This window comes from Dermacentor albipictus, chromosome 6 (genome assembly GCF_038994185.2).
Source record: "Dermacentor albipictus isolate Rhodes 1998 colony chromosome 6, USDA_Dalb.pri_finalv2, whole genome shotgun sequence".
Lineage (NCBI taxonomy): Eukaryota > Metazoa > Arthropoda > Arachnida > Ixodida > Ixodidae > Dermacentor > Dermacentor albipictus.
In genome coordinates, this window is record NC_091826.1 from 122,752,795 (window position 1) to 122,896,973 (window position 144,179).

Here is a 144,179-nt window from a genome sequence, read left to right on the forward strand (position 1 = left end):
CTGCGAAGCTTACCTTTTCTGAGGTATGTCTCGCTCTTGGAGTCGACGTGGATGTTGATCTGGAAGGGCCCGCCCTCAGTCTGAAGAGGGAGCGGGACCGGGACCGGCGGTAGGCCAGAACAAGTGTTTTTACCTATATTTCGCATGTAGTGGTGAAACGTCTGTCAAATGGTAAAACTTTATGTAAATTATCTGTAGATGCTAAAATTTTATGCAATAATTTTTGTCTTCCCTCCAACTTTCTACTTAAACATCGCATATAACTGGCACATAGGTTATTTGTGTGTAGAAGCAACTGTGCCTTAGAACATTATTCATTATTGATGTTTGTCCACAAGGCTACTAGTTGTGTGCTGTACGGCTTCTTCTGCTCTCTGCACAGCGGTCTGTTGAGCCCGACGTTGCCTGGTTGTAGCCGCGCGCGTAGCTCTAGGATTCGCTTCTTCAGCAGCGGTTCGTACCTTGCGAAAAGGCGTCATAACGTGCACGGAGGAGTAAACACAGGTATGAAGACTACGCGGCGCACATGTCACAACCCTTGACCCGTGGCACTATACGGTGCTGTTGAGGATGATAATTTATTGGCATCCCCTTTGAAAACGGGCGGTGACAAAGAGTCACCCAGCCCTGCTTGATTCAATCATGTACGTCATACATGCTTTTCGCCTACAGACTTGGACGCGAAGAGCCTCTAGTGCATGCTGCCGAAAATGGAGCTCCTATGGTGCCGCTCCTCCAGCTTACGCTGTGGCAGTGCTGGCGGCGTGGCTCCCAGGCCTGTGACCTTTAATTCAGGCATGAGCTATCCGGCGAGACAGCAGCGCCGGGCCACGGTATGGAAAGTCCGGAAGAGTTTGCAAAGAAAGCCAAGCGACGCACTCACATGGAAGTCTGATGTCGCTCTAGTACAGTGGCTACATCGCGCAAAACGCAGAGTCAAACACAGTAGACTCGGGCACCAACGCATCAATCTCGCCAAGCAATATGCTCTCAGCAAAGCGTTTACAGGTAATCTTTGGTGTAAATCAGAGTGTGGGTGAGACAAAGCCACAAGGTCTTCCTATAGGAGGAGAGAACGTCAACGCTATGCATTGAACGTTAGGAAGCAGCGTCAGGGGCAAATGCCTCGAAACCTTGGCTTTCTCACTATTTGGACCTGCGCAATGTTTAAAGGGAAGCTCTCAGCCTCTTTCTGGATATGGGGATATTTAAGCACTACCTTTTTTGCAAGCGCACATTGACGTCTGAAAGGCTCTCAGAACTCATTACACACACACACGCACACACACACACACACACACACACACACACACACACACACACACACACACACGCACACACACACACACACACACACACACACACACACACACACACACACACACACACACACACACACACACACACAACTAGCGCTTTATTGGACGAACTTCTGCCTTCAAAAACAGGCTACACTCAAAGAACGGCGACAGCGGCGAACATAATCGGCGGTCGTCGAAAATCTGATCTGCCGTTCAAGCGTGTCGGCTCTTATACATGAGCCATCGAAGGTTCCAGAATAATTACTGGTGTCTGCGTGTCTTCCAGAAAGTTCTACAGAATTCGCGTCGCACATTCAGTCAGATTACGCAAGCTTCGGTCACAACAGACAGCAGAGAGAACCATCGATAACGTTCGAGAAACTTCCGATACATGCGGGCGCGTCCCACGCTGGGCGATAACATTTGTCAGACGATAAAAAGTGGTCACCCGAAAAAGATAAACACCAATGGAAACGCAGGTTGAAACACACACCATGGAATTGTTGTTTTTTATGTAGAAATTATAAATAAATGGAAATGAAGGTGCACGAAAAAGCAAGAGGCCGCAAAATGGGAAACGAACTCACGTCTTCGTATTACGAGTGTGATGCTTCTACCAACCTATCTACCGAGGCGCCGTTTTACCATCGACCTTCTTATGTGCCACATGGTGGCAGTTGTGGGTTTGCTGCATCAATGGAGGCAAACCAAACAAAACGAAAGGCACGCGCTGCACATAGTATCGTAGAAGAAGAAGCAGAAGAGGCCGTTCTGAAGCCATCGCCACACGCAAATATTGGTAGGCGCTTTCTTATATTTACTTTCATCCTTGAGAGAGTTACCTTCCTAGAAACCAGATATCTTGCACCGGCTGCATACTGAATGACTTAGTATTTCAGTCATTCAATAGCTGATATCATAGCCTGTTATTATGGCAACGACAGCAGTCGCAATTGAAATGACTGGATACAAAAAGGAGGGACGGTAACATTGACACTGCGCCAGACGCTGTCGGGCTGCCCAGTCTCTGAGAGGGAAACCAGCCTGTCTCCCCTAACCTCACTAGCTGTCAGTCTCTCTCAGATCCGTATCTCTTAGGATGCTGTGCTTAAATGGTTTTGTTGTATCCGTTATACTCTGTGTGCTGCCATGGATGCAAATTCATTTGCCTTTTCATTCCCTTGTATCCCTACACGGCTTGGGGCCCACCAGAAACCAACGGATCCCTTTTGTTTCTCAGAAACCAGCATGCTTGTTATATCACCTACCAGAGATTCACAATCGCATCTTAAATTTAGAGATTTAGTGCACATAACAAATCAGTATATACGACTGCACTGCTGTGCTGATCGGCTTGTAGACGTATCAGCTTGTAGATGACAAAAAAATAAAAAGCGATCGTGTCTGGTTTGCCAGTGATAACGACCGTAAACGAACAACGTAACAGCAGGGCACTATACGCTCACAGACAGTTGTGTGGAAATATTCGGAACTCTTGAATAACAAATCGAGTAGTGATCTATTTGATTCGGTCTTCCAACCGAATAGTCACTATTGTTAAATGCGAATATATTTCGAATACTTTCCGGATATTTCAAAACATCAACTGCACCCAAATAAAGATAAAATTGGAGCAAAAGTACGTTAAATTATCACCCCTGCGGGCGTGCTATAGACATCAAACATGATAACGTGCGTCGTGGAGCAGGCTACGCTGATTAGGTAGCCCGGCTTTGCAGCCTATACGGCGACGATTAGCACTCTTAGAAGAGTCATGTGCATGCGAAGAGACTACTTGTGTGCTCGTAATGCTCGATTTGTGCTTTTAATAAACAACGTTTCATAAGGTGCTATGTAATGACAGAAACATGCTAACCTTAAGGATACTAGGATGTGAACCTCGTTTATACAATTGTGACATCGGCTGTTCATTATTTGAAAGCTATTAGAAAACTATTCGATATTCGATTCAGTCTCAAAAATCACTATTCGCATACCCCTATAGAGCATCGTGTTGCTTGAGCAAGCTAAATGTAATATTAGAAACATTGTTTTAGTGGCATCAGAACAAGGTGCGGCTGATGAAATAAAGGATTCTGTACTCGATCCTAAAAAACAAGTTTACAAACTGGCTACACTAGGGGTACTCTTATTGACTGACTTGGAATAATTGAGCACAAGTTTCTTGTTCTGTGTGCTCATTTAGGAAATGGCACTTCTGCGCAACAACAGCGGCTGCACCGCGGCACAATATTCATTCACAACACTCACCGCTTTTGCATCGATCTTTCTTCCTGTTCACACTAATAAGTGTTGTCTTTTACATTCGAGATGAGTGAATATTGGGCAGTTTAGAGTAGCGAACAATTGAATCGAATAAGAATTCAATATGTAAGACTTATTGGATTCGTATTCGAAATTCAGACGCTGGGTCATCTAAGGGTGGAGCTATTTGGTTGTATACAGTTGAAGAGCAACGCAATATCACGCCACAAGACGACCGACGGAAAGGACAGGCACGACACCCGTAAGAGCGCGAATACGTATCGTGCACGCTGATTGTTCGTGGTGTTCTAACGTTCGCTCAGTCCTCCGAAAAAGAGAACGAGAGGCCTCCGTTCTGTCAATAAAGGACATGCCGAATAAGGAGAATAACGCGATCGCTACAAGCATGATGTATTGCTTGGCAGCGAAATTGCTCGCTTTAACGCAACTTCACATGTTTGCTGCGGTACCTTCGCAGTACTTCCGCCACGTGACCTGCGGTAAGGAAACATTGGAAGGCCGCTTGTCTAGTCCTGTCCTTTTCGTTCCAGACTCGCAATTGCCTGGGCATTCGAATGACATTCGGGATGTGTCGGGTTCGATTTACCGTTTTAACGGCCGCATTGAAAGCATGCGCAAGAAAATAAAAGACGTTAGTTTACCGTTTCGACCACTTGGGCGACCTTATAGTGCCTCGCAAGGTGCAGAATTTCTTTGCCCTAGGGGTATAAAGTGATCCCTCTTTACGGTACCTCTGGTAGCACGTGCGTGTATTCATGAAGCCAGAGCACTTAAATTCATCAACCATTCTTTGGTCACACATCGAGGAGTTCGGCATATGCGCATTGGTAAGCTCGGTTCTCGAAATTCCGCGGTAGGTCATTGGTTATGGCGTCGCGTTGCTGAGCACGAGGTGGCGGGTGTGATCCCGACTGCGGTGGCCGCGTTCCGATGAGGCCGTCGAATATTCCTGAGCAACCGACTAAGTTATCCCACTGTGCAGTGTCCGGTGCGTTAAAACCTATACTTTAATTAATCTCTGTTGTTTTTTTCGTTTCTGTGACGACAGCCAGATGAGCGGGGGCGCAGGCCACGATCCATGGTCCGAGGAGCCGCGAGGAGACGAAGTGGTGGAAGGGCCTGCCCTGGAAACGTGCTTGAGTGCGACTCCTGCTAACGGTCTCGTTGCGACTTCCACGGCCGTGGCGGCTCCAACTACGGCTTCAGATGGCGCTGAAATCGCACCTGCTGCTTCTCCAGGAGCATCCGGTGCATCTCAAAAGACGCCGAGCCACGAAACAAACTTGGACGAGCCGTCAATGCGGCACCGTCCGGCGCTGAGCACGGGTCATGATTGCCGGAACAGAGACACCGAGGCGGGTACGGCAACGTCTTGCAACTGCAGAGGTACGTACGCAGGCGTTTTTCTTTCACCTAAGGCAAACAATAGCGGTCAGGGCGGCAGGCCGACTAGCTCTCCTCTTCAGCGCACGAGCTTTTATCGCCGGCTTTTGCCGAGGCGGTTTCTGTAGGCCATATCGCGTTTATAGAATTTAATCGCAGCGATGGGTGTATTGTTACTGGCGCATAATGAAAGGGTGTCATTATTATTGTGTGCCTGTTTTAAGCTTGCTGCAGGACAAACGTTTGTAGAGCCGACGTTAATGTGGCGGCGATGAAAACGAAGTTCGCTTGGCACACGGAGAACACGCTCGGTGCCCGACAGACGGTCGCTGTACTTACCCATTCCATTCCTCAGTCGTGTTCACTGCGCCCGCTCCCAAGGCCAAGGCAGCTTCCTGGATAAATGTGGTCACTCAACGCATCTCAGCCGCCACGCAAGTGGTGACCCGGACGTGATAATCAGAGCACCAACAAGGACTGGCTCAGCATCGCCAGCCACCCAGCGTCGCCTTCGGCCATGTATACCAGCTAGAAGAAGAGTGGCACCCGTCGACACTCGACAACGCTTGGCGTTTGCAAGCTGCGGCACTATTGTCCGCACAGCACTAACACGCACAGCTCTACGTTCATAGCGTGTCGTCGCAGCTCTGGCGGCATCTGCTCCTCAAGCGGGAGATTACCGCCGTCGTCTTCTCTCATTTTCACCTTCCGCCGCCAGACGAGAACATTTACGAATTTCTCAAGATTATCTTCTTCGAACACGTTGGCGCACCAGTTTCTCATCGTTTTTTTCAACGACTGGCACTTCTGAAGGAGGTGCTCGACTGCGTCGTCGTCTTCACCATCGGCGCCTGGTGACAGCTTCGCCAATGCTCAGAAATGTTCCACCGCACCTACACCACAGGAGCCACGATGGGGAGACAACGCCCCCTTTTTTCCTCTCTACGACGACAAAACCTTGCGATCCGCTGACCATCCCATTAGCTACATAACCGGTGATCCCACTACGTCTCAACGACAACCATCTTGCATCGACGCCCGAGCGTGCCACAATGTCGGCGTGCAGTTCACCCGAGTTGCATGGCGTCCCCAGTCCAAGCCGAAGACGTAGCACAGCCGCGGGCCTTGCCTTCGCGGCTGGCGAGACGCATACCGGTGCGCCTGTTACCACTGAGGTCACGCGGCAACATCACGGTGCGCTAGGATGGTCCGCCAGCTGTCAGGTGCACTGCACTTCCTCATTATGCCAGTGTCCTTCCCGTAGAACCTTTGCCTTGACTCCGTCTCACAGTGCGCATCCAGTGTCTCAGCTGTCATTTCCTTGACGTTCGCTCAAAAAGTTGCTTCGTCGACTTATGCTACTCGGGGTCGGAAAACTTGTGCCCAGCGCAGCCAACGGTATCGCTGCTTCCCAACTTTGCGTCACTGCATCCACAGAATCTTCCCGATGCACCAGGCCAGACGCTGCTATCACGCACCTCGAAGCGTCCGACATCGATATAGAACTTTTGTTCGCAAGTCCGACTATCCGACTGACAATCAGACGACGGTGACGCGCTAACATTGATCGAGCAGCCATGTGTCGTCGTCGCGAGCTTGTCAGCTCGGTCGCAGCGTCAGCAGGCGCCAGATTCGATGCTGCTGTTATGCGCCTCGAAAGCGCTGCGGTGTCCCACTGCAACTATCATCCCTTCAGCAGCTGAAATTCAGGCGACGACAGCCTGGTCGCAGCGTTCCCGCACAACTCTGAACTCGACCGTCCATGCACACCGATCATGCAGCTGCAGCGTAGAGAACGAACAGCATCATCCCTGCACCCTCCGCAAATGACCTCAACCCTTCTGACCTGGACAGTAATAACGCCATGTCCTGTTAAATTCTGTACATAACTGCACATAGTGTGCATAGTTTTCTTACATCATTCTCTGTTGTACATAGTTTCCTCGTGCCCCGATGTACATGTTTCTTTTCGCACTTTTACTGTCGCTCGAACTTCTCGTTCGCGCTGTGCGGAGGCCCCTGTAGCGCTGCCGTTCATGTGGTGGCGATGAAGACGAAGCACGCGGCACGCGTCGAAGGATCCGCTCGGCGCCCATTGTTGTGGCACCCACCTTCGAGCATTCGTCGCGGTGACTTGAGCTTCCCCGCATGCTGATGGTGCCCATGCCTTAAGCGCAATAAGGGTGAAAGGCCCAGCTCAAACAACTCGTAAATGGTTTGGTCAACATGAAATGAGGAAAGATCACCAAACTTCAAGAAGTTATTGTTTGCTAACCGGAAGGAATGTGACGCAGGTGACGTCGCCACATGTCCCACGTTGTTCTGTGCGACGATGGACCGGCAAGGACATTTCAGGCAAGACCGGCCCCTTGTTAGAAGAGAGAGTCGCCACCAGTCAATGCTGCCGGTCGGGTGGGCTCCGAAGGCTATTGCGCTGTTATTAGCAGCTATATTTTCTGCAATGGATGCTATTTCCATTCTATATCTCATAAGTACTGTACAAAGCCTTCTCGTCTCTTCGTCCCCCAAGGCCGACGCCGGCTAGGCGGTCGCGATATTTGCCGATTCCTCTGCCATGTTCAATGCGCCCACTTATGTAGCCAGGCCGGCTTCTTAATAAAATGTGGTCGCTCATCGATCACAGCCACCACACATTTTCCCAAGATACAAGCCAAGTCAGATGTCGCGCTTCGAAAACGTTTGTGATGAACCAGCTCAACTCGAAATCTTGCTGACTGCACAAGTACGGTGGCTTAGTACATGACTGCAGAAGTACGGTGGCTTTCATACAGGACGACGTCGCGAGCACCTTTATATGCTTTGAAAACTAAAGTATTGCGCAGGAAGCACTGTAAGGAGCACAATCTCTTAGCATAGGTGGTGGAAAGCACTTCCTCTTTAGTGTCTCTGATAGTGCATTGTTGTTTCAAGAAGCAAAAAAAAAACGAAAATCCGTCAATCAGGTTCAGGCATAGAAGAGTTCGGCATATGGGCGTTGTCGTTGCGATAGCGCGGTATTTGAGATAATGTTGGCGAGCAATACCACGCTTAGCTCTCAAAATTGCAGCCTGGAAATGAATGCTACTCTAACAACAACAACAAAAAAAATTCTCCTGCTCAGGACAGCTTTTTCTTGGAAAGAGCTATGTGTAGTTTACATGGCGGATGGCACCACCTTTCCAGGAGGCCACATGGACGACGGCTTCACTAGTTTTACGAGAAGCTCAGTTTCGGGTCAGGGAAAGAGAAGGGAGCGCGTTTAAATGAGGTCGAAGGGGACGCGGGAGCGGATTCCTGGGTGTGAAGTCTCAGCTGGCTTCTCGACTTGCGACACAATTTATTTATGTCAACTACAGCAGTAAGGCCAACTTAAACCAGTCTGTTTCTGCAAGACTTAATGCCACGGGTCGGCAGAATAGGCTGATACTCACTCATACTCAGCGGTCATTTTTTCGCAGGTTATGCACTCACTCACAGTGATGCACACTCACACTCGCCGGTATAATCACGCCCGCTCTTACTTAGCAGCACTCACTAGCGTCAATAATTAATACCATTCACAGTTACGGGCACCTGCCCACTCTTATACGCGCGTCAACTCCCACTCACGAGTACTCACGCTCGTCGAGCGTTACCCGCGTTCATGCTCGAAATCACTCTCCCTGACTTTCGTTGCTACTAAAGCTGACTGGCTTTCACACCCTTTCATGCACTGATCCACTCACATTAACCAGCACTCTCTCCCGTTCATGCCCAGATTCACCCACAGCCATTGTCACCCCACGCCTGTGAAATCAGCATTGAGCGAGTATGAGTTGTGTACTCGTGAGTAGGCCGACCTGTGGTTAATGCGAATAAAGCCTTGCGTATCGCGTTATAGCAGGGAAAGCAAACAAGGGATATCCTGTGTTCATTATTGATTACCGAAGCCATAACGGAAAGTTTTCATTTTTCCGAGTCGGGAAGGGGGGGGGGTCTAGGGCCCGATAAGCCTTCCGTACCCCCCATATTATATATATATATCTATATATATATATATATATATATATATATATATATATATATATATATATATATATATATATATATATATATATATATATATATATATATATATTGTGAGCATTATTCATACGCTTCATATTCTCACCTGTACATACTCATCATCACCGTTTTGGGGCCTGGTGGTGGGGCTCTGTCTCGGGAGAATAAAGAAGAGACTGGCTGCCTAAACCTCGTCTCACAAGTGGTGGAGTGTGCTGTCTGGTCCCTTCGCCCTCTCGCTCCCGGTCTCTCTCCAGCTTCACCTACGCTACATCCCTGGAGCTCCGCTCGGGTCGCCGCCTCTACCTCCTGCACTCGACCATGTCGCAAGACCAGCAGACCAGTACCTCGACATCCACCTTGCCGACTCCTGCGGGAACCCCTTCTTGGACAGTCACCACCCCTCAGAAGGATCCACCGGTATTTGCTGGGCTTCCAGGTGACGACGTTGAAGACTGGTTGGAGCTATACGAGCGCGTGAGTGACTTCAACCACTGGAACGAATCAGCAAAACTTGCTCACGTCGCCTTCTACCTAACCGGAGTTGCGAAAACATGGTTTTACAATCATGAGCTCGATTTGGTCAACTGGAGCATCTTTAAACACCAGCTACGCCAGATTTTCGCGAACTCGTTTGTCCGCTCCGATATCGCTAAGAAGAAGCTTGCTGAGCGTGTACAGCAGTCAGGCGAGTACTACACTTCGTACATAGAGGACGTCCTCGCCCTCTGCCGCCGCGTGAACACCTCGATGGCAGAGAGTGACCGTGTACGCCACCTGCTCAAGGGTATTGGGACTGCGGCATTCAATGCTCTTGTAGTGCTGAATCCCACTACCGTCGCCGACATCATCAGTACGTGTCAGCGTCTCGATGACCTTCATATGCTCCGCTTGCACCCTGACACATCTGATTTCAAGGCGTCCAACGACAGCGAGCTACGTGCTTTGATTCGCTCCATCATCCGTGAGGAACTGCACGCCCAAGCTTCGTCCAACCCTCCTGAGGTCCATCTGACGCCTCCTGGTGGCGGCCTACGCCATATCGTGAGGGAAGAGCTAGCTGCAGTGACCTGCCCGCAAATCACGAGCCCGCACCCTATCCATACGCCAAAGTACGCTCAGGTTGCCTCTATAGCGCCACCCCCCCAGCAGCCACCACAACACGCACCTGCACCGCACATGTCCCTGAATCCTCTCACTGCAAGACCATCGCCTGTTCCGCCTTATAACACATGGAGCCCACCTCGACCGGTTTGTTACTACTGCGGCATCCGTGGCCACATTTCCAGGTTTTGCCGACGCCGTCAGCAAGATGAAAGACGTGGCTATGACGGCTTTGAAAGGGATCAGTTTTCTGGCCCTGTACCACGACGTCGGCGTACTGACTACGTTTATTATCCACCACGTTCCCCATCTCCACAGGACTTCAACACTGCCAGTTCATCGCGTTTCCCGCGTCGTCGCTCTCCATCACCGCTGCGGCGCTCTTCTTCCCCTCTACGACCGGCTACTTCGTCCTCCGATCACCGCCCGGAAAACTAAATGGTGCAGCTTCAGGAGGGGAAGCTGCATCTTTTGGACAACGTGAAATGCCTCCGGAGCGCCCGTCAAATGTACTTTTGGTGTTTGTTGAAGGTGTCCGAATCGAAGCCTTGGTTGACACAGGTGCATCGCTTTCCGTTATTAGTGCTGACTTGTGTTCTCGATTGCGAAAAGTGAAGACACCGTATAATGGCCCTCCCCTTCGTTGTGCTAATGCAGTTCTTGTTCAGCCCTCCAGTGTTTGCACTGCGCGCGTTTTCATTGATGGCATCCTCCACCACATTCAGTTCGTCGTGCTGTCTTCGTGCACCTACGCGATGATTTTGGGATGGGACTTCCTGTCCTCCGCCTCAGCTTTAATCTCTTGCCGTCAGCGAACTATTCATATGACAGACACTGAATCTTCGTCCTCTGTCAATGATCACAGCCTGCGTTTTGTCACGTCTACCGACTGTTTCATTCCCGCGGGCACTGAGCATATTCTGACGCTGACTTCCGACACTATTATTAACGGTGATGTGTTCCTTGCACCGAGTGGTTACTGCATTTCTGGTGGGCTTAGCCTTACTCCTAGCCTAGTACGGTTTCAGGACGGTAGAGCCTCAGTCGCTGTTCATAACCCTACTTCTTCGCCAGTTGTGCTCTCCCAGGGCTCTACTGTGACATGCTTTACTGACACCGAACCTCTTTCGCTGGTACCGCTTCACACCGAATCACCACCTTTGTCTACCACAACTGATTATCACACTGCTGCCGCTGCTTTAACGGCCGCGATAAATCCCGATTTGACCACTGCGCAGAAAGAAGACCTTCTGGCACTCCTGCACAAACACAGAGCCTTATTTGACGTCCACTCCAAGCTTCTGGGGCGCACTTCCGTCGCAGTACATCGCATCGAAACCGAAGGCAGTTCGGTTGTACGCCGCCGCCCGTATCGCGTGTCTTCCGCAGAACGGAAAATCATTGCGGATAACGTTGATGACATGCTCAAAAGAGACATCATTCGGCCATCCTCCAGTTCTTGGTCGTCTCCTGTCGTGCTGGTTCGCAAGAAAGACGGCTCCGTACGATTCTGCGTCGATTATCGAGCCCTTAATAAGATCACGCGCAAAGACGTATATCCGATGCCAAGAATTGACGATGCCATTGACTCCCTCCAGGGTGCAGAATATTTCTCTAGTCTAGACCTCCGATCCGGATACTGGCAAATCCCCATGCACGAAGCGGACAAGGACAAGACAGCCTTTGCAACGCCAGACGGACTTTACGAGTTTAACGTCATGCCATTCGGTTTATGTAATGCCCCTGCAACATTTGAACGCATGATCGACACAGTTTTACGTGGCCTTAAGTGGAAGACCTGTCTGTGCTATTTAGATGACATCGTTATCTTTTCTACAACTTTTAGTCAGCACCTTGAGCGCTTGGACGAAGTTTTCACTTGCATTTCCAACGCTGGACTCCAACTCAACACAACGAAATGCCATTTTGCCAGAAAGCACATCAAAGTATTGGGCCATCTTATCAGCAAAGATGGCATTCGACCGGATCCCGAAAAGGTTGCTGCCGTGCATCGCTTCCCTCGCCCTGAAAATCAAAAGCAATTACGAAGTTTCTTAGGCCTGGCATCCTACTTCCGCCGCTTCATCAGTCATTTTGCAGCCATGGCGTCGCCGGTACACAAGTTGCTCACGTCGGGCTCTGCTTTCCCTTGGACAGATGAATGCGAACTTTCTTTCCAAGCCCTCAAGCAGGCATTAACCAGCGACCCTGTCCTCTGTCACTTCGATGACAACGCACCGACTTGCTTGCACACCGACGCTAGTGGCCATGGGATCGGTGCTGTACTTTTACAGCGTGATACCACCTCACGAGAGAGAGTTGTTGCCTATGCCAGTCGCGCACTAACACCTGCCGAAACGAATTACTCGATCACAGAACAGGAATGTCTCGCAGTAGTTTGGGCGGTCCAAAAATTTCGACCATATCTTTACGGACGCCATTTCACGGTCATAACCGACCACCACGCCTTATGCTGGTTGTCGTCAATCAAAAATTTGTCCGGACGACTTGGTCGCTGGGTGATACGATTACAAGAGTACGACTTTGACGTTGTCTACAAGTCTGGGAAAAAGCATCAAGATGCCGACGCTCTCTTTCGCTGCCCGCTGCCATTATTAGCTTCGAGTACACCTCTCCATTGCTCGCCAATTGATGATGAGACTAAGTCGTCACTCCCGTTATTACCTCTCATGGTTACTGACACGTTATCTTCCAATCACCTCACTCACCTCGCCTCGTGTCAACGTTCTGACCCCTACTGCGACAGCATCATCCAACGCCTGTGCGGAACTACATCTGCACCAAATGCCAGATTACGTCGACAACTGCGACTATTTAAGCTTGACAACGATGTGCTGTACCGCTACATATACAACTCCGACGGACACAGCTGGGTACCTATTCTTCCACGCTCGATGCGCACACAAGTGCTTGAAGCCTTGCACGACGACCCATCTGCTGGCCATTTGGGATTCCACAAAACATACCAACGCGTTAGGAGCCGTTTCTTTTGGCCAGGCATGTCTACCTTTGTGGCCAAGTACGTCGCTTCTTGCGTTCAGTGCCAACGGCGGAAACGACCGACTTCGCCTCCTGCTGGGCTTTTACAGCCCATCCCATGTCCCGAGACACCGTTTGCCACCGTTGGGATAGACCTAGTCGGCCCTCTGCCCATAACGCCAGCGGGTCATCGATGGGTCGTGACAGCTGTTGACCAGCTCACACGTTACGCAGAGACCGCTCCTCTACGCTCTAGTTCAGCCTCCGACATCGCCACCTTCTTTCTAGATGCCATTGTGCTGCGCCATGGTGCCCCTCGTGTGCTGTTAAGCGACCGCGGCAAGACTTTCATGTCAGCAATGCTCGCAGAAGTACTCGGAGCTTGTGGCACACTTCATAAGACGACATCCGCATATCACCCACAAACAAATGGCTTAACCGAGCGATTTCATCGCACACTGATAGACATGATATCGATGTATATCGGGCCAAACCACGATAATTGGGACAAACTTTTACCTTTCGTGACTTTTGCTCACAACACCGCTATCCAACGAACTACGGGATACTCACCTTTCTACCTAGTTTTCGGCCGTTCACCGACATTCACTATCGACGCCGCTTTCTTCAATGCTCCAACTAACACCTCAGACAGTACGCCCGAACAGTTCGTTTCGAGACTTGAGGAATGCCGTCAACGTGCTCGTTTCAACACAGAAGTCAGCCAGCAAGATCGCAAGCAACGTTACGACATCTCTCGTCGCGACGTCTCCTTTCGTCCCGGAGAAGAAGTGCTTCTTTGGACGCCCATTCGTGCACCCGGTTTGTGCGAGAAGTTTGAATCCCGCTTTCTTGGACCCTATATTATTAACGAACAAACATCCCCCGTGAACTATCGCGTTACTCCCGTAGACGTTTCTTCCGACCATCGTTGTCGTGGTTCGGAGATCGTTCACGTTTCGCGCCTAAAACGATTCGTTCGGCGTTCCCCTCCTGGCTAAGTCGCGGCCTGGCTGGCCGCTTGCGCGTGCGGGGAAATTAGTGTGAGCATTATTCATACGCTTCATATTCTCACCTGTACATACTCATCATCACCGTTTTGGGGCCTGGTGGTGGGGCTCTGTCTCGGGAGAATAAAGAAGAGACTGGCTGCCTAAACCTCGTCTCACAATATATATATATATTGTGACGAAGAAGATCGGCAGGCTGAAAAGCCCCATTGCCATCGTGTGGCTCGTACCCTGTTCGCTCGCTGGCTGCACCCTACCTGCTGTTGCCGCGTTGGTCGCTGCTCCTCTACGACCCGAATAAAACCCCCTTTACAATTGGTGGAGGTGCCGGGGTAGACCACGGTAGTCACCGGGGCAGCGGGTTGTGGTTGCGGTGGTCCTTCTTCGGGCATAATGAAGACAGGCTGCAGTGTCCGGTTGCGAAGTTCCAGAATTCCGGTTGTACCCCGCAGCTCCACCAATTACTCAGTCACAGAAAAAGAGTGCCAAGCTATCGTATGGGCTCTTCAAAAATTTCGTCCATATCTCTACGGTCGACGCTTCGACGTGGTGACGGATCATCACGCTCTTTGCTGGTTGTCCAACCTAAAAGACCCGTCGGGCCGCCTCGCTCGGTGGGCCCTCCGAATCCAGGAATACGATATCCGAGTCGTCTATCGTTCTGGACGCAAACACTCTGACGCCGATGCCCTCTCGCGCTCCCCAGTTACTTCAGACAGCAGCCCTTCTACTTATAGACATGACATCTCACCACTTGACATCCTGGACATGGCATCGGAGCAACGAAAAGACCCATGGATCGTCATGATATTCGACTTTTTATCAAAGCCTCCGGTAACTTCGGCACCTCGAGCGTTACGCCGACAAGCGCAGCATTTCGCAATCCGCGACGGACTTTTATACCGCCGCAACTACCAAAATGACGGCCGAAAATGGCTCTTAGTAGTGCCTCGCCACCTACGACAAGATTTATGCTCCGCTTTTCATTCTGACCCGCAGTGTGGTCACGGCGGAGTGTCAAAAACTTACGCACGGCTTCGCCTACGATATTATTGGCGAGGGATGTACACCTTCGTCCACAAATACGTGCGCTCCTGCATTGCCTGCCAGCGACGCAAATGTGTCCCGCATCTCTCCACCGCACCTATCAACCACTTCCCTGCCCAGCTGAACCATTCGACCGCGTCGGCATTGATATATACGGGCCTCTTCCATCTACTGGCGCTGGCAACCGATGGATTGTTGTGGCCGTCGATCATCTGACACGGTATGCCGAAACCGCCGCCTTGCCTGCTGCATCAGCAAAAGACATCGCCTCGTTCATACTAAACAACTTCGTTCTCCGGCATGGCGCCCCTCGCGAACTGTTGAGCGATCGGGGCCGCATATTCCTCTCAGACGTCCTGCAGTCACTCCTATCTGAATGCCAAATTATTCACCGCACTACTACTGCTTATCATCCACAGACCAATGGCTTAACAGAACGATTCAACAGAACTCTTGGTGACATGCTATCAATGTATGTTGCATTTGACCACTCCAACTGGGATCTTGTACTTCCTTTCGTCACTTACGCATATAACACTGCCTCTCAAGCCACTACTGGATTCTCGCCATTCTTCCTGCTTTACGGCCGCCATCCCTCCAGCACCATTGATACTGTTCTCCCGTACCGGCCGGACCCTGCCGAATGCTCACCTGTTTCTGCGATTGCTCAGCACGCCGAGAAATGCCGACAACTGGCCCGTTCTTTGACGTCTGCTCAACAGTGCCGCCAAAAAGAGCGCCATGACCTCAATCCTCCCCCTCACCCCTTCCCCGTCGACTCACTCGTGTGGCTTTGGGTCCCACCTGTTGCTGCTCCGGGCCTTTCGTCCAAGCTCCTCCCGAAGTACCACGGGCCCTACCGCGTGGTTGCACAAACATCACCAGTGAACTACGTGGTCGAACCCGTATCGCCATCTACCGATCTCCGTCGACGAGGGCGAGAGACTGTACACATTGACCGGCTGAAGCGGTACTACGATCCGCCCACCTCTTCCTAGGTCGCCAGGATGGCTACTCTTCAATTCCGGGGGTGATTGTGACGAAGAAGATCGGCAGGCTGAAAAGCCCCATTGCCATCGTGTGGCTCGTACCCTGTTCGCTCGCTGGCTGCACCCTACCTGCTGTTGCCGCGTTGGTCGCTGCTCCTCTACGACCCGAATAAAACCCCCTTTACAATATATATATACTACTAACGTACTTCGTCGTTTTCATTTGTACATAGCCACCATCATCTTCCCTGTTCTACTTCGCACATGAGCTGGGACGTTGCCTTTTTCGGGAATAAACAGCGCTCGACAATTTGGTCGGTCTCGGTATTATAAAGTGGTGGAGGTACATCAAGACCCCGACGTCCTCTCGCGTTCCCGTCCTCCCTGGAGCTACGTTGCGGTCGCCGCCTGCGCCAGGCTACCTCTACAACGACGGACACTTCCAACCCCGGCCCCTCCGGCACCTCTAACCCTACCACACAGACGACCCCGCCTGCGGCGCCCTCTTGGACTGTGAGGAGCCCTCAGCGCCCTAGAGTTTCCTACAAAAACTTGTAGGAAACTCTATGCTCAGCGCGATCCTTCTGTCTTTGCGTGACTCCGCGGGGATGACGTCGACGATTGGATTGACCACTACGACCGCGTGAGTGCTTGCAATAAGTGGAACGACACCCATAAATTGAGGCATGTCACATTCTACTTGACCGGTGTCGCGCAAAGACGTTGTATTTTAACCACCAATCCGACATCGCGGATTGGTCCACGTTTACTTCCAAGCTGCGGCAAATCTTCGCTTCCTCGTCTGGCCGTGCAGAAGTCGCGAAACAGTAGCTGGGAACGCGCCGCCAACTTCCACAAGAGCCTTACATCCCATACATAGAGGATTTCTCGGCTCTGTGCCGCCATGCGAACCCTAGCATGATGGAAGCCGAACGCGTTCACCACATATTAAAAGGAATTGGGCGCGTTAAGTTAAGGCGCTCGAGCGCGCTCTAGCCAGCAGAGCGCGCTCTTTTAAGCTTAACGGCTAAAAAGCGACTTCCGGTGCGTGATTGCGGAGCGCGCTCTACGCGCACCATCCTGGAAACGGTGCGCGAGAGCGCGCGCCTGCTACGGCTTCCGGAAAAATGACGTGTTTCCTACTCTTTCAACCAATGCAAGTCCGTTCTCCTTGCCCACTCGTTCCTCTCGCCGCCGCGCTGCCGGGCGTCAGAAGCTGCTGTCAGGCGAGATCGGCAACGTGTTGGCGCGCTTTGAGCTTGCATCGCATCGTAATTCGCTGCTGCTGCCTCCGTCGCCGCGCGTCAAGTTCTTCTACCTCAAGGACTTCAAAAGTACGGTCGGCGGGGCCATTTTCGAAAAGCGCGCGAAGTGCAATAGCGGATGCGGAAGCAACATAACATTCGCCAGAAAACAGTCGCACGCACCCGAAAACAGTCGGCGAAAATGGCCGTTAAGTTAGGCTCCGAAGGCGTCGCACTCGAGCGCACTCGAGCGTGCTCCTTTGGAGTTCGGAGCGCGCTAACTTAACGCGCCCATTGGGTCTGTCGCGTTCAACGCCTTGATCGTGCAAAATCCGGCTTCTGTCCAAGACATCACTTCCACGTGTGTCACTGATCTCGGGGCCCTGCGGATGTTGGGAGAGATGGAGTCAGGAGACGCAGGCGAGCGCAGCAAACAGATTTTAATTTACCCAAACTCGAAATAGAAAAGTCAGAACTCGAAAAGGAAAAGTCAAAACTCAATTGGCAAAAAAATAGTACTCCACACTTGCATAGCCAAAACAATGTCCTTATCCTCGCCTATACGTGCGTCCTTAGCGCGTTTCGCGCGAAAGTCCGGCAACCCTGGCCTATGGATGCACGCTAACAAAAAGGAACGCTCTTACAAAGTTCCGTCGTTGCACGTAACTCCAAGTCCGATGTGCATCGGCTCTTGATGACAGTCGGTGCTCCTGCCGACTTGCAAGCTTTGTTGTCGTGGCACCGACTGGCCAGCACCTCCGTCTCGGATGTCGCCGCCCCGAACTATGTCGGTGACGTGGCACTCCGGCCTTCCTGGTTAGGCCTACCGCCGAGCTCCGCCGCTACCTCTGCGAGTGCCGACGAGAAGCCCCGGGGACTACCGTTCGTGCTGGTCTGCCGAAGAAGGGGGATCCAATTCCTAGAGTGCCCGGCAGCGCCGTGGCAGGCTGCAGCAGGTTCAGGGAGCCTCGCTCGAACGTCGCCGAGGTCGACGGCCACACCCTGGATAGCCAGCGTCACGGGCCAGTCCGAACCTCCATGGCTCCCGTCGCCAGTGCGAAGCTGGCGCTCCAGCCTTCTTGGCCCAGAACCACGTCGATATTACCAGCCTGGCGCCGCTTCTCCCCCGATCAAACCTCGGGTCACGCCCCTCGAGGGCTCGTGCTGTTCGGACCGGTCGGCGCACATCGTCCTCTGCTTTTCTTTTTGTGCGCTATGCCTCTTACATATGACAATGTGTCAACGGCTAGACGAGCTGCAGTCTATTCGTCTTCAACATGACAGCAGCGATCCTCAGATTCCCCATTCTCCGGATCTACGTGCTCCTATCCGCACCATCATCTGCGAAGAGCTTCAAATACACGACCTAAGGCGTCCACCTGCTGCCTGCGCCCTAACCCCCACCTTCCACTTTCACGAGGTCGTAAAGCAAGAGTTGACAGCGATGACTACACCCACGACGCATCTTGCTCCGGTAGCGCGCCCCACACCTACCTACGCGGATGTTGCTTCGCTACCCCCCCCCCCCCCTAGGTGACCCCCGTGCCTACTGACGTCTCCTATGACCATTTGGTTTCGATGGGAACCAGAGTACTTGCTGCGCCATCCTACCCTCAGTGGCGTCCACCTCGTCCGGTTTGCTTTTATTGTGGTATACATATATCTCGCTTCTGCCGCCGTCACCAGCAGGAGGAAAGACGAGGCTATGCTGAGCACGAGAGAGACCGCACTCGCCGTCCAGACGCCTGCTATCCCGGAACGTACTTGTTCCCTCAACAGCGTTCTCCATCTCCTCCAGCTGCTCCCAATCTGCCTCATAGTTCCCGTTCGACCAGACGTCGTTCTCCATCGCCTTACCGGCGCTCTACATCACCACTTCGCCCTACTTCCCATCTTGTCGACCAGCACTCGGAAGAGTAACTGTTGCAGTTTTTGGAGGGGAAACTGCTTATCGGTCTTCAAAAATTCCTTCCGTTAGCCCGGCCAACATGTTTCCTGTAACTTTCAAAGGTGTTCCCGCGCCAGCTGTCATCGATACCGGCGCCGCTGTTTCTGTTCTTCGTAGTGATCTGTGTTCCCGACTCCGGAAAGTAAAAACGCCTTATCTTGGACTTGTTTTGCGTGGTGCTAATAATGCATTCATTCACCCCGACGGACAGTGTTCTCGTGTTCTCATCGACAGCATACGCCGCCATATTGAATTTCTCATCCTTCGAACGTGTATCCATGAACTTATACTGTGTTGGGACTTCCTACATTCTGCTTCCGCCGTCATTTCATGTAGAGAGGAAGTTGTCCATATCACGGATACAGCGCTTCCAACTGTTACGGACTCTTCACTTTTATGCGTGAACTTGGTCATCGCTGCAGACTAAGTCCTGCGTCCTGGTCACGAAGACGTAGCCGTAACATCCAGTCAGATCGCCGGCGGATACGCCCTAGTCACCCTTTCTTCCCACTGTACTTCTCGCGGAATTCTCATTGCCACCTGTATCGTCCGGTTTTCACGTGGCCGCGCCCTGCTGTCTGCTTGCAACACGACCCCAGATCCAGCGACGCTGCCCAAAGGGATGACTGTGCCAACCCTCGCCGACACTCAACCTATCTCTATAGTCACGCTTTGCCCTTCTTCATCGCCAGCACTAACCTCAGGTTTGGATGATTCTTTCCCTCCTCCAGCCGTTCTTGGTTCTGACCTAACAGCCGCGCAGTCCGAAGCCTTACTAGTGGTCTTGGCAAATCTACTTCTACCTATCATCCACAAACCAATGGCTTTACTGAGCGCTTCCACCGTACGCTGTCTGACAAGATTTCCATGTACATCCGTCCTGACCACACTGACTGGGATAAAATTCTTCCTTTTGTGACATTCGCATATAATACTGCTATTCAACGCACTGCCGGCTACAGCTCCTTCTTCCTTGTGTACGGACGATCTCCTTCCACCATATTCGACAGAGAATTCTTTTTAGCACCTTCTTCGCCTAACGCGTCACTTCCGGAAGATTTTGCTGCCCGAGTTACACATTGCCGTTATATCACCCGGCAAAGCACAGAAGCTACCAAGCTGAGCGCAAACGTCACTGCGATAACAAACGCCATGAAGTCCATTTTCACCTTGGAGACCAAGTCCTGCTTTGGACTCCAGTCCGAACTCCAGGCCTCTGTGAGAAGTTCCTTCAACGCTACATAGGCCCATACACTGTTGTGCAGCAAACATCCGCAGTGAACTATCTCGTCCGCCGAGTACACTCCGTCACTGACCGGCGCCGCCGGAATGCCGAAATTTTTCACGTCTCGCGGATGAAGCTCTTCACTCACCGTTTAGACATTCACTAATCTGTAGGCAGGCTGGCCGTTTCCATGACGGGGGGAAGTTAGTGTAAGCACGATTACCGTACTTCGTCGGTTTCATTTGTACATAGCCATCATCATCTTCCCCGTTGTACTTCGCGCATGAGCTGGGGCGTTGCCATTTTTTGGGGAATAAACAGCGCTGGACAATTTAGTCGGTCTCGGTATTATAATATATATATATATATATTACAGACGGAAGAGGCTATTTACAAGCTATTTACACTGGACTGCACTCTAAGAAAAAAGAGAGTAAAAAGTGAGTCACGGCAACTTGACTCTCTTTTTTCTTCCGAAGACCCACTTTTACGTGAGTAGAGTCAGAAAACAAGAGTCAACATTTGCGCATGGGTCGTTTGACTCTCAATAGCACGCGAAGAGTCGTCGTGGAAAATCGCCATTCCTCTGATATTTGAGATGAGTGTGGCGAGAGAAAGATTTTAATGCAGGAGAAGAAATACCAGATAAACTCTTCTGTTTTAGGCAGGCCCTCGGGTTCCTGTCCTGGTTGTGATGCGGTGTATCATTCTTTCATCCTTGTCATGTTCTGCAATTACTTCGAACTCTATATATTGATTTTCCTTGACCATGTTTGTTGATACCTCACACGCTTAAGCGATAGCTGGTTTCCTATGCTAAGGAAGACCTGGATTTGCCACACTGGATTCTGACCATAAGTAAATCTAAAAAAAAGTATTGGCTACTAAAGAGAGCACAGCAACGAGATAACAAGTTCAGTAGGCGCCCTCAACAGTGTCGATTGTAAGTGTAATTCCGCGACTTATAATTAAATTTTGAAGATTTAAGTTCAAAAATCGAGATCTTGTTATGAGGCGCACGGTAATGGAAAGCTGCAGATTTATTTTCAGCAGCTCGGGTTATTTAACGTGTACGGAATCCACGGTATACGCGCGTTTTCGCATTCTGACCCCGTTGGAATGTGACTGCCGCGGTTGTGGTTGGACCCGTCACCTCGAGCTCAGCAGCGCAACACCAAAGCCACTGGGCTACCGCAGTGTGTTGCGTTCCGCGACCAGAAACAAATATTAGTGTACGCAACACTGCTTTGGAACCCCCTAGAAATATAAAAACAATAACACAGCAGTTTCACACCAATGCTGCATGAACCACTGCACGAACTATTGCACGAACCAAGGTTCGTAGTTTCATCGGCTGAATAAACTGCAGTAAACATTCGCTTACTCCTTGAATTAGCAAGCACTGGGTCACGCGCGCACGTGTAAACATCAACAGATCTCACTCAATGACGGCGAACACTCGCCGTCACAGCGTTGGCGTGATGAAGGGCGCGAGCAGAGCGGACCGAACCTTCTGCTGCCTCTTCCTTCAAAGCGTCTCCAAAAAATTGCGCTACCTGAGCACACCCTTACCTCCCCCCCACACACACACACTCCTAGCTTTGCATCCATCGGAAATTATCTCCAAAACAGTGCGAGGGTGGTGCAAGACCGGGCTAGAGCAACGGCTAGAGGAGAAGCGCGCTAAACTAGCGCCTCCCTCTCCCGGCTTGCGCCTTCAATCATCCCGACTTGACTTGGGGCGCCCATCTAGCCCGGCTCAGCCTCCAACACTTCCTTTAACGCGCGCAGTCAACGGCGCGGGATGGGATCTTATCGCACTTGACCTTATACGTAAGCTCGCGGTAAAACCGACAGATATGTTTCGACGGTTGTACCCATATAACTGCTATCGCAAAATTCGCAATAAACAGAAAATTTTACTGAGGACCAACAACGCTGCTTCTCCACGTCGTAATACAGCGGTGAACGATATTTCGGGAAAATGTGTTGCTAAATCTCCGTCAAACACTACGCTCGCCTTTGGTGACAGCGGAACGCAGTCGCAAGAAATTGTGGAGGAAATACCGGTGTTCTGGCAGCTTCAGGTGCACTTGATTATTCAGTAACGTCGGCGGCTTTGTAGTTATACCTTACATCAGAGCAAACTGCACTCGACAGAGATCAAGGGCAGCCGCGCCGTTATAGCTAAGCAAATTAAGAACAATTACGCCGCGTCTTCCCACTTCGAGCACGCTCCGACAGCCCAACGATAGATATTTCAAACGTAACCGCACTCGGACGAGCAAATTTTGCTTCTACGGAGTGAACGTAGCGGGTATTTCAAGACGCGTGTTAAACTCACGGCTGTTTCATTCGTGAACATTACTTACGTGACGTAAAATTATCAGTGAGCAAAACAGTTTTTGTTTCAACGCAAGAAAAGAGAACCGAAACTAGTTGCACGGATTCAAATGATCCAAAGCCGAAGCCGTCAATAGCATGACGCCATTTTTCAGTTGTGTTGCATCTCGTGCGAGTACGTTGTCGTCGAGTGGTGGTTCTTTATTCTATGGAGTGGTTCTGAAAGCGCTGTGTTAGGGGCGACTGCAACCAGGCGTTGCGGAAAGTTACGGTGGGAACTTCTGTCCGTGCTGTGTGATTGCGACGAGGACGACTGCCGCCAGCAGCGGCGTGTCGCCGATTTCGTCTTTGCCGACATCCAGCAAGTGCAGCTCGCCGGACCGTAACATGCCCCGGAAGTGTTGCGTTTTGCACTGCATTTTCCTTGTGATATGGGAGATCGCAACGCAGAGACGACCAGATGCATACGAAAGACTACCAGCGGAGAGTGACCTGTGCCATATTTCTCTTAACCTCTCGGGTAAGCATATCAGCTTTTGTTCCGAGTTTACAAACGGCGCGTAATCGGCCCTTCCGGCACGGCTACATTTTGCGCCACGTTTCTCTTGGCAGTTCGCAGACGTTTCTTAGGCATGCGTGGGCGTATGTATGCGAAAATACTACTGGCAGACGGAAGCCTCAGGAGAGCATCTGAAATTATAGCAAAGCTGTACTGCCATAGATAAACACCGTTCTTAACGACTCCAATGACGAGTGGCCTGTCGCATCGAAAAATCTGTAGAATACCAAGTACTGCGTAACTTGAAGTGTAGAAACAATACTAGCACGAGTGTGACTTTCGCTGGCGAAGACAGGTTGTCGAAAAAACAGTTGTCTATTCTGAAGATTTACTAGCGCTTTAGGTATATTACAGCGAATAATAAAAACGCTACCACGCTGTATGGCAGTGTCAGGCGATGTGGCAGCACAGAAATTTTCGTAGCAGTAAGGCGGCTGCATACACGAGCGAACAGACACAACCCTTTAAAAGCGCTGAAACAGAACAAATTAAATGTGCATTTGGCGTCAAGTCGGAAACACATTGGCTTACAGTATAAGCCGATGTATAATGCTATTATTTTTTATGTAATCTTTATTTTCACGGTTGTAAATATTTAAAAGCATGAATTTGCTGCAACCTTTATATAGTAAATCCTACTAGGCGCACAAAACCTGGCCGTGTTGTGTAGAGAATTTGTGCTATTCCTACTGGATTTTCTATTTTGAGTCCGGTGTTTTATGAAAAAGAGGGTCTTTTTATTTGTAGTCTTATGTTAGTGCAGATATTTGGCAAGCAGAAATGAGTTGATTGCAAAGTTTGCAAAGCTGTTGTTCTGTGTATCTTTGTAATTTTGAAATGTACTTTATTTTAGGTATTCAAGAAATGGCAACATCCAGAAGAAGACGCCATCTTATCCAGCACGTTATGGGTGAGACAGATCGTAGCAGGCACTTTTGCATACCTCATTAGCATATGATGCTATTTGTTTTAATTTTTGTGTCCACTTTCCTGGCCTTTTTCATTTCAGCATTATTGTGCACAGGGTAATACTTTTACATCTAGATAGAGTAATCGTCCAAAAGAGAGAAACATGGCTGTAGGAGACGACACGCATAAGCCTCCTTTGTCCGTATCTCTATGTTGTGCAGTTACTCGGTCATTATCTACCAACAAGCACAAATTCTTCATCAGCTACATTTACTAATTCTCTGTTATTACAATTTAATTGCTACAACATTGAAAGTACAGAGGTTCACAGGAAGACAGAGACTTGAAATGATGAAGAGCCGTAGAACAAGGAGCATCGCTGGAGCCAATGTTTCGACAAAGAGAAGGAGATGTTTTCTTGCCAAACATTGGCTCCAGTAAAATTTCTTGTTCTATCACTATTTACGATTAAAAGACAGCATTAGTGCTCTTGCTGAAGTATTATGCATTATGGAATAAAAATTTCAAAAAATAAAAAGTCAGGAATGTGAAATTTCTTGTGTATTTTAATGCTACAGCGAAAGCCAGAAAAACAAGATGTACAGAACCACATTGTTATTTGTCACTACCCAGTTTGGCCAGCTTCATTCAGAGCTTGCACTTTGTTGCATTAACGACCACTGGAATTAATTAATTGAATTGCTTCGTGATTTACTTATATTCAGAGATATTGAACTTGTTTTAATGCAGCTTAACATAGTGCATGTAAAAAATATACAATGACATTTTAAGAGGCTTGCAGTTGACTAGCAAATCACTTGATGGTATGAGCTCAGGTTACCATTGAGCTTCCACGCACAAATCAGATGCACATTTTTTTTTCATTGCTTGGATTTTCATAAACATAAGTACCATTTCTTCTTTGTCAATGTTCTAGTTGTGTTGTAGGACCTAACTGTTTGCATTTATTTGTATTGGTATCCATGTTACACAGACAGCTGAATTTTTCTTGTAAATTGTGACATGGTAGGACTAAGAGCGTTTGTGCAAATTTGCTGCAGGTACACTCTGGTGGCTCCCGCCCCTGCATCCTACCACCACCGTGTCCTCACTATGTTCACTAGGGAGTTCGAAGCCTTTGGCGGCTCCTGCCACTGCGTCCTGCGACCACCGTGTCCTGACTACGTCCACTAGGGAGTTGGCAGCCTTCGTGATGATGCCAAGCAGGCTGGAAGCTGACAGAAAGATTGAGGTAAATACATGTAATTAAGTGGCAAATTTTTCAGTGAAGTGGCTTGTAGCCACTCAGCAATGAAAGAATTAACTTCGAAGCAGTTAAGACTCCCTGCTATCGGTGCAGGAATGCTCAAGTCCATCCATTTTGCCTTAGCCGCCAAGAGGCTATGTGGATTAGACGAAATGCGATGCAAACTTTGAAACTAGTAGGAGACCACTTGTACAATTTTTTTTCTTGCTTGACACAAAACTGCTTTGATAAAGCTTTAGCAATTTAAAAACGAAACAGTGTACTTTCATACATGGTATTGGGCATAAATTTACTAGGACTGCCTCATTAGTAAGTATGCCGATAAACTTACACCAAAACTGACTTTTTTTGCTAGTTCATCCTCATCTCTCGGCACTGCTGCATATTTTATCTTCCTGAAACCAGTTTTTGCATGCAGCACAAGCCCTAAATATGTGGATTACATAAATTTGCAGCTTTTGCTGTAAGCGAGTTCTATGAAAATAAAGTTAATAGGCCATTTTGTCCATTTTTATGACCCATAATAAACTGAGCAGTGGCTAATAAGCAGTTCAATTTTTGGTGTAAGGCCTCTCTTTATTGTCCTGAAAAATTTGGCCCCCTAATGAAGGAACCAATTTTCTGGCTATGCCTTTTATGATGCATAGTTTGGTGCGTTACACAAGTATTTCTTGAAATTAAGACGGAATGAAACATTCCGTCTTATAAGCAGCTCTTCACATTCATTTACACTTTTGCACATCTGTATACCTCAAGTCTGGTGACTTGTGTCTGTTTTCATTATCTGCTATGTGCCGATAGTAAACTTCAGGTTTGCCCTATGGTGGAGAATATTTTGTTGCTTATAGATATGGATCTATGTTTTTCAGGTTGCCTCGAAATTTTACCCAAGCCGTGCCACACACTTGGGCCAGGCCTCTTGCAAACGACGTATAACCAGGCTGAACGCATGATGTCGAGTGAGTCCGGAGATCGAGGCAACCTGCTGTGCAACCAGCATGCAACCTTTGGTGACCCTCTACATGTTCCACCTATTTCACAGCTGCACTCAGCTTCCACCTATCCAAACCGCATCACCAGCTGTGGTCACTCATCGAACCATGGATGAATGTTGGGGTGGAGTGATCTGAAGCGACATTCTTTTCGTCTCTTCAAATCCTTAGCAAATACTTGTGTTAATATAATTAATATGTGTCTTTAGTGCCTAGTTTTTAATGGTTCCTTTCAATTAGAATTCTCGCCATCGATTCCTGCTATTATAATACATGTCTGTCTTTATGCTCAGTTTTTCATAGTTCTTTTGTACTTGTCTATGTAATTGATAGGTTCATACTTCTTGTTATACAGAAGGCTAAAATGCAAACTTACGGCATTTTTTTCTTCCTATTGATAATCTACAGCACTGCAAAGTGTTCGAGAAATGTAACCCAATGTGGGCTCTGGTGCAAGAAAAATTTAAGAGCAATATAGAGTACTTATTTCAAACACCCAATATTTTTGGAAAAGTAAAGAATGTAGGAGCACAAAAAAGAAAATATTAAACTAGAGAAACATGAGTTCCCCTCATAAGTCTGATAATAATGTGACTTCCCTTCACTGCAAAGATACCAGTAATATACTCGCATACAAGGTTTGAAACAAGAAAGCTATGATGCCCTTGGCATTTCTCAGTGCCTATTTGTCACACTGACGAATGTCAAAGGCATCGTAGGTGTCATGTACACATTGGTTTTGTTACACTTTTGAGTATTGCATTTCTCAAACACAAAGGTTTACAGCAGTGCTTTAAATAGGAAATGCATTTCCTAATTTATTAGTGCAAGAGGAACAGTACAGATCATGTAAAAATTATTTTACAGACTATATGTCCATGGATGCACGCTTCTGATGACATAGCAGTGACGTGGTCGTAGGATTAATGACTTTATTTCAGATTTAAATATTGGCTTTCAGGTCTGGGTTAGTCTCCTACACTGAATAGTCTAGGTCAGAGCCCATTTACTAGAGAAAGTGAATTGAACTAGGAATTATAAACATCAAAAGATCTTGTTTAGGAAATTAATGTGACAATCAGCAAGGTTCTGTGGGCATTCATTTCCAAATTTGTAGGATATATTTTATGACTGGTTTCATTATTGTGAGAACAAATATTTTTTTATTGTCACACTAGAGTTGGCTGCCCCCATTTGTATACAACGCCTTTACAGGCTAAAAATTCAGTGTGTTACCCTATTTACTCGCATAATGATCGCACTTTATTGTAAAAAAAAATTGACTCAAATTCAGGGGTGCAATCAATATGCTGGCTAAATTTCCCACAAAAAGAAAAAAATATATCCCCTGACATTTTCAACGGGATGACAACAAGTCAACAAAGAGGTGGCTGCCGCTGTATGTACTGCGGGACACACACACCAAAAAAAATGGTGGCCGGCAGAGCAAGCCGAACGCGCCGAACACGATTTTTTTTTCTTTTCGTGAGTACATTACGTGCATTCAAACAGTTTCTTCCGTATCAGTAATGAATAATATCGGCAAGTTTGCAGCAATAACATAGCCATGTCCACTTCGAGGGGACAGAAACAGATGGGCGCGCTTAGCTGCCTCTGACATAGGAACACATGGCGGCCATGCTGCGGAAACTGCGGCATTTGTCTTCACCACTATCCTAATATGGCACGTTTCCGCTAAGGGTGGGCGAATATCTTAGCTGCGTTACAAACTTCGGCGAATGAATAGGGTACACTTCTAACGTATCACTGTAAACGTGGCTGCTATCATTGCCACTCGCGATTTGTTGCGTGCCCACAAGTGCAGACGAGAAGAAACGAAAGACGCCTTTTTTGTTGTTATTGTTGACCACAACCATTGCAAAGCCTACACATAATAAAGGCAAGTGTGGTTGTAGCTTTTGTTTTTTTGTCATATAAGTGCGGAAAGTGATGGAAGGAATGAAATGGGGCATCTGCTTAAGAATGTTTGGTGCGTGCAGACTGCTTGGTTTGTCTTGAAGAGTTGTTCGCATAGCAGTTGACAGATGGTAAGCACGATCATTATTAGCTAGACTTGGCACATGACATATTGCGGCGGCAAGTTTGGGGTGCAATCTTACACGAGAAATAAAAAAATCGAATTTTGACTTCAGAATTTAGGGGTGCGATCATTACGCGAGTGCGATCATTTTTCCAGTAAATACGGTATTAGGCTGTTTTTGGTTTTGCGCACTCAATGTTAAGGGATGCAAATGGTGACATACAACAGAATGCAAAAATGACTAATGAATGCAAGCAGAGCGTAGGGCTTTTTAGGCAGATGCGTGCGTGTGCTATTTATAGCGCTCCCCATGGTATGCCTGAAGGCATTTTCTAACACTTTGGTAGAAAACACTGACACCCACTTATTGAGGGGAAATACTCCTCAAAACAACTTTTTTATATATTTGTACTAGAGATTTGAATATACTGTCATTCATAAAGTGCTTTATTAGATTTGAATTGTCATTGATTTTTGTGTAGCTGCTGTTCTTTAGTTATGGTCCTACACAGTGGCGAAATATTCTTGTGGGCACTTTCCTGTGTATAAAATTTTCAGAAATAGCTTCATGCTGTATCTTATTTAGCTAGTTATATACTGCAAAGTGATGATACCCATCCAAACGGCTTGTACAATTACTGGAACTATGCAAAAAAAATATTAGGCCACATTAAATAATTTTACAGATTGCAATTTAATTAGATATCAGCATTCTGCATATCTTGAAGAGTATGTATGCCAAATTTTAGAAGAGTTAACTGCTGGGCTAGTTGGTGATCTTGCATACTGAAAATATTTTGCGCCAAAAACCACAACACACACAAGAAAGAGCGCCTGTGGTGTTGTCGTCTTTCTTGTGTGTGTTGTGGTTTTTGGCGCAAAATATTTTCAGTATGTATGTATGCCAAATTTCGTTAGTATAGGACAATTATAAGTGCATAAGGTTATTCTCATGCTATTGTCAGAAAAAGTTTTTGAAGTATATTCTAATTTTTTTTCACAATGGCATGAGAAGTATGCAAGATTAGTAGGCAGGCCTGTCTGCCTGCCTACTAATCCTGCATACTTCTAGTAACTTTACATGCTGTTTGAATAGATATTGGCACTTTGCAGTCTACAAAGAGCCGAGTTAGCTGCAGCACACTGCTTTTTGTGAAAATTTAATACACAAGAAAGTGCCCGCAAATATGACTATGTATTTTGCTGTTGTGTAGGACATAACTCAAGAAGCAGCTAAACAAAAACCAATGGAATATATCAAATCTGCATGAAGAACTCTACAATTGGCTCTCTTTTCAAACGTCTAGTACAAATAATAAAAATATTTCGAGTAATATTCAATCAGCAAAATGTTCCCCTTGCTACAGTGACCTACAACATAGCGACGAAAGTTTAAGGGAAGTCCTCTTGTGAAAGCGACTCTGGGCTGTCTTCCCAAGGGCTTCTGTTAAAAACTGTGCATTTTCCTGCATTTGTCAGGAGAGCAATACAAGAATGTTTGTGAATGTGGAATTGGTATTGGCACACTAACAGAAAAAAAGACAGTTCTGTGAAATGTAGACTTGATTATATCTTTGTTCGACATTTACATTCCGACTGCATATATTTATTTCGTGTTTTGTACTGAGTGTTTCAGCGGTGACTGCCGCTAATTATTGAACATAACTGCTTCATGACAGTGGGACTAACAGAAATTTATAGCAGTGGCAGGCATTAGAATTACAGTATTCAATGACGTCTACTTTGTAAGAACTCAGACTAGCACCAGTTCTGAGATACACATACCCAAAAGGTAATGATCAAATAGATTTCTCTTTCACACAGAATTGTCCCACAAGGCTTACAGAACTCATTGTTTGTCATCTTGTACAAGCAGATTATGCGCCGGATGTAATTTATGCTCAGTAATACATAAATCAGTCATGCAAGGTGTCTCACTTTAGGTTGGAAGTTCGAACTTCTTTTAATCTTGCTTGTTTTTATTTTGTTTCCTTTGTGAGCATGAGTGAGTTGGTGACCTTGGCACATATTGTCAAAACTGTTTCTTCATCACTGGGAATCGCAAAATTTCATTTACACATGAAATTCCCAGTTACTGATATGGTAGGCTTCGAGCTTAATTCTCTTATCTTTCATATGTTTATCTACCAAGTAGTTTTATCGTTCATTGAAACATATCCATGCAATGCAGAGTGGGCACCCAAATTATAAATATCTGTTCTTGCTTTCTACCCTGCTCTGGTGTTTTCAAAACCTATCATTGGTGCAATGGCCTGTCTGCACCTGCAGAAAAGTAGTGAAGTGGCTAAAGTTAAAGGTCAACAATATAATTAAGATACAAAGCAAAAATATAAGTTCGCAATTGTCCCCCATAACCATAGTTTTGCTTAGAATTTAAAAAAATGGACATCCTGCTGTGGTGTGAGAGTTGCTTTGGGCACCAAGGAGACTACGTAGCACCTGTGCTAGTGTACAGAAAGCAAAAAAAAAAATTACTCCAGATTGGAGCGGCAGTGGAAAGTTAAGCACAGATGTTTTATTTCACGCACCATTAATGTGGCTTATCAACTGCTCCTGTTGTATGGGAACGCATACATTGGGAAGATAATCCTTTGTCCCATTGTTACCTTAGCGGGACACCAGAGAAAGGTAGAAATCGAGAACAGGTATTCACACTTGGTTGCACACAGTGTATTACCTGGAAGTGTTTCACTCTACAAAAGACTACTGTGATAGATAATCATAATGACAAAGACAAAATAATTAAAAGAGGTATGTGTCAGTCATCCGTCCGTGACCTCCAGTGTTTATAGAAACACTTCTTTCTGTATATGTGCCAAGCCGTAGGGAGGCTTTACGTAACTCAGTCATGCTTGCTTAGTTAAAGATTGGAATAAGGGAAATCACAAGAACATTGTATGAGTGATTTCTAAATGTGGCACCTAATGTAACTTATTCATGTATGGGCTGAGGATAGATTACAGCCCGTGCATAATGTGCTCTTACAGGATGACATGTGATGAGTAAAAGAAGCCTTCCTCACATCTTCCTCTTTGTTTCTTCTGGATCTTTGTGCACTATGCGTACTGTTGCAGCTGCGTGCATGTAGCTGGGTATGGTTTGTTTATGTGTTCTGCTTCCTTCCTTGTCCTCACAATTCATGCGCCATCTTTGCCGTAACAAAATACAGCTACCTGTGCTACTTATTTTGTCAACGTGTTTGCATTATGGAAAGTTTTGTATTAGCGGTTATTTCTACCTGTGAAATTGTCTGTGTCAGCTATTATACTTAGTCTTGCAAAAGTATGTTTCTCAACATAAATAAGTGATCAGTATAAGTGTTGCTGTATTTATTTTTGTAATTTTGTCAGTTATGAAGTTTTTATACACTGTTGCATGTTGTATGACAGAATAAAATCGATGAACAACTTTTTAATGTGGTGTTTTTCAGATCAATTTTCATCTCACGCTAACATGCACAAATTGTGTGGGAAAAAGTGCCAACAAGAGTACCATAAGGTAAGACAGCTGTTTTTACTGTTAGATTGGATTATCAATTGCCAACCAGTTGTTTTTAACAAGCATAGTATGATGCATAGATAATGTAATCTAAGTTGGAATGTTGTTTTTATTGCACTTCATTATATGGGTCTCCTTTGCACATAAGTGCAGCCTTTCTTATTTGTTATGTGTAGCTTACTTGCTTAGAATGTTAAGTCGTGAGTTTAGAACAGGGAAATAGGTTGAACTTATAAATCTTTTGACATATTATAGGAGACTAGTGCAGTGGTGAACTAAACTTCTACATGAGTTACATAATATTTTGGGGTCTCATCAAGCTTCTGAGTGGCATTGCAGTGTCATGCATATGCAGCTGCAGGCTACATATTTGATTTTGCCTTTGCTACATTTTTGCTTGGTTGGCTATTGATTCCAGTTTAATAGTAATGAGAACTGTCTTGCTTTCAAAGTGATTCTGTGCTGACTGATACATTTGAATTTTCCAGAAGACAATAACAAAGACTGATGAAATATTAACTTTTTCTTGCTAGCCTGCCATGTGCTTTTTGGCACGTTTACTGTGGATTCTTTGTTATCCTATGTTGTCTTTTCACAGTTGTCTTCTCGAGAACTAGCCGTAGTCGTGTGTACTTACAGCAAGAGTTGTTGACACATTCTGAAAAGCGGCTCGACACTGCCATCCAAGAGTGAAACGACTTACATGGATCAGTTGCTTTACTTTATTTGCAAGAGAACGGCATTACGCACTAAGGGTAACTTGACACACACTGCTGGAGTCGTCTGACTCATCTAGAATTGTTAACCGACTCCCTCAGCACTAGTCTTGTAACCCTTTTGAGAGGGTATAGGCGACTACTACAACAGAGTATGCATGACTATTGTGTGCGGAGTCACGCAAACACCTTGTATGGAGCACAGATAGTCTTGGGACTCTCTGCCAAAAGAGAGTTCGGGTGTCTCCCACAAAGTGTGTCATATACGTGACGAGTCCAGACTCCTCGAAAAGAGTAAGGGATACTCTTTTTTTTTCTTAGTGTGTGGAGCCAGAGCGCCAGGCCGACATTTTCTCGCGCCAAGGGCACAGACCCACTTCGTCGTCGTTCTCGTGGCGGCTCGTCTCTCGGGTGTCTACCGATAATATCGTAATACCACCCCCCGGCGGCAAAAGCGCCGTCACCGTGCTTTTAAATATCCAAGGCACGTGGAGAGTTGTAGGGCTTGAGTCGGGTGACGTGGACAATGTCACTGGTTGTCACACCGGAGGGCGTAGTGGGCGTGGCTAGAACAATTTCATAGGTGACATCGGTCACTTGGTGGAGCACGCGATATGGGCCGGTATAACAGGACAGCAGTTTCTCACAAAGGCCAACTTTACGGGATGGTGACCAAAGCAACACGAGGGTGCAGGGCGCAAAATGGACATCACGGTGACGGAGGTTGTAGCGTCGCTTCTGTTAGTCTTGAGAGACTTGTAGACGAACGCGCACAAGTTGATGAGCATGGTCAGCACGGCCGATTGCATCACGGGTATAAGCGCTAGTTGAAGCTGTGGTGGACGGAAGCACAGTGTCTACTAGTAGCGTCGGCTCGCGGCCATGCAAGAGGTAAAACGGGGAAAAGCCGGAAGTTTCGAGACGGGAAGAGTTGTATGCAAAGGTAATGTAGGGTAGAGTCAGGTCCCAGTCACGGTGGTCGTCTGAAACGTATTTGGATAGCATGTATGTAAGGGTGCGGTTCAAACGCTCAGTGAGGCCATTCGTTTGAGGGTGGTAGGAGGTAGTAAATTTATGCTGAATGGAGCAGGCCCGCATGATGTCGTCAATTACTTTCGCCAAAAACGTACGGCCATGATCTGTTACCAATTGACGCGGAGCACCATGCATCAAGATAATATCATGTAGAAGGAAGTCCGCAACGTCAGTTGCGCAACTGGTCGGAAGAGCGCGGGTTACGGCGTAACGGGTCGCGTAGTCAGCCGCGACTGCAACCCACTTATTTCCTCATGTAGATTCCGGAAATGGGCCGAGAAGGTCTAAGCCAACACGATGGAAGGGCTCGGCAGGGATGTCGAGCGGCTGCAGGTAACCAGCGGGGGGCTGGGAAGGCTTCTTGAGTTGTTGGCAAAGTTCACAAGCGGCTACGTAACGTCGGACGGAACGGGCAAGGCCCGGCCAGAAAAAACGGCGACGTACACTAGGTTCGAGATACGCCGAGGTGTCCTGCCGTTGGTGCGTCGTGGAGCTCTTCTAGAACGGCGGAGGGGAGGTGTTTAGGTACGACAAGTAGGAACTCAGAGCCGTCCGGATGAAGGTTACGACAGCACAGAGTACAGTCGCGGAGGACGAAGAGGCGCAGTGTGGCGTCGGCCGGAGAGTGTGCAAAACTGTCAATGAGTCCTCTGATGTTGGCGTCACGACGTCGCTCATCGGCGAAATGAAGCAGCTGCGACACAGAGAATACACAAGCAGCACTGGTAATATTGGAGGAGTCAGGGTTGTCAACAGGGTAACGCGACAGGCTGTCAGCGTCTTGGTGCAGGCGGCCAGACTTGTGGACCACAGAATACGAAAATTCTTGTAGTGTCAAAGCCCATCGCCAAGCTGGCCTGCCGGATCTTTTAGGGATGAGAGCCAGCAGAGAGCATGGTGGTCAGTGACTACGGAAAAAGGGCGACCGTAGAGGTAAGGCCGGAACTTCGCAACCGCCCAGACAACAGCAAGGCATTCTCGTTCCGTAATGGAAGAGTTGAGCTCCGATGGTGTGAGGAGGCGGCTTGCATAAGCAATAACGCGATCCTGGCCACGCTGACGCTGGGCTAAGACGGCACCAACGCCATGACCGCTGGCATCTCTACGCAATTCTGTAGGGGCATCAGGGTCGAAGTGGGCGAGAATGGGTGATGAGGAGAGAAGAGTGACGAGACGAGAGAAGGAGGCGGCTTCTGCAGTACCCCACGAGAATTGTACGCCTTTCTTCAAAAGATTAGTGAGGAGTCTAGCAACTGCCGCAAAATCTTGAACAAAACGACGAAAGTACGAGCATAGCCCGACAAAACTTCGAACGTCTGCGGCTGTCTTCGCAATCGGAAAGTCTCGGACAGCGCGAGTTTTGTCGGGATCAGGCTTTACTCCGGAAGCATCAACGAGGTGGCCCAGAGCAGTAATTTGGCGGTGGCCGAAACGACATTTCGACGAGTTAAGTTGCAGCTTTGCCTTTCGAAATATATCAAGTATAGCTGTTAGACGCTCAAGGTGAGTGTCGAACGTGGGCGAGAAGACGATGACGTCGTCGAGGTAGCAGAGACATGTGGACCATTTGAAACCACGGAGCAAGGAGTCCATCATAGGCTCCATCAACGGTATTACTTTAAATTGGTATAGGCCATCAGGTGTGATGAACGCGGTTTTTTCTGTGTCCATATCGTCAACAGCAATCTGCCAGTATCCAGAATGAAGATCTATAGAAGAGAAATAGCTGGAACCGAACAGGCAGTCAAGGGCGTCGTCTATACGTAGGAGCGGGTAGACGTCCTTCTTAGTAATGTCGTTCAGATGGCGATAGTCTACACAGAAGCGCCACGTGCCATCCTTCTTCTTAACCAACACTACAGGTGACGCCCAGGGACTCGAAGAAGGCTCAATGATGTATTCGTCTAGCATTTTGTTGACTTCGCTTTGAATTACTCGGCGTTTCGACGCAGAAACTCGATACGGTCGTCGGTGAATAGGAGTAGCATCGACAGTAAGAATCCGATGCTTGACCGCGAGCGTCTGGCCTAAAGGGCGATCGTCGAAGTAGAAAATATCTCTGTAGGACGATAATACTCCACCAGAATGTTACGTGTAGAAAGATACAGACGGAAGAGGCTATTTACAAGCTATTTACACTGGACTGGAGCCAGAGCGCCAGGCCGAAATTGTCTCGCGCCAAGGGCACAGACCCACTTCGTCGTCGTTCTCGTGGCGGCTTGTCTCTCGGGTATCTACCGATAATATCCTAATATATACATATATATATATATATATATATATATATATATATATATATATATATATATATATATATATATTGTAACGCACAATTGTGTGACGGTACTTTAATCGCTTTACCTTGGGCGAACTTGTGCCCGACACACAGCTAAACAAGAGCTTCACAGGAGCGTCCGCAGTCTTTTCGCAAGAGACCCGCGCCTCTTCTTCTTCGCTCGTGTCCCGCGCTCATGACACGCTGCTCCGATTGCGCGTGCCTTGCGAGCCCGTGTTGCCCACTTCACTGCCGCTATCTTTCGCAGGTAGCAGTAAACAACTGCACGAACGCAGGAGGAGGCTGGCGCGCGTAATTTGAAATCATCTTGTGTCATTGTCCCCCTTCCAAGAGTGCATCGTCCCGATGCTCATACAGAGGGCGGTGATTTCTAGGCTGTCATGATTTCGCAACGCTTGTAGGCGGAAGCACTTATTGCCTGTCGTAGTACGGTTTCATTCTGACGACGTGGACAATTTCTGTGCGATGCCGCTGTCGTGATGAGGTTACTTGACCTGCTGGAGCAACTTCGTAGTTCAACGGACTAATTCGGCGAATGATCCTATACGGGCCGAAGTAACGACGAAGAAGCTTCTCGGATAGGCCGCGCATCCGTACGGGAGTCCACACCCATACTTTGTCTCCAGGTGCATACTGGACGTCTCTTCGTCGCACGTTGTATCGGTCCGCGTCGGTTTGCTGTTGCTGCTGGATGCGGTGTCGTGCCAGCTGCCGTGCTTCTTCAGCTCTTTGTGTGAAGTCGCTGACGTCATTGTCATTTTCGGAGGTCTCATCTACTGGTAGCATTGCATCTAAGGTTGTGGTGACGGTCCGGCCAAAAACGAGTTGGAAAGGTGTCATTTGAGTCGTCTCTTGCAGAGCGGTATTGTACGCGAACGTTGCGTACGGTAGTATCCTGTCCCATGTTCGGTGTTCCATGTCCACGTATATTGACAGCATATCAGTCAGCGTTCTGTTCAGTCGCTCAGTCAGTCCATTTGTCTGCGGATGATATGGCGTGGTTTTGCGGTGACTGGTGTGCGTCAATTTCATAATGGACTGTGTCAAGCGGGCAGTAAATATGGTTCCTCGGTCCGTGATGAGGACTTTAGGGGCGCCGTGCCGTAGTACTATGTTAGTGACAAAAAAATCAGCTACTTCACTGGCCGTTCCCTTGACAAGAGACCCTGTCTCGGCATATCGAGTTAGGTAGTCAGTTGCAACTACGATCCAACGCTTTCCTGATGACGATGTGGGAAAGGGGCCAAGTAAGTCCATTCCCACTTGTGCGAATGGAGTTTCCGGTGGCTGTATCGGTTGTAGGAGACCTGCTGGCTTGAACGGTGGTATTTTACGTCTTTGACAGTCCCGGCAGGTTCTTACGTAGTGCTGCACAGAATTCAATAACTTTGGCCAGTAATACTTCATGCGGATGCGTGCGAATGTTCTGCTCACTCCTAAATGTCCTGCTGCTGGCTCGTCGTGGCATGCTTCCAATATCTCGAGTCGTAACTTTGAAGGTACGACGAGCAGAAATGTCTCTGCACTATGTTCGAAATTTCGTTTGTACAGGACATTATTTCTCAGGACGAACGACGACAAGCTGCGGACAAAAGCTCGTGGAATGTCGACAGGATGTCCTTCTAGGTAATCAATGAGCAGGCGTAACTCCGCGTCGGATCGTTGATGCTGAGCCATTTGTGATGTTGTTACAGCTCCTAGGAAAGGGCAATCCTGATCATTTTCCCTAAGCGTAGATTCCGTGTATTCAATCGGGGCATGGGACAAGCAATCTGCATCACTGTGTTTGTGACCGGACTTGTATACGACCGTTATATCGTATTCCTGCAGCCGTAGACTCCACCTTGCCAGCCGTCCAGATGGGTCTTTGAGATTCGCGAGCCAGCACAACGAATGATGGTCGCTGATAGCTCGGAATGGTCGGCCATATAAGTATGGTCTAAACTTGCTGATGGCCCATATCACCGCGAGGCATTCTTATTCTGTCGCTGAGTAGTTCACCTCAGCCTTCGAAAGTGTTCGACTGGCATACGCAATGACTCGTTCCTCTCCGTTTTGCCACTGAATGAGGACGGCACCGAGACCTAAATTGCTTGCGTCTGTGTGAATATCAGTGTCGGCTTCCTCGTCGAAATGAGCGAGAACTGGGTGGTTCTGAAGACGCTTTCGGAGCTCATTGAAAGCAGTCTCCTGCTCATTCAACCAGACGAAAGGCGCGTCTTCCTTTGTTAGCAGCGTTAGTGGTTCGGCGATCCTTGAAAAATTTTTCACAAAGCGTCTGTAGTAGGCGCAAAGTCCTAAGAATCGCCTAACAGCCTTTTTGTCGGTTGGTTTCGGAAATTTCTCCACTGCCGCAGTCTTCTCAGGGTCCGGGCGAATGCCTTCTGAACTGACGACATGGCCGAGGAAAAGAAGCTCGCGAAAGCCAAAATGACATTTCTGCGGTTTTATCGTCAGACCTGCTGACCTAATCGCTTCCATCACAGCCCGCAGACATTCTACATGCTGCTCGAAGGTGGTAGAAAAAACCACGACATCGTCAAGATAAACGAGACAGGTTTGCCATTTCAGACCGGTGAGCACAGTGTCCATCATCCGCTGAAATGTGGCAGGTGCGGAACAAAGGCCGAATGGGAGCACTTTGAACTCGTACAGACCGTCTGGCGTCACAAACGCCGTCTTTTCACGATCTCGTTCGTCCACTTCTATCTGCCAGTAGCCGCTTTTGAGGTCCAGGGAGGAAAAGAATTTGGCATCTCGCAGTCTATCTAGAGTGTCATCGATTCTTGGAAGTGGGTACACATCCCGCGTTGTGACGGCGTCCAGCTTTCGGTAATCAATGCAGAAGAGCAAGGTTTGATCCTTTTTCTTTACAAGTACCACAGGCGACGCCAACGGACTTGCCGACGGCTGAATTACGTCGTCTTCAAGCATTTCCTTAACTTGACTTCCGATGGCTTCCCTCTCTTTTGGTGACACTCGGTAGGGATGCTGGCAAATAGGCCTCACTGATTCGTCAACGATTATCCGATGTTTGGCAATAGATGTCCGCCGGACTTTGGATGACACTGAAAAACATTCGGCGAATTCTCTTACGAGGGTCTCTATTTGCTCCTTCTGTCTGGGCGATAGGCCTGGTTCGATGTCGATGGCTGCAAGGACAGAATCCACATCTTGAAAATTCGATGGTGAAGACTCCGGAATGCTGAGATCTGTAACTTGGACGAAGTTATTAAGGGTGGCAACAACGGTTCCCTTCGCGACATGTTGCACCTCATTCCCAAAATTAGTGAGGAAAACGTTGGCACATCCCCCACGCAGCTGAACAAGGCCTCTTGCCATGCAGATCCCCTTTTCGAGTAGGAGACTGGTGTTGCTGTCTGCAATTCCTTCGTAGTCGCTGAACGCGTCGCTTCTGACTGTGACGGCTACGCTGGATCTCGGAGGAAGCATGACGTCGTCATCGGCAATGTAAAGGGCGTCGAATTTTTCTTCAGTGTTGAATGCTGCGACAGCGTGCTTGGTTGAGAAGGAAACACATGATTCCCGCAAGTTGATTATTGCGCCATTATCCTGCAAGAAGTCCATGCCAATAATCAAGTCTCTTGAGCACTCGGAAAGCACGATTAAGCTGGCGACGTACGTGAAGCCTCGTATTCCTATTCTAGCCGTACACTTGCCCGTCGGGTCGATGAGGTGTCCTCCTGCTGTGCGAACTTGTGGCCCTTTCCAAGGAATCAGCACTTTCTTCAGTTTCCTGGCGAGCTCACTACTTACTACCTAGTAATCTGCACCTGTATCCACTAATGCGTCTACTTCGTAACCGTCAACAAACACACGTAAATAGGAAGCAACGTCACTCTTACGGCACTGGTTTCTGAGTCCCTCGTCGTCGCTCGGAGTCATCGATGGAGGTTCTTCTCTTCTCGCGTCGGCAGCGACCTTACCTCCCGAGGTCGCTGACTCTAGTTTTCCCGACGCGGGCTCTGTGAACGGCGTCTTGGGGAGCTTGAAGACGGGTGGGGGCTCGGTGACCGATGCCTCAACGGCGCTGTTGACCGAGGTTGGTGTTGCTGGTAGGTGTATGGGGAGCTTTGACGAGTGGACAGGTACTCTTCGATTTCCAAGGGACGCTCACCATTTCGAGGGCAAGGTGCGTTCACCGGAAAACCGCGAAGCCCTGCCTGACGATAGTGGCACATTCTGTACAGGTGGCCAGGCTCACCGCAATGGTAGCAGAGGGGTATTCGGTCAGGAGTGCGCCATACATCGGCCTTCCTGAATCTTCTCTCGGGTGGCGGCAGCGTAGTACGAGGCATCGAGCTATTCATAGCGGAAGTGGCTGCGACGTCAGCACGTCCGGGAGTTTGCCTCAGCACATCGGCATATGAGAGGGTCGGTTGGCGCAGGAGTGGCGCTTGGGGCTGCGCACTAAGCTGTGGTTCCCGGACCACCTGTCTGACTTCTTCGCGAACGAGGTCTGCCAGCGAAGAGGGCGTTGGAACGTTCTGGTCAAGCCGTAGCCTCTGAAGCTCTTCTCGCACTACGGATCGCACAAGCTCTCGCATGACCTCCACGCTGTTTCCGAAGACGGCTGGAAATGCGCCCACAGAGGTGATGTTCATCTCCCGGTTGTACATCCTTGATCGCTGTTGCAACGTGCTTTCCATAGTCGTCGCCTCTGAACGAAACTCAGCGACGGTGCACGGCGGGCTCCGAACCAACCCTGCGAACAGTTCCTGTTTTACGCCCCACATTAGATGGCGTAGTTTCTTGTCCTCGCTCATGTTCGGATCCGCTCGGCGGAATAGGCGGGACATGTCTTCTACATACATGGCCACGCTTTCGTTGTTACGCTGGTTTCTAGCTTGCAGGGCAGCTTCGGCCCTCTCCATGCGGTCGGTACTCGGATAGGTTGCCAGCAACTCCCGTCGAAAAGCATCCCACGACACAAATGTCGCTTCGTGGTTTTCGAACCATGTTCGTGCGCTGTCCTCTAATGCGAAGTAAACGTTTCGTAGCTTGCGCTCTCCGCTCCATACATTGAACTCAGCCACGCGCTCAAAGCGTTCTAGCCAGTCCTCTGCGTCTTCAAATGTGTCGCCGTGGAAAGGCTCTGGCGTCATTGGCGAGTTGACTACGATATGAGTTGGCGTGGTTTGAGTGGTCATCTCGATAGCGTTTCCGCTAGCAGATGCTGACGCTCCGATAGAATCCGGCAAAGGGGAGAACTCGGGGGGCTCACCACGTAGGCGACGACTGCTGCGTTGGTGAACAGGAGTCAATTCGATGGGTCCAAGTTGCCGTGAGTCCAGGCTCCTTTCTCTGACTTGAAAAGGGCTTGAAATCATACCCCGCACCTCCACCAGATTTGTAACGCACAATTGAGTGACGGTACTTTAATCGCTTTACCTTGGGCGAACTTGTGCCCGACACACAGCTAAACAAGAGCTTCACAGGAGCGTCCGCAGTCTTTTCGCAAGAGACCCGCGCCTCTTCTTCTTCGCTCGTGTCCTGCGCTCATGACACGCTGCTCCGATTGCGCGTGCCTTGCGAGCCCGTGTTGCCCGCTTCACTGCCGCTATCTTTCGCAGGTAGCAGTAAACAACTGCACGAACGCAGGAGGAGGCTGGCGCGCGTAATTTGAAATCATCTTGTGTCAATATATATATATATATATATATATATATATATATATATATATATATATATATATATATATATAGTCATATAATGAGAAGCCAACAAACACTGACACCAAGTACAACATAGGGGAAATTGCATCTGCTTAATAAATGAAATGAAGTAATGATAAATTGGTGGAAATTAAAGTGGATGAAAAAACAACTTGCCGCAGGTGGGAACCGAACCCACAATCTTCGCATGTCGCGTGCGATGCTCTACCAATTGAGCTACCGCGACGGCGTTTCCCCATCCACTTTCTTGGGTATTTATGTGCACTAGTAGAACCCTGGGAGTGTATATATATATATATATATATATATATATATATATATATATATATATATATATATATATATATATATATATATATATATATATATATATATATATGATGTGTGTTGTTTTGTGGCGCAAGGGCCAGGTTTGGCCAAAGAGCGCCATGACTGGTGGTAGTGTTAATGATGTATTATGGAAGATGTGACTTGGCTGTAAAGTGGCCTAAAAATGGTCGCTGTAAATGCGTAAAATCTATGTACTATAAAATTATGGCGATGAATAATGACTAAGACTGTGAAGATTAAAATCCATCGTAAAAGAATGATGCATTGTTTAAAATATGCGAGACGTTGAATTTCTTACAGCACTACAGCCTCGCCAGAGCCCTTGAACCACAAGGGCTTAGAGGCATGTGCTTATTCAAATTATCGCAGCAGCATCCTCTGAAGAGAGGAAGTGCTACGAACGTGTGGGGCTAATAACATGAAACACAACATCTTCCAAAAAACCTAAGACGGCGTTGGTGTCAAAGAGTGGTTCTGGACCAAGTAACATAACAGGATGAAGGGGGATGTGGTGCCTGTATGCTAAGAGAAAGTGTTTTTTTCTTTCGGGTTCGGCTTCCCGACACTCCAGTAGGACGTGGAGGACGGTCAGCCTCTCCCCGCATCTACCACAGGTTGGTGGCTCGTTTCCCGTGAGTAAGAAGTTGTGTGTGCCAAAAGTGTGTCCTATTCTTAGACGGCAGAATAGGACATCTGTCCTGCGGGATTTTGTTACAGGAGGCCAGAAACCTAATTGTGGCTTTATTACATGCAGTTTATTATTTATTTCTTCGTTCCACATGCGTTGCCAGTGGTTTCGTAGTTTCCTTCTTAAGAAAGGCTTCAGGTCTGTGACAGGGACCGAAGCAGTAGAGTTAGCTGCATGCGATGAGATTGATGTGGCCATCTGGTCTGCTAGAACGTTTCCCTCGATGCCCCTATGTCCAGGCACCCAGCATATGATCACATGTTGCTTAGATATATATGCTTTGCACAGTGCGGAGTAGAGTTCAACAAATACTGGATTTTTGTGATTACAGAAAGACATCAAGGCCTTCACAACACTGAGGGAGTCCGTATATATAACTGATTTCGGGAGTTGTGATTTGTTTATATGCTTTACGGCCGAGAGCAGTGCGTAGGCCTCAGCCGTAAAGATACTAGTTTCCGGGTGCAGTACGTCGGATTCCGAGAAGGATGGACCGACGGCTGCATAGGACACCCCGTCGTGTGACTTTGATGCGTCGGTGTAGAACTCCGTGCAGGAGTATTTGTGCTGGAGTTCCCGGAAATGCATCTTGATTTCAATCTCTGGAGCATGCTTTGTCACTTCCACGAAAGATATATCACATTGTATGAGCTGCCACTCCCAAGGAGGTAGCAGCTTGGCTGGATGCATTAGGCGAAGCTCAAGGAGTGGAACGTGCATTTCTTCACTAAGCTCCCTCACTCGTAGCGAGAAAGGCTTTCTTACAGAGGGGCGATTATGGAAAAGGGTAGTGCAGGTCATATCGTTAACAGTGTTAAAACATGGATGTTGTTGATTGGATTGTATTTTAAGGAAATATGTAAGGTTGATATAAGTTCTCTGTAGATGGAGGGACCATTCATTTGATTCCGCGTATAAGCTTTGAATCGGGCTCGTTCTGAAAGCACCAGTGGCTAACCGGATACCTAGATGGTGAACAGGATCTAGCATCTTTAGCGCGCTCGGGGCGGCAGAGTGATAAATAACGGCGCCATAGTCTAGTCGCGATCGAATGAGGCTTTTATAGAGATTCATTAAGCACTTCCTGTCACTACCCCATGTAGTCTGAGATAGAAGTTTGATTATGTTCATTGTTTTCAGACATTTCTCTTTTAGATATTTAATGTGGGGGACGAAAGTGAGTCTGTAGTCAAGTATGATACCTAGGAATTTGTGCTCTTTGCTGATAGGTATTCGTTGTCCACAGAGTTCCAAGGAAGGATCCGGAACCAGGCCTCTCTTTCTTGTAAAAAGAACGCAAGAGCTTTTGTTAGGATTGATCTTAAATCCATTCTTGTCCGCCCACACTGAGACTTTGTTCAGGCCATGCTGTACCTGTCTCTCGCAGACTGCGAGGTTACAAGATTTGAAAGCTATTTGAATGTCGTCCACGTAGACAGAGTAAAAGATGGCGGGTGGTAATGAAGCACGAAGCGTGTTCATCTTCACTATAAAGAGCGTGCAGCTGAGCACGCCTCCTTGGGGTACACCCGTTTCTTGCGTAAAAGGGCGTGAAAGTGCATTGCCGACTTTTACTGGGAAGGTACGATTTGACAGATAGCTTTTTATTATATTATGCATATTACCGTGGATGCCCATTTCTGACAAGTCTCTTAAGATTCCGTAACGCCAGGTCGTATCGTACGCCTTCTCCATATCGAGGAATATGGATAAGAAGAATTGTTTGTGTACAAATGCGTCCCGGATATTTGCTTCTACACGTACAAGGTGGTCAGTTGTGGAGCGTCCTTCTCGGAAGCCGCACTGATAAGGATCAAGAATTTTGCTCTGTTCAAGGAAAAAGATGAGTCGCCGATTTATCATTTTTTCGAACACCTTACAAATGCAACTTGTGAGGGCTATCGGGCGGTAACTTGCCACTGAGGAAGGGTCCTTGCCTTGTTTCAAAACAGGGATCACAATGGCTTCCTTCCATGCAGATGGAAGGTACCCTGCATCCCAAATGGTGTTGAAAAGTGTGAGTAGTGTAACCTGCGTGTCATTGTGTAAGTGTTTGAGCATTTCATACATGATTCTATCAGCTCCTGGTGCGGAACTGTTGCATGCGCTCAAGGCAGCTCTCAATTCGGCAATACAGAAAGGACGGTTGTAGGGCTCATTCTCTCGACCTTTTCTTGTTAATGGCTTACGTTCTTCTATTTGTTTGTATTTTAGGAAGGATTGCGTATAATGATTTGAGCTTGATACGCTCTCAAAGTGCTCTCCGAGTGAGTTGGCCTGATCTTGGAGTGTATCTCCCTGTGTGTTTACTAGGGGGAGTGAATGTGTTTGCCGCCCTCTAATCCTATTTACTCTGTTCCAGGCTTTGGCCTCATCCCTAAACGAGTTAATACTTGATAAAAACTTGTGCCAACTTTCTCGTCTGGCCTGTCGGCGGGTTCGCCTGCCTTCGGATTTTACTTTTTTAAAGTTGACTAGATTCTCTGCGGTGGGAGAAGCGCGTAGCAACCCCCACGCCCTGTTCTGTTTTTTACGAGCGATCCTACAATCGTCGTTCCACCATGGGACACGCCGTTTGCAGGCCAAGCCTTTTACTTCTGATATGCATATAAATGCGACATCTATTATGAATGCTGTAAAAAACTCGACTGCAGCGTCAATTCCTAACGAAGACAGCTCAGCCCATGAGATACTAGTTAGAGATCGAAATTTCTCCCAATCAGCTGTCTCAATCTTACACCTAGGAGCATATGGTGGATATTCGTTTTCTTTATATGATCTTAGCAGTATAGGGAAGTGGTCGCTACCCTAAGGGTTGTCGGTAACTTCCCATTCAAGTTGAGGCAGCACAGACGGGGAGGCTATACTAAGATCTATTGACGAAAAGGATCGGTTTGCAAGAGAGTAATATGTGGGTTCTTTCTTGTTGAGAAGGCACGCTCCAGAAGAAAAAAGGAACTGTTCAACAAGGCGACCTCGCGCATCTATACGAGAGTCGCCCCACAGGGAGCTGTGCGCATTGAAATCGCGAAGAACAGCATAAGGTTCTGGCAATTGATCGATCAAGGAGTGAAATTCATGTTTGTTCAGTTGGTAATGCGGGGGTATGTAAAGGGAGCAAATGGTGATGAGTTTGTTTAGTAGGACAACTCGAACCGCCACTGCTTCAAGGGGTGTTTGTAGCTGTAAAGGCTGACACGCAATACTTCTATGAGTAAGAATCGCAACACCACCCGATGATGCGACGGCATCATCGCGATCTTTGCGAAACGTAACATACGTACGGAGAAAGTTTGTGTGTTTAGATTTTAAGTGTGTTTCCTGTAAACACAGCACTTTTGGATTATGTTTGTGGATGAGTTCTTGCAAATCATCAAGATTCCTAAGTAGGCCTCTGATATTCCATTGAATGATTTGTGTATCCATATTTTAATTTTAATTGGTGCTGTGTTTACGGAAATGGAAGGGATGTCTTAGATTACAGAGCCCTTTCGAGGCCCTGTAACCGGGGTTTTGCTCTTTTTGAAGCGTTCGAGGGAACCTCGCCGCTCCTTAGGCGCCTGGGGCGCCTTGGGGGTAGGTGTGGTGTCCATTGCCTCTTGTGAGGCGCCGGACACATGCTCTTGTGAGCGAGAAGTTACCAGGGAAGGTCCCGCCTTGGAGGGCAAGACCCCTGCGCCCACCAGCCCGGAGGTCGATGGGGTTCCCTGGGGGATGTGGCTGCGCCGGCAATTGCCAGCACTGGAAGGGACCTGGGAGGTTGAGGCAGCCTCGGCTGCGCCCACCTTCGGGGTCGATGGCCCCTTTTCCTCGGTTGGCGGAGCAGCGCTAGCTGCAACCACCGTGGGGGCAGATGGCGTAACTGCCGACTCACTGCGTGTGGGTCGGACAGTCGCCGGAGGCCGTTGTGACGCTGCCCCCTGACGCGCCACTTCGGCAAAGCTTTTCTTTGGCAGGTATGCTACCCGCCTGCGTGCCTCTTTGAACGATATATTTTCCTTAACTTTGATTGTAACTATTTCTTTTTCTTTTTTCCATGATGGACAGGACCGCGAGTACGCGGCGTGTTCACCATCGCAATTCACGCAGTGTGGAGCATTCTCGCAATTTTCAGATGGGTGTTCTTGGGCACTACATTTTGCGCAAGTCTGGCGGCCTCGGCAGTTCTGTGAACTGTGGCCAAATCTTTGACACTTAAAGCATCGGAGAGGATTGGGAATGTACGGTCTGACACGGATCTTTATGTAGCCAGCCTCAATCGTCTCAGGTAGCATACTTGATGCAAAAGTTAGAATTAAGTGCTTTGTCTCAATCTCCTTGCCATCGCGTCTGATCTTTATTCTCTTGACATTAGTCACATTTTGGTCGCTCCAGCCCTCCAGTAGTTCGGCTTCAGTCAGTTCCATCAGATCGGCGTCGGAAACGACTCCGCGGGTGGTGTTCATTGTGCGGTGTGGTGTGACCGTCACTGGAAGACTTCCGAAAGATACTAGATTAGAGAGTTTCTCGTACTGTGTCTTATCACGCAGTTCTAACAGGAGGTCGCCACTTGCCAACTTAGAGACTTTGTAACCTGGGCCAAAAGCTTCACTAAGTGTCTTCGCCACAAGAAAAGGTGAGATCATTCTAGCTGCTTTTTCTTTTTTCTCGGAATGTACTACATGAAACCTTGGGAAATTGTCATGATTTCGGCCAAAAAATTTGAAAGCTTCTTCGGTGCGCCCTCGTTTATGAGGGCGATCAGGAAGTGTTGGAAAAAAACTTGCCATAGATATATGTGAAAATTCGGCAGCGCCGCCAGCCACCCACCATGGAGCCCAACAAGGGGACGCTGCAGGACCGTGAAAAGACTGCCTACATGCGCCAGCTGTACGACACTACTATAACCAAATCTGTTATAACCAAGGTTGGCTATCCCACACAAGGTTAACCCTTGCCGCCGAGGAGAATGAAGTAAATGGAAGAGAGAAGAAGACAGGAAAGGTCAAAAGTAAGAGATAAAGACGAAGATTCGAGAGGATGAGACAGGAAAAGGCGACTGCCGATTTCCCCCGGGTGGGTCAGTCCGGGGGTGCCGTCTATGTGAAGCAGAGGCCAAAGGGGTGTGTTGCCTCCGCCGGGGGGCCTTAAAGGTCCAAACACCCAGCATCGGCTCAACCCCCAGGATCCCCTTTTCCCCAGACACGGCTAAGCCGCGCACGGCTACACGCGGGAGGGTCCAACCCTCGTGTGCTCGGGTACGTGGTGTCGCAAATCACCAAACGTCTACTTACGCAGACGCCCCTGCGGGGTATATATATATATATATATATATATATATATATATATATATATATATATATATATATATATATATATATATTTCGATCGGTGGACCGATCTTCGTCAGGGTTTACAACACATGGCAGTTCGGCCATTTACGACCGGGTGCCAGGTCGTTCTCAGATACATCAAACCGAGAGGGACAGTTGTGACGGTGATTGACTTTCTCTCGGCGCTTTGGCAGATTTACAACTGCCTTATTGGAAACTATGCAGGGCAAGAGGAAGGCGGAGTCCCATGCATGTAGAGCAAGGAGGTCAGTGAAAAAAAGAAAAAAAAAAGAAAAAAGGAAGAAGAAAAAAGGCGCGTAGGAGGAAGGAGACATAAGTCGGAAAGTGGAAGTGGGCGGGAAGTAGTGGCAGCTAGGTTCCCTTTGACACAAGGGAAGGAGGGAGAAAACGGTCACTGCGCAGCACCAGTGTGCATGCTGCCGTTGTAGCAGGAGAGAGGGCAAGCTGAATCGGGGCGGTGGGTGGCACAATAGAGAAGGGGCGCAGAAGGAAGACAGAAGAGCGGCAACTTGTGGAAAGAAACATAGTGTAAAACACAATATATATATATATATATATATATATATATATATATATATATATATATATATATATATATATATATATATATATATATATATATATATATATATATATATATTGTTACGGAAGGATGAGACAGGAAGAAGAAGATCGCGGGACGCCGCAGGCTGCTGTGTTGTTGGTGGTCAGTCATCTTAACTACTGTGACTCAGTTTGCATATATATATTGTAAATACAATCTATACTCCGAACATCCCCGTAACATATTGGTGAAGGCGCGTGGTACCACGGCTGGAAACGGAGCTCCGCAGTGGACGTTGCATCACCGTCCGCACCATGAATGACGGTGAGCACTCGGGATCAACGTCGTTGCAGCCTCCTACGTCACCGCCGCATGCTACATCGCTATCACCTTCGGTTGTCATTGTGCAACCCAAGGATCCTGGAACTTGCCGCGGGACCGATGGCGCCGACGTTGAAGAGTGGGTGGCCATGTACGAACGCGTGAGTGGTATCAACAGATGGGACCCTACGCTTATGCTAGCTAACCTGTTGTTCTGCCTAAGAGGCACGGCAAAATTGTGGTACGAAAACCACGAAGACGAGCTAACCAGTTGGGACCAATGCAAAGAGAAATTTGCAGAGTGGTTTGCCAAACCAGTCGGCCGTAAAATTGCCGCAAAGCAGGAACTGGCCTCCCGTGTCCAATCTCCCACGGAGTCCTATGTCTCGTACATCCAGGACATGCTGGCACTTTGTCGTAAAGCCGATCACGACATGACGAAAGCTGAGAAGGCCGGGTACGCGCTTAAGGCCATTGCTGACGACGCATTTAATCTGCTCATGTGCAAGAGCTGCTCTACAGTGATGCAATCATTAAAGAGTGCCGACAATTCGAGCAGCCCAAAAGCCGACGCGTCTTGCAACCATTCGCCAGGCTTCCCAATACTGCCGCAACGTCGACGTGTGATGATCAACCCACACAGCAGCATGCGTCGCCATCAGAGGACGTGGTGCGAATCGTTAGACGTGAAGTGGATGCGATGGCGCACGCAGCTTTCTGTTCGCGTAGCCCTGATGCTACGACATTTTCAGTTCCCCTTGCAGAAGCCATCGTTTACCAGGAATTTGAAAACATTGGTTTAGAGTCTCTGTGTGCTGTCGCCACAAGGAGGAGTGTAATTGATGTTAAAATAGACGATGTACCTGTCCAATCACTCGACGAAACTGAAGCCCACGTATCTGTGATGAGTGCTATAGCCTACGTAGACGTTTAAAAAAGGTCCTCACCCCAGCAGCTGCCCGAGTGCTTCGTGTGGTTGTTCTTGGAATGTGGACTGTGCGTTTAAGTATAGCCGGCCTCCCCACTGCTGTTCTCGTTACTGTGATCGACAATTGCCTTCACGACGTTATCCTTGGATTGGACTTTTTATCCAATAATTCTGCTCTCATCAACTGCGCGACCTGCGTTCTTCAGTTAGAACTGCCTCAACCCGCCGACGCTCCGAGCACGCTCCCACCGCACTTGTGCTCGCTTGACGATGTGCTTCTGTCACCCGAGGCAGTTACTTACGTCACTTTGACCGCCCAGTCACAGGTTCCTGACGGTGAATATGTGCTTCGCCCCATCATCGACGTGCTTTTGAACCGGAACGTTGCTGTTCCACGTACGCTGGTCACGGTTACTAATAATGATGTCGTTCTACCGCTTCTGAATTTCAGCCTGTGCCCTCAAGTGATTGCGGCCGACATGCTCTTGTCCAGTGTTTCTAGTGGTTCCGAATTTGATATTAAGAGTCTGAACGCCGAGGGTGGTTTATTAGCACCAATGGCAACTCACAGCTCTGGTTACTTAACGGATGACTTCGCAAAAATGATTGCACCTGACCTCACCTCTGCACAGGCCACGGACAACGTCTCCTGCTTGAATCGTACAGTGACATCTTTGATTTCGGCGACAGGCCTTTAGGCCAAACATCTGTTGTTCAGCACCGTATAAACACTGGAGACACGTATCCTATTCGTCGGCGACCCTATCGTGTATCGCATGCTGAACGTCGAGTCATCCAATCAGAAGTGGACAAAATGCTCCGCAAAGGGTTCATCGAGCCATCAGCCAGTCCTTGGACTTCGCCTGTCGTCCTTGTGAAGAAGAAAGATGGTACCTGGCGTTTTGCGTCGATTATCGCCACTCAAAGAAGATCATGCGAAAGGACGCCTACCCACTACCACACGTCGATGACGCCTTGGACTGCTTGCATGGAGCTAAATACTTCTCGTCCCTAGATCTTCACTCCGGCTACTGGCAGATTTCAGTTGATGAAATAGACCGCGAGAAGACGGCCTTCATCACGGCGGATGGTTTTTATCAGTTCAAAGTCATGCCCTTTGGCCTATGCAATGCTCCTGCAACATTTGAACGTATGATGGACTCTATTCTGCGACGCTACACATGGATCACCTGTCTCTGTTACCTTGACGACGTTATTGTTTTTTTCCCCACGTTCGGCAGCCACCTTACCCGACTCGCTGCCATTGTTGCGGTCTTCCGAAAAGCCGTCCTTCAACTGAACTCCACGAAGTGTCAGTTCGGGCGCCGTCAGATTACCGTGTTGGGACACGTCATTGGCGCATCTGGTGTCCAACTAGATCCGGAAAAAGTTCGCGTTGTACGCCGTTTTCCTGTGACACGTTCTGCTTCTGACGTGCGCTGCTTCGTCGGCCTGTGTTCTTACTTTCGCCGTTTCGTCAAAAACTTCGCCGACGTTGCTCGGCCCTTGACAGATCTTCTAAACAACACGCCATTCTCATGGGGTCCGGAGCAGGCTCACGCGTTCGCCGCTCTCATAGGATTTCTGACCGCTCCTCCAATACCCGCACACTTTGATTCATCTGCACCAACCGAAGTCAACATGGGCGCAAGCGGCCATGGCATCGGCGCTGTTCTCACCCAACAACAGAATGGTACCGACTGCGTGGTAGCTTACGCCAGCCGCCTGCTGTCACCTGCCGAGAAAAATTACTCCATCACCGAGAGGGAGTGCTTGGCTTTAGTTTGGACTGTCGCCAAGTTCCGGCCATATTTGTACGGCCGCACGTTTTCGGTCGTTACAGACCACAACGCACTTTACTGATTGTCTTCCCTCCGGGACCCGACAGGACGGCTTGGTCGCTTGGCTTTGCGGCTCCAGGAATTTTTGTTTGTTGTCAACTATAAGTCTGGACGTCTGGACAAGGACGCTGACTGCTTTTCTCGTCACCCCGTGGATCCCCCTGATCCTGCTGCGTATGATCTGGTGACCTGCGCGACGGCTTGTACTGACATGACCGACATGCGCAATGAACTACAACGCAACGAATCCTTACAGTCCAACATCGCCGGAGTGCAATCTTGCAGCACTGACGCCACGTGCCACATGTTCGTTCTGCACGACGGCATCCTCTACCGCCGCAATATCAACCCTGACGGTCCTGAGTTGCTGCTTGTCCATCCTCGTCATCTGCGATCCGTCGTTCTCAAACAACTTCACGATGCACCGACGGCGGGACACTTTGGCGTTTTGCGTACATACGACCGCGTACGACGCCGGTTCTTCTGGCCGGGTCTCTACGGGTCCGTGCGTCGTTATGTCGCAACTTGCGAATTGTGTCAGCGCCGAAAGAAATATCCCTTGCCACCTGTCGGACGACTCCATCCATTTGAAGTTCCCTCTGAACCATTCTTTCGCGTAGGCCTTGGCCTACTTGGCCCTTTTCCGACGACGACTAGAGGGAATAAGTGGACCGCGGCCGCTCGTTCTTGTATCGAGTTATCGAGGACCTCCTCCGCTCTTTTGCCACTGCGTGCAAGCTGTCAATCGCCTACCCCCCACAAGCGAAAGGTCTTACGGAACGTCTCAACCAAACAATCACAGATGCTGTCGATGTACGTCTCCAACAATCACCGCGACTGGGACGCCACGCTGGCCTATGTGACGTTCGCCGACATGACATCACATTATATTCACCCTTTTATCTTTTGTATGGTCGCGACCCCACTTTGCCCTTTGACACCATCCTACCTTCTGTACCCCGCGTTGCCACTGAGTACGCTCGTGAAGTCGTCGATCGCGCTCACATGGCACGTCAAGTCGACCGATCTCGTTTACTAGCGTCGCAACATATACAAAAAGGGCGTTGTCATCGGTGCCATCGCGATGTTAAGTTCGCGCCAGGTGCTTGGGTGCTCCTTTGGGCACCATGTCGTCGGGTTGGCCTCTCAGAAGCTTCTCTCTCGCTACTACACAGGGCCTTAAGAAGTCCTACGCCAAGTTAACGACGTAAATTACGAGATTGCGCCTACAGTTACGCCTGTTGACGTCGTTCACGTTTCGTGGCTGAAACCATACTTTGCTCGCATTTCTTCGCCTATCATGTTCCGAGACGGCGCTTCACCACCCAGGGGTCCTGGTATGGAAGGATGAAAGAAGAGAGGAAAAGGATGATCGCGGGACGCTGGTTGCTGCGTGTTGCTACTCTGACTCATGTTGTGTATATATATATATATATATATATATATATATATATATATATATATATATATATATATATATATATATATATATATATATATATATATATATATTGTGAGCATTATTCATGCGCTTCATATTCTCATCTGTACATACTCATCTTTACCGTTTTGGGGCCTGGTGGTGGGGCTCTCACGCGAGGGAATAAAGAAGAGGCTGGCTGCCTCAACCTTGTCTCACAAGTGGTGGAGTGTGCGGTCCGGTTCCGTCGTCCTCTCGCTCCCGGTCACTCTCCAGATTCACCTATGCTACATCCCTGGAGCTCCGCTCGGGTCGCCGCCTCTACCAACTGCACTCAACCATGTCGCAAGACCAGCAGACCAATACCACCACATTCACCTTGCGTGCTCCTGCGGGAACCCCTTCTTGGACAGTCATCACCCCTCCGAAGGACCCACCGGTGTTTTCTGGGCTTCCAGGTAACGACGTTGAAGACTGGTTGGAGCTATACGAGCGCGTGAGTGACTTTAAGCACTGGAAGGAATCAGCAAAACTTGCTCGCGTCGTCTTCTACCTAACTGGCGTTGCGAAAACATGGTTTTACAATCATGAGCTCGATTTAGTCAACTGGAGCACCTTTAAACACCACTTACGCGAGATTTTCGCGAACTCGTCTGTCCGTTCCGATATCGCCAAGAAGCTTGCTGAGCGTGTTCAGCACTCGGGCGAGTCGTACACTTCGTACATAGAAGACGTCCTCGCCCTCTGCCGCCGTGTGAACACCTCGATGGCAGAGAGTGACCTTGTACACCACCTGCTCAAGGGTATTGGGACTGTGGCATTCAATGCTCTTGTAGTTCTGAATCCCACCACCGTCGCAGACATAATCAGTACGTGTCAGCGTCTCGATGAGCTTCACATGCTCCGCCTACACCTTGACACATCTGATTTCAAGGCGTCCAACGACAGCGAGCTACGTGCCTTGATTCGCTCCATCGTCCGTGAGGAACTGCACGCCCAAGCTTCGGCAAACCCTCCTGAGGTCTATCTGATACCTCCTAGTGGAGGCTACTCCATATTGTGAGGGAACAGATAGCTGCCGTGACCTGCCCGCAAGTCCGGATCCCGCACCCTATCCCTACACCAACATATGCTCAGGTTGCCTCTATAGTGCTACCCTCCCTGCAGCCACCGCAACAGGCACCTGAACCGCACGTGTCCCTGAATACCATCACTACAAGACCACCACCTGTTTCATCTTACAACGCATGGAGCCCAGCTCGACCGGTTTACTACTACTGCGGCATCCGTGGCCATATTTCAAGGTTTTGCCGACGCCGTCAGCAAGATGAAAGACGTGACTTTGACGGGTTTGAAAGGGATGAGTTTTCTGGTCCTGTACCACAACGTCGGCGTCCTTACTACGATTACTATTCACGACGTTCCCCATCTTCACAGGACTTCAACACTGCCGGTTCATTGCGTTTCCCGCGCCATCGCTCTCCGTCACCGATGCGGCGCTCCTCTTCTCCTCTTCGACCGGCTACTTCGTCCTCCGATCACCGCCCGGAAAACTGAATGGTGCAGCTTCAGGAGGAAAAATTGCATCCTTTGGACAACGTGAAACTCCTCCGGAGCGCTCGTCAAAAGTACTTTTGGTGTGTGATGAAGGTGTCCGAATCGAAGCCTTGGTTGTCACAGGTGCATCGCTTTCCATTATTAGTACTGACTTGTGTTCTCGACTGCGAAAAGTGAAGACACCGTATAAATGGCCCTCCCCTTCGTTGTGCTGATGCAGTTCTTGTTCAGCCCTCCGGTATTTGCAGTGCGCGTGTTTTCATTGATGGCATCCTTCACCACATTCAGTTCGTCGGGCTGTCTTCGTGTACCTACGCGATGATATTGGGGTGAGACTTCTTGTCCTCCGCCTCAGCTTTCATCTCTTGCCGTCAGTGAACTATTCATCTGACGGACACTGAATCTTCATCCGCTATCGATGCTCATAGCTTACGTTTCGTCCCGTCTACCGACTGTTTCATTCCCGCGGGCAATGATCATATTCTCACACTGACTTCCGACACTATTCTTAATGGTGATGTGTTCCTTGCGCCGAGCGGTCACTGCATATCTGGAGGGCTTAGCGTTACTCCTAGCCTGGTGCGGTTTCAGGACGGTAGAGCACTCGTCGGTACTCGTAACCCTACTTCTTCGCCAGTTGTGCTCTCCCAGGGCACTACTGTGACTTGCGTTACTGACACCGAACCTCTTTCGCTGGTACCGCTTCACACCGAATCACCACCTTTGTCTACCACAACTGATTATCATACTCCTGCCACTGCTTTAACGGTCGCGATAAATCCTGATCTGACCGCTGTGCAGAAAGAAGACCTTTTGGCACTCCTGCAAAAACACAGCGCCTTATTTGACGTTACCTCCAAGCTTCTGGGGCGCACTTCCATCGCAGTGCATCGCATCGAAACCGAAGGCAGTTCGATTGTACTCCGCCGCCCGTATCGCGTGTCTTCCGCAGAACGGAAAGTCATTGCGGATAACGTTGATGACATGTTCAAACGAGACATCATTAGGCCATCGTCCAGTTCTTGGTCGTCTCCTGTTGTCTTGGTTCGCAAGAAAGACGGCTCTGTGCGCTTTTGCGTCGATTATCAAGCCCTTAATAAGATCATGCGCAAAGACGTATATCCGATGCCAAGAATCGACGATGCCATTGACTCCCTCCAGGGTGCAGAATATTTCTCCAGTCTAGACCTCCGATCCGGGTACTGGCAAATCCCCATGCACGAAGCGGACAAGGACAAGACAGCCTTTGCAACACTAGACGGACTTTACGAGTTCAATGTCATACCCTTCGGTTTATGCAATGCTCCTGCACCATTTGAACGCATGATCGACACAGTTTTACGTAGCCTTAAGTGGAAGACCTGTCTGTGCTATTTAGATGACATTGTTATTTTTTCTACAACTTTTCGTCAGCACCTTGAGTATTTGGACGAAGTTTTTACATGCATTTCCAATGCTGGACTCCAACTCAACACAAAGAAATGCCATTTTGCCAGAAAGAACATCAATGTGTTGGGCCACCTCATCAGCAAAGATGGCATTCCACCGGATCCCGACAAGGTTGCTGCCGCGCTTCGCTTCCCTCGCCCTGAAAATCACAAACAATAAGAAGTTTATTGGGCCTCGCATCCTACTTCCGCCGCTTCATCAGTCATTTTGCTGCCGTGGCGTCGCCGCTGCACAAGTTGCTCACGTCGGGCACTGCTTTCCCTTGGACAGACGACTGCGAACTTTCTTTTCAAGCCCTCAAGCAAGCATTAAGATCCGACCCTGTCCTCTGTCACTTCGATGAGAACACCCCAAATTGTTTGCACACCGACGTTAGTGGCCATGGAATCGCTCCTGTCCTTCTACAGCGTGATACCACCTCGCGAGAGAGAGTTGTTGCCTATGCCAGCCGCGCATTAACGGCTGCCGAAAAGAACTACTCGATAAAAGAGCAGGAATGTCTCGCTGTAGTTTGGGCGATACAAAAATTTCGACCATACCTTTACGGACGCCGCTTCACGGTCATAACCGACCACCACGCCTTATGCTGGTTGTCGTGAATCAAACATTTCTCTGGACGCCTTGGTCGCTGGGTGGTCCGATTACAAGAATACGATTTTGACGTTGTCTACAAGTCTGGGAAAAAGCATCAAGATGCCGACGATCTCTCACGCTGCCCCCTGCCACTATTACCTTCGAGTACATCTCTCCATTGCTCACCGCTTGACGATGAGACGAAGTCTCCACTCTCGTTATGACCTCTAGCGGTTACTGGCACGTTATCTTCCAATCGCGTCACTCAGCTCGCCTCGTGTAAACGTTCTGATCCCTACTGCAACGGCATTATCCAACGCCTGCGCGGAACTACTTCTGCACCAAATGCCAGATTACGTCGACTACTGCGACTATTTGGGTTCGACGAAGATGTGCTGCACCGCTACATTTAAAACTCCGACGGACACCGCTGGGTGCCTGTTCTTCCACGTTCGCGGTGTACACAAGTCCTTGAAGCCTTTCACGACGGCCCCTCTGCTGGCTATTTGAGCTTCCACAAGACATACCACCGCGTTAGTAGCCGTTTCTTTTGGCCAGGCATGTCTACCTTTGTGGCCAAGTACGTCGCTTCGTGCGTCCAATGTCAACGGAGGAAACGGCCGACTTGGCCTCTTGGTGGGCTTTTACAGTCTATGTCATCTCCCGAGACACCTTTTGCCATCGTTGGGATAGACCTAGTCGGCCCTCTGCCCATAACGCCGGCAGGTCATCGATGGATCGTGACAGCTGTAGACCAGCTAACACGTTACGCAGAGACCGCTCCTCTACGCTCTAATTCGGCCTCAGACGTTGCCACCTTCTTTCTGGATGCCATTGTGCTGCGTCATAATGCACCTCGTGTACTGTTAAGTGACCGCGGCAAGACTTCCCTTTCAACAATGATCAAAGAAGTACTCGGAGCTTGTTTATTTATTTATTTATTTATTTCATGTACCCTCAGGGCCATTGGCATTGGAGAGGGGAGTGATTACAGGCATACAAAACAACAAAAAATAGGAAATGTGATGCAAGGAATAGGAGTATTGCAGTAAAAAGTTAACAGGTGTGTCTACTCATACAATATTAGCTAAGGCGTTCTTGAAAAGCTGGTAATCTTTGATGGTGGCTGTCACTGCGGGAAGGTGATTCCACTCTGCTGCTGTACGAGGTATAAATGACTGGAAGAAAGCGTTAGTTCTACAAAATGGGACACCGACTTTGTAGGCATGATCTAATCGCGATGATAGGCGACGTGGGGGAGGGATTAATTCGCTACGCAGGTGTGGATGATGAAACATCTTATGGAACAGACAGATACGAAAAGCTTTGCGACGTGAGGCTAGGGATGGTAGATTAAGGCGTGATTTCATTCAAGATATATATGCCAGCGGTCCTGTTATAGTTGGAAAGAATGAAGCGAACCGAGTTATTCTGGCCCATTTCTAGTGAATGTATTAGGTTTTCATGATGAGGGTCCCAGATGGATGCGGTGTACTCTAGTTTCGGACGTATTAACGTTTTGTACAATACACGTTTTGTGCCACAGTTCACAAGACGACATCTGCATATCGCCCTCAAACAAGTGGCTTAACCGAGCGATTTCACCGCACTCTAATAGATATGATATCCATGTATATCGGGCCAAACCACGACAACTGGAACAAACTTTTACCTTTTGTGACGTTTGCTCACAACACCGCCATCCAACGAACTACGGGGTACTCACCTTTCTACCTAGTTTACGGCCGTTCATTAACATTCACCATCGCCACCGCTTTCTTCAATGCCCCAACTAACACCTCGGCCAGTATACCCTAACAGCTCGTCTCGAGATATGAGGAATGCCGTCAACGTGCTCGCTTCAACACCGAAGTCAGTCAGCTAGATCGCAAGCAACGTTACGACATCTCTCGTCGCGACGTCTCCTTTGGTCCTGGAGACGAAGTGCTCCTTTGGACGCCCATTCGTACAGCCGGTTTGTGTGAGAAGTTCGAATTCCGCTTCCTTGGACCCTACATTATTAATGAACAAACATCCCCCGTGATCTATCGCGTTACTCCCGTAGACGTTTCTTCGGACCATCGTTATCGTGGTTCGGAGATCGTTCACGTTTCGCGCCTCAGACGATTCGTTCGGCGTTACCCTGGTGGCTAAGTCGCGGCCTGGCAGGCCGCTTGCGCGCGCGGGGAAATTAGTGTGAGCATTATTCATACGTTTCATATTGTCACCTGTACATACTCATCATCACCGTTTTGGGGCCTGGTGGTGGGGCTCTCACTCGAGGGAATAAAGAAGAGGCTGGCTGCCTAAACCTCGTCTCACAACACACACACACACACACACACACACACACACACACACACACACACACACACACACACACACATATATATATATATATATATATATATATATATAGTTCCACTTCACGAACTGCTGGCCTTAAACAGGGCTATGGCGAAGAAGGCCCCACAAGAAGATCGGAAGCGCTGTAGGGGTGTGCGAATAACTAAATTTTCGAATACGAATCGAATACGAATAAAGTAAAAAACTGTCATCGAATATCGAATCGAATATCGAATATGTATGTAGCATTAAAAAGTTGCAAAATGTGGTAACAATAGCTTTATAACCCTTGTTAAAAATAATATTGCATGTTACCAGGCTTGGTTTAACTGCTGGTTAAAAAGACACTCATTACAGACAATGCGCTCAGGTAATGACACGTAAAGCTCTCAATTAAGTAATGCACTTCTCAGTGATTATCATGAAGGAAAATTAACTGCTCAACATGTTCATAAGGTAAACGCTCTATATGCACTGTGACAACATTTCAAACGGTAGAAAAGACTTTCACTTGGAATTGAAGTGGCAGCGATAGCGAAGTACTTCTGGGCGAGTGTACTTAAAAGCGGGTACGTGAAGCGACCAATGGACTGCCACCACTCACAAGGATCCTTGCCCCTTTCGATAAGATGCTTTTCCGCATAGTCTGTAACTTCCCTCTCAGAGGCAGATACCAAATGTGCGTTCTCCTTGTTCATCATTAGACCGTCGAAAGCTTTCCATACAGTGGATACCACCAGCGGACACGAACTCAACGCTGGCATGGCAGTGTCCTCACTGGGCTCTACGCCAGCTGAGTGGAGCTCCTGTGTTACAATGTCTTTCAGCCAGATCATCAAGGCAGACGCCTGATGAACTGTGTCCTTAAAGCGTGGATCAAGAAACATGGCCAGGTTGGCCACTTCATCAAATTCGCACTCAGCAAAACGAGTCTTGACACATTTTGCGAGATTGTTAGAAAATGCTGAGTTGCCTTTACAATCTTCGAGGCAATGCAGCGTCCCAAAAATAATTGGAATTTGACAGGACAATGAGGGGTACTTTCGAGCACTTAAGATCACAGTTGAGTCAAATAAGATCTTCAATGCCTCCAAAAACTCCACTGCATCTCTTCACTTTGCAGAGTTAAAGGTATCTAAGCTCGAGTCCGAAAGGGTGAGCTCAAGTATGATGGACTCTTAGAGCTCAAGGAGCCTTGACAGCATGGGGTCTTGACTGTTCCATCTTGTGTGAACATCCTGCACAACATAGAGCACGTCTTTGTTAAGCTACGTCTGCAGATCGTTCAGTCTTTTCTGTGCACTATGGCTATGCTTGTAATGCACTGCGATCACTTTCGCCTTCTTGCAGAGTCTGTTGAGTGCCGGAGTACACGACATTTCCTTGCTGATCACTAGGTGCAGAGTGTGCGCAAAGCAGGCTCGCTGGAGCCAAGGCGGTCACCTGGCAGACGCTCGGTTATTGCGGCCGCTGTTCGTCCCGATGTACTTCACGCAGTCGATTGGTATCTCCCAGTCGGTGAATAGCTGCTCCAATGACGCAGCTATGTTTACAGCCGTGCGACTCCGCCATATCTCGCGTGTTCAAAGTGAACTTTTCATGTCGAACTTCACCGCGGGAAAATGACGCGAGAGGCTTACAAAACCCTCGTTGGCACGCGACGTCCAGATATCACTAAGAATAGCGAGAGTGTTTGTTCCGTGTTCAAGTGCTTTTCGCGGCTCGTGCTGTACCTTTGCTCTTGTGTCATTGTAATGCGCGTGACGAGCACACGTGACAATTTTGTTTGCGATGGCTGACTGCAGCACAACTGTGCAGCTGCTTGGACCAGTGCTTGGAACTGATGTGGCAGAAATTGTGAAGAAATGAATGGCTGCCACATTCTGGTGAAGTGTGTTTTCTTTCTTCTGAGACAATGAATGCTGTCTCTGCTGAAGTATATCGTCCAGTGTCGGCTGATTCTTCAATGAAGCGTTTGCGGCAGCCTCTTTTTTGTACTCTTCCATCAACAAAGGGTGCTGTTTCATGTGATTTTGAACAGTAGTGGTCATTCCCGTTGGCATTTTAAGAGCATGATCACACGACTTGCACCGAGCTGTCGGCGGCGAGAGCTTTCTGTAGTGCCGCCAAAGGAGACTTCTTCCGGCTTTCTTTTCTTGCTTGCTGGGTGGCTCCTCATCTGCAGTTGATGCCATTCTTGGAGAACACACCTGATCGAGGGCTGTATCAGCACTGAGATAGTTGCAAATAGCGCAGTGGCGAAGTTAGCGTGTTTTGAGTTTATCTCACGGAGAAGCAGCATAGCAGGTAGCAAAGAGCCGGCGCTTACGTGAGAAAAGCGGGAATGCTAGACGGGAGTCGTCGATGGCGATGCAACGTTCTCCTCGGACATATTTTTTTCTTTTTAATTTCCAAACATCTAAAGATTGTACAGGTAAGACTTTTGGGATACATATTTTATTACATATATTTACAGAGCCCTAAAGGACGTGATATATTGTTATGAAAGAGCCATAGAATACAGCTTCGTAAAAAGAAACTGAAACTGATCGTATCTAACGTGCATCGTGCAGATAGACTGAGACAGAGCATACAAATAAAGAGACGGTCATGTGAAGTTCTCAGTGAATAAACATGTTCTGAGGAGAATGCGGAGCAAGCATATAATTTGTAACTTGCTCAATTATTCCGTCTGTCAGAATATTCGTCGTTTCTATCGTTCTTCGGCCCTCTTCGAATATTCGGAAATTTCCGAATATGCATTTCTCGAATAGAATACGCTTCGAATAAGGAAAATATTCGATTCGTATTCGAAATTGCGAATATTCGCACACCCCTAGAGCGCTGCCTTTCGGACGGAGTGAACTGCCTTGCCAAGAGTGTCACGCGGACTGAACAGAACTGCTCTAAAGACCCTTTGCGGTTTATAGTTAATTTCTTCAAGGATAATGATCTCTGCCTTTTGCAGGCAGATAAGATAGGCGGCTTCGTAGTATTGCCTAGAACCATGTATAGAGAGAAAGCAGCACAGGTGGTGAACAACAACTTCGTGATTGTGAAAAAAGCTCAAACGAGAATTAAGAGCAAAGCGATTGACCTTTGCAAGCGCCTAGATCTGCAAGGACTAGCTAAAGATATAACTAAGAGTGAGAGGGGGGTGTTAAATGTTTTCTTTTCCGTTAAAACGCATAAACCCGAAGCTCCCTTCCGTACCATTGTGAGTGAAGCTGGCAACATTGCGTGAGTAAGTTCCTTCAGAAAAGTTTGAATAGCCTAGTAATAACTGATCCCTTTCTTACAAAAAGTTCAGGGGAAGTAGCCCATTTTTTCGAAGAAAAGAATGACATAGATTATGCTTTTTCTGTTGACGTGGCGCCCGTGGTGTCGTCTTTCTTGTGTGTGTTGTTTCTTGGCGCAAAATCTTTTCAGTATGCAAGATCACCAACTAGCCCAGCACTTAACTCTTCTAATATATATATATATATATATATATGTATGGTAAATACAATCTTCTATACCCCCAACAACCCCGTAACATATTTATACTTTATTACCAGTTGTACTTGAAGAACCTTCGTACGACCTCGAAGAATTATTCACTGACGCGACTGCCTATATAAGTATTTACAAGACCTCATAGTAGGAGACAGTTCAGTTTCTCAGCCTGTGTCTACTCGAATCGGCCGACAATATTTGCACAGAAAATTGAGATCCAAAATAGACTAATTAAAAAAATCACTAATTCAATTTTTAACCAATTACTATATGGCCCATTATGCAATTTACAAATTCTAGCCGTGGAGTTCCTAAGTACCTAATTCATTAATATAAGGCCAAAAAGGCAGAGGCCCCAGGATACTTCCTTGTGGCACTAGCGCGTGAACTGCCTTTAAATTTGGCATGTATCTGTCTATGATCACTTGTTGCGTACGGTGTTGAAGGTATGGTTGTATTAGTTCAAGAAAGACTCCACGAAACTCATAATGTTCCAGTTTGCTGAGTAGTGTAGCGTGATTTATACAGTCGAATGCCTTCGAATAATAAACGAAGGTACCCAGAGTACATAACTGCTGTTCAAACGACTGCAATTCATTTTCTTTTTGAGTAAGTAAGGGAGTTTCTGCCACCTCCCTTTCACAGAGCCATACTGCATACTAGTGATCGCTTTCTGTTTGATTAGAAATGACGTCATGCGGGCATGTACTAGCTTTGTCAACGCGTTTTTATCACCACTTTGTGCAAAACTATTACCTTCGGAACCTGAAGTCTTTTCGAGAACGAGCCGATCGAGAATATGAAGTTAAAGATGTGTGCTAATGCAAGTAGAATCAAGTGCAGGACATGCTCAATTGGCATGATCTCAAATCCGTCGACATCACATCATCTGCTCTTGTTGATAAAGATAACAGCACTAAATACCTCAGTTTCTGTAGCAGGCGCTAAAAACGCAGATTGATTAGTCCTGCAGCCAAGGTAATTCAAATAATTAGACTCATGAGTATTGTTTACTAAGGCTGTAAAATAGTTGTTAAAGCTATTTGCAAGCGCCTCATTTGATAAACTTTATCAGCTAATCTCCTTGCGCGAGAAAACCATAAGTATGCCTCCAAGCAATATCGGATTTATTTATTACATTGTGGCGGCCTCACGGTCGCACAGCAACAGCCAGACATCCTTTCCCCTTTTGACTCGATAAAATATTATCGCGGAGTGTGCGGGAAAGGGAAGTGGTGCGAGGGTGTGAAACCGAGCCGTAGAGGCTGAACGAACACAAAAATAAAGTCAGTTGTTGCTTTTTCTTCAGGGACGCATGACTCGCTTCTTTCTGCTGATTTACAGCCGCGCTCGCGTCCCGCACTACATAGGTAACCCGGACGAGCAGCCAGTGCTAGGGACACACCTCAAGGTACCGAAATTCCGACACACTCCGGCGTCGACGTCAAACTGCCTCCGTTTTGGTCTGCGGACCCTGCGTTGTGGTTTATTCAGGTAGAATCACAATTCGCTGCACGGCACATCCCAGCAGATCCCACGAAATACCATTATGTGCTGAGCAGTATGCCTCCATCAACCGCTAGCGAAATTCCTGCTACGACCTGCTACTTTCCTCACCAGCAGACAACATTTACGAGGCGTTGAAGGCAACACTCATTCGTAGGATCACGACCCCCGAAAGCCAAAGGCTACAGCAGCTTCTCCACGCTGCCAACCTCGGCGACAGGACGCCAAGCCAGCTGCTGCGTCATATGCAGCAATAAATGGTCAGCAAAGCGGATGGTCTTGACAGCCTGCTGCTCGGAGAAATATTTCTATAAAAAATCCCCCCTAACGTCACAATGGTGATGACTGCCTCAAATGAGAACGATATATCCAAGCTGGCCGAGTTAGCCGAGAAGCTCGTGGCGGTGGCTCCCACATCTGTCGTGGCCGTCACAAGCGAACCGTCTCCGCATGAGCAGCTTCATGAGATGAATAACGAAATCTCGCGTCTCGTGAATTCCGTGGCCGTCCTCCAAACCGCGTCAGGGACAAGTAGACAGAGCGATCCACAGTCGCCTATGAAACGCCAAAAACTATGTTGGTACCATCGCAAGTTTGGCAGCGCTTCACGCAAATGCGTACCACCCTGCGAGCTCTCGGGAAACGCCCTGGCCAGGCGCTGAGGGCGACCAGCGTTTCTGCCATGCAAGAACGTCGCTCATCAGTCTTTTTCCTAACCGACCGCAACAGCGGTTTCCGCTTGCTCGTCGACACAGGCGCCGAAGTGAGCGTACTTCCAGCATCGCCCACGGACCGAAAGCGCCCGAACACATCGCCTTTGCAAGCAGTCAACAACACGGCCATCGCCATGTATGGAAACCGCTCCCTAACCGTCAGTATGGGCCTGCAGAGAACGCTACGATGGATTTTCATAGCAGCCGACGTGAAATTCGCCATTCTCGGGGCGGATTTTCTGGGCCACTTCGGACTGTTAGTCGACGTGCGCAACCGGAGGTTACAGGACCCTGTGTTACAAAGCGATGTTTATAAAAGGCAAGCCTTCAAGACATACGCCGCTCAGCCCTACGCTGACCAAGCCAGCAGGCTCTATTCATTTCACTTCCATACTGAGCAAATTTTCTGACATAACACACCAGCGCCAAGTGGCATCCCCAGTAAAACACGACATGTTTCACCACATTACTACTACTGGACCACCGGTTCACGCTCGACCACGTCGATTGTCACCTGAGAAACTGGTGGTGGCACGACAGGAATTCGACCATATGATGGAGTTGGGTATCATCCAACCTTCTTCCAGTCCTTCCAGTCCCCTTCACATGGTTCCTAAATGATCATCGGGTGACTGGCGTCCTTGCGGGGACTATCGAGCGCTGAACAGTGTCACAACGCCCGACAGGTAACCCGTGCCACATATTCACGACATACTGGCAGGTCTGCATGGGGCCAAATTTCTTTCAAAAATTTATCACGTGCGGGCATACCACCAAATACCTGTCACCGGAAGATGTCCCAAAGACTGCTATCACTACACCCTTTAGTCTATTCGAATTCCTGTGCATGCCACTCAGCCTTCGCAACGCGGGTCAAACGTTCCAAAGGTTTATCAACGTTGTTCTACAGGGCCTCAATTTTTGTCACGCCTACCTGGACGACTTGCTTATCGCGAGCACCACCCCAGAAGAACATGAAGAGCACCCGTTGATTGTTTTTTGGCGCCTATCTGAGCACAGCGTGGTCGTCAATGCGGCCAAGAGTGAACTCGGCGGGCCTGAGTTATCATTTCTGGGCCACATAATTTCGAGCTCAGGAGCACGGCCACACCCATCTAAAGTGAAGGCCATACAAGATTTTCCACTGCCAACCACTAAACGCCAACTGCGTGAATTTCTCGGATTGCCTAAATGCGCCCGTATCATACAACCGCTTCACGTACTGCTCAAGGCAACGCAAGGATCTTCGAAGGACCTGCCTAGGTGCGAAGGAGCGAAAAGGGCTTTGAACCAAAGCAAGCAGGCCTTGGCAAATGCGGCTGTCCTGGCATACCCACGGCCAGGAGTTCCCCAGTGTTTAATGGTCGATGCCTTAGACTTAGCCATCGGCGCCGTGTTGCAAGAGATGAGCGACGGCACATGGCACCCAACTGCATTCTTCTCGACGAAGCTGACACCTACTGAGCGCCGCTACAACACCTTCGGGCGTGAACTGCTGGCCGTCTACTCGAGCATACGCAATTTCCGGCATTTCTTGGATGCCGTCGAGTTCTTCATTTTAACCGACCATAAGCCGCTGACATATGCTCTCCGCTCTATGCGTCCTATGGTACTCGATGCTCTATGGTGGCACGCACATGGCCCGCGAACTTCGGCAGATGGCATACATCTCAGAGTTCACGACAGACATCCGCGACGTAAAAGGGCGCGACAACGTCGTTTACCGACGCCCTGTCGCGGAGCGCTATGAACGTCGGCAACGCTCCTGAGGGAGTTAACTTCGACGCGCTGGCGGCAGCCCAAAGAGAAGACGAAGAGCTAAAAAGCCTCCGAACAACAAAAACGACCTCAAGCTACAGTAGATGCAGATTCCGGGATCATGCGACCAGATTTGCTGCGACACCTCCACGGGCAACCCACGCCCTTTCGTGCCTGCCAATCTACGTCGCCGCATTTTCCTTTCTATTCACAAACTATCGCATCCTGGAATCAAAGCTACGCAAACGTTGCTCACAGCAAGGCTCATCTGGCCAGGTATCAACCGAGACGTGCGTTACTGGGCAAGAGGATCAAAATTCAATCAGCGTGCCAAAATTCATCGACATACTGTGACCCCGTTGGCAACGTTCGCGCCTCCAGACGCGCGTTTCGACCACGTACACCTCGACATTGTCGGACCTCTGCCGCCTTGCCAAGAGAATGTCTATTTACTGCCGTGCATTGACAGATTCACGCGCTGGGCGGAGGCCATACCTATAACGGATATCACAGCTGACACGGTTGCCCGCGCCTTCTTGCACCACTGGGTTGCTCGTTTCGGTGCACCATTTCAATGAGTGAGTGAGTGAGTAAAGACTTTATTTGAAAACAAGGTATTGACGTGTGACCTTGTTACGCAGCCACGAGCTCCTGGGCCTGGGTGGCTTCTTCAGCTCTCTTGATGACCTTGGCCTGCAGGTCAGGGTCGGAGCTGAGCAACACGGCCTCCCACTGCTCAGTATTACTTATTTCGTGATTTGTGTGATTTTCGGCTGGGCACGACGACATAATATGGAACAGAGCCGCTTTTCGCTCACAATGCTTACATGCACCATCTATAATAACAACGGACCGTGGAAGGCAGTTCGAATCATCACTTTTCGCCAGCATTACTGGTTTCAGTCGTGCTTTTCGCATCAGAACAACCGCCTACCACCCGATTAGCAACGGCATGGTGGAGCGTTTCCACCACCCGCTCAAGTATGCGCTCGCCGCAACAGAAGAGCGCAACTGGATGGAGGCACTACCACTCATCCTCTTGGGAATCCGGACAGCTGTCAAGACAGACATCGGCTGCAGTGCAGCCGAACTGGTCTAAGGAACAACATTTCGCCTTCCAGGAGAATTTTTTACGGGCAGCCCGCAAGACGGTTGTGCAGCCACCGCAGCCTACCCACTTAGGCTACGAGACATAATGGAAACCTTCGTACTATGCCACCGCGACAGGCAGCGCCACGCGCAGTGTACGTACCACCAGAATTCGCTTCGTGCACACAGGTGTTCGTGCGCCACGACGCAGTTCATCGGCCACTCCAACCACCGTATAACGGGCCATAACGAGCGCTGCGTCGAGGTGAGAAGCAGTTCACTATCGACGTGCGCGGTCGTCACGAAGTGGTATCACTCGATCGGCTGAAGCCAGCGCACATTGAAGAAGCAGACACCGTTACACATGCGCCGTCATCTCTGACACCACCCTTCAAGGCTCTACTCGTCCAAACACGCCATGTCACAAGGACACGCAGTGGACGAGCCTCCAGGGCGCCCCGTCGTATGGACTTGTGAACAATTTAAATCGTCCTATGAACGTTCGCTAACTCACTAGGAGGGGAAGTGATGTGGCGGCCTCACGGTCGCACAGCAGCAGCCAGACACTGTTTACCCTTTTGACTCGATAAAATATTATTGTGGAGTGTGCGGGAAAGAGAAGTGGTGCGACGGTACGCAACCGAGCCGTAGAGGCTGATCGAACACAAAAATAGTCAGTTGTTGCTTGTGCTTCAGTGACGCATCACTCGCTTCTTTCTGCTGATTTCCAGCCGCGCTCGCGTCCCGCACTGCAACGTCATTAAACAGGTTATCTAAATATTGTTATGTAAATACGCAAAAGACGATTCATTTTCTTCACTTGTACCTTAAATTCATGAAATGCTCCGAGTTCTGGTGTCCATTAAATTTTTGTACAGGCGGTTTCTGGTACAAATTTTATTGATACATTTTTATTTATGCATGCTCTTTTTTACTTTACATATCGGTTTAACCCCTTTTTAATTAAAGCATTTATCATCGGTATCCTTAAACTAGCGCAAAAGCATTCATAGGCAGTTTCTTTGTCGCTAGTACGCATCAGTCCTGACCAATGGATTTGCGATATTGCGTCGCGAACATTGTCCAGGCCGTGCATACTAATATCTCGAACCATTTGTGGGACGCGGTGCGCGCGCGTTATAAGTGAACACTGGGTCGTGAAAAGAAATATCGGAAGGTGATCACTTATATGAGCACTCACAACACCAGACAAAATGTTATCGTGGACCTTGGTTACGAAGACGTCAATTAATGTCGAGGCTTATGGGGCTTCAGCACCCTCCACCCCCCACGAAATGTTTTCGTGCTGTCATGCGCCGCCGACCAAAACAACTCCCGGCGCTGGAAACCACTCTAGATTTTGTGTAGAATGTCCTTTTCACGCTCGTAAACACATTTCAGCCCGAACATTGCGAAATCGGGCTGGATTTCGCGGCAACGCCCATGCACCGGGGGTTACATAACGCAAAGAGCCCCATCCGAGCATAAAGTTTCAAGGGTGTTTCGATGGATTTCAATTCTTTAACTTTATGGATATAAAGTCCTAATAAACGTTTGATGCGAAAGGTGCAAGTGACATTTACAAAGTCGCATTTTGTATTTTCAATTCAGGAACTTTGTGGGTTTGATGTTGTAATAAACGTTTCACGTCAAAGGTGCATTGACTTTTCTAAAGTCGTACATCGGGCCCTACAACAAGACAAGCGAAATCAACACACTATCAGAGAAGTTGACAAAGCACGCAGCCAGGGTCCGATGAGACAAAGCGTTGTGGTGGTTCGTTTTCGCCGTCATGTAACAGAAAATAATATAAACATTTTCTTTCACCTGCGCCAAAGTAACCATGTCAAGACACTAAAGCCAGCAAAGGTAACTACGTTCTTATTTTTCTATTTTGACTTTTATTCGCGAGGACACATTGAGCCTCTTCAATTTTTTTTTGTTATCGCTACCCGCGGGCTACCGGAGCCCGCCAGAGCGCATGCGTTCTTATCGTATTGCTCCGACCATCGCGTGGCGCACTTCGATGCGCATTCGTTTTTCTCTGGCCGAGTGGATTTTCGTCTTGCAATGCTTTGGACGCTTTTTGGCTAGCAGACGAGAAAAAGAAACAATGCATGGTCGCTCGCCGTCATCACTGCGAGGCAGGGTTGACAGATTTGGCGATTTCTCGCCAAATTGGCTGCTTATAGAGGCTCCTGGTGACCGAAAATCGTGTTTGACGACTTGGCTACTTTATGGCTGCTTTTGGAGGTGGTAACTGGTACAGGTAGTGGCCGAATCACACTCCCCCCGATGGTCCCTCGAAGCAACAGCCCGAAACGTCAGATTTTTCAAGGCCACGCTTTTGTTTCTTGCAAGCTGTGGAATAAAATTCAGGAACTGAAAATATATCATAGCCACCACATGTTCAGTGGGCCTCTTCGACTTGTCACCCTGGGCTGTCCAGGACTGCCCGAAATGCTTGATATGCAACGTTCAATGGCTGAAATCAACGCCTCGGGCCGTTCGGGACTGTCAGTGACGGATAACTGAACAGGCCCGAGCAGCTCCCTTCGAGTAAAAGGAATTAAACAATCTTATAGACAATGCGTTTGCGTCCTTCGAAGTACGGAAGCAATACGTGATGTCTTAATATCACCCCAGCGACGGTTACCTCTATAGAGAATCTCGAAAACCATGGTTCTTCGCACCATAAACGACCGCAACAACCAAGAACACGTCATCGCAGCCATGACATTACAGGTGCCAGTGTCTATGTGACTAGCGACTGCGTACCAGGGAGCGGAGAACGTGTGTGACGTCATAGAGTTCGCACTGGAACCTTTAAAGTGAAGTCATAGTGGCATAGAGTTAATATAACCATCTGTGCAAGGACCGCTTTCAGCAAGTTTATTCTACTGAAACTGGCGATACCACTACGGCTACGATACAGCACGCGGCAGAAATTATCAAGGAACGTCAGTTGGTGATACATTATGGTAGATTACGATACAATGTTATGTGATAACTACTGTTTCGTTCTGTTACTTTTGTTTGTCGTCAGCGCAGCAGGAAACTGCATGTCTTTCTCGCCTGTTCTTTATTTTCGCGTTAAATATGAATAAATGTTCGTTTGTCGCACTGTGGCTAGATTTTTGGTTACCAATAGAACCTTTTGTTGCAGTTGGCGACTTTTGGGGCTGATTTTGGGAATTTTTCTGCTAGTTTTTCTTCCGAAGAGCTGGCAACCCAGCTGCGGGGACTCAACGGATTCCAACGCATTCGCTTGAGAGAAACCTATCCGGAAAATTTTGTCTCGCCCGTATAGGATACCGAGCACTATGAGTATGGTTCTTTGTGTACCAAGCGTCTCACGTTTCCTTCGATATTCTATCGGTAGCCACATTAGGTGCCCAAAGTAGGCATTCGATTGCGGCCAACATGCTTTCTACTGGCTTCTTTTCCGTGATCACGCCCCACAGACACACAAAAAGAAATAGGACATTGTTGCGGGGCAGCAAAGTGTCGCGTGGTGAAAGTTCGGTTCTGTTACTATTTCTTCTTTTTCGGAAGGTAATGGGCCACGGGATGCTTCAGTTGCAGAATAACTCATTATATTATTGCAGTAGCAATTAATGGACACTCCAGGCGCATTACTGCCATCGCCGTCGCCCTGATGTTCCGTATGAAGTCCAAGGGCGATAACATCGTGGACCGCGCGCAGCGTGCTGTATGTACGAGTGAAAGTGTAGTGGAGTGGGTGTGGCACGGATGAGCCGACAATGGTGGCTCAGTATTGCGTGCTCAAGGAAGAAAAGCGGGGAGGAAGCACGCCGCCTTCTGTCGCGCGCGATACGTAAGGGTGAGTGGAGGGAAGGCGGGCTGCGATCTGTGGTTGCGCAACAAGTTTATTAGCCTTGTTTGGCTCATTATACAGGCTGTCCCACATAACTTGAGCCAAAGATTTAAATATGAAAGGCACTTCGGGCGCGAGTTGAACCGAATGGATTATGTTCACACTGGCCTATGGTTAGGTTATTCTTTAATTTCCCCTTAACTAACGGATTAGTTGTTTAATTAATCAACTTTTTAAGACCCGCCGTGGTTGCTCAGTGGCTATGGTGTTGGGCTGGTGAGCACGAGGTAGCGGGATCGAATCCCGGCCACGGCGGCCGCATTTCGATGGGGGCGAAATGCGAAAACATCAGTCTGCTTAGATTTAGGTTCACGCTAAAGAACCCCAGGTGGTCGAAATTTCCGGAGTCCTCCACTACGGCCTGCCTCATAATGAGAAAGTGGTTTCGGCACGTAAAACCCCATAATTTAATTTTTAACTTTTTAAGTATTGGCTGCAGATCCGAAGTGTGAAACGCAAAGTTGTGGAGCACCTTGAGAAACCTCTCAATAAATTGTTTCCAACAAAATATATCCCACGTGGTGCTTTCTTCCACGTTCCAAAAAAGCCCGCAAAATATGAAAAGATACCACGTGAGTGCGCGATTGCGCACTCTTATTGTGCTGCTCTCAAGCGTGCGATGGATGAACAAGGTCGGCTGCAGCGAGACTGGCCCGCGACAGGGCGTTTTGTCGGGTGTAGGTATCTGTACGTGCGGCTTTTATCGCATGAAGGCGCAAATGGGTGCTGCTGAAGCATGGCCGAGCGGTGCCGAAGCGATAAAGCGTCCAATGAGACGAAAGAGAACGAGAACGTAGCTTTATTATTGCGAAAGCAATACTGCTCGCACTTTCGGCCCATCGGTGGTCGTGGCGCCTCCTTACACAGCTGCGCGTCACATGACCGTGTGACGTCACGCCAGACCGAGAGACGGGGCCCCAGGTCGCGGCATCGATAGTGGAGGCGAAGCCTTGCGCGCCGCTGCTGCGGCGCTACCGAGAGAGGGCGCTCGCTGGTGTGACGTCACGCTAGGAGGATAAATGGGGCTACAGCTCGGCTCCTCGAAGTGGTCGGCGCGCTGTTTTGCGCTTTGTCGGATGATGTATAGCCATAAGTTTAACAAAGGGCAACCATGTCCACACCATCAGCCGAACCAAGGCGCAGCCAAGGGTATTGCTTTCGCAGTCTTTCAGGCTTAACCAAGATAAGCCCTCAGCCAATTTTTTTTTATGCTTGAAATGGGCAAAAGCTGGCAGCCGGCCGACGGAGTGTAGTGGGGTTGGGAGGGGAGGGGGCGTTGGGGAACGGAATGATTTTCCAGTGACCTTCAATCCAAAGAGCGCGCTTTGATTGTAATGCATGTTCGAAGAGGTGCACCATCTGCTGCAATGCACATTTGGCTTCTCACAGGCACATTTTCCGAGGCATTCTTGATAATGCGTGGTATCAAGGATGGAGTTGCAGACGTCTTACTTTTTCTTTTAGGTTCTCTGATGTTGTGGTTGGTGTCCGGTATACTTGATCCTTGACGTAGCCTCAGAGAAAGAAATCGAGGGGAGTTAAATCTTGCGGCCGTGCCGGCCAAGCAATAGGCCCATGCCGTCCAATCCTGTACTGCGGGAATACTTCATGCAGCCATTTGCAAGCTTTACTGCTGCCGTGTGCGAGAGCACCATCAAGCTGATACCAAATATCCTTGATCCTAGCCAATGGAACTTCTCAAAGAAAATCCTCGAGCGCCCTGTCAAGGATGTCGTTGACGTATCTTTCGCCTGTAAGCATGTTATCAAAGAAAGCACAGGGCCAATGATAGTGCCACCGTAAATTCACACCACACATCAACAGAACACTGATATTGGTGATGCGTCTTGAAAATCCAGTGAGGCTTTTCGTCGCTCCAATAGTGAGCGTTGTGGATGTTCACTTGGGCATTACCTGAGAATGTAGCTTCATCGGTCCACTTTATTTTGCACGTGGTGCACGTGGTACGGATGAAGTTGCCTTTTCTTAAGTATACTCTCCGCACTGAAGACTGACACTACAGCTTCAGCACCCACACTACGAACACTTTCATGTGTGTATGAAGAAAGCTTTGACAGAATACCTGTCTCCACGTTCTCGCCCCGGTTTGAAGATTTATGTCGTTTCTTTGTAAAATTCCCAGTCTGTCTCCGCGTTTCATATTCACGCACAATCGTCATTGAGCTCGGACGCGTACCTGGATGTCAGCGTTGAGATACGGCTCAACTGCTTGCCTACTATGTCCACTTGACGCACCTAGAGCCAAAACCATATCCGCTCTTTCCGCATTGGAGTAAGCCATATCTGCTGCTCAACGCTGGTCACAGCCGAATAGCGTTGCTGTGGAGAACACACAGGGATACAGGCGCCTGAGGATCCCTAGATATATTGCAGTTCGCTGGGATTGGTTCATACTAGGTACCTAAAGTATGATGCACATCCGGTAAACTGTAGCAGCCTGCGGGCGCACTCTCTCAGGGACTGACGCGCCGGTCACGGTGCACAATTGTGAAGCCAGACGCGGCCACCCGATACTGCGACCACGAAGTGATGCGCACGTGCGGGGTGCGAGATAAAAAAAAAGATCGTCTTTTAAAATTAAGGAATTTTAAAAATTCTTTAAAACTTAAAATCGCCCAAGGATGTATTGCCCAAGGTCAGAAAAAAATTTTTTAAATTTTCACTCCGCACATTCGTAGGTGGTAAAAAAACGGCATTGATTTTTGGTTCTATATTCCGCGCTTTCGAAATCGTCTTTTCACAGGACTTCTGAGAGTTTCTTAATACAACTGGAGCGTTTGAGAGCGGCAGGTTTTCGAGAGGATGCTATCCGCATGACCGTACAGAAGCTTGTTAAGTGAATAAAATTAGGAGCACCCACAAGAATGAACAATACAGAGCCTGCCGACAAGAAGAAAAACTGGTTGTAATTCCATATGTACATAAGCTATCTCACAGCCTCAGGAATGTAACAGTCAGGTTGGATGTAAAGGTTGTTTTTTCTGCCTCTAACAAGATGATCACAATTTGCGGTAAGATTGATAGGAAGTTGGCTCAGGCTGCCTCCACTTATGCTGGGAAAGGCTGCACTGTTAAGCATACTTCCCCGCTTGTGCACTGTTGAATGAGAGTTGTTTACGAGCTTCCATTTCCCTGCGGTCCCGTCTATATCGGCCAAATAGGTCGTTGCCTGAACATTAGATTGCTTGAGCATAGGCGCTCGCTAACGGATAATGCCTACTCACATGTCGCGCGGCATTGCTCTGAGCATGGGCGCACTCCACTCTATAAAAACACCACAATACTTCCCACGCATAGAAATCAGACCACGATGGGTATTATTGAGGCCTACTATATCAGGAAAAAAGGGTCGCCTTCTGTAAGCATGCCGTCGTTAAATTTGTATGACAGTGAATTTGAATTTTTAAGCCGCCTCATAGTGTAGCATTAAATTACAGGACTTAGCGTTTTTGCCTGCACACTGATAATGGCGCCATCGATGGGAGAGCACGTGGCTATGGGTTGTGTACATTAGTTTGTGTATGCCTACGAATAAAGTTAGTTGTGAGTTCAGCCGCTGTCCTGTGTGTTCCTGCCTTCTGTCTTCGTCATATTCCGCTGCCCCTTCAAGATGTTCATAAAGACAGAACGTGAGTTTATTTTTATCGAACAATTTGAGGGTTCAGCGTGTATGGCATGACGGAGGTCATCGCGGCCGGGGGAAAATGTTGTCACACGTGACAATGGAGTCCAAAGGCAGTGCATTACCTCTCCTCAGGGAGCGGCAGCTTGAAAGAGAGCACCGTTTCAATGTCGACAGGCAGGGCTCACACGCCATTTTGTCTTCTCTTTAAGGGAAGAAAATCACAGGAAAGGTTGTCACTACAGGTGACCACCGTGCTGGAACCTGTTAAAACTGAAACTGACATAAATGTGACTGCACTGAAGTATTGGTACTATTCAACACTGAGCAGATTACTCCGTATTATCATTCGGTGACTGAAGTTCAAGTAATTCCGTACATTTTAGTGCGAACAATTACCATGTACTAGAAGGCGTCATGTTTATTGGAGTGGATGTGCGCATTGTAAAAACGGATGAGACTTACAGAAGGTGCCAAAACTGCTGCCCGAAACTACTTATTGCGGCACAACTGCAACGCCTACGTAATATCTATATGCATTCACGCACTCTTTGCAACCTGCCAAGTAAAACGAAAGGATAATAGTTGTTTGTAATACATCGAGTGACTTCCTATCGACTATCACTATGTCAAGCTATCCTGTTTATTTGGTACCTGAACGCTCAATTAAAATATTTATTTCTCACCAAGTGCCTACGTGGATTTCACCTACGTGGAAGAGAACGCACATCACCTCGCAACGAATACCTTATATTAACGCTTCAAATGAAAAAAAAAATCCTTTAATGTTGAGATATATATATGAAATGTATGTCACCTTAAATACTCAAAAAATATTTGTACCTCAAAAGGTTAACGGCGCATTTGAAGCAGTGAGCAAGAAAAGATAAAGAAACCTGTGCAAGTTCTAAGTGCGCGCAAGGTCAACGACATATGTTGTCAGCAAATAACCAAAATGCTTTTTTTTTTCAATATAAGGCTGGACGATACTGTTCTGACCTCGGTGATTGGAAACTATATTTTGATATTGCTCTTTTTCTTTTCTCAGAATCAATACAAAGCTTTTTCGAGATCAGTGACTGGAAAATAGCATTCATTCTCGATTGAACTAAGGTATCACGCATAGCTTTACGAATTGCTTCAATATGCGTAGGTGTGCGTTCTTATCGCTCCTTTCTCCGCCTTTCGCAGAAACCACCAACCGCGACTTGTCCAGATGTGCCCACATCCAGATAAACCGGATCCGAGTCGGTCCGATTAACGTGCCTCAAGACGGGATCAGTGCACGTTGTGACCAGGACAAGGTGCGCATAGGGTTTCCAACTATCGAGCGGATGAAGTCGGGACGAGAGAGTGGAGAGGGACGCGAGGGGGGGGGGACGAAGCGTTGGCTACGATTGACACCCTCTCAATGCCAGAAACCACTCAGCCTCTCCGTGCGCACATACTTTTTGGGTCCTACCATGTCGCGGTTGACAAGAAAGATGACTAGTTGCCTGGCCAGACAGCTGGGCGAGTTCGAATTCATGCAGTCTCTTAGTGAGCGTGGAAGAGGACGGCAACACTAAAGAAAGAAAGAAATAGGGCGAGCGCATGCGGCGCTTCTAATGTGTCTTGTTGCCTGGCTAACACTGCTAGTAATACAGAGAGAGGTACAGTGAACGGTTAGGCCCCAGAACCAGGCCAGAAACGAAACTGCTTTTACGTTTATGGCAATGCAACACAATGCAAAAGAGAAAAGTGTCTAACTGAGCTGTCAGACATTATTTGGTCTACTGAACAAAGTTCAGTAGCAAAAAAAGGAAAAGCCTGTAGATTTGGCATTCCCAACGGAGTTACGTTGGCACTCTGGACCTTTACTCAAAGGTCGGCACTGTCCCGCTTAATTCGAGACGGATGGCAACCTTAGGTATACAAAATAACGGCTTCAGGGCAGTCAGATTGGAGCAGCTAGGACACGAAAAGGACAGTGGTTGAACAATAAAAGTCGCAAGAACCGACGTTTCGGCATGGGAACTTGTCTTCATCAGTGCAATGACTGGTTTTCTTAGCGGCTCGCTCCACTAACTCACCCCGTACCTCAATGTAGGACCACAAGATTAACACGGTGCGTAGAGCAGGATAAGGGAAGTAAAAGTCTTTAAAAAATCGCCGCCCAAGCACTCCGTACAGATGGTTAACCAGCGAAGCTGTAACGTGCGGCCCCAGTGTTTATCACTGGGTTAGTCCTGACGGTTCATTAAACGGCGGCTTGGTAGGCTGCCAGATCCTCGGTACGCAGTTGATTGCGCTCGCCTGCACGAGCCTGTTATTGTGCCCGGGCTGCACTATCGGCACGGCGTAGACGAGCTCGTTCCCGGTTCTGCTCGCGGCGTTGCTGATCGAAAGCTGCCTGCTCCTCAGGAGTACGTATGACGCGTGGCCTACCCATTTCGGAGCCGGAGAGCAACGACGCCACTACTGGCGCAGCTTATCGAACGCCACCCAGCTAGCACAAGGACTTTTCACTCCGATCCATGACGTCATGTTACCTGGCCCAACTGCCATAGAATCTAATGGGGATGCTCCCGAGTCGGCAACAGTGATTTTGACGTCACTGCGGCTTTCACACGCCAGCGTTGTCAACCGAAATTTTGGGTCAGGTAGCGTGATGTCACGGATCGCAGTAAACAGGCCTTGCGCTATGTATAGTCGGATACAACTTAAAAAAAAAGGGGGAGGCCCCGCCCAGATGACCGAAGCGCGACAGCCGATTGCCTCCGCGAATAAAAAAGTCCCGCTCGAAAAAATCGTGCTCCTGAAATGCATAATTCTCGGTATAAATAAGGACTTTCGTAGTTTGATGACTGGTTTAGTAGAGCTCTCATGTACAGCACCTGCCGGATAGCGACAGAAAAATAACAACGTGCCTTCTACAACGCTGCCCGTCGTCTGCTCTTAAGCTTCATTGCAAGTGACAAAAGTAGAAAGAGCAGCTCTGTATGGCTTTTGCACTTGTTCGCATTTACATGGCGTATCTACTACTCGTTTTACAAGCTTAAAATGAATCGGTTGCTATTGAAAAAGTACTTATATAAAACAATGGATTTATCGCTGAAGCGCACAGCTGACGCGACTTGGCCCAGTTCGGAGCGCGGGCGGCCATCTTCTCGGTCGGCGGGGTCACCGGCCGTCCGGCTCATGACAGTCCAGAGCATGGTGTTAGAATAAGTAGAACCTATTCTAACACCATGGTCCAGAGTGCGCGCCCATTGGTGGATGCTCGTGTGCATCCGCGTCGGAGGAGTAAACGCCCCCTTTTTTCTAAAGTTGTATCCGACTATAGCTGGTGTTGCTAATCGCACGTCTTTTTCTTTCTTTTCTTTACGCGCATGCGCGTGGGGTCGCGCCGGAGGAGTTTTCGGCGTACAAGCGACGAACAGACAAACGGACGGACCAATCTGCTAGCCATGTACAGCTTCGCTGTAAAAAATAAAAACGAGTTCATGTGCTAGAAGAGGGACGTTGGTCTATACAAAAGGTAGCGGTGTTATCAGAAAACAAAAACCAACAAAATATACTGTTTCGACATTTAAAGACCATAGAACTTTCGAGAAGATACGCGCAAAAGAAACGAACTACAGAAAGTTGAGCCGATTGGTAGGGATTCATCGTAAAATAAGGTAAGGCGTGCAGACACGGGCACAAGAGCACCAAACAACACAAACGCCGACTATCAACTGAAGAGCGCATGGCGGCCGAAAAGATAGTATAGACACAAAACTTATCTGCGTATGCTCAGGTATGGCAAATCCACTTGTCGAACAGGCACACGTGCGGGCCTACGCAAGAGGTAATTGTTTAGGCATTTCATTACTTACTTACGCAAGTTAATCGAAGGCTGGCTCACGCATGTGTTTAATGATATGCCAAACCTCGACCATTAGACGCGTTTCTTCGGTCTTCTGCCTGTGTAAAACAGCGCATTAAACTAATTTCGAAGTGCATTTACGCTCTCGACAGTGCAAAGAAAGACTACATTACAATCCTCCGGTTAACGACTTTTATGCTCCAATAATCTTTGAAATTTAAGGATTGCCGTACTGGGCTGGTGTATAATATTCCTCTCAGCTGCGGTCGCTTCTACCTAAGGCAGGCAGGAAGTTGTGTTAATCGGAGATTATTGGAGTATAAAAGGTCATCAAGCGGAGGATCGCCATATAATCTGTCTTTGCCCTGTCGGGAGTGTAAATGCACGCCAAAATTAGATGAATGCGCTCTCTTATACAGGCATAAGAACGAAGAAACGCGTCTAATGGTCGAGTCTTGGCATGTCAATAGTCATGGAAGCGCATCCGTGAGCCAGCCTTCGATTAACTTGGGTAACGAATAAATTAAAGGCATAAACAGTTTTCTCTCGCGTAGGCCCGCACATGTGCCTCATTGGCAGGTGGTGCTGCCATCCCTGAGCCCGACGTGTGCAGGCATTTGTACCTAAAAAGCGTGGCCACTGAATGGAGGAAAAAATTAAAATCGAATTATGGGGTTTTACGTGCCAAAACCAATTTCTGATTATGAGGCATCCCGCAGTGGAGGACTCCGGAAATTTCGACCACCTGGGGTTCTTTAATGTGCACCTAAATCTAAGTACACGCGTGTTTTCGCATTTCGACCCCATCGAAATGCGGCCGCTGTGGCCGGGATTCGATCCCGTGACCTCGAGCTCAGCAGCCCAACACCATAGCAACTGAGCAACCACTGCGGGATCACTGAATGAAGGAAGAAGTCAAGAAAGTTGGCAACCACGTACAGGGCAGTTTGAAATTGTAGACAACCAGGAGTAATCAGAAAGACCTCCTGTAACCTCCTATATGAACACAACAATCAAACCCCGGCCCTCAGTCCCCAGCAGCTGCGCAGCAACTGACCACGGCGGCGGTCAGACCTGCGACGCAGCAGAGGGTGGTAAGAATCACTGGCTCCGGACAGGCCGCCATTGGAATATGAACCTGGCAATGTTTAACGCTAGAACGTTATCTAGTGAGGCGAGTCTAGCAGTGCTATTGGAGGAATTAGAGGACAGTAAATGGGATATCCTGCCTAACGGAGTTACCACCGGCTTCCATTGCACACTCCTTAATGATGTCCACACGATTGTCGTTCATTGCTTCAACACTAAGGTCCTCTTCCTGAGTTAAAGCCGAATACCTGTTCTGTAGCTTGATCTGGAATTGCTCTATTTTCCCTCTTACCGCTAACTCATTGATCGGCTTCTTATGTACCAGTTTCTTCCGTTCCCTTCTCAGGTCTAGGCTAATTCGAGTTCTTACCATCCTGTGGTCACTGCAGCGCACCTTGCCGAGCACGTCTACATCTTTTATGATGCCAGGGTTAGCGCAGAGTATGAAGTCTATTTCATTTCTAGTCTCGCCGTTCGGGCCCCTCCACGTCCTAGAGTCTAGAGTCTAGTCTAGAGTAGTCTAGAGTGTAGACTACTCTAGAGGAATTCGAAATCCCACAGGTAACGCCGGAAGAAGTAAAGAAAGCCTTGGGAGATATGCAAAGGGGGAAGGCAGCTGGGGAGGATCAGGTAACAGCAGATTTGTTGAAGGATGGTGGGCAGATTGTTCTAGAGAAACTGGCCACCCTGTATACGCAATGCCTCATGACTTCGACCGTACCCGAATCTTGGAAAAATGCTAACATAATCATAATCCATAAGAAAGGGGACGCCAAAGACTTGAAAAATTATAGACCAATCAGCTTACTGTCCGTTGCCTACAAACTATTTACTAAGGTAATCGCAAATAGAATCAGGAGCACCTTAGACTTCTGTCAAGCAAAGGACCAGGCAGGATTCCGTAAAGGCTACTCAACAGTAGACCATATTCACACTATCAATCAGGTGATAGAGAAATGTGCGGAATATAACCAACCCTTATATATAGCTTTCATTGATTACGAGAAAGCATTTGATTCTGTCGAAACCTCAGCCGTCATGGAGGCATTACGCAATCAGGGTGTAGACGAGCCATATGTAAAAATACTGAAAAATATCTATAGCGGCTCCACAGCTACCGTAGTCCTCCATAAAGAAAGCAACAAAATCCCAATAAAGAAAGGCGTCAGACAGGGAGATACGATCTCTCCAATGCTATTCACAGCGTGTTTACAGGAGGTATTCAGAGACCTGGATTGGGAAGAATTGGGGATAAAAGTTGATGGAGAATACCTTAGCAATTTGCGATTCGCTGATGATATTGCCTTGCTTAGTAACTCAGGAGACCAATTGCAATGCATGCTCACTGACCTGGAGAGGCAAAGCAGAAGGGTGGGTCTGAAAATTAATCTGCAGAAAACTAAAGTAATGTTTAACAGTCTCGGAAGAGAACACAAGTTTACGATAGGTAGCGAGGCACTGGAAGTGGTAAGGGAATACATCTACTTAGGGCAGGTAGTGACGGCGGATCCGAATCATGAGACGGAAATAATCAGAAGAATAAGAATGGGCTGGGGTGCGTTTGGCAGGCATTCTCAGATCATGAACAGAAGGTTGCCATTATCCCTCAAGAGTGTATAATAGCTGTATCTTACCAGTACTCACCTACGGGGCAGAAACCTGGAGGCTTACGAAAAGGGTTCTACATAAATTGAGGACGACGCAACGAGCTATGGAAAGGAGAATGATAGGTGTAACGTTAAGGGATAAGAAAAGAGCAGATTGGGTGAGGGAACAAACGCGAGTTAATGACATCTTAGTTGAAATCAAGGAAAAGAAATGGGCATGGGCAGGACATGTAATGAGGAGGGAGGATAACCGATGGTCATTAAGGGTTACGGACTGGATCCCAAGGGAAGGGAAGCGTAGCAGGGGGCGGCAGAAGGTTAGGTGGGCGGATGAGATTAAGAAGTTTGCCGGGACGGCATGGCCACAATTAGTACATGACCGGGGTTGTTGGAGAAGTATGGGAGAGGCCTTTGCCCTGCAGATGGCGTAACCAGGCTGATGATGATGATGATGATGAATCATAAAGGAAGGGACACAAAAAGAGGCAGCGAATTGAATGCAAATAATGGAAATGAGAAAGACTGTGGAGATTTACAAGAATGAAAAGAAAGAAATTAGAAAAAAAATATGTACGGTAACACAATGGGAAGGGCCCTGCTATTTCAGGCACGAGCTGGATGCCTAAGGACCAAAACATACCGGAGCAAAAATTCGCAATTAGAAGAGGCACGTTTGTGCTGCAGCGAAAATCCGGACACCACTCAGCACGTCGTAATGGAATGCAAAGGGATTCACCCAGCGAGACCAGTACGTAACCTACATATCTCGGAAAAGCTTGGATTTAAAATAGACGGAAGTATCAACTTTCCAGCAGTCGAGATAAGCAGGAGACGTTAAGAGTACTGGTGGAAAATAAAAGAAGAGAATAGACTGATACGACCGAATCCATTACAGGCACAGGCAGAGGTACAAGGTAGACAGACAATATTAAGGAGATGTATACAAGAATGTTAGAAGGAAAACCATTGATAGCATACCTGTGCAACGCAAACAGGCTGGGTGACGATTTATCCTGGCCCCGTTTCAAAGCGGATGCCAATAAAGCATCATCACCATGCGCAGATAAGTTTTGTGTCTACTTTCTTTTCCATCGCAGTGCGCCCTTCAGTTGATAGTAGGCGTTTGTGTTGTCGGGTTCTCTTGTCTTGTGTCCGTGTCTGCGCGCCTTACCTCCTTTCACAATGAAAGGATGTTGCGTTGTGTCAAGACGTGTTAATCGAGTTGGCGTGGCGAGTTTTGTCAAAACGTGAAAGTAGTTGCTGCCTTGACAAGGACAAGTCCCCTTATTGGAACGTCCGCCCCAGCGACATCCCTTGTTCGAACACTCCAGTACATCCATTCTACGGTGAACGTTTCGCTTGTGAGGATACAAAACGTATCAACGAAAGCTCGTTAGGCAAGGGTGATACGTTGTCAGATAAACTGGCGCACGCCTAAGGTTCAAGAGGAAATAAAACATAAAATGATGTTTCGAGACCGCTATGGGTCCCTTGTTCACAATGAAGATGAGCGCAAGAGGTTGCGATTATTTAAGCGAGGGGGGCGATAAACGCCGCTTTGCTGACACATTCACAGCATCCACTGCACTGTTGCAGATAGACGGATGTACGTAACGTTCAGCTTCTCACCGTGTTGGCCGTACTACGGTACTACGTACTACTTCGGTGACGCGAGTGCGTACCCCCGGAAGACGACTCCTCAATAACAAAATCTAAAATTACGAAGACGACCTGGTGAGGGACGTAAACAACTGTAGTTGATCAATCCGTGAAACTGAATCATTAACACGGCAAAAAAAGAACGGACTGATGCTTAATCTAAACCTGCTAATTAGCATTATTGCAAAGCTACATCTGCAAACGTAAAAACTTTTCACTCTGTTATATCAGTTCTGTAGACTTTGTGGTAACAGTTTATTGACATCGGGATTATTGTATTTCTACGTGGAGGCAAACTGTAAAGAAATAATTTGAGTTCAGCTATTTGTAGCCACATCTACGTTTCGGGGAAAGCATCGCTTTGCGCCTAGATGTTTTCTGCGATGCGTGACCATTTGCACAGATGCAGAGATTGCTACATGTGCACTAGCAGCACGTGCGAAAAAAAAAAAAACGCCGGAAATGTCGGGTCTGCGGCTTGGCAGGATGAATAACCATTTCGAGAGCAACCTGGAAAAATAGGTGAATTAGATAAATTCATGGGTTTTTTGTGCCAAAGTCATGACATGGTTACGAGGCAGATCGTAGCGGGGGACTTATGATAAATTTCGACCACGTGGGCTCCTTTAACGTCCACCTTTTTATAAGCACACGAGCGTCTTTTCATTTCGCCTCCATCGAAATGCTGCCACCGCGACCAGGATCAAACTCGCGGCGTCTAGTTCAGCGGCGCAACGCCATAAACCCTAAACAACCAGGGCAGGTAACCCAATAACCGGAGTGAAAATGTCCCAAGTGCTAGAAAGGCTTGCATTTGCTAAATAACGAGCTACAGGCCCCGCATTGCTTCAAAGCAAAATCCATCCGACGAACATAGGACAGTGCCAGCACACTGTGGACTACTCAGTTGTCGAGTAGAGTTATTGCTGTTTCACATGCAGCGAATGAAGCAAAAAAAAAGTGACTTTCTTGCGCCGGGAGCGCAGAAAAGGCAGCCTGCACTTAGGTGTATAATGAAGTTTGAATGATGGTATGTCGCGGTAGACGCCTGACAGGCAAAGCATGCCGTAGCAGTATCTGCCACGACGTTCAGCAAACCCTCTTCGATACACTGGCCATGTCGCTGTGGTACTACCGATCTCTTCAGCAGGAGCATTATGGACTGCAGAATTAGTTCGCTAAAGCTGCCTGATGTCACTACTGAATGCGGTTGTCCCAAAATCATGAGTCATTCTACTCTATGAAGGTTGTTGATCAGCGAAGCTGTTTAGCAGACGACACAGAGGTGACACATAATTTTAACGCGATAGCGTTAAGGAAACTGTCTGGCAGAAAATCCGGCGTCCAGGGTCACGCCTTGGACGTCGTACCAGCAAATATATTTTCGAACCACACATACCGAGGCCGTTCATGTGACGCAAGGTGTTCACTTAAATATTTGAATTTCTCAAGCTAAAATACCTATCAAAATAGTAAACTACACTTATACAGAACCTATGCACATGATTGCTCTCAGATTGTAATTAGACTGTACGAGAAAGCGTAATTCTGTTACGCGATGACTCAAACGCTTTTTCCAGCGTTTCTACAATGCACAGACCGGAGACGGCGTCCGCCATTTGCGCACGCCGACGCGTAGATAGAGTGTTTTAGTTGAGCGTGTTTACGCTCCGCTAAGCAGCTAAGCGGAGCGGAAGCGCGAATGCGCATGCGCCGTCCGCTTAGCCGTAAGCGGGCTAGCGGAGCGAGCAACACGGTCCGCTGAGAAGGTGCCTGAGCGGAGCGTGCTGCGCAGCGCTTTAGTTAGCGTTGGCGTCAGAAAAGATTGGATTGGATGCAGAAAGCAAGCGCACTGGCTATCACGGGGCGTTCCTCAAGACGGCGCTTTATATTCCATTTGGTAAAAGGGACCGGTAACGCATTACAAGCTCACGTCTAGATACTTCGTGGAGAAATAAGTTATATATACACATATATGCGTTTTACTGTATAAAACTGATCAAAAGGTGGTTTTATTTTTTTTTCATTACCCTGAATTTTCCAGAGGGCGCTGCAGCTACGAAAGGTCCACTCCACTACGCTAAACGTACGACTAAAACGTGAAAATCACCCGCCGCTCCGCTTTGGCTTAGCGGGGTCACTCGGAGCGGAGCGCACCGTAAGGACGCTGAACTAAAACACTCTAATATCTGAGTCCACGGAGCGGCGCGTCCGCTTGCTTGAAGGTCCGCTTCCAGATGGCGCTCACCTCCGCAACTTCGTAGGGTGCCTCGATGCACGCCCGCGCGGGCGCACATCGAGGCACTTTACGGTTACATACGCTGCAGCTGCCGGGAAGCGTGAGAAGCAGTCAAAGATCTTTGAATGCTATTGGCGTTCCACTAAGCTAAGCGTCCTCTAAATTTTTGAACAAAGGTACGAATTCATTTATTGTCTTGATCGGTGGCCGTTATTTCACTCGCAACTGCAATCACATTTTTTGATAATGTCAAATCCATGCAAGTACACCGCTGGGTGGTCGGTTGGGCGGATAGGTGTGGCATCGCAAGGGATATGTTTGAAGCACGGAACGCGTAAACCGCTCCTTTTTGGGTACCGACACGTGCACATTGAAATCACCGACAACAGGAATTGTGTCATATCAGCTAATTCACGCAAAGTGAGTAGGCATGAACCTTACAGGATTATGAGCCATTCCATTTTTTGCTTGCTCGGGAGGTAGCGGTAGTTTTACGGTGGCAGCGGCCGTCAGCGGCCGGGGTATTCGCGTGACCGCTGTCACTCTGCGTGGGCGCAACATAGAAGTTGCCGAGGAAATTGCGATCGCATTAGCTTGCGCTGGAACGGACGCGAAATTTGTGATCAGTGAAAGCAAAACTGCCATACAAAATTTTAGCAAGGGAAGGATATCGCCATTAGCGGCCAGAATCCTAGGCCAGAGAAAGCTAGATAGAAAAATTCAAATAATTTGGACTCCGGCGCACGAAGCCGTCCCCGGCAACGAGGCGGCCCACGAGCTGGCTCGAGATCTCTATTGCCGAGCCGCTACGGGGCCCCTCGATGACCGAGGGAGCGGAGAGCGCATGCTAAAATATGGGGAGATCACGCAGCATTACAGATTGGCTCGTAGACTGGTATCCCCGCCAGACCCAAAATTAAACAACAGACAAGCAGTCGCGTGGAGACGACTACAAACTTATACATATCCGCACCCGGTTATGGCGAACCACATGTTCCCCGAGGCCAGGAGCGATAAATGTAATCTTTGTGGGGCGAGAGGGACCCTCGACCACATAATATGGGAATGTCCGTACTCTCCCGGGGGAACGCACAAAATAGATACTAGAGACACCTGGGAGACCCTGCTGCGCAGCTCGGACTCTGAGCTCCAGCTCCTGCTCGTCCAACTGGCTGAAGAGGCTGCTGGGACCCAAGACCTCCCAGCCTGCATCTGAGGCGGCGGCACTCGCCCCCTGACCTGCGTGTCGGGGGGTGGGTAGAACGCCTTTTCTGTTGGACATTAAAGTTTATTCTATCTATCTTGCTTACGCGAATGTGAATGCTTACGGGGTATGAGCCATTGATGATGATAGTTTATGTCCACGGAGGAGCAAAATGCACCGAATCTTAGCCATATACAGCTTCGCTGTAGAAAGTGACGTCACATTTTGGTGCGCAGACATTCGCCATGTGGCTAATGGACGAGGAACACTTGGAGGACCATTTAATGTTCGTGACAAGCGTCATCCTCAACGTTAGCCTCGTGATGGTCCTCACGTTCGCCTGGCTCGAGGCCGATCTGGAGTTGGCAGGATTGCCTTGGCTGTTGGCCGGTCTCGTGGCTATTCTGCTTGCAGTGCAGAGCTGCACCTGGATGTCCCTCGCGCTGTACAGTCTGTGGTAAGTGCAGCAGCTCAGCCACGAGCTGCTAACGGTGGTGGAGTAGGCCACTTTCTAATTATCAGTGGCAGTTTCCTTTCCAACAATTCCTGGGTGAATCGCGAGGTGGTTACGTGCGACATGGTTTTAGACGCAGAGGATGCTTAATTTAAGAAGACATAAAACGCACTTAATCTATCTTTACTAACGAAGTATTCATTCCTAAGTCGGTTTTCGTTAATTTCGTGCTAAAGTGCTTTACTACTCGAGACAATGAGGGCTAAAATTGATTATTCACTCCGACACGTAGAGGCCCGTACGTCGGTGACATCAGCAATTTCAAAGTATGTTCTCGTTTTTGCATCATCGGGGCGCTGTACAAATAAATGTAAACTTATTACACTCTAAAAACTAGGGAGGGTATCGCAGGAGTGAAGCGGCCGATTTACTCTTCAAAGCGTTGTTTTACTCTGGCAAAATGTCGAGTGGAGTGAAATGCATTGTTCACTCCGTCACAAAGGACAGGGTGAAATGTGCTTTTCACTCTGTCCTTCTGGGAGAGAATAGAATGCCCGTTCTACTCTGGCGGCAATAGAGAAGAAAACGTAGCGTAATCTTCTGCTTCAACTGTAGGAAGCTGGCCCCGAACATGGCAATGTATCACTCACGCACACTGAGCAAAGAACACACCGTTTTGCTTCTAAGAGAACAGGCCGCCACAGTTCAAAGGAACGCGTAGCGAGCGCTCCACTTTTTCACTCAGAGTTGCTCCACCGCGCGCGCGCTCAGCATCGCGGAACAGCACAGCACCGGAGAAAGATGATCCGTCCAACGAGCAGCAACGAAGGCCATCCAAGGGAGATCGCGTGTCAGCCATCTCGCGTCGCCGCGGAAACACGACAGTCGTTCGTCATTCGTTGGATATAACAACAAATCCTCTACGGTAAGTGAATTCTAACTTAGGTGCACATTCTGCGTATATGACATGCTATCACCAGGAAGTCGTCGCGGCGCTTAGCCGACACGATTGACAACGGATTAGGCAAGCGCGCTGTGTCTCTCGATATCAATCGAAAAAGCCAGTCGTCGCGAAAGCTGCATGTGATTTTATCACTTGCCGCTATCCGTAAGAGCTTTGAAAATGGCAAAGGCTGCCAGAACCATGGTATGTCCAATAAGACGTGAGGCGAGAGGACGCTTAAAATGGTTTGTTCACCAGCCCATGATTCCGAGCCTATGCGAAGCGTGCGTTTGGTGTGTTTGAATTAATTCAGTTTGGAAGTCTACTGTGTTCGGAACGCTGTTGAAATAAGGAGTCACATAACAGAGTGCGTCATTTTGCTTGCGGCATGCTTTCGTTATGAATAAGCCGCACGCTTGACGGTGCCTCGCCCATGGGTAATCTGCGACCACTGAAGTTACGTGCAGCACCAGTGCCAGTTAGAAACTTTGCCGCAGGTGTTCATCTGCATGCTGCAAGGGGTCAATTGGGCGCGTTATGTTGAACTTACTGAAAACGCGTGAGGAATCCATGTTTTATGCTGAATAAAGTAAACCCCCCTATAAGCGATCTTGCGTGCGACCGCTACAAGCGATGCGATGGAGATGGCTGTCGCATTCGCTCGTCGCCTACAAGTCGTACTCCGTGCGAGCGACGATATTGAGCGACGTCTCCCCGGTGTTGCTGGTATCAGGGCTGCAAAGTACGCGTCGAAGCTAGCGTGACGCGTGCTTTAGTAACTCAAGTTGATGCATTTTGCTGTAAAAAATAGCATAAAATATTTGCGAAGGCTTGCAGTAGGTTCTTATCCATGCACGTATAAAAAGCAATTGTTTGCTCGTTCCGCGCGACAATCGGTAGTATTTGAGCGATGTACAGCCGCGAACACGTCTGTGTAGAGCGCGCGAGCAGCCGGCCTTACTCTGCGGGGCGACGCCTTGCGGCAATTGTGGCGTCTGACGAGGTGTGCCAAGGAGCACGCGCGGCCTAATAGACATGCAGATCGGCTCACACTGCTTTAAACCAGAAATTATGTTGGTAAGCGGACGTGTTTTGCCGGTTCTGCGCGTTACCAGAGGGCACCGTCTTACTACGCGCGGTGACAGGGGAATTGCACACGTGAGTGATAACGCGTGTGATTGTCACGGCACTTGATGTGAAAAACTACGTCTTCACCAATCCCAGATAATGTTATCGGCCAATGAAATGACAACGTCGCATGCGTGCTGCCTATATAGAAGTCAAACCTTTTCGCAGAATCTATTCGCAATTAAGGGCTCCTCGACTCACAGCGGATGAGCGACGCGCAATTGCTTTTATGGGCGCACAATGTCCCAAAGATCGATATGCGCAGCTGCTCGGCGCCCTATGCGCACAGTTAACAGGGTCCTTCAGGCAGCTTATTATGAAGGGCGAATTAGTGACGCTACCCGTGGAAGTCGACAGCGGGTGACATCAGAAGATAAGGACCGCTTAATCGTGGCAGCAGCTGTGACCGACCTTACTTCAGGGCCAGAGAAATAAGGGACGAAGTTGGACTCGGAAATATAAGTCTTACGACAATCGAGAGACGGCTTCACGTAGCCGGTATAAGGAGCAGAATATCAGCGCAATAAGTGATGCTGGATGAAATACACCACAATGAGCGACTTCAATTTGCGTCTGCGGTGGAGACCTGGTGCCCGAACAACTGGCGCGCCCGTTGGGACCAGCAGAGGAGGGTGTGGCGTCCGCGCAACAGACGGTATTCTACGTATTCCTACTGTTGTGACTGGCTGCGAGTGCTGAGTAGTTCCCTATTTCTTTCAGGAACAGCCATGCTTGATAATGAAAGCGCCTTTTGTGTAATCTCAAGCTTCTAAGCAGTTACGACATGTAATACGAAGATATTTAACTTCAGCATTGGAACTAATACTTTCTTTTCTTCCTGCATGGTCTCGGAGTTCGCCTTACTCAGCGAAGATTTAATTGACATCAAGCACTTCCCTTTCTTTTTTTTTTGTAACGTGGTCCATTCTGATTTACCAAAGAATGTCAACGCAATAGCCGTTAGTTTAATGCATATGTCGATGACACATCTCCCGCAGGTACGACTACCACTATGTCTTGGGTACTCGTTCAAGCGGGCTAACCACTGTTCAATTGTGGGGCAGCCACACAGGTTTGGGACCATTGAATCGATTTTTAGGGAAGATCCCCTCTGAAACATGCATGGGCGTTTTGGAGACAGTGCTCATTCCGAATGTTCTCGATGGCCCCTTTCCGGATGGACTTTACTGGCGACAACAAGACAACGCACCAACCCACACATCAAAGGCACTGCAGCAGACGCTGGACAGTTTATGTGCGACAAGTCTAAAATGGCCTGCGAGAAGCCCCGATTTAAATATCATAGAAAATGTATGGGGAATGATGAAGTCAAATCTAGCCAAAAAAGCAGGTCTAGCCGCAGTCACCACTGAAGAGCTTTGTTAGCTATTAGAGACGAGTGGGACCGTCTCCGATAGCTGCCATACCTTGTGAATCAGCTGTACGACTCGCTTCCCAAGAGGACTGAAACTGTGAAACAGAATCGCGAAAGACCATTTTCTATTAGAAAACAGGCGCTATTTCTCGTTGCATATTTTCGCATAAATAAAAGTTTATCTTTTCCCAGTGTTTCCATGTTTATTTTTAAAAAGTACAAGTCGTCGTGTAACCCTACTGATCCAACGAAGCGGTCATTGCTGCTGCAATGCCTGTGGTATTGAGCATAATGTAGTTTTCTCCAAAGAGTGACAAGGGAGCCACAGAAAGACGGGGATTTGAAGTAGTCCGCAGCGGCCTAACAAGGGGAACCTCGGGAACCAGAAGGCCCCTTGTGCAAACGTTGTCCGTAGGCGGAAGCTTCTCTTCTTCGGCAATGGCTGAACACGCCACGTCCTGTAATAAATAATGTTGAGCCAAAATACAAATAACGCATTATCTATAAGCGCCAAGGGCAGGTAGAAGACGGCATAAAAAAATTAACGCCTCAATTTTCTTTTTACGCTGTTTTTGACGTTATCATTTTTTTGTATCACCGCTTAATCGGAACGGTGAGAAAGCGCGCATAGTTTGTTGTGACAGTCGGGCGCGTGTATCAGCTGAAACACGTAATATTTTGGCATGGATATACCGAGAGCACCCTGAGGAAGCGTACACATTCGGTTAAACAACGGCCCTTTTCAACGTTGCCACTCGAGCAATGCAGGTCTGCATATATATTAGGCCGCGCATGCTCCTGGGCACAGTGCATCAGATCCCGCAACTGCCGCACTGTGTTGCCCCGCACAGCGATGCCGTCTGCTCGCTTGCTCTACACAGACGTGGACGCGGTTGTACATTCAGTTCAGGCTTCGCGCTATTGGCTAGTCGATCATAGCACTTCCGGGATACGAGGGACGATTTCTAGATTTCCAAAAATGAGCGACCTGTTCAAGCGACGGCCCGTTTTGTCGCTCGAAGCCATCGCTCGTCGCCGTCACGCACTAAATGGCTCTTATGGTGTTTAGCCCTGAGACTGAACTGTTTTTGCTCATGTATTGAAATGGTGTGATTATATGTCTCATATTGTGTATCCTGTTGCGGTTTTCGAGCACGGTGCGAATCTGAAAGGGTTGCACTGAAAGGGACGAACTCGGTGAATTGTCAAGCAGCGAGTTATGCATCGGCATCGAATATAACGGCTGCTGTGTGGAATTACAATTTCAGGGGCACTTTACATACGCTTATTGTTTGGGACATGCCTGTGCATTGCTAATTTGAGTTGGCGTTTCAGAGTTATGTCATATGAACAGCCATATTACCCTTCCTCTGCGGGTTACAAGCGTAATGTGTGCATGTTGCTACTGCATGGCAGATCAAAATGTGTTTATCGCTTTAATATTTTTAGTGGAGAAATAAAGTATAAAAATAAAACGTTGCATTAATTCCACGTTACCAGTCGTCTGTCGTACACAAAACAAAGAGTCGGTATAGTAAACTAATTACTGCAGTCTAACTGCAACTTTTCCATGCCTTCAAGAATGTAAAATGCTAGATTTCAAACTACAGCAGTAGTCGAGTCTGTCAAAAAAAAAAAAAACTCCATGCACACTTCATAAATGAAAATAATTTCATGCCTTTAAGTAAGCTTAATGCAGGCCGCAGTGAACTTTCTTGTTATTATTGAAATGTGAGTAAGCTTGCCATAACAAGCCTTGTTTCCTTCCTTATAGGCACATCCAGTCATATCCATTGAACTGGAGGTCCATATTTTCATCCCTACTGAGCATCATGTTTGCAGATATGATCCTCAAATTATGGCTTGAGCAGTGGCACAACCAGAGATGGTGCAGGGGGCACACTGGGCAAGTGCTTATAATGTGTCACAGGTCGTGTTTGCGACACACCAGCCTAATGACACGCTTATGACAGCTGACAATGACCAATATTCTATTTATTAGCAGGAGTATTTTAACATTGGTGCTCAACGAGGATGAACTGTCGGTTATTTCTTTTTTGTTTAAACCTAAAAATTGGAGTTAGTTCAGCAGTTGACTGCCGCAGTCATTTAGATGTTTCGCATGCATTTCAGTAGGAAGACTAAGAGCGAAGACTATCTTTTAGTGCCACAACCTTGACTGTCTTGATGTTGTTTTACACCAGCTCCTCGTGTTGACTTTTCACAAAAATTTTCACAAATGTTGGCACAAAACATTTTGCAGGCACCCGCGTTATTCAAAGCAAGAAGGCAGCTGCAAGGACACGAGGATGTCAAAGAGCCAGCGCAGCGCGACTTCACGTAGCGCAGAGGAGCGCACGCCAAAGAATACATTGCCATGCAAGTTGTACAGGAAAACTAGAATGTGTATATATGTGTGTACCATTTGACTAAATTTCAGCAAAATCAAAATACAGTATCTCACACCAAGATGAAAATTCTCACGTGCTCTAGGCAGTCATGTTAACATGGTATATTTATGTAATGGCTCTGGTGGGAAAGTCAAAATCAAGCTTGCTCTCTGGTGACAAACACATAGGAGCAAGTGTCATCGAAAAGTTAGAAATGTGTTTAAAAGAAAGCTGATGAGTTTTGTGAAAAGTTACTGCTTTTTGTATTGCCTCTCAGCAGATATATCCATGTGATGAAAAAAAATAGTGGTACAATGATATTGCATATTTGCTTATTGATATGATAGATACTTGCAATGAGCACGGTGCCTATGTTCACTATAGAAAGCAACAGCTCATGCTTGGTTAGGTGCTTACATACACTTAACAGCTTTAATAGCTTATATTTAACATCACGTGACTGCAAGAATGCAAATACAAACCACTGTGATTCTGTATTTTAAATGCTGACATGAAGTGACAGATTTTCATGTCTTCATATTGTCACAGACAAAGCCACAAAGGACTTCGGTCGACGCTGGAGATCTCTTTATTGATCGCTGTCCTGGCACCTTCGTCGTTCTCTTCTTCTGCGAGCCACCCAACATGCCTAGCATGTGGCACCGAATTGCACCGTGTGGCTGTCAGCTGTGTCGAGGTCGTGGCATTACCCCCCTCCCTAGGAGCATCGTCTCGATGCGGAACATTGATGCACTGGAGATTGCCACGGGGATACTGTTAAGAGAGACGCAGATGGTGAGAGAGGTGCGGAGCTTTGCGTTCAGCGGCTGTTGTATAACTTCAGTCGAAAGACGTGAACGACATCGGACAGGGGTGGGCGTCGGGGACGGTGCGTGGTGCCTTCTCCTTCAGGAATCACTTCGTATGTGACGTCGCCTAGTCGTTGAACGATCCTGTAAGGTCCAAAGTAGCGGCGCAGAAGCTTCTCCGACCGACCACGCTGGCGGATCGGTGTCCACACCCATACTCTGTCACCGGGTTGATAAGTGACGTCCCGGTGACGAAGATTGTAGCGGTCGGCGTCATTTTGTTGTTGGTAGCGGATACGCATTCGTGCGAGCTGGCGCGCCTCTTCGGCGCATCGAGCAAATTCGGCAGCATCAGTGACAACATTAGAGCAGTAGGTGGGTAAAAGCATTGCGTCCAACGTTGTGACAGCTTCCCGGCCGTGCACCAAGCGAAAAGGGGTGAAGCCGGTAGTTTCTTGAACGGCAGTATTGTATGCAAACATAACATATGGGAGAACGTCGTCCCAGTTCTTGTGGTCGACGTCAACATACATGGAAATCATATCAGCGATCGTTTTGTTTAGCCTTTCTGTGAGCCCATTCGTCTGGGGATGGTAAGCAGTGGCTTTGCGGTGAACTGTACCACTGAGAACCATGATATCTTCTGTGAGCTTCGCTGTAAATGCTGTGCCCCGGTCGGTTATAACCACTCGAGGGGCACCATGGCGGAGTACGATACCATGTACAAAGAAGGTTGCAATATCATTAGCGGTGCCTCGTGGGAGAGCTCTGGTTTCAATGTATCGTGTAAGGTAGTCTGTGGCAACAGCAATCCAGCGGTTACCAGCCCTCGACGTGGGGAATGGTCCAAGCAAATCTATGCCAACTTGCTGAAAAGGGATCCTCGGAGGATCCACGGGATGGAGAAGTCCAGCAGGACGCACAGGTGGTGTCTTGCGTCTCTGGCAGTCGCGGCATGTCTTCACGTATTGCTTTACGTCACGGCGCAGGTTAGGCCAGAAGTACTTTTGGCGTATGCGTGAAAACGTCCGTGCGAAGCCCAAGTGGCCCGAAGATGGCTCGTCATGAGAGGCCCGCAGGATGTCGTCACGTAGTGAAGACGGCACTACAAGGAGGCAGGCGGTTGCGGTCGAGTGAAAACCTAATTTGTAGAGCACGCCATCGCGGAGAAAAAAGGAGGATAACTTGCGCATAAACATACGAGGCGGCTCTGGTAGACGGTTCTCAAGGTAGTCGATGAGCGGCCGGAGTTCTGAATCATCGCGCTGTTGCTTGCTGATGTCTGATGCTGTGATAATGGACAGAAATGCGTCCTCTTCATCAAAGTCGTTTGGCGACGGTTGAAGTGGAGCACGTGACAGGCAGTCGGCGTCGGTGTGTATACGCCCGGACTTGAATACTATCGTCATATCGTATTCTTGCAAGCGAAGACTCCAGCGTGCAAGACGGCCAGATGGATCCTTCAGATTGGCGAGCCAGCACAATGAATGGTGATCTGTCACAACTCGAAACGATCGGCCGTACAAATATGGTCGGAACTTAGTAATTGCCCACACCACAGCCAAGCATTCCTTTTCCGTAGTGGAATAGTTCCGTTCAGCTGGAGACAAAGTGCGGCTTGCGTATGCAATCACGCGTTCGGCTCCATCCTGCCACTGGACGAGGACGGCACCCAGGCCAACGTTGCTGGCATCCGTGTGCAACTCGGTGTCACTGTCTTCGTCAAAGTGTCCTAGAACAGGAGGTGTGCGCAGACGTTTCCGGAGTTCACAGAAGGCTTCTTGTTGGTCCTGCTCCCAGACAAACGGAACATTATCCTTAGTCAACCGTTGCAAAGGTTCGGCTATCCGTGAAAAGTTAGCCACGAAGCGTCGATAATATGCGCAAAGCCCTAGAAAACGGCGGAGTTCGTGTTTGTTCGAAGGTGTTGGAAACGAAGCAACAGCAATGGTTTTGTCGGGGTCTGGTCGAATGCCTTCGTAGCTGATGACATGGCCTAAAAATTTTAAGTTCGTCATACCCGAAATGGCATTTTTCAGGCTTTAAAGACAGACCAGCAGTACGAATTGCGGCAAGAACTGCTTGTAAACGCTGGATGTGCTGCTCAAAAGTTTCTGAGAACACAACGATATCATCTAAATAGACAAGGCATGACTGCCACTTGAGACCTGATAGAACCGTGTCCATCATGCGCTGAAAAGTAGCAGGCGCAGAGCACAATCCGAAAGGAAGGACCTTGAATTCGTAGAGTCCGTCAGGCGTAATAAATGCGGTTTTCTCACGGTCACGCTCATCAACCTCTATTTGCCAGTAGCCGCTGCGAAGGTCCATCGATGAGAAGTATCGAGCATGTCGAAGGCGGTCCAAAGAGTCGTCGATGCGGGGAAGGGGATAAACGTCCTTCTTCGTAACGTTGTAAAGCTTGCGATAGTCAACGCAAAAACGCAGTGTGCCGTCTTTCTTTTTCACCAGAACCACAGGTGACGCCCATGGACTGGTGGAGGGCTGTATGATATCGTCGGTAAGCATTTGTTGGACTTGATTTCGAATGGCGTCTTCCTCTTTACGAGAAACACGGTAGGCACGTTGGCGCACAGGTCTGTCATTGGGATTTGTAATAATTCTGTGTTTCGCAATAGGCGTTTGGTTGACCTTCGATGTTGAAGCGAAACAGTCCGCAAAAGACTGTAAAAGGCTCCAAATGCTAGCCTGTTGTTCAACTGATAATTTAGAATTCACATCAATATTGTTGTTGGCTGGTACGTCACAGTTAGAATCTTCATCAGCGTGTCCTACAGTTAAACAAGCGGGAAAGTCACTGACTGGCTCCAAATAGGCAATGGCAGTTCGTGGGGCGAAGTGCTGGTATTCACGACTGAAATTGGTCACTAAAATCTGAGCAGTCCGTGACGACAGCTGCAAGATGCCGCAGGCTACGCAAACCTGTCGCGCCAACAAGACTGACAGATTGCCTTCAGCGATTCCGAGACGGGGAGGATCATCGTCTGTTTCTACGGTGATCAACGCAGTACTCCTGGGTGGTAAAGTAGCACAGTCACCCGAAACGCGTAACACCGTGGACTGTGGGTGGTAGTCGCCCGAATGAGTTGCGTGTTCGCTGGAAAAAGTGACAAGTAACTCGCGAAGGTTGATGATTGCGGCGTACTCCCGAAGAAAGTCCATGCCGAGTATGACCTGCCTGGAGCACTCTGCCAGTATAATAAACGAACCGACAAATGTGGCCTCACGAATTTGTATCCTCGCAGTGCATTTGCCGATCGGCGTGAGAACATGACCGCCGGCTGTACGGAGTTTAAGTCCTGGCCATGGTGTCGTCACCTTGCGAAGTGCAGTAACCAGTTGTCCGCTCATGACAGAATAATCGGCACCAGTATCGACAAGAGCGGTTACCGGGTGGTTATCTACAGAAACAAGTATGTCGGCTGAAACAGGTTCACGGTTTTCGCAGGAAGGTGTCGAAGGTACGCAGTCGTCGTTGTCGTCATCGTTATCGTCGTCGACGCCGTCGTCGGGGGGTCGCAGCGGAGGATCTTTCGAAGTGCGTTGGACAGCGGCCCCACCCCCAGAGGTCGCTGTTCTTAGTTTCCCCGACTTGGGCTCGTGGCCCGGTTGCCCACGGAAGCGGAGAACGTAGTGTAGCGGCTAGGTGACGCCGATCGTCGAGGAGGTGGTGATCGTGACTGGCGCCTCTGCGGAGACGGAGATCGGGTCGTTGGCAGGGACTGTTCAACCGGTGGAAACTGCGCGTACGGCAACGAAGGTTGACTGGCCAGATATTGCTGGATTTCTCTCGGGCGCTCTCCCTCACGTGGGCGACGAGCGCCGGGGTGATAGCCCTGGAGTCCTATTCTTCGGTAGTAGCAGGCACGGTACAAGTGGCCCGCTTCGCCACAGTGGAAGCAGAGTGGCTGATAGTCCGGTGTGCGCCACACGTCCGACTTTCGCGTATTGATTCGGGGGCTCGTGGACCCGTATATATTTGTACGTGAAGCTTGGCCCTGGAAGTGGCACAGCGGTTCTTCAGAAGAAGGCGGGTTGCGATGGTAGCCTCACTGCTTGTGCATAAGTCAGTACGGGGGCGGCTTCAGGTCTGGTTTGCACGAATGGCTGTGCCGCCTGGCGGACTTCTTCGCGGACGATATCTGTGAGGGACGTTACGGTCGGTTGAAATCGTGCTCCCTGTAGTCGATCGAGCTCCTCACGCACGACATTACGCACAAGCTCTCGAAGCGCATTGGTGTCATAGGGCAACGAGAGAGAAGACGCTGATCCCAGGCTGATTTGGCGATCGTAGGCTGAGGAACGTTGCTGAAGGGCTCGCTCCATTGTCGTAGCCTCACTGACGAACTCAGCTACTGTACCTGGAGGCCTTCGCATCAGTCCAGCAAACAGCTGTTCTTTCACTGCACGCATCAGCAGGCGCACTTTCTTCGCTTCTGTCATGCCAGGGTCAGCACGCTTGAAAAGCCGCGACATGTCCTCGACGAACATGGCGACGCTTTCGTTCGGCCTTTGAACCCTGTTCTGAAGGGCTTGCTCTGCTCGTTCTTTTCTTGCGGGGCTGCTGTACGTATCGCGTATCTGCTGCTGAAATTCTTGCCAGGTGGTAATGGATGGCTCGTGGTTAGCGAACCATGTTCGGGCAGAGTCCTCTAGGGCGAAGTACACGTTCCGTAACTTTTTCTGCTCGTCCCCATAATTGACGTCAGCCACACGATCAAAGTCGTCAAGCCAGTCTTCCACGTCCTCAAAAGGCTCACCATGGAACGGCCGCGGCCAGCGTGGGGTGTGGAGAACCAGCGACGCAGGAGGCTGTCCCGTACCGTACGTCTCCTGTGTCTGGCTTGCGGTTGTGGTGGACATCCTCGGCAGATCTTGCAGGCCGTATTCCGGAGGCAGTCTTTGAAGCCGTCGGCTTTTGCGTAGGTTGTCCACTTCCAGTTCCTGGGGGTCAGAGTACATAGACGCGTACCCAGCACGTCCATCAGTTTGTCACAGACAAAGCCACAAAGGACTTCGGTCGACGCTGGAGATCTCTTTATTGATCGCTGTCCTGGCACCTTCGTCGTTCTCTTCTTCTGCGAGCCACCCAACATGCCTAGCATGTGGCACCGAATTGCACCGTGTGGCTGTCAGCTGTGTCGAGGTCGTGGCAATATTTATCTATTTTTTACACCTAAATTTAGAAGTATGGCTTCCTTTTAGGTTACAGAAAGGGGAAACATTGGAGGAAGAGAATGCTTTGTTTAAGAAGTCATTATCGTTTACGTGCATGCTCACGAAACCAGTTCACTAGAACCGTTCGTGCCTCCCGAAGCGAAAGCAAGGAGCAATTAAGGCCTTTAACTGTGTACACCGTGGTGCGCACCTTACTTCTTAGAAGCCGGAGAGTCACTTGGAATTAAAAATTATTTTCAAAATATAAAATTGTGGTTTCTCCTTCTGTGAAATAGTCATATGATAGCTTCTGGCAGGTATTTTATATTTTGATTAGGGTAACTCAATCTACCTGAAAACTAAGTATCCTAGTGGAGGTAGAGATGCGTTCAATGCAAAGAACAGAGCATCTGAGTAGAAAACTTGTTCATCAATTGGTGGACGTGAACATATAGGGTTAAGCAAAAGCCCCTTAGTTTCATGGCTTCTGTAGGCATAATTTTTTAAGGCAAAAACAAATTGAAGAATTTTTGCACAATGTGATTTTCTGGACTTAAGGTAGAGTGCACAAGGAGGTGATGTATTAATCTTCCCAGACACATAAGTACTTGTTTTGAGACAAAGATTCTGTGAATCGCGAGAATTTGTCTTACTTTATAGGGCATCTTAACCACTTCAGTAGAAAAAAAAAAATTTGGTTTCAGGTAGTTGGTTCACTGTGCAAGTATATGCATAGTCGCATGCAAAATCTACGTGCATGGGAAAGTTATATGAAACAGGATGTTGCCATTCTTAATTAGTGTTTTGCTTCTTTGTCTTTTTTGTGCACTTCCCTGCCTGTACTTATACTAATGTCGCCTTTGATGCATCATATTCATCGCATCTGATTTTTGGTTCACATCTGAAGCCATGCTACACTTTAGTTTGCATATTCAACGAGTCACAATAATTGATCATGTAATTATGCAAGCTGCTCCTCAGAAGTATAGCATTGTTACCGTAATGGGATTGAAAAGCTACCATATATGACAAGAAATTTGATCCACAAGATTTCAATGCCAATGCTCCTTGCAGTTTTATAGTGATTTGCTGCACACTAGCTAATATTTTAAATTTAATTTTATTTATGTGTGAGAAAGTGTAACGGATGAATCCCAACAGCACCAGGAAACTACTTTCGTGAGGAGGCCAACCGAATAGGAATTATAATACGCCTCTGTACTCTAGTACCGCTTTGAGACCGGGCAGGATATTGCTGCAGGACGGCGACAAGACACACTTAGAAACAATGGAGTGTAGCCAATACATGAATAACTTTATGTGAAATATAAGCAAAGCTAGCTAGACCTGCGGCCTCACATGAGAATATACAACACATTTCTAAATACACTGTACTCTCAGTCAGGAACGTCCATATGCTGTACAGGACGTTATCAAATGAGCTGGTGTCTTAGAATATGGCACACAAAAAAGTTTCTTGCACAATTTATCTACATTACGAGCCCCATGCTTAGCAGCTCCTCTGGTAACCTCTGCCACTAAAGTGCACGCGTTTTCTGCCAGAAATGCGTTTTCTGGCCGTTAATGTGGCGTATATTTCTCTTCGATCGTAGAGTCAATACTTTGTGAGTTGGTACACGTTTGTTCTATGTTTAACTTTCCATTGTATACTTCATTTTTGAAAAAAAAAAAGCCAATTGAAATTAAAGGATATTTCTACACTGTAATACTGATGAAACTTTTGAAAATATAGTTATGTTTTATTACAAATGTGTTCTAAAGTTCATGGGCATCATTGTAATCTAATTTTATGTGTTTTTCAATGTTTCTCAAATTATTATTCAGTTTGTCTTGTGACTGATGAATAAAGATTTTGACCTTTTAAGAGAGAAATTGTTTCATTTGAGTAACTCGGTGACTACGGATTACATCCCATGTACCAAGCATAAGTGCAGGAGCTGCTTATGAAGGAATCCAATATTCCCCATATGTAAGTATTGCGAATCCCTTCTAACGTGACCATGGATATACATCGTGCTTTCACACTATTACTCTGTTCTGAAGGAGTACAAGCACTCGGTCTGGGGGGGAGGGGGGGTAGAAACACTCGGCTTGGAGGAGTAGAAGCACTCGGTCTAGGAGAGTACTATTACCCCTGTGGGGAGAGTATTAGCACTCTTGCGGTGAAGTAACAAAACTCTGTCGGGAGGAGTTCACCTACTCCCTCTTAAAGAGGGTCGATCTACTCTCGAAAATAGTGAAATATGGGACAAGCAGATGCTCCCTCAGAGAGAGTCCCCGGAACTCTCTTAGTTTTCAGAGTATAAGTGCGGTCTGTATTTGGAACATAATATACTTCTTGAAGCGGCAAAAGAAATAGCTGGTTTTCAGAAGACGCCGCCACCGAAAGCCATAACATGAAGGCCAGCTGGAGCGCGATGCTGAAGCCGGCGTCGCCACATTTATTTTCCACTTGCGTCTTTCCTGGCTTATGAATTCTCCAATGGTCAGAATGACTTTTCTTGATATTGGAGAAGGATAAGTAACAATAAAACTCAACATAACTTCTGTCTTTAGTGTGCTTTTAGCAGCGAACACGTACACGCCTTTTGATTGAGAAAATCGTAAGGGAACAATGATGCGTACCACATCAATTTTGCTACGAGCTGCGCGCCGACACTTTCAAAATTCGGGATCAGTAAACAACGCTACTCATTTCACGGAAGAATTTCGTTGAGCCAGCGTCATGAATATGCTAATCACTGGCTTGAAAATTTTATAATTCTTTCTATAGTCTACTCGCTTACGGACGGCCAACACGAGAACGTCATTTTGCTGTTATACGTACGCCTGCGTGTACATGTCTCAAACGAGTCAACTTATATAATTACCCATTTTCGTAATACCTGTCAAATGAATGACATTCATAATCCTAGCGCATTAGCGAAGTTTGCTATGCGCTATAGGAATGCAATGAGACGCGCCACACCTATCCAATTCGTCTCAATGCCGCTGTACGTAGGTTCATTTTAGTCAGAGCGACTGATTAACTCACTGTCTTTGAATCTCGCCTACACACCACCCGTGCCCGGCCTGCCCCTATTTTGATCAAATGTAGTAAAGGTGACTGATTTAGTTCATACAAGCGCATTGCAGGCCCCTTATTTGACGCGTGAAAAATAGGGGAGCACAGCGGTTCAGCAATTATTGATAATTTTCATAATACAGCCAGGAATGTTAAACCTTTGCCATATATGGCACTTGACATGACCCTATTTTCATCATATGTAATCTCGGTGCGACTGGGGAAACATTGCGGTTAATTGCCGTTTAACACTTAAGATAACTTGATCATCAATTTCTTGTAAAAGCCGCAAGCCGTATTCTTGGCCATCAATTTTTTCTAGAACTAGAATATACTATTCTAGTTCACTATAGACTACAATAGTCGTACTTCCGGAAGTACGTAATTTCTGTCGACATTCGAAACTCTAATTTTCGCTTACTTCAGCCTGTTTATTTAACTGCGTCAATAAACGTACACAGTGACAGCAGGAAGAAGCGCACACTAATCCAAACGCCCTTCTTCGTTGATCTCAGCTATGGGCAATTGGCAACTCCGGAATCCGTTACTTATGCTGCTTACACTGTCCAAGTAAAGAAAGATGGCTAAGACATCCAGTTTCACGGCGGCTCCTTCGCTTATTGCTGCGGTCACGTTTCTCGCTTGAGGCGTCGAATCCAAGTGTTTCGCGGAAGGCGAAAGGGTTCTTGCTGCTGATCGCCTTATTTAGATCGGTCTTAAGGATTCTTGCTGAGTAGACCATAAATATGATCGCTTTGGCGGAAACAAGGAAGGACGGAAGGGAACAAGGGTTCTTGTTCCGTTTGTTCCCTTCCGTTCTTCCTTGTTTGTGCCAAAGCCATCGATACGTTACGTAGGAAGACGCAGACGAAAAGCTATGTACAAGTATCTTTACAAGAAAATACGCTGCGCTTGGCCAAGAGGCAACAGCCCGCTCTAGCTTCTAATCGTCGTCGTCGTCGTCTTCACACTGCTCGCCTTTTCGTGATCGCACATATTGTTCCGTAGCACTACCCCCGGCTGTAAAAGCGCCGTCCCGGAGCGACTAAAGATCGGACTCGGAAGCAGTGTAGGAGGCCTTGAGCCTACTGACATGCACGACATTACTAGGTGCCAGAGGAGAGGTGCCAGGAGCAATTTCGTAAGTCACAAGCGTCACCTGGCGCAGCACGCGGTAGGACCCTGTGTATCGCGAAAGGAGCTTCCCTGAAAGTCCGACGTGACGGGAGGGCGACCACAGGAGCACGAGCGCACCAGGCGAAAACTGTACGTCACGATGGCGGGCGTTGTACTGACACTGCTGAGTGGCTTGTGAGGCCGTCAGTCGAGCGCGGACAAGCTGGCGTGCATGGTCGGCGAGGGCGATGGCGTCGCGCGCATACTCGCTTGTTGAGATCGCAGCAGGAGGAAGTGCCGTGTCTAGGGGCAAGGTAGGTTCGTGACCGTACAGTCGATAAAATGGAGAAAATCCGGCGGTGTCGTGCCGGGAAGAATTGTACGCAAATGTTACGTAAGGAAGGGCAATGTCCTAGTCGTGGTGGTCTTTGGAAACGTACTTGGACAGCATATCGGTAAGAGTACGGTTTAACCGCTCTGTCAGACCATTGGTTTGAGGATGGTATGAGGTAGTCAGTTTGTGTTGAATGGAGCAGGAACGCACAATGTCAGCGATAACTTTCGAGAGGAAGCTTCGACCACGGTCAGTAAGCAGCTGTCGCGGGGCGCCATGAAGCAAGATAATATCACGCAAGAGAAAGTCCGCGACGTCAGTGGCGCAACTGGTAGGGAGAGCCCGAGTGAGAGCTTATCGGGTGGCGTAATCAGTCGCGACGGCTACCCATTTGTTCCCAGAGGATGACGTGGGAAAGGGACGGAGCAGGTCTAATCCAACACGAAAGAACGGTTCTACAGGGACGGTGATCGGCTGGAGATGACCGGAAGGTAGCATCTGAGGTGTTTTCCGACGCTGGCAGGGATCACAGGCAGCAACATAGCGTCGAACGGAGCGAGCGAGACCAGGCCAATAGAAGCAGCGGCGGACGCGGTCGTACGTGCGGGTTACGCCAAGATGTCCTGCAGTGGGTGCGTCATGCACCTCAAAGAGCACAGTCTGTCGTAGCTGTTTTGGCACGACAAGAAGAAGATTCAGAGCCGTCAGGGAGGAAGTTCCTTCGATACAGAATGCCGCCCTGGAGGACATATCGGCGAACGGATGCGTCGGTAGGTGTAGAGCGCAGACGCTCGATAAATGCTCGCAGCGATAGGTCTCGGTACTGCTCATCGGCGATGTGAGCAAAGGCAGACACAGAGAAAATGCCGTTGGCGCTACTACTGTCGGCGTCGTCATGCTCGTCAACCGGGTAGCGAGACAGGCAGTCAGCGGCCTTGTGTAGTCGGCCAGATTTATAGGTGACAGTATACGAATATTCTTGGAGGCGTAAGGCCCAGCGACCAAGTCTTCCTGTACGATCTTTCAGTGAGCATAACCAGCAAAGCGCGTGATGGTCTGTGACAACGGAAAAGGGTCGGCCATATAAGTATGGGCGGAATTTCGCAACCGCCCAAACTAGGGCCAGACGCTCACGCTCAGTGATGGAATAGTTGCGCTCAGCGGGTGAGAGGAGCCTGCTGGCGTAAGCGATAACACGGTCGTGGCCACGCTGGCGTTGTGCCAGTACTGCGCCAATTCCGTGACCGCTGGCATCAGTATGGACTTCCGTAGGCGCAGAAGGATTGAAATGGGCCAGAACGGGAGGCGTTGTGAGAATGTCGATTAGATGTGAGAATGCAGAGGCCTCGTTATCGCCCCACTGGAAAGGGGCGTCTTTTTTCAAAAGCTCGGTTAGTGGTCGTGCTATGGCCGCGAAATTTCTCACGAAACGGCGGAAGTACGAACAAAGGCCGATGAAGCTGCGCACATCCTTGACACACTTCGGAACAGGGAAGTGCGTAACAGCATGGATCTTGCTTGGGTCCGGTTGCACTCCGTTCGCGTCAACGAGACGTCCAAGGACGGTAATCTGGCGACGGCCGAATCGACACTTCGATGCGTTGAGATGCAGACCGGCTCGACGAAAGACGTCCGGGACTGCTGAGAGGCGCTCGAGGTGCGTAGCAAACGTTGGGGAGAATATGATAACGTCGTCCAAGTAGCACAGGCACGTAGACCATTTGAAACCGTGAAGAAGGGAGTCCATCATGCGTTCAAAAGTGGCAGGGGCGTTACATAGACCGAACGGCATCACTTTGTATTGATAAAGACCGCCGGGTGTTACAAAAGCAGTCTTCTCGCGGTCGAGATCGTCCACGGCAATGTGCCAGTAGCCGGAGCGAACGTCAATAGAGGAGAAATAGCGATCACCGTGGAGGCAGTCAAGGGCGTCATCAATCCGAGATCGGGGATACACGTCCTTTTTGGTAACCCTGTTAAGGTGCCGATAGTCCACGCAAAAGCGCCGTGAGCGATCTTTATTTACTACCAGTACAACAGGTGACGCCCATGGACTATATGATGGTTCAATAATGTTCTTGGCAAGCATTTTGCGAACTTCTGCATGAATAATTTGACGCTCAGCCGGTGACACTCGATACGGGCGGCGATGAATAGGAGGGGCATCGCCGGTAATAATGCGATGTTTTACAGCTGTAGTTTGGGCCAAAGGACAGTCGTTAAAGTCAAAAATATTGTCACGTAGTGGTGACGTTGAAGAACACAGTAGCACCACTGTGAACGACAAAACTAAATTTTATTGGGCGAACCTGTGCCCACAAAAGAGGCTACACTTATAGCACAACGATAGCGGCGAACACAGTCGGCGATCGTCGAAAATCTGATCAGCGGGTCAAGCGCGCCGGCTTTTATACAACAGTCGTCGAATGTTCCAGACTAATCGTTGGGACCGCATGCCATCCACAGAGTTCTACACCATTGGCGTCACGCGATGAAATCTGATAGCACAAGCTTCGGCGACAATATACAACCGGATAGAAGCATCGATAACTTTCCAGAAACATCGGATGCATGCAGGCGTGTCCCGCGCTGTGCGATAACATTTGTTAGGCGGCGAAACCTGGTCGCCCGATAAAGATAAGTACGCGTGTCAATATCGTGGTAGGAAAACAGAACGCGGTAGAGTTCACGAGCGTGCTCGGACGGCAAGTCGAGCGCAATCATTTTCTGTAAGTCAGCGATGGTACAATTTGCCGACTGCGATGGTAGAGGAGTATCCGATGAAGTGTAATAATATTTGTGGTTTTACGTGCCAAAACCACTTTCTGATTATGAGGCACGCCGTAGTGGAGGACTCCGGAAATTTTGACCACCTGGGGTTCTTTAACGTGCACCTAAATATAAGCACACGGGTGTTTCCGCATTTCGCCCCCATCGAAATGCGGCCGCCGTGGCCAGGATTCGATCCCGCGACCTCGTGCTCAGCAGCCCAACACCGTAGCCACTGAGCAACCACGGCGGGTACGGCTGAAGTGTTGTATACTGCAATGGATGCTACTGAGTGATCCTCGAATGAGCAAAGCTGGGCCAGGGAAATCCCGCGTGGCAGCACTTGTGTCGTCAAGCCAAAGTTGACCACTGGCAGGCAGACGCAATTCGCCGTAACAGATAAAACTGTATGAGGTACTGTGATCCCGTGTGTAAGGAGGACGTCTTGCATAGGAGCCGCGATGTAGTGACCGTCGGGGACTGGTGGGGAAGACACTAGGTCAACGTAGGTCAGTGCCGAAGGTGGCAAGCGAACGAAGTCGACGGGACTGAGGCGACTTGGGTGTGGTTCCGCAGGATCCAGAACAGGCAGGTCAAGGCGGAGAGTACTGGCGGAACAATCGATGAGAGCAGAATGTGCGGAGAGGAAGGCTAAGCCGAGGATGATGTCGTGGGGAGAGTGGGCGATTACTTTGAATAGTACGATTGTTGAGCGATCGGTGAAGGAGACGCGGGCGGTACACATACCAATTACGGGGGCTGTTCCGCCATCGGCGACACGGACAACAGGCGTCGTCTACAACAGCGTTATGGTCTACCCAGCTTTATGAACCGACTAGGCAGGCAACATGTACTTACTTCTGGATTACTGAATGATTCCAGCGACGAAACGTGGGAAATAGTTGCGCTGTGCGCGCAAACATCCAGCCTACCCAGTGAGCCGCATCATATCTTTTTTAACACAAAGCCTTTCAAGCGAGCTAAAAGTAAAAAAAAAGAGGGAATCGTTTGTGCGTATCGGGCCTCCGAAAGATGCAGTCTCTTGCTTTCGGTGTTGCTCCACTGGTGCAGGTACGACATTTGACTGTTTTCGACCTTCATAGGCAGTTCCGCACTGCGACTCGTGTTGCAATATATCGCATACCCCATCCCACAATGTATAGGCAGTAACGTCTGTCGTGATTTCAGAAGTTAAATACAGGTATTCTTCACTGACAGAACGAGGCTAAAAACTGCAATTTTACCAGGTCAGTGTGTACTGGGTAAAAGCAAATGAGCGTTCCGTTAGCGAGTCGGCGTGCACCTTTCGTTTTCAGTTAGCTGGTACGTGCGATAATATTGTCCTGTTCGTGCACGCAGTACGTAGTGTTCGAGGTAGGGCCCGGGCTTGGAGACACAGCAGACACCTGCCGCCAGTAGGAATTCCTCAAACCCCAGTGAAACGTGAGAACAACCCGTCGGACCACGTTGAATTTCTTCCATGTTTCCAAAACTTAGCGAGGGTTTTCTTTTGGGTAGGTCACTTGTATTAGTGCAAATGCACGACTTGGAAACGAATTGAACCAGTTGTAATCAATTTTAGGTGTGGGCACAGTGTCGGAAAGCAAATTTGCGACGCTGTGCGCTAGTGAAACGCTTCAAAGCTGGAACGAGTGCTGTTTGTTTTTGTTTCCAAATTTCTTGCGAGCGAATAAACTGGCAACTCAACGCGTTGAATGAGAAAACATCTTCTGCTGACACCACTTTAACTAAAGCATGCTCTGAAAACGATGTGTCGCCTGGCGGTATAACATGTGTCATGATCGACTTCGCACTTTCCGAGGTAATTATCATTCCTGCTACCGTGCCTGCAGACAGAAGTACATTAGCGAGAATATTCCTGCTGCTTAAAGCATCGGAAAGACTAATGCCGGGACAGCAAAACATAAACGAACAATACCAAATGAGCCTTAGGCGTACATGACTATAATTTATTAAAGCGCCTGCCTGAACAAAGAACGACACAAAGAACAAAGACGCTCCGTGCTTTGAAACGCCAAGATATTTAAAATAAATAAAGATAAAGCGATGCTCTACTCGCCGGGGAGAAGGAAGTCGTCCCGAGTGAAGTGTTTCGAACAAATCAGTACAGTATGAGTCGTCACCTTTTGCCAATGCGAAGTTACTTATCCAAGTCGCTCTCCGATGCGAGTCGTCTGCTTATGAAACCATACACTGCAGTCTTTCCACCGCGATGACACGAATAATGTCATTTTTTCCATTTTTCTTCATCTTCCGGTTTGTGCACGGCGGCATCATGGAGATTCGAGAACTACGAGTCATTCAGCGCGTGCCGTGATACGAGACCCTCTTTCGCCTCAATCGAACCTGGATCGGCTGTTTCTTGGCGTGGCCGCCAGGCGGCGAGCGTTTACTTGGAGTCGCGCACAGCAGCCGCGTGTGGCAATCCGCTGTATGACGAACTGTATCGGCCCGAAAAGAGTGAGGAGAAGGCTTCTTTTGAAAAGAGTGTTTGGGAAAAATGGCGACTTGCGAGCTGCGCGTGACTGCAAAATTTGGCTGAAATGTTCACAGCAGCGTGTGCTATCCGCTGACAATTTTTTTTTTCACCAAGCCCTACGGGTGGTTAAGGACGCTTATAAGGGAACAAATAAATACCTAATTGGCACTTCCTGCTCTGAGCAGTTATAAAATTCACAAATGTTCACAAGCAAGGTGTGGCCGTGCCCTAACGGTGACGTAAGTACACATATCACGTTTGTTTCTGTATTTAGCAATGCCAAGGATGTAGCGGATACGAAAAGAAAGAACGACGTAATTACTTGTCTCTCAACTGAATATTTTATGCAGGCACGTTACAAATACATCGGGTGTTTATTACTTAGTTTCTTTAGTTCTTTAGGTAGTAAAGAATTTTTGAAAATCGCCTGTGGCTGGCATAATCCTACTCATTGGCCTGGACTATTCAAATAAGTCAACGTTACTTGCCAAAAAAATACCAAACATGCATAATTGACAACTTAAAAATGCTGTTAATTATTTTAATGCACATTCGCAATTCCCGAATTGTAGCCGGTGAGTTCGAATGAAATGCCCTTGGAAGGTAATTTCACGACACCACTTTCGCAATAATAATTCGGGAATTAGGCGACAACTTATTATAGTCCCAACTACTTTTATTTTGCAATCAACAAAACGACGTTTTCTTCAAAAAGCAAGTATAACAACAGCACATTTTCCCTCAAGTTTGACAGCTCATGTCTCGAAAGTGGTGTCATGCTTAAAAATCGCTCCAAGTGCATATGCCTTGCAAACTCACAGGGTACAACGTGTAAATTGCAATATGTGGCTTAAAGTAGTTAGTTAAAGATTAATTAGTGTATATTCGTTAATAATTCGACCGCCTATGTCGATTTCTCGGTTAGAGAATTTCCGCCGGTTAGAGGAAACCAGCTCAAAGACAATAATTACGTTATCTGCCACAAGCGTTTTTTTTTAATATTCCGTATATGTTCTAAAGAAATCGTATACGAGGCGGAAAGCGTCAAACTGGAAAGGAGAGAACACACCCAAAACTTCAGAACAGCACTGTCTTTAGCAGCGAAGTGGGCGGTGGACTTGCACACACATGCGCGTGCTTATCAATACCATAATTGCCTTACAAATACTGTTATAGGAATCCTATTGCATTTCAGTTGCGGTTTTGTTGCCCTAACTAGGCTTTCGGTTAATTTGCTATTAAATGTTATGTATGGCTTTCGTAAGATTCAGCTACGTCATGGGTGCGGGGGTATGTTTACTCTGAGGGCGCGTGATGATGGATGTATTTGGGAAATTCACTGCGTTGCTACAGCTATGGACGTAATTAGGCTCTCCCAGTTCTCTAATCTTGTAAAGGTGGTTCTTTTTCGTCCATTTGGAGTAGCCAGATAAGCAAAATATGTCATCAGCACCATTAGGACCAAGAAATTTGATATACGTGTAACATTTGTGGTGCACAAGCCACTCAGCTCTAAGCTGAAAACATTCTAATATAGTTTTTGGAATACATGAATGAATGTTCCTTATTCAAATGGAAGCGCATACAGGAAAACGGAACAAAATATAAAACACGACATAGCGAGCGTTGGAATGTTAGTAGAACTTAGAAGTGCGTCTACCCGCACTTTTAATTGAATTCTCAAAGACGTTTGTAACAAAACCCGAGTTCGCCTCCTTGAATTGTCGTCGTGAATTAAAAGTTGAAGTATGCACATGTTTCACCCTAGCATTTCTGGCTTGCAGTAGCGCGCAGAATAATTTCTGCTCAGGTTGTTTAAATTGTTCCGTTTCATCAAGGCGTTTTCGCTATATATCACTATTGGTCTTCTATCAGCTGGTTAAATCGGGTTTATTGGCGCAATATCGGCTTACGCCATGCTGCGCCAGCCACGAGCTGTTGGAAAAACAATGGTAGAAGCACCGAAAGTTGTATTGCTCTTAAGCCTATTTAAAAAAATCGGTTTCGTCAAGAAATTTGAGGACTTCTGTTAGGGGCACAAGTGAGTAATCACTCTAAGTCAAAGATGGATGTAGAGGTATGTAATTTGTATAAATCGCACAAGTAGGTCATTCTTTGTCCTTCTATATGTAAACATGGGATTAGAATGTGCATTTCTGTCAATGGATTGTGGTAATTATCAAACGTTCGTTGTTATTCCTTTTTCATTAAACAATTGTGCATGAGGTGCATGTGCTTTATTTGAACTCGGCACAAAATGACTTCGATGAAAGTTCTTGAATGTAACATGTTTTCCATTCACCAAGGACAGATTTATGAAGTTGTAATTTGTTTATTTTTTCTCTCAAATTCCATCCGCTTTGCCATTTGAAGGTCTCTGCTTCGCGAAATCTTCAAAACCGTCCGTAACAAATATCTTTAATTTCAGAAGTCACCTTAGCTGCACTATCATCCATATTTTCATTTTGGTATCCTAACGTGGCTTGGGAGCCAGCAGACGCGGATGGATTGGGCTTGACTTACTCGTAACATGTTTAAATGATTACAAAGACGGCGCCGAACAAAACAACACACGAAGAAGGGGAACACGAGACAGCACGTAGGCGCGAGACAGCACGTAGACAGCACGGCGCCGTCTTTGTAATCATGCTTAACCAACTAGCCCACCAACACATGCTCAGTTACATGTTTAAAATATGGCCCATGAGGCGTTCCTGCTCAAATTTCGAATTAAAAGCCTTTAATTCACTTTGACAACCTGTATAAACGACTACTTTTGCCCGTTTGCCCGTTGTAATGTTTTGCACTGCCATCCACAGAGCATAACATTCAGCTGTGAAAAGAGAGATGAAATGTGGTGGGCTAACAGTATGTTCCCACGCTCCTTCGACGACGCTGGTTCCCGACGTGTCTACATATTGTGTCTACGACGTGTCTATTTTACACCGACGTGTGTATGACTCGTCGGTGTAAAATATTGCGTAAGTGTTGTGCGTGTCTAGTACGGTGCGAAACTCTTGTATTGTGTGCCCATGTAAGGTATTCCACTCCTTCAAGTGTGGTAATGAAAAATCAAGAAACTGTGTAAAGTCGCCCCGAGGAGGTAATTAATGGTTGCCCTGTTAGCAACACAAATAACTTTATTAGGGACATTGCACTGGCCACATTTTACCTCGTACCAAGTATAAGAGGTGAAATGGCATGCGGTTTGTTCGTGTGGTGTGGATATATAGAGTGCTCTGGCGATGGCCGAACACTGAAAACGTACGTAAGCATGAGTTCCGTTGTGACATGTTCCAAGGACGGGGCTCGTTACTCCCCGAGTACCAAGTGGGAATAGGCGATGTCCCGTTGGTGCCACTTGCGAGGCGTAGTCCTTGGTTATGAACTGGATCTAATCCCTTGAGGTACGACTGTTAGGTTGAGTCACAAATGATGCAACCATAATATATTTTACCACATACTAAATAACGATAGACATGTAGAACGCACTTGCGGTCAGAGCCCCAGTGCTTCCGGGACAGGACTTTGAGAAATGCCTTGGCTGATCTGACCTTCACACTATGTGCGCAAGAAAATTCCGCTTCTTTTCTAATGAAACCCCTAAAGCCTAGTGTTCTTGTTTCACTGGCAATATGGTTTCATGTAGTTTCAGGATAACGTTGAGTTGTAAGCGCCTCTGTTGTGAAAAAAAAACACACACACAAATAGTTTTTTCAATGGTTAAACAGAAGTCGTTTTCATTTGCTCAGTATGTCAAATAATTTAAAGTGATTTGAATCTGACGTTCACAAATTAGCATATTCTACGCGCGGTACGCGACTGGGAGATCAACAAAGCATAAAGATTGCATGAGAGGATGGTATAATTCTATTTGCCGAGCAACTTTTTAACACGAACAGTGTCGTGCTTAGAATAGTGCCTGAGGCGCACTGTTTTTCTGGACAACTATGCGTGATAGCACTGTGCCCAGACGCACCTGAAATATTTGATTGTACGTAAAATCAGCCAGGTACTAGAGCCTTTTGCCACAAATACCTAGGTCCGCCAAGTCACTCATTGTATAAAATCTCAATGGATCGTATATGCTCTGTATGGGACAAAGGATATCGTGAGGTAGTGTTGTTCGCATAGAAAGGCACTGTGTACTTTGTGTTCTAGTCAGATGAAGTGATTAGTTGTTGAACAACTTTTGTTATACCTTCACTGCCGATTATCTAAATAAGATTTTTTTGCTTCAAATGTTAACGTCGTGCTTGCAATACTTTCCTAGGATTTTGTCAAACAGCTGTGAGAGCGATTTGTTGCTAGCTGCAGGGTATGTTGGGTTTCCCGGCTGTTAAAAACGGTACTATTATAGCCTTCTTCCGTGCTTTCGGCATTACTCCTGTTTCCCAAACCCTGTTAAAATATTCTAGCAGAAAATCTACAGCTACTTCTGTAAGTAGGCAAACATTGAACGTTGGATACGGTCAAGAGCCACCGCCGGTTTCTTTGCCGGCAGAAACCAACCTGTTTTTATCCAGGAAAAACAGGGGGAAGGCGGGAGATGGAAATTCAAGACGATGAGCAAAACGAGACTCGGCACAGCACTCCTTTATTCTCCATTCCACACCCTCGCCGGTAGCACACCTTCGCTCGTTGCCGCGCCCAACCGCCTTACCCCCTCTCCCCTTTAGAAGAACCCTGCCGAGGAAAGCATATGTCGCCTTGAAAAAGACAAGTCGACTTGTCGAAACGTTGGCTCCCGCTTTCACTTTGTTCCTGTATATATCCGGTAGTGCTTGGGGAGCATTTGTCACGTTGTAGTGACGATGAACACAGCAGCAAAAACATTGTATTACGATCGTACTCTTCATAAGGCGATTCTATGCGCAGAAAAATAGGGCGCACTAAAAATAAGTTACACTCAACAGATCACAATGACAGCGAACACAGCCGGTGATCGTCGAAAATCTTATCTGCGGGTCATGCGCATCGCCTTTATACATGAGTCGTGGAAGGTTTTAGCGTAATCGTAGGTGCTAGGATATATCCCTAAATGTACGCTATACGCGTCGTGCATACAATCTGCTTGCACATGTTCCGCGATAACATACACAACAGATAGAATCAATGATAACAGAGTAAGTTCCAAATCTTGCAGGCGCGTCTTGCGCTGAACGATAACTTTAGGTTTTAGCGGGTGAAATGCAGTCATGCAGTCTCCGGAAAAAGAATAAATAAGTACAGTCATGGACAGCCTAAGCTGAAACGAAACAGACGACAGGTACTGGCGGTGCGGCCTAGCCGTGAGAACGGAAAGCTCCGACGAGCTAAATAAAATGTGTTCGAGAGTGTCCTTCGCTGCTGCCGTGCGAATCAGCCGGTTTCGTGTGCTACGCTATTGAGCAACTTTCCGTTCTCGCGGCTGGGTCGCGCCGCCAGTATCTGTCGTCTGCTGTTATTTTGTTTCAGCTTAGGCAGTCCGTGACTGTACACGTGTCAATGCCCCACCCTATAAAGAAAACATCGTCCGCATGCTACAATAGCGAGAGAAAGAAACTAAAGCACACGTAGCAAAAAAAAATCACAAAGAAACAAAGTGCCAGGGATCATTAGGCCTGGTGGAAGGGCATAAATGTTCCAACACTATGAACAACATGGACTATTTCAAAGACCCAGAAGAAAGGGGGTTAACAGAGTGGCCCGGTTTTTATTAATCATATCATGAGAAGCCAATAAACAAAGACACCAAGGAAAACATAAGAAAAATTACTTGTACTTACTAATTGAATTAATGAAATGATAAATTAATCGCAACTCATGGCCGCAGGTTAGAGCATCACACGCGTAATGCGAAGACGTGGGATCGTTCCCCATCTGCGGCAAGTAGTTATTTCATCCACTTTCATTGCCATTAACTTATTTTTTGTTTAATTCAATTAGTAAGTACAAGTAATTTTCCCTATGTTTCCCTTGGTGTCTTTCTTTGTCGGCCAAAAGGCCACGAGCGGCACCACTGTGATTACGTAATGTCATCTGGCACGACCTTATAGTCCAGTGCACCAATTCATCGGATGATCTTGTAGGGTCCGAAATAGCGTCGTAATAATTTCTCACGAATTGCTCGTCGGCGTATCGGGGTCGAAACCACCAGGCTGGTATTCCACGTAGCGTCGTCGAGGATTGTAGGGTCCGCTCTCCGGTTCTTTGTTGGTTCTGGATTCGCAGACAGGCGAACTGTCGGGTTTCTTCGGTGCGCTGGAGATAGGCGGTGACATCGAGATTCTCTTCGTTGGTGAAGTGCGACAACATGGCATCGAGAGTCGTCGTTGGGTTTCTGCCGTAAACCTCCTTGAATGGCGTGATCTGCGTTGTTTCTTGCACCGCCGTGTCGTAAGTGAAAATTACGTGTGGAAGGACTGCATCCCATGGGGTCTTGTGCTCGACGTCGACATGCACTGCGACCGTGCTGGTGGGGGTCTTGTTAAACCTGTATGTAAGACCATTCGTCTGCGCGTGGTAGGCAGTTGTGCCCCTCTGTCTTTTCTGGCTGTGTTCCAGAATCGCCAGCAACGTAAGCTCCGCTGTAAAAAAGCCGTTTCTCAGTCGGTGACAAGCACTTCCGGGGCACCATGTCGTAGCAGGATATTCTCAATGAAGAAATTTGCAACTTCGGACTCACAATCTTTAGGCAGGACTTTTGGCTCAGCGTAGCGCGTAAGGTAATCGGTAGTCACCATAATTAACTTATTTCCGGGTGTTGACGTCGGAAAGGGCCCAATAAGTCCATCCCGATTTGTTGGAACGATCGACAAGGAAGCTTGACTGGCTGTAGCGATCCCACTGGCCTTGTTGGTGGCCTCTTGCGCCGCCAACAGTCTCCGGATGTCTTGACATAACGGGCGACGTCGGTGGTCAGGCGGGGCCAATACTACTTGTATCCTTGGGAGCGTACGGGAAAACCCGAGGTGCCCGGCTGTTTGATCATCACGCAGGGCATGCAGGATTTCTGGCCACACTGCTGAGCGCACCACGAGAAGGTAGTTTGCGGGGACACGGGAAAAGTTCGATGAGGGCGTGGTTCTACAGTGAAAACGGTGACAATCCACGCCTAAACACCGTTGGGAAAAAGTGCCTTCGAAATACTCCACAAGTCTTCCTAGTTCTGCGTCAGCTCGTTGCTGTTCGGTGAAGTCGACTGCGTGTAATAACGCGATAGCGTTAAGGAGCTCGTGTCGCAGAAAAGCCGGTGTCAGCGGCGTTGGCCGTGAGCGAAAAATCCCAGAGGGCAATTCATAAATAAAAACTTGCAAGATGGGCTGGGTGGCAATCGAGCCAGGGTCTCCGGAGTGTGAGACGGAGACGCTACCATTCAGCCATGAGCTCGATGGTTCAAAGCGGGACAAAAGCGCCTCTTGTGAATGCGGCGTTAACTTAGAAACGTGCCGTAGAAAGTTATACTGCGGTGTATATCGGTAATTATGAGGATGTAAATTACAGAAGCCGCAGTTAAACGAGTAGCGAAGTACGTTTCCGATACATTTCTGCGCTTGGCGCACACGCAGAGCCATCTTGCGGAAAACACATAAGACCCCCTCCTCGCTATGTACAGCGCTGCCCCGACAGCTGGAACGCCACTCGCCCGCTTCTCCCCTTCTTCTCGTCAAGAGCATGCCGAGCGAATGAGTGGGCGGTGCGAACGGGGTGCGATAACGCTATCGCGTTCCACTCTTGAAGGCGAAGCTTAAGAGGAAGCTTTAGCTCGGGCCCAACTCCGACGCAGCCTATTCAAATACATGTAAAATGCAAAAACGTTTTTGTGAGATAACCCATATATGTACCGATTTTAATGAAATTTGTTGCATTTGAAAGAGAAAGTTAAATTATAGTGACTGTTCGAAGCGGAGTTTCGATTTAGGGCTTGAATTTTGTTAAAGAGATTTTCAACTATTTGACTGAAAAAAAAAATAGAAGTACGAAGTTTACAAACTCGTAGCTCTGCATCAAGACCTGATATCGCGGTTCTGTAAACGGCATCCATTAGATCATTCAAAGCGAACAAATTCGATATGTCATTTTACATCTTACGTGAATTTCTTACGTTGGTTACAAGGGTTCTGCAAAAGTTCTATTTCCATATTACTAAATTTTTTCTATGAATGTGTAATATCAATTTTGTCTGCTTTAGATGTACTATTAGATGTATTAGATGCAATTTACAGAATGGTATTATTTTTGTTCTTGAGTTAGAGTTGTAAACTTGACAGTATCGTTTTTTGAAAATGCTCAATTTTTGCCAAGTTTTTATAAAAATTGCACGACCTAACTAAAAAATTCGAAACCAAACGTCACTACATTTTAAGTTTCTCTTTTAAATGAAATAAACCTCGTGAAATTTGGTGCAGTAGTTGCCGAGAAAAACGAATTCTCCTTTTACATGTATTAGGATAGGAGCACCCGAGCTAAAGCTTCCTCTTAAGCGTCCTGCAATTTTTTCTCCCGGGATTCTCCCGTCGACTTTTTTGTCTTGCGGCGACGGGTCGATGGAGATGCGAGACAGTGAATCAGCATCAGAGTCGACAAACTTGATAATTTAAGTTGAAGGTACGGCACGATACGTCCCTGCTATTTCTGAAAAATAAACACCATGCAAATTGACCAGGCGGACAACTCAGGCATGGCGTGCAGACACAAAGCCGCATTAAAACACGGTAGCGTCTAGGCGACACTACGGAAGCGGTCGCATAGCTTTGCGGCGATGAGATTGCTCGGCGTGATGCCCATTTGATCCCGATCGCGGCAGCCGAATTCCGACGGGGGCGAAATGCAAAAATGCTCGTGCACTTATTCACTTAGATTTAGGTGCACGTTATACAACCTCACGGGGCTAAAATTATTCTAAAGTCCTCTACTATAGCACGCCTTATAAAACCATGATGGTCTTGGCACGTACAGACGCACATTTCAATTAAGGTTTACCACTTCTAGCACATTCTGATGTGCCTTGTGAGGCAATAGCAGTGCTAACGCTCTCGGTGATTATGAATAATGGCGGACAACAGCGCCTCAAAACACGTCCCGCTGTGTGTTCCGTGCACTACGCAAAAATGGCAGTGGCGTACGCAAGGTAACGTTTAACGTCAACTCACCATTCTAGTATTGTGCTAAACGCCCAAAGACGAAACACTCGCCATCAACGTCCCCGCTAATTATCGTCTATCAAAGCAAACAGCATAGAAAGCTTCGCCTACATCAATTCCCGCATTGGGATCCACACAATTTCGGTTGCATGTTCCTTTTCTGATGGTCCAAGTGCAATTTGTTGCATTCTCTACAATAACGTAATTGTGGTGCATTGCTGTAAAATCTAAGGCAGAGGGTGCGCAGTTTCCCCTTCATCCTGCTGTACCTGTATACCAGCTTTTATGCGACTGCTTGTTCCTTTATTGATGAAGGAAAACAAACTCGCCATGAAGAGAATCGTTAGCCTACAATTTGTATCCACCAAGAAGGTTCGCGATATGTTAACCACGATCTCTCGTGCCCGGCGCGCAGGCTCTACCCAAAGGCCTATTTCAACTGGAAGACTGCTTCGCGAAGCAGCGTGGAGTCCAGACGCAGGCGTCGGCAGAGACGCAGGTTGTCGAGGAGGGACAGCGCGAGCGACCGCAGGAGCAATAGTAGTACCGGCACGCCGACTCCGCCAGCGGTGGACGCAGAAGAACCTGACGTCATCCAAGGGGCAGTTGGCACGGAGGCGCGCTCATCCCGAAGTCGCGGCACCAGCGCTTACGATTAGCGGCTCGTGTGTTGCGACAGGGTGTTGCTGCTCTCGTGCAGTGTCTGTTCGTCGCGGCTGAAATGCTGAAAACCAAGTCCCTCCCGTTGAGCGCGTGCGACTTCCGTGTGAACGATCCTTGTGCTCGGATTCCTCACGTGGCGACGTACAACCGAGGAGTTGGACAACTGACTTATTCATCACCGCCAAGCTGCTTTACTGCGCAGTTGCTCTTTAATGACAGGATGCTTACGTGGTAATATTTGCTCACTTGTGATGCGACGCGTGTTCTAAACTGACGCGTCTAGCTTGAACGATGAACAGGGATCACCAGGTACGGGCTATTTTTGAGCGAAAAGAAGATAGACGTCGGTATATACGCACGACGCCACCTTTATGTATTCTATAGATTCCTGAGACATAAAGTGCTATTATTCCAACGTTCATCATGGAATGTTTGCCGTATAGAAATGCATATTTCAGGCATCGCATTTTTCACTGCTTACCTGACGCAGCGATCGGGATTGTTGCAGTGTTTATAATGCAGTCGTGCAGCACAAAATGTTTAGAAAGCTTGCGGTTGCCTTTGACGAATAGTCTGAATGGTACGCTTGTAACGCAGCCTGCCCTTTTTGAAGTCATTAAGTCCGGCACATTTCAAAGTATCATTTTGTGCTTTAATTTCTTGAGTCTCTTTCTGACTAAGCCAGCTTTACGCTTTTGTCGTGATCCTGAATGCGTACCGCGTAAGTGTTCTTTCACATTATACACAAATGGTTTAGTTCATGCATGCTACGTTTCTTCATCTACACCAAATGCCTTGGTACTTGACTGCTTCATTGAGCTCCTTCTTTGCCAACAAAAATGAAGAAATTTGTTTGGCATGTTCGTTCCCACGTGCCACATGAACATGGCAAATACTCTCTGTACTCTGTGAACATGGCAAATACTCTGTGTACGTCGACACGACAATGAAAATAACCTGCCAAACACAGCAAATGCTTGCCACAAAGAAAATATATGACTAAGTGGAGTAAGCTTGGACAGATTGCCGCCATTCCACCCCAATTTTTCCTTGAGTGTCTGTTTCTACCTTTTAATATGGTCCACAGTATCCGAGGGGTACACTTAAGTATCTTGTAGGCAGGGCTGTCCATCGAGCATTTGGAAATACGTCATGCTTTTCTGCCCAGTCTCCATGCCAAAATTTCGAAGATTTGTCCCAGCTAAGGCGACAGCCTGTCCTCGTACAAAAACATCTTGGTATTAAACCTTCTTTGATAATTTCTCGGATATTAATAAAATTGCGACATCACCTGCATAAACAAGAGTTTTGACAAGTCATCTGGAGAGCGATGCCATAATTCTATTTTTGATCACGCTCAAGCAGAAAGGTTCGAGGTAAAAAGCAATGAAGGCGAAAATCGAAAGCCGTACTTTACAGATAACCATTTAGGCGCATACACTTCCCGGCAGTTTTTTTTTTGCAATTATACGCATAGAATAGTCCGAGTATGCCATTTTTACTCCATCCAGAATAATGCTTCTAGTATTTGCGTATTCTAAGACAGCCAAAAGAAGTTCATGTGGGAGTAATAATAATAATAATATTTGGGGTTTTACGTGCCAAAACCACTTTCTGATTATGAGGCACGCCGTAGTGGAGGACTCCGGAAATTTTGACCACCTGGGGTTCTTTAACGTGCACCTAAATCTAAGCACACGGGTGTTTTCGCATTTCGCCCCCATCGAAATGCGGCCGCCGTGGCCGGGATTCGATCCCGCGACCTCGTGCTCAGCAGCCCAACACCATAGCCACTGAGCAACCACGGCGGGTTCATGTGGGAGTAGGTCGAAAGCTTTATCCAGGACTGGCTGCATCATTGCAACTCGGTCTGCGAAAGCATCACTGCCCCCTTGTAGGTTTCGTGTCACATTTATCTTTGTACAAATAAAACTAAATTTCATACCACACGTTTGGTACAGCCCAACCAAACCATTAATACCGCTCTGTACCCTCCTAGCAAAACCTTCATAAAGATTTTATAATGAACGTTGGTAAGGCTTATCGGTTTACTAAATTCCACGAACTAATATTTAGCTGCGTCTGTGGTCTTGGGGACTAAAACAACATACGCCGCTATGCGCCTAACAATGTTTCTAGACAGACATGATGTAGTAACAAACTCACAGTTTGGTTTTAGAAAAGGTAGATCTACTGAAGCCGCCATTTTTTCCGTGAAAGAAAGTATTGTGCAAAGCATAGACAACGGAGAATTTGCCCTCGGGCTCTTCATTGATTTTAGCAAGGCATTCGATTGCATCAGCCATGACATTCTTAAACATAAACTATCAATATATGGAGTACGCGGACATCCACTCACTTTAATGGAATCATATCGCAGAAACAGAACTCAGTATGTATGTATTAACAACGCCCTATCTTCTTTCTTGACAATTAAAAATGGAGTGCCGCAAGGGAGTGTTTTAGGCCCACTATTATTTACCTTTTATATTAATGACTTAGTAAATATAGATACTACAGTTGATTTCTTTATATATGCGGATGATAGCACGATACTCTTCTGTGGAAAAGACGCAAACGAACTAATTATCAGGTGTAATGCATTGCTAATGAAACTATCTGATTGGTCACATTCAAATGTGATCAGAATCAACCCCACTAAAACGAAAGCTATTCTTTTCAGAGCCAGAAACGAACCTTTTCAGTTAGAACATTCAATCACTTATTTAGGCAAACACATAGAACTAGTTAATGAACACAAAATACTTGGAGTAATATTTTCATGTCATTTGAGTTGGGATGCTCATTTTAACAACCTTCGAAACAAGTTTTCTGCAGTCGCCGGTGTACCATCTCGCTGTAGGGCTTACATGCCGACAAAAGCCAAGCTACAAATTTACCATGCATTGTTCACCTCGCAATTTAATTATTGCAGTTTAGTATGGGCAATCACAACACGAACTAACATAAATAAAATAGTTACATTACAAAAGGCGCTTTTCCGACACATTGATAATATTGAATCCCGATCAACAACAAAAACATTGTCACAAACATACCAAATCATATGGGTAGATCGATACTACGGATATCGTCTTTTACAAATATTTTATTTTGCAAGGAAAGAATGGAGAGATTTTCTTACATCACAAGCGACCCTGCAGCACCATGACAAACCTGTGCATCTCAGAAACCCTGAACCTTGGCTTGTACCGCGCTTTCGCACCGAGTATAAGTTACAATCTATTAAACACATTTTGCCGAAAATTGTAAATAATCATGTTCACGCTAATAAATCATCTCGTAAAGAGTTGAAGATGTACTTCGTTAACCTATAACATAGATATTCATGTATAACGATGCATATAAATGACTACGTTTTCTTTTTTGCCTTTTTGTTTTATTTGTACAAAAATGTCTTATTGTTTCTTACATATCCTGTCATAAGCGTGTATCTGAGTTTTCAATTTTATGTTTTATTTATGTTTAGTAAATTTCTGCTTAAGTTTTTAAAGGTTACTGTTATCGCGCTGCCATGTATAACGCCTCCTGGGTCCAGTCAAGCTGCTGACGGCAGCTTTTAGCCCGGGAGGACGTTTCTAGTCTGTACTAGAAGAAGAATAAACTTGAACTTGACCTTGAACTTGAGAGGGAGGCAATTGTATCGCTTCAGGAACAGTTCAGGAACGCAGACGCAACAATATTGTTTATAAAGATGATGCAGAAGTGGTTTGCCATCCACAATGTGGCCACCCGAACAGCACATGTGCATATGAGAAAGCCTGACCAAATGCACTTTTTTTGCGCTGCCGACGAACGCCTACAATGGCTGGAGAAGGAGTTCCCAGACTATCTCGAAACTCTCTACAATGCCTGTAAGAGGAGCGGGAAAAAGTTTCTTAGTGCTGAAATTTGCGAAGCTATCTTGCTGACAAGCAAATCTACGGTACTATGCATTAAGTACCTTCTCGAGAGCGGCTTCTTTTATGTTTTAACAAGGAACTTCTCGAACGACCCCGTCGAGCTCCTCTTCAGTTCTTTGCGGCAAATGGCTGGCGGCAACGACTGTCTGGATGCAAGAGCCGTGACATTTAGCCTGGAGAGCATCTTGCGGACTGGCAACCTGTGCCCATTCCAAGCTTCAAAGGTTGAAAACGGACAGACTGTTTTGAGATAGGTGCATGTTATTTGAGCTCCGGGACGAGTGCTCATAGTTGTGAACGGGTTGTCTCTTGTTTCAAAATAGAAAGCTTATCACATTTCAGGCCCTTGCACAACTAAGATTTCACGATGCGAGCAGCTACTAGTGTTGTAGCCTGCCTGCTGACTGGAATGTTTTACAGTTCAGAGCACACGAGCACGCAAATCCTGCTGTGCCGATGGGCAATGTGTTACAGGCAGTTTTTGCGTTTATGTGGCTGCTGCTTAGTAGTGGTGGTAACTGCTTTACAATGCATTCAGTGGCATCTGCAAGCGTTGAAAGCTAAATATATTATACGCATGTAAGTAAAAATCACATTTGTACCATTTCCAGTGGAAAACTGACAGAACTCTTTGATTTCTATATATCAAAAGTAATTTCAGGTTCCAAACTAATATGTAAAAGAACTGCAGAATTAAAATAATCCTCTCCGCTCAACTGCAAACTGTTCTGTGTTTTGAATTAAACCATGCACGGCTACAGAAATAAACAAAATTGCCTGCGTGTTGCGAAACGAACGCTCTCATGACGATCCGCCTCACCCCGGTCCTAAGTCTGCATCCTAATTTAGAAAAGCAATTGCCTAATTGCACCAGTCAGCTACTTGTGTTGTGCGATAATTTTCTAGTGCGCGTCGCACACAGACTGTGAAAACTGCGGTTTCGTCCTCTGCGCCCGTCCGCATCAGGGAAAGCGAGCCTTGGGTTGCGCGCGCCACGGTACGTCGAGAGGAGCACTCACACCGCTTTCTCCGATTACGCTCTCTCCGTGCGAATGGAATGGCCGGAGCAACGGCGGGCTCATAGAATAAAGAACAACTTTAGAGAAGGGAAACTGTACCTTCCACAGTGGTTCGAAAATAAGAAGCGGCAGCGCATGGAACTCAGTGGGGGACCCGACAGATGGCGCTACTTAAACAGGAAGCGGAAATGTTTTTTTTTTGAATACACTATTTAATATGGCCGCTTTATACCGGTGGCGTACCCTGGGTACGCGCCGTGCTCGCCTCGCTGGCTTTGCGGCATGCCCCAGTTGCCGCGTTTTAATGGCCAGGAGACTGAAGAGCCTCTACTGACGCCCATAGAAACAAGCCACAAGTGAGTGAACAGGACGTGCGACTTTATTGGCAGAAGAAAACCAGTGCACCTTCTCATACAAGATCAGAAATAAAATTTGCATGTCGAGATGCACTGAAACCATTAACGCGAGCTCGGAAACTGCTCACTTTCGTCGCCGCACATGGCGATCTGGTAACGAGCGAAATCAGTAGCGCAAGCAAATTGGGCAGTGCACCACCTGTTTGCACATACAGTCGCCGCAACTTGCATTGCGAAGCAATCCGGTGACGCAAGGCATCTGCTGCCGCAACCAACACAGTGACATGGACTAAACGGCATTTTAGCGTTCCCGCCTTTCCAACCTGCACGTTTCTTTTTGTTCTTTCGGGGGCCGCTAATGTGTAACTCATAGTTGGTGCCCCACATTCTCAATGTGGGCATCACCATTTTGCATCCACTTTTGCAGGCCTTTCCACTCACGTGGCTATCAACATCTGACCATGTAATAACGTGTGCTGTCTCCGCTCACACCACATCACGGCCCATGAAGGCTTACAAGCATAATTTGCCGGCGGCTGCAGCAAGAAATGTTGAATGGGGAGAGCACCAATTACGGTGCATGTAAATTGGGAGTCTTTGTCGCTGTGTGGACTGCAGGAGCAGATGGTTACCTCGGGAGACTGTTGCCCATGCAGCTTACCAGGTCGCCACATCGAAGAAACATAACACGGCGACCATTATCAAATTAGACTGCATTCAATGACCGCATAAGGTTCAGACAATACACTGTACATTGGCTAAGATCCACATGACAACAGTGGGCATACACGCACTACAAGTTGCATACAGCACATTCAGCTATCCGACTTCAGGCACAGTGCTTGCCTACGTCGCACATGGTGGTCTAGTAACGAGTGACAACCAGCAGCACAAGCAGATTGGACAGTGCCCCACCTGTTTGCACTGACAGTCACCGTAACTTGCACTGCGAATCAATCGGGAGGCGCAGGCACCTGCTGCCATAGCGAACACAGTGACATGAACTACCGGGCAACCTAGTGTTACCTCCTTTCCTACATGCACGTTTCTTTTTGTTCTTTCGGTGGCCACTAATGTGTCGCTCACACTTGGTGCCCCACCTGCTCTCCATATGGATGTGGTCTGTTTTGTGGGAATCGCCAATTCGCAGCCACTTTTACAGGCCTTTCCACCCATGTGGATATCAACTTCATACACTTCAAACAATGTAATCATGTATGATAGTCTCTGTTCACGCCAAATCATGGCCAAAGAAGGCCACAAGCACACTTTACCCACGGCTGCAGCAGGAAAGGACAAACAGGGAGCACCAATCACAGTACATGTAAACAGAGAGTTTGTGTCTCTGTGTGGACTGCAGGAGCAGGTGCTTACCTCGAGAGGCCGTTGGCCAATACAACTGAACAGGCTGCCACATCCCAGAAATGTAACATGGCAACCATGACCAAGTGGGAAAACATTGAAACAAGATTATGCAATCAAATCACTTCAGCATACTCTAACATAACACTCAATCTATACATTGGCACTATGCATTGGCTACGATCTACATGGCAACAGTGAGCATACACGCACGCAGGTTGCTTGCGGCACATTCAACCGTCCGACTGTAGGCATAGCGCTTGCCTTCGTCGCACACTGCAGTCTGGTAACAAGCAACAACCAGCAGCGCAAGCAGATTGGACAGTGTGTCCCACGTGTTTGCACCGACAGTCGGCGTTGTATATGAGCAACTTGCATTGCGAAGCAATCGGGTGACGCAAGCATCTGCTGCCACAGCCAACAGCGACATGGAGTGCCCGGCATTTTAGCGTTACCGCCTTTCCAACCTGCATGTTTCTTTTTGTTCTTTTGCATGCCACTAATGTGTAACTCGCACTTGGTCCGCCACATTCTGTATATATGGACATGGTCGGTTTTGTGGACATCACTATTTTGCAGTCACTTTTGCAGGCCTTTCCACACATGTGGATATCAACTTCATACACTTAGAACCATGTAATTATGTATGAGAGTCTCCATTGACGCCAAATCATGGCTGAGGAAGGCCACAAGCAAAATCTGCACATGGCAGCAGCAGGAAAGGACGGAACGGGGAGCACTAACCACGGTGCGTGTAAATTCGCAGTCTATGTCACTGTGCAGACTGTAGGAGCAGGTGCATGCCTCGAGAGACTGTTTCCCAATGCAACTGACCAGGCTCCTACATATGAGAAACGTAACACGGTGACAAGTACCAAGTCGCGCAGCGCCTAAAACAGATTCTGCAATCAATCTCTTCAATGTAGCTTGCACAAAAACACAGGCTGTCGAGCAAGAATAGCAATCCTGAATGAGACTAGGAATTCAATATGGGACTGAGAAAGCTTGCATTCAAGAAAGAAGCCACTCTACCTTGCAAGCATTGAAAGCCAAAAACATTAACAAAAGTTAAATGCTACATAGCACACAGTGTAAAGGTTAATGCAAGACACACGCCAATGCCGCATCAGCTATTTCAGGAGAGGAATTGCACATGGCAACATACACTAGAAAGAACTGCTACACATATGTTATGCTAGTTGACAGTGACTGGCATTAAGTATGAGCAAAGAATCGGTTGACCTTTATTGTTTGTATGAGGAATAGGAATGATCTCTAACAAAAGTGTGGAATGAAGAAGCTTGCATTCATTGAAACAAAATTATACTTGGCAAGAATTGGCAAGGCCAGGAAGCTATCCGTCAATATCCGGCCAATATCCGTGCTGGTGGAATGATGGCGTAGGCTCTTTTCACTCTTGAAACAGTCGTCCGTAGACTTGATATCTCACCCAAATAATTCTGGAATGGCTTCTTTGTTCGTGGTCTTGCGAATTCAGCTCCAGCCCCTTCCTGTTGGTGTAGATGGGGGCTCCCGTGATGACCAAGATGTACTTGGCACAGACTCTGTTGGGGCAGAGCAATGGCACATGAGATACAGCAGAGATTATCGAAACTCATGTAGTGTTTTCTTTTATGTTCGAACTAATTATGCTGAACTGTAAACATGAACAAATGTTCATATCATCTGCTACAAACAAATGACATGTATCTCAAGACTAGGAAGCCAATACAGCATATATCAAGCATATTTATTTCTGAACCAGGTGTTGTTTACCTTGTAGTAGCAGCCAAAGTCCACACAATGACCTTGTTGTAGCAGGCAGCAGCTTCTGTTTAGTGCATGGAGTGTGTTGCTTTATACTGGTGCCATCCTCATCACTGCATGTCTGGAACAGAAATTTTGACTGCATCAGAAATTGAATAGGCACAATTTTGCAATATAAAACGCGAAAAGGTGCGACATATACATTGCAATGGTTTGTGACTACAGAACACATGCTAATGTACACTGTTTGTTCTAGGGCGCTCAAGCAGCGGTGGTAAATAAATATGGTTACTCTCCGTAAAATTGATGTCTGCGTAACTACAATGCATGTCTACAGCTAAAGTATTATTCAGATCACAAATAAGAACATTTGTGCGCTCGTTTATACACTAGAAGAGATCACACTGCTGATTTCACCAGCAAATAGATGAAAGACATGAAGCTATTAGAATTGATACATTCTTTTTGTGCATGAACGTGATGCACCGCTTCACTACTGCAAAAATAGATGTCCTGAGGTAAGCCAAACTGAACATCAAGAACATTTGGAACCAACAGGTACGAAATATGGGTGAATTATCATTTGTGCAACTGTTTAATACATTAAATTCAGTACTTTAGCGTCAGTTTATCAAAAGTTTATTCGGTTCTGTGAACGAAAGAAGTTGCCGGCGGACTCGAAAAAAAAATATATTGATAAGGCAACTCAGTCACTTATGGCTACGGCTACAACGAGATGAAAAATGTGACGCGCGTTCCGATATCGTTTCTCTTTCGTGAATGTGTGCAGAATGATGGCCTCGCAAGTGAAAGTTTATTTCGGAAACAGCAACGGAGGGTCCTGACTGCCCTTATGTAATGCAGCATCTAGTTCGTTAACTTACCTCCGCCTGTAAGTTAACGAGACGAATAAATTACATAGCGATTGAAGCAGTGATGTTAAACGACTCACCGGTATTGCTGTCCCCAGTCGCAGCAGGATCCGGCTCCCATTTCGATGCAGACATGTTCCACATGGCTCACGACTGAAACCTAGCTTTCAGGCTTACACCCCAAGTTAAATAACGCGAGATATCGAAGCGCAATAAACTGGTGTTAGCACAAAATAACCAACCAATTTACGAACCAAGGAATCCGTACCTGCCGTGCAGGCGAACATACCGGTAAAAATTTTAAATCCAGGCCGGAGGTCACGTGGGAGGTCGATGATGCTGAACGCTATGTTGCGTTTAAAATGACAAAAAAACCAACAAAGTTGGTAATAAAATGTACAATGTAAAATTAGGAATTATAATTTTGTAGTCTTTATCATGCAATAAAAACGCTTCGTTTACTGTTGAAGAAAGTTTGTAGGTTAAAATTGGGCTTACTACGGCGCCTCTAGCGGGAGATAATGCGCTCAACGGGGAACCTTTTTAATTGGCGTACTATGCCTGTTTCTTTAGCAGCGCCGCGCGGTCGATTTTTTCACCCTCTGTGGCCATTTGCTGAACTTCAGAGTGTGCTACCCCTGGCGGGCTGCCGAAGCTGATCGCGGATGTCACGGCTTCCCTCGCACGGCCTCTTAGATCGGCGCGCGCCGATCCAGGAGGCTGTACTCTTTCGCCCCTCCTCTCAACTGCTCTTCCCTCGCCCTCGCACGTAACTTCCCCACTTTAAACTGCCGCCACGAGCGCCCGCCGGCCCGGCGCGAGCTTAGCCCGCCGCATGAAGCTTCATGTTTCGTTATCTGCTGTTATCGGGAAGCGTGCGCTACTGTACATTGACCGGCGTGAACAGTTTCGAGGTCCTAGGTAGCTGTGTGCTTCGCTGCGCGATGTTTCACCCGTTTCACGACTCGCACCGCTCTTGCATCGTGCAGTGGTGCACGAATACCTCAAAAACAAGTCCTGCAAGGTGCTTCCGGGTGCCTAAAAACAGGTGAGCGCGCAGACCCGAGGACATAAGAAGACGGATGTACACGAACACGGCCCTCTGCATGTGTGTGCTCCACGAGTCTCCGGACGTCGTTGCACCTTGAGTGTGCTACACGTCCCTCTTACTGGTAGAGAAAGCTGACAAACAGATGTTCTTCCTCATTGTTCAACTGGTCTATGATGGTTTTTCTGTGCCAAGTCTCATTCTGCAACTTCACTAACTCTCCCAGCTTTCCATTCCGCCCTTAGTGCTTTTTTCGTGTCACCATTCTACAAACGTATTAACACCTGAAAAATTATTATTTGTGTTTATGTTTTATCTGAGTAATTGCCGATGAAAAGCCACGCGAACAACCTTCACGTCTAGTCATGATACGTTTTTTTTCTTGAAAGCATGATCATTGCAAGTGCTTATGCTTTCATATGCAGATTTTTTTACAGTTCGTGTTTACTACATAAAAGAGTGCCCAGTAGGTATGACTTAGTGCCCTACGTGACGTATTACTGCTAAGCATTGCATTCGTGGTGAAAGAAAAGTCGTGCTGTTGGCTTATTTCACCTGGTATTTCTGCAAATGTGTCTTACGTGCTGCTTCAAGAGCTGACTACCTTCTGCTCCCCCTTGACACCGTTACTAAATTTGTTGCCAAGTGCAAAATAATTCGATAATGCGTATTTCCGTTTTTAGTGCTATGTTATTTTTGTTCTGCCATGTCTTTGTCATTTTGTTCAGCAGTAATGAACATGTCACGCATTCCATATACTTTTGTGCAGAGTCATATGTAAGTTGTGTTTTTTCTTGGTATGGCTGTCAATGAAACGATCTTAGCATCTTATTCTATATTTAAGCCATTTTGCAAGTCATTGTTTTTGCCATTACCAGTGAATTTTCGCTTTCTTTAGTAGTGATGAATATGTCATACACGTCATCCAGTTTTGTGCAATATCGAGTATATCAGACCTCACTCTGGAAAAAATCGTTTCAGCGTGCAAGGCAGCGGAAATATCAAAGAAACATGTGCAAGAGATCGTAACCAGTGATAAGCAGCCTGAAGTGAATGCCGTTCACACGAATAATCGGAAACCCACGAAGACAACTGGTCGTCCGCTAGGTAACAACAAGCCTGAGCAGCCTCATCGCTCGTCTCAAAGGTCTAATTGTAAATGTCTTCGCTGCGGAACCTCGCACCCTCCACAACAGTGCCCAGCGTTTGGCAAAAACTGTTACAACTGCGACAAACTTGGCCATTTCGCGCACCTGTGCAAGCAGCCACGTCGGCAGACAGCAGCGCATCGATCGCGAGTCAGACTGCTTCATGAGTATCCACAACAAGACTCGCAGTAGGAATTATACTTGGGCTGTTTGACTACGTGCAGTGTCAGTGCCGACGCAACAGACTGGAGCGAAACTGTCATTGTTAATGGACACGAGGTGACATTCAAGTTACACACCGGTTAGGACGTCGACATAATTCCAGAACATATGTTGAAGCAATGGCCGTGCAGACCAGCAACCAAACCAAACACAGCTAAAGTGATTACGTACAGTGGCCACCAGCCTCCAATAGACGGTGAATGTGAACTGTCTTGTGCAGTAAACAACGCGGAGTGCCGCCTGAGATTTCTGCTGGTGAAGGAGCCACTCAAGCCGGTACTAATGATGATATGTGGTTTTTTGTGGCGCAAGGGCCAGGTTTGGCCAAAGAGCGCCATGACAAGTGGTAATGTTGACGATGTAATATGAAAGATGTAACTTGGCTGTAAAGTGGCCTAAAAATATTCGCTGTAAAGTGCGTAAAATTAACTTGTTATAAAATTATGGCGATGACAAATGGCGAATACTATGACCATTAAAATCCATCGTATAGGAATGATGCAAAGTAGAAAAATACAGGATGTTAAAATTACTTTGAGCACTGCTGCCTCGCCAGGGCCCTTGAAACACAAGGGCCTAGAGGCATGTGCGATACGAAAAAGCTATCGCAGCGGCATCCTCTGAAGCGAGGACCCGCTACGAACATGTGGGGCTAAAAACATGCAAGACAACATCTTTCAGAAAACTTAGGACTGCGTTGGTGTCAAATAAAGGTTCTGGGCCGAGTAACATGACAGGATGAAGGGGGATGTGCTGTCGGTATGCTGAGGGAAAATGTTTCTTTCTTTCATATTCGGCTTCCCGACACTCCAGGAGGACGTGGAGGACGGTCAGCCTCTCCCCGCATCTACCGCAGGTTGGAGGCTCGTTTCCCGTGAGTAAAAAGTTATGTGTGCCAAAAGTGTGTCCTATTCTTAGACGACAGAATAGGACATCTGTCCGGCGGGATTTTGTTACAGCAGGCCAGAAACCTAATTGTGGCTTTATTACATGCAGTTTATTATTTATTTCTTCGTCCCACATGCGTTGCCAGTGGCTTCGTAGTTTCCTTTTTAAGAAAGGCTTCAGGTCTGTGACAGGGACCGCAGCGGTAGAATTTACAGTGCGTGATGCAATTGATGTGGCCATCTAGTCCGCTAGAACATTACCCTGGATGCCCCTATGGCCAGGCACCCAGCATATACCGTATGAACGCGTGTAAGGGCCGCACCCGTGTATGGGCCGCACCCCCAACTTCCCGAAGCAAATATTTAAAAAAAAATATCCGTGTAAGGGCCGCACCCCGAACTTTCCACGACCCACGTGTGATTAGCCTTCAAAATGCGCGCGCACGGAAGCTTCCAGATGCCGCCCACGGATGGCGCCGATGTCGCGGGTCATCATCATCATCATATTTTCTTTCTGCCGCGAGCTTCCGCAATCCATATCGTCATCGGTATCATCAGCCCTGGCCACCATGCTGGCCACCCCGGCTTTGTTTTGCGACTGTCGAAGGCACGCGAGTTGTAGCAGCGTTGTTGGCGTGGGCGCACGCTGTTGTTGCGGCTCTCGTGTGTGCTCTGCTTTATTTTTCACGAATTGCCATCGAGCGTTGCCATTCTAGCACGATGGGCAAACATATCAATAGCTACACGGCAGGCTTTAAATTGAAGGTAGTGGAGTTTGCCCTCGACCATGGCAAGCGTGCGGCGGGTAGAAAATTTGACGTGGACGAGAAGTGCGTCCGAAGGTGGTGCAACCAGAAGGATGCGTTGAAGACCACCAGCTCCAAAAGGCGTGCTTTTCGAGGCAAGCCATGCAAATATCCTGAGCTCGAAGAAGAGCTGTTCCGCTACGCAATGGAAGTGCGGAACAATGGATATGCGCTGACGACGGACATGCTGCGCGTGAAGACGCAAGCTCTGGCGCGTGCGAGAAGCATACCCCGCGAGGAGTTCAAAGGTAGCATCGGCTGGTTGCGGAGATTTTTAAAGAGGAAGGGCCTATCCTTTCGGCGAAGGACCACGCTGTGCCAGAGGCTGCCCCCCGACTACACCGACAAGGTGCTGAACTTTCAAAGGTACGTGATCGGGATGCACCATGAGCACAACTACATGTTGTCGGAAATAGCAAACGCCGACCAGACCCCCGTGTGGTTCGACTGTCCTGAGAACTGCACAGTTGAGCTTAAAGGAAAGAAGAGCGTTTCTGTGCGGACAACTGGCGCGGAGCGCCAACGGTGCACAGTTATGCTGTGCGTCACTGCAGACGGGCGGAAGCTGCCCCCGTATGTGATTTTGAAAAGGAAGAGGATTCCGAATGAGGCTTTCCCCAAGGGAATTGTAGTTCGAGCCCAAGAAAAGGGCTGGATGGATGATGAGCTCGTCCTCGATTGGATCAAGAGCGTTTGGCAGAATCGCCCAGGCGCGATGCTGGCCAAACGATCGCTGCTCGTCTTGGATAGCTTCCGCGGTCATTTGACGGATAGAGTCAAAAAACAACTGGGCAGTATCCGCACAGACATGGCCGTTATTCCGGGCGGCCTCACCGGCGTACTGCAACCACTGGACGTGAGCATTAACCGGCCTTTTAAGGTTGAGTTCCGGAGGCAATACTCGGAATGGATTGCAAACGGCGATCACGATGAGACTCCGACCGGGCGGCTCAAGAGGGCACCGCTCGCGACTGTGCTGGGCTGGATTTTGACCGCGTGGAATTCGGTGTCTACGGACATTGTATCCCGCAGCTTCAAAGTGACCGGGATTTCCAACGATTTGGACGGAACTGAAGACGACGACTTGTGGGGTGATGAGCCAGAAGAATGCAGCACCAGCTCGGAGTCTGAGGACTCCGCGAGTGATGATGACTGATTGTAAATAGTGATGATTGATGAGGATTATTGTAAATAAACGCGCATTCACTTATTGGTCTGTTTTTACTTGAAAAAAAAATTTTTTTTTCGTATGTCGCGTGTATGGGCCGCACCCCGAAAATAGGCCCTCGAATTTGTAAAAAAAAGTGCGGCCCTTACACGCGTTTATACGGTAATAACATGCTGGTTTGATACATATGCTTTACACAAGGTGGAATAGAGTTCAATTATTATAGGATTTTTGTGCTTACAGAACGACATCAAAGACTTCACAACACTAAGGGAGTCCGTATATATAACTGATTTTTCGAGTTTTGATTTCCTTATATGCTTCACGGTCGACAATATTGCGTAGGCCTCAGCCGTGAAGATACTAGTTTCCGGATGCAGTAAATCGGATTCCGAGAAGGATGGACCGACGGCTGCATATGACACCCCCTCGCGTGACTTCGATGCGTCTGTGTAGAACTCAGTGCAGGAGTATTTGTACTGGAGTTCGCGGAAATGCATTTGGATTTCAATCTCTGGAGCATGCTTTGTGACTTCCACGAAAGATATATCACATTGTATGAGCTGCCACTCCCAAGGAGGTAGCAGCTTGGTTGGATGCATTAGGGGAATCTCGAGGAGTGGAACGTGCATTTCTTCACTAAGCTCCCTCACACGCGGCGAGAAAGGCTGTCTTACGGAGGGACGATTGCGAAAGAGTGTAGCATATGTCACGTCATTAACGGTATTAAAACAGGGATGTTCAGGATTTGAGTGGACTTTCAGTAAATATGTTTGGCTGATGTACGTTCTCTGGATATGAAGCGATCACTCATTCGATTCTGCATATAAACTTTGTACGGGACTCGTTCTGAAAGCTCCTGTGGCTAAACGGATACCTAGATGGTGTACCGGATCTAGCATCTTTAGCGCGCTCGGGGCTGCAGAATGGTAGATCACGGCACCATAATCTAATCGTGAACGGATCAGGCTCTTATAGAGATTAATTAAGCACTTCCTGTCACTACCCCACGATGTATGGGATAGAAGTTTCATTAGGTTCATTGTTTTCAGACATTTTTCTTTAATATGTTTAATGTGGGGGACGAAAGTGAGTCTGTAGTCTAGTATAACACCTAAAAACTTGTGCTCTTTGTTTACGGGTATTTGTTGTCCACAAAGTTCTAAGCAAGGATCTGGTATCATTCCTCTCTTTCTTGTAAAAAGAACGCAAGAGCTTTTGTTAGGATTGATCTTAAATCCATTATTGTCTGCCCACATTGAGACTTTGTTCAGGCCATGCTGTACCTGCCTCTCGCAGACTGCGAGGTTACAAGATTTGAAAGCTATTTGTATATCGTCCACGTAGACAGAATAAAAGATTGCCGGTGGTAATGAAGCGCGAAGCGTGTTCATCCTCACGATGAAAAGTGTGCAACTGAGCACGCCTCCTTGGGGTACACCAGTTTCTTGTATAAAAGGTCGTGATAGTACATTGCCGACTTTTACCCGGAAGGTACGACTGGACAGATAGCTTTCTATTAGGTTAAGCATATTTCCATGGATACCCATTTCTAACAAGTCTCTTAGGATTCCGTAACGCCACGTCGTATCGTACGCCTTCTCCATATCGAGGAATATGGATAAGAAGAATTGTTTGTGTACAAATGCGTCCCGGATATTTGCTTCTACACGTATAAGATGGTCAGTTGTGGAGCGCCCTTCTCGGAAGCCGCACTGATAGGGATCAAGAATTTTGCTCTGTTCAAGGAAATGAATGAGTCGCCGGTTAATCATTTTTTCAAACACCTTACAAATGCAACTTGTGAGGGCTATCGGGCGGTAACTTGATACCGAGGAAGGGTCCTTGCCTTGTTTCAAAACAGGGACCACAATGGCTTCCTTCCATGCGGTTGGAAGGTACCCTGCATCCCAAATGGTGTTGAAAAGTGTGAGTAGTGTAACCTGCGTGTCATTGTGTAAGTTTTTGAGCATTTCATACATGATTCTATCAGATCCTGGTGCGGAGCTGTTGCATGCGCTCAAGGCAGCTCTCAATTCGGCAATACAAAATGGACGGTTGTAAGGCTCATTCTTTCGACCTTTTCTTATTAGTGGCTTACGTTCTTCTGTTTGTTTGTATTTGAGAAAGGATTGTGTATAATTTGTTGGACTTGACACGCTCTCAAAATATTCCCCAAGTGAGTCAGCCTGGTCTTGCAGTGTATCGCCCTGTGTGTTTACCAGGGGGACTGAGTATGTTTGCCTCCCTCTAATCCTATTAACTCTGTTCCAGGCTTTGGCCTCATCCCTAAACGAGTTAATACTCGATAGATACTTTTGCCAGCTTTCTCTTCTGGCTTGTCGGCGGGTTCTCCTACCTTGGGATTTTACTCTTTTAAAGTTGACAAGATTTTCTGCAGTGGGCGAAGCGCGTAGCAACTCCCACGCTTTGTTCTGATTCCTACGTGCGATTCTGCGTTCATTGTTCCACCACGGGACGTGCCGTTTGCATGCCGAGCCGCTTAATTCACGTATGCATTTAGATGCGGCATCTATTACGAAGGCTGTGAAGTACTCCACAGCAGCATCGATTTCTAAAGAAGACATGTCATCCCATGATATACTAGTTAAGTTTCGGAACCTCTCCCAGTCTGCTGTGTCAATCTTCCACCTAGGAGCGTGTAGTGGATATTCATTTTCTTTAGGTGATCTTAGCAGTATAGGGAAGTGGTCGCTGCCGTAAGGGTTGTCGGCAACTTCCCATTCAAGTTCAGGCAGTACAGACGGGGAGACTATGCTAAGATCTATGGAAGAATAGGTTCTGTTTGCTAGCGAGTAATATGTGTGTTGCTTCTTATTCAACAGACACGCACCAGAAGAAAAAAGGAATTGTTCGACAAGACGTCCTCGCGCATCTATATGAGGGTCGCCCCACAGGTAGTTATGAGCATTGAAATCGCCAAGAACAACATAGGGTTCCGGCAATTCATCAATAAAGGACTGAAATTCATGTTTGCTTAGTTTATAATGTGGGGGAATATAAAGCGAGGAAATAGTGATAAGTTTCTTTAGCAGAATAGCCCGAACCGCCACTGCCTCAAGGGCCGTTCGTAGCTGTACACGTTGACAGGCTATGCTTTTTTGAATTATAATTGCAACACCACCCGATGATGCGACGGCATCATCGCGATCTTTGCGAAATGTTACATACTGTCGAAGAAAGTTTGTGTGTTTGGATTTTAAGTGTGTTTCCTGTAAACACAGCACTTTTGGTTTGTGTTTATGGATAAGTTCTTGAACATCATCAAGATTCCTAAGTAGACCTCTGACATTCCATTGAATGATTTGTGTATCCATATTTTAAATTTAATTGGTGCTGTGTTTACGGAAACGGAAGGGATGTCTTAGATTACAGAGCCCTTTCGAGGCCCTGTAACCGGGGTTTTGCTCTTTTTGAAGCGTTCGAGGGAACCTCGCCGCTCCTTAGGCGCCTGGGGCGCCTTGGGGGTAGGTGTAGTGTCCATTGCCTCTTGTGAGGCGCCGGACACGTGCTCTTGTGAGCGAGAAGTTACCAGGGAAGGGCCCGCCTTGGAGGGCAAGACCCCTGCGCCCACCAGCCCAGAGGTCGATGGGGTTCCCTGGGGGATTTGGCTGCGCCGGCCATTTCCAGCACTGGAAGGGACCTGGGAGGTTGAGGCAGCCTCGGCTGCGCCCACCTTCGGGGTCGATGGCCCCTTTTCCTCGGTTGGCGGAGCAGCGCTAGCTGCAACCACCGTGGGGGCAGATGGCGTAACTGCTGACTCACTGCGTGTGGGTCGGACAGTCGCCGGAGGCCGTTGTGACGCTGCCCCCTGACGCGCCACTTCGGCAAAGCTTTTCTTTGGCAGGTATGCTACCCGCCTGCGTGCCTCTTTGAACGTTATATTTTCCTTAACTTTAATTGTTAAAATTTCCTTTTCTTTTTTCCAAGAGGGGCACGACCGCGAGTACGCGGCGTGATCCCCGTCACAATTTACACAGTGGAGAGCGTTCTCACAAGCTTCAGAGGTGTGTTCTTGATTACTACATTTGGCACAAGTTTGGCGGCCTCGGCAGCTCTGCGAGCTGTGGCCAAAGCGCTGGCATTTGAAACAACGGAGTGGGTTGGGCACGTACGGCCTAACACGGAGCTTGATGTACCCGGCCTCGATTGACTCGGGCAGAACACTTGAACCAAATGTGATTATTAGGTGCTTGGTCTGGATCTCTTTGCCATCTCGCCTTATCTTAATTCTTCTGACATTGATAACATTTTGCTCACTGAAGCCCTCCAGGAGTTCCGCTTCAGTCAGTTCAAGCAGATCGTCATCCGACACAACACCGCGGGTGGTGTTCAATGTACGGTGCGGGGTTACTGTTATGTGGGTCTCCCCAAATGACACTAGTTTCGATAGTTTTTGATATTGTTTCAAATCGCGGAGCTCCAAGAGGAGGTCGCCGCTTGCCATCCTGGACACCTTGTAACCTGGACCAAAAACATCAGTCAAGGACTTTGACACAAGGAATGGTGAAATGTTTCGCACTGCTTTGTTTGGCTTTTCGGAGTGAATAACATGGAACCGGGGGAAATTCTGCATTTGGTGTCCAAAAAACTGAAATACATCTTCGGTGCGTCCTCGTTTCTGAGGGCGATCGGGAAGTTTGGGGAAGGAAGTTTCCATGAAAATATATACAAATTCGGCAACAGCGCCGACCGCCCACCACGGAGCCCAACGAGGGGACGCGGCAGAGCTTGCATGCAAGTCTGCACGACGCCAGTCGTACGCCGCCACTATAACCAAATATGGTGTACCCAAGGTTGGATAGCCACACAGGGTTAACCCTTGCCGCCAAGAATAAGGAAGTAAATAGAAGAGAGAAGGAGACAGGAAAGGTGGAAAGTAAGGGAAAGACGAAGGTTGTAGGAAGAGAGAGACAGGAAAAGGCGACTGCCGATTTCCCCCGGGTGGGTCAGTCCGGGGGTGCCGTCTACGTGAAGCTGAGGCCAAAGGGGTGTGTTGCCGCCGCCGAGGGGCCGTAAAGGTCCAAACACCCGGCATTGGCTCAACCCCCAGGATCCCCTTTTCCCCGGACACGGCTAAGCCGCGCACGGCTACACGCGGGAGGGTCCAACCCTCGTGTGCTCGGGTCCGTGGTGTCGCAACACACCAAACGCCCGCTGACGCAGACGCCCCTGCGGGAAGCCGGTACTAGGAGCCGCTGCATGCACAACTCTGCACCCCGTGTGAAGACCCTTCAAGCAACGACTGGCACAGTGCTGCAAGAACAGTTTCAGAAGGTATTGAATGATTTCTCTGACATATTTGAAGGAATCAGCCCGCTTCCGGGATGTTATAGCATCCATCTGCGTGAAGGTGCAGTGCCGAGAGTTTGTGCTCCTCGCAGAGTACCTAGTGCACTCGAGGATAAGTTCAAAGCAGAGCTGAAGCGCATGGAGAGGAATGGCGTAATCACACGAGAGTCAGAACATAGTGAATGGGTCCATCCCATAGTGGTGATAAGCAAAAAAGACGGAACTGTTCGTTTGTGCTTTGATCCACGGAACACTACCGCATACCAGTACGAGAAAAGCGTTTTGCAAGTCTGAATGGCTCAAGAGTCTTCTCTTTCCTTGATGCCAAGAGTGCTTTCTGGCAACTGACTTTGGATCAACGAAGTTCACGGCTTTGCACATCCGCAACACCATGGGGCTGTTACCGTTTTCTTCGAGTACTGTTTGGGCTTGCGACAGCCCCCGAGCTGTTCCAGCAGGCCATTGTGAAGCCGTATTTTGATGACATACTGGTTGCCTCAAGGACTTCGGAAGAACACAAAGTCCATGTCAGAACTGTTCTGACCATAGCTAGACAAAACAACCTGAAGCTTAACAAATCAAAACTGAAGTTAGGACTTTCAGCCATTAAATATCTGGGTCACCAGCTCTCCTCAGATGGGCTATCCGCAGATCCTGACAAGGTCAGATCGATTGAGACCATGTCACTTCCATCAAACAAGTCAGAACTGCACAGATTCTTAGGAATGGTGACATATCTCCCGAAGTTCATCCCTAATTTTTCGGAAACTGCCAGTCCTCTGCGTGAGCTTCTCAAGTCAGATGTAGCGTGGCACTGGACAAATCAGCACACAGACTTTCAAGCTCACAACAGCACCTGTGCTGCGTTATTTTTACCCATCCAAGGCGATCACAATTTCAACAGATGCCAGTTCATACGGCCTGGGATCTGTTTTCTTGCAGGAAGGCAGACTAATCGCATATGCTTCTGCAGCCCTTACACCTCCCCAAAAACCTTATGCAGAAATAGAGAAAGAACTTCTGGCTGTGGTGTTCGCATGTGAGCGGTCCCACGATTACTTTTGGACGCTCTGTAAGAGTGAAAACAGACCCCAAACCTCTTATTGGAGTGCAGGCAAAGGACCTAACAAAAATGTCACCAAGACTGTAAAGACTTTTGCTCCACCTACAGTGCTGTAGCACTAAACTTGTGTATGTACAGCTAACTGTGGCTGATGCTTTGTCAAGATCTCCGAACCCCGAATCCAAGATGGAAACTGCAGACAGTGATCCAGGACTGTTGGTGTCCAGACTGGTTCAAGCATCGCCTACCAAGCTCAAGCATATCCAAGAAGCAACAAGTCGGGATTCAGTCTTGCAACAACTGATCAAGTACATTCAACAAGGATGGCCTGATCGCCCTTATGATGTTCATCCTATGACAAACCACACTTTCACATAAGGAGTGAACTGTATATCACGGACAGCTTCATTTGCTGTGGTCAACGGCTTGTCATTCCAGCACTTCTCCAGGCTTATGTTGAGAAACTCCATCAGGCACATCGTGGCATTGTGGCTTGTAAATAACTAGCAAGCCAGAGTGTTTATTGGCCCACACTCAACAACAGGCACGTACCCAGGATTTTTTTTCGGGGGGGGGGGGCCCACCACCATCATCATCATCATCGTCGTCGTCGTCATCATCATCATCATCATCATCAGCCTGTTTTAAGTCTACTGCAGGACGAAGGCCTCTCCCTGCGATCTCCAATTAGCCCTGTCCTGCGCCAACCGATTCCAACTAGCGCCCGCGAATTTCCTAATTTCATCGCTCCACCTAGTCTTTTGTCATCCTCGATTGCGTTTTCCTTCTCTTGGTACCCATTCTGCAACCCTAATGGTCCAACGGTTATCTAACCAGCGCATTACATGACCTGCCCAGCTCTATTTTTTCCTCTTGATGTCAATTAGAATATCGTCTATACCCGTTTGCTCTCTGATCCAAACAACTGTCTTTCTGTATCTTAATGTTATGCCTAGCAATCTTCGTTCCATCGCTCTTTGCGTGGCCCTTGCTCTCAAACATCTGTCAGTCTCCGACTCTCTGCCCCATATGTCAGCATTGGCCAAATGCACTGATTGCACATCTTACTTTTCAGTGATAATGGCAAGCTTCCAGTCAGGAGCTGGCAATGTCTGCCGTATGCGATCCAACCCATTTTTATTCTTCTGTGAATTTCCTTCTCATAATCAGGGTTCCCTGTGATTAATTGACCTAGGTAAGCGTGCTCCTTCACAGTCTCTAGAGGCCCACTAGTGATCCTGATCTCTTGTTCCTTTGCCCGGCTATTTATCATTATCTTTATCTTCTGCATATTAATATTCAACCCCACTCTTACACTCTCTCTGTTAAGGTCTACAATGATTTGTTGTAACTCGTCTGCATTGTTGTTGAATAGAATAATGTCATCGGCAAACCGAAGGTTGCTGAGATATTCGCCGTCGATCTTTACTCCTAAGCCTTCCCAGCTTAATAGCTTGAATTCTTCTAAGCAAGCAGTGAATAGCTTTGGAGAAATTGTGTCTCCCTGTCTGACCCCTTTCTCTATAGGTATCTCCCTGCTTTTCTTGTGTAGAATTAAGGTAGCTGTAGAACCTCTGTAGATATTCTTACGCGAAAGACGAGTCAGTAAGACGAGAAACTATTTATAGGTTATATTTACAACAACGCTTGCAGCGCTGACCGGTTAGATTCACAGCGCGAGCACAGTTCGTTCTTCCTCCTCTTATCTGGAGTGATGGCGCCCACGTGCCTCGTTCAAACAAATACCACACGCATGTAGCAATATTACTCCGCCAGTTAATCACAGAAGCAAACAAAATCATCGTCATGCGGCCTTATCAAAATGGCGTCGTGCTTGATAGCTTCGGATCGTCCGCTGTTCTTGAAGAGTTTTTCCATCGGCGGAACCAATGAGGTATGCAACAGGCATGGACAAAGTGTACGGAGTCTGAGTATATTTCACTCTTCAAAAGTCTGCGGTACAGTTCTTTTCACTGCTGAGCCGGCTTACTCATGAAACTTCACTGCCAACTGAAGTGAAGCTTGACAATAAATAGTTACAGCGAAGCAAGCATTTCAGTTCAATAAAAAATTAGGCTTTCGTCATTCCACTGTAATAGGCGAGGGAAAACGTGTAAAATTAAAAATAATTTTACTTTTTTGTGGTTACCGCCTTATTTGGGTAACAGGAAAAGTTTGAAGTACGGATTATTTGAAGCCTCGTGGAGGAACAGTGGCTGGTTGTAATGAGGGCGTGGGCGAGGCTTCACTGTAGACTTAAGTTGTCTCCGACTATAGTAGCATTTCTTGTATTAGCTCTGGAAGAATTACAGCGAAATATATATTTGTGGAACAATCACAGTTCTTTTGGATTCCTCGTTTACTGCTCCAAGTGCGAAAACGACTCGTGTTGTTATTTGGGAAGTTGCGTACCGCTGTGTGGCCGCCAGTCCCATACAACCGCGTAGAGCGCAGGATACTGCGATTGTAGACGTACTGCGCCCACCGCGAAAGGTTAGAAAAACACCCACATAAGCACAATAGAGAAGTGGCTACGTGAGGCGGTTCGACCGATAACTGTAGAAGCGTCATTCAAAACACGTAATTGTTCTCCGCTTCCGACGGCGTTTTCTCTACTTCCTATTTAAATAAAAAGATGTTGATCCATAAATATTTTATGAAGCAAGGGTTATATTTGTTAGATTTGTTGTTAAATTCGCTTTTCCTTGCAGTTTGGTTGTTGCCTCGGCTCTCTCCCTTAGTAGATCGCTTGATTTCTCAACTCCTTGCGAATTTTTGTTTCCAGTTGCCAATTTTGCACGAAAAGTGTTATACAATTAGGGAAAAACCAGACGAGGTAACAGGCGACAGTCATCTTGATTATCGGTTTGAGGGTTATTGCAGGTTTTCGTGATGGACGCTGTTTCCCATTATTTTATTTCCCACCTTATCTAACCCATATCACGTGTATATGATTCCGGGCATCTGCCAGCGTCGCGACGAGCTGTCATTCAAGGAAATAATGAAGCAAAAGGAAAAGTTAAACGCAATTGGCGTTTTCTCCGCCCGCAGCTCGTTCCACGAGAGTACAGACCAGCTGACTAACAGCCGCATCCCTTTCCTGGTCCCAGGATGAGCCTAAACAAAGAAGGTTGAACTAACAAAAGCAACAGCTATTCGCGTGACAGTTGAATGGATGGTGACAAATGAACGCATCTCGAGTTGATCTTGCGGGCGCCGAATCTATGAGAAAACTGGCCTTCACTTCCCAAGAGATGCTGATAACTACCGCCATCCAAAAGGAGTGAAAAAGGCAGCATAATGCTGACCGATGAATAGCTCCCAAGTCTCAACATTGATCTGGCAGCGCTTTAGGAATGTGTGAGGAGTGGTGGCGTGGGTGGGGAGGGGGGGGGGGGGGGGGGTATGCCATCTGATTTCGGGGGGGGCCCGGGCCCCCCCGGGCCCCCCCCTGGGTACGTGCCTGCTCAACAAGGACATTGCCACCCTTGTCTCAAGCTGTGACCCCTGCCAATCCACCCAGAAGGCAAACCCTCAGCAACCATTGCTTGACAGAGATCTGCCAGCACGACCATGGGAAAAGTTGGCTGTTGATTTCTTTCACTGTCAAGGCAATACATATATCCTTCTTGTTGACTACTTTTCAATGTTGAAGTGAAACATATGAAAACCACTACGGCAACTTCAGTTATTTTGGTCCTGAAGGACATCTTTTCAAGTTTCGGACTCCCCAATGTGCTTATCTCTGATCAGGGACCACTGTTTGACTCGCAGGCATTCAGAGCATTCCTGCAAGAATAGGATATTGCTCATGAACCGTCATCACCCCACTACCCGAGGTCCAATGGGCAGGTCGAGACTGTTAAGTCCATGCTGATCAAGTCGCACAGCGATGGCAAAGATCTGTCTTTGGTTCTCAACTACCGTGCCCCCCCCCCCCCCAACCACTGGAGCATCTTCCCCAGCAGTGTTGTTAACGGGCAGGAAATTGAGAACGTTCATACCGACCTTGCCCCATAATCTAAAACCACACTACCCCACAGATGTACATCAGAAGCTCCTCAAACGCAGACAGAGTGCACAGCACAGATATGGACACAACCACACTTGCATACTTGCACCTCTGAAGAAACATCAACCTGTATGGGTGAGACACAAGAATGATTGGAAAAAAGCAGTCGTCACACAGGTTGCTCCTCAACCAAGGCGCTATACAGTGCAAACCACAAGTGGATCAATTTATGTGCGTAACCGTATGCACCTGAGGCCCCGCACTCAGGTGGTCCGTGAAGCCACTCGTACAGCAGAAGACTACACCCTTG

At 47.7% G+C, this 144,179-nt stretch overlaps 1 protein-coding gene and 1 long non-coding RNA gene across 2 annotated transcripts; both read left to right on the forward strand.

The window, feature by feature from the left end:
• Positions 1–2,019: 2,019 nt before the first annotated feature.
• LOC139047113 (uncharacterized) lies at positions 2,020–119,322 on the forward strand. The gene is made up of 5 exons (XM_070521083.1): positions 2,020–2,100; positions 4,636–4,973; positions 76,578–76,690; positions 87,271–87,491; positions 118,656–119,322. Exons 2-5 carry the CDS (start codon positions 4,640–4,642, stop codon positions 118,897–118,899), a joined length of 912 nt encoding a protein of 303 aa, XP_070377184.1. The 5' UTR covers positions 2,020–2,100; positions 4,636–4,639; the 3' UTR covers positions 118,900–119,322.
• LOC139061362 (uncharacterized) lies at positions 22,968–29,589 on the forward strand. The gene is made up of 4 exons (XR_011515393.1): positions 22,968–23,444; positions 24,337–24,393; positions 25,454–25,644; positions 26,529–29,589. It is a non-coding gene; the product is annotated as an uncharacterized lncRNA (long non-coding RNA).
• Positions 119,323–144,179: the final 24,857 nt, after the last annotated feature.

Bases quoted from the DNA above. Each gene is read 5' to 3' on its own strand.
- LOC139047113 (XM_070521083.1), top strand. From the start codon at position 4,640: ATGAGCGGGGGCGCAGGCCACGATCCATGGTCCGAGGAGCCGCGAGGA. The intron at 4,974-76,577 runs GTACGTACGCAG...CGCCTTTCGCAG, and splicing joins AACGTCTTGCAACTGCAGAG to AAACCACCAACCGCGACTTG. The intron at 76,691-87,270 runs GTGCGCATAGGG...TTTGGTGCGCAG, and splicing joins CACGTTGTGACCAGGACAAG to ACATTCGCCATGTGGCTAAT.